The sequence below is a fragment of the Apis cerana genome, linkage group LG15 (assembly GCF_029169275.1).
Source record: "Apis cerana isolate GH-2021 linkage group LG15, AcerK_1.0, whole genome shotgun sequence".
In the NCBI taxonomy this organism is placed as follows: domain Eukaryota; kingdom Metazoa; phylum Arthropoda; class Insecta; order Hymenoptera; family Apidae; genus Apis; species Apis cerana.
In genome coordinates, this window is record NC_083866.1 from 3,429,072 (window position 1) to 3,542,577 (window position 113,506).

At 39.8% G+C, this 113,506-nt stretch overlaps 1 protein-coding gene across 6 annotated transcripts; it reads right to left on the reverse strand.

The window, feature by feature from the left end:
- Window positions 1-1,609: 1,609 nt before the first annotated feature.
- Window positions 1,610-88,086, reverse strand: LOC107997938 (homeotic protein empty spiracles-like). 6 transcript variants are annotated; one of them, XR_009832824.1, is made up of 6 exons: window positions 85,241-88,086; window positions 64,361-64,533; window positions 32,612-32,756; window positions 2,660-3,183; window positions 2,264-2,568; window positions 1,610-2,192 (listed from the first exon to the last, which is right to left on the reverse strand). XR_009832824.1 is itself a non-coding variant. In XM_062085599.1 (4 exons), the coding sequence occupies exons 1-4, from the start codon at window positions 86,139-86,141 to the stop codon at window positions 3,086-3,088; spliced, it is 1,317 nt and encodes a 438-aa protein (XP_061941583.1). In that variant the 5' UTR covers window positions 86,142-88,086; the 3' UTR covers window positions 1,610-3,085. The 6 variants fall into 6 exon arrangements, 3 of the variants coding, with proteins under 3 accessions (XP_061941583.1, XP_061941584.1, XP_061941582.1); XR_009832823.1 differs by having other exon boundaries at window positions 1,610-2,568; XM_062085599.1 differs by having other exon boundaries at window positions 1,610-3,183.
- Between the last annotated feature and the right edge of the window lie 25,420 nt (window positions 88,087-113,506).

Consider the following 113,506-nt stretch of genomic DNA (forward strand, 5'->3'; position numbering starts at 1 on the left):
ATTAATTAAAACAGCAAGGTGCATTTAGAGGGTCGTGACCCTTGCACGGCTCGCGCAAACATCCGCGCAAGAATGGCAGGAGTCGAGGAGCATATGAGAAAACGACGCGGGCAACGAGGATGGGCGAAGCGAAAGGAAGAGAAGGAGCGAGATGCACTCATCGAGAGGCGACTGGACAGTGTTGGAAGGTGGCGCTGGTGATAAGAGCGAGAGAGAGTGAGAGAGAAAGAGAGAGGAGGATAGGGGTATAGGTTAACGAGGGTGTGATTCATGGGGCCCTGGCGGCGTGGTTCCCCCTCGAAAGGTGCTCATATCCCGAAATTATGTCCAGGTTGCACCTGCTGTGTCCAATATTCCAATTTCCATCGCTTCCCACTGTCCACCGTAACAGTAGTCACCGGGTTAATCTTCCGACTCTTTGGGAGGTTGATCAAGGGATGGCGGGGTTCGTAATTAATTACGAAATCATTGTTGTCGAGATGAATGGGTGTCGAGGGATTTTTCTTGTAGAGTGGTTCCATTAGGAGGAAATTCCTCGCGATAGAAATGCTTTTTTTAATATCTCTCCTCTTCCTAGGAATTTTATTCGCTCAGAAATTCTACCGTATTTAATTATTCTAATATTTTTTAGCATTTTAGTACCCCCGTTAATTCGACATTTCCCTGTACCGATGTTTTCGAAATTCCTGGAATTTCGATATTCCATTTCCATCGCCAGCAACGGATACCAATAATTCAACGATCGTTATTGCCTCTCCTTATTAAAACTTTCTCCTCTTCCTCTCGCAACATAATTATATAATTTTCCTTTTTTTCTTAAAATCAAAAACCTAATCAAAAACTCGTTCAAATTCAGCCGAATCCCCAACACTTAACCCCAAATATTCTAAAAAAAAAAAAAAAAAAGAATACCTCTTCAAATCGTTCCCATGATCACACTTTCAAAGTTTCCCCATTTCAAAACAGCTCTTCGTTGACCGAGACGAGATCGAAATCCGCGTGAGAACCACTGTACGCCGCATTCAGGTATTATTTAACTTGGTTAGGGAGCGATGGTGCGTGCGACTGATGGGTATGAGGTTGTAAAGGATCCCTTCGAGACATTAATATTACCAACGTAAGCACCGACTCGCTTGTAATCATGGTGCATCGTTGCACCGGCGTACAGTCACCGCGTGTGCACACAGATGCGTTATATACGCGGACAAACATCGTGCAACCGTGTATACACGCACGTGGGAAGAAGGGCGGAAGGGATGGACGGGGGCCGCCGTGTTGGGGTTTCGCGAATGGCGGAGCATCGGTGTGCGTATAACCGATCAAAAGGCGTCGTTAACCGCGATAGCCGGAGCGCGCCTTAAACGACCGCTGTTTTCGCTTTAACGTCAGTTTATCCGATTTATTTCGAGGCAATCGCGACCGATGATAGATCTCTCTTTAACCTAACCTCTCTCTTCAAGGATAACAGAGAAATTTGCGAATAATCGACGAATTGTTCAGATTGTCTACAAATATTAAAATTATATTGTAAACTAGTAGTTTCTCGTTAAGTCTTTTTCGCGTTTTAGGTTAGGTTGGAATTGCGTAGGTAGAAGAAACAAACAATAAATAAATATCTTCATATTTTTAATTCGAATTCTTAGTATTTGGTGTGATATTTTATCAAGCACAATAAGAAGGAATACTCTGCTTTCCAAAATACATTACAGGCAACAAGGAAACAACGATTGAATGAGGAAGAGGCAGAAGCCTACAAGGATCCTTATAATCGTAACGATATCGATCGAGGCTGGTTCATGACCAGTCGAAATCCGCCTTTGAACACGGCTTATCCCCCGTTATAAATATTCTTTATCGTCGATCCGGCCACGGCGGCTGTATTATCGAGCCGGATAACACGGAGGATCGGTCCTGATTCGTGAATGCTCGCAGTAAAATTTGTCGCGCGAATCCTGGCGGTCATAAATCGATGCGAACGACCACGAACACTGGCAGTGAACAGGGCCAAAGGATCGGCCACTTTCGATCTTCACCTCCTCGAACCATAAAAACCGCGTCGCGCCTTCGCTCTTCACCGGAAGTCGAGAGATTTACCGTTCTTTGTGCGTCTTATTCGGTGGTCCTGGACAATCGCCTTCGATCTTGAGATGCAAATGAACGGTCGATTTTCAATCTTCCTCTCCTCCTTATACCTGAAATAACCAACTTACGAGTTATTTCAAAAAAGCGTTTATTTTCGATTTTTCGTGTCTTGTGCTCATACATATATAAGGATGGAAGTTTTTGTAATGATTTTAAAAAGAAACTTTGAATATTATTATTCTTCCTCCATCTCCCAGAGGATCGAGAAAACGTTCCCCGGCGAAATTCTCAATTGAACCATCCGATGGATCAGCTGTTTTCCTTCCACGCCTCGTCCAGGAATACACAATTTCCCGGATTACTCTAACTGTATTAGACCTTAGCCCAAGGATTATCCTCCGCCGGGGATTAACCGTGTGACTTCGCTGTGACGAGACGAAATCACGGCTTCGTCGAGCGAAGAAGAGAAGAGTGGGCACGAAAATCCTGTGGAAAAATAAGAGATAATCGGTGGGCAGAGTTAAATAGATGAATATTCAGAATCCAACGAATGAATGATGAGAACACGTTTACAAACTTGCGGATTTCGAGAAGGTTGGCGGTTGCTTGCCCGTTCAACGGTCCAAGGGAATAGTTTGTTGCAGATTATCACTTGTCCGCCCACTCTTCGACAACCCTTTTTTTCCCACAAAGGCGGACGACATCCGTCATTAGCGTTAGAATTGATCATCAATTTATCCCGTCTTCGATCGGTGTAATTTAGAAGTTATTTAAGGGAGAGAGATACGTCAAAATTAAAATAATCAAAAAAAAAAAAAAAGTTTAGAATTCTACTTAAAGGAGAATCAGTCTTGCTGTCACTTTAAAAAAAAAATAACACTCTGATATACAAACCTTTGCTACTTTAAACGTAAAACTACAAACCAAGCTGCGACTTGCAAATTTATTTATACGTTACAATCTAAAATTCCCTCGCCGGGACGTGACACGTGATCGCGACAGACTATTGACGAGGAAATTTCGTTCTAACCAGCTGGATCTGGCCGGTGGTGGTTAAAGTAATTACGGCCCTATTTGCCCCGCCGTCCTCGTTGATTGACACTGGAACGGTTGTAATGGATACGTTTATATACGAATATCTCTGAGAGCTGACAAATGTAAAATGGTAATTGGCGAGGAGAGGAGGAGGAGGAGGAGGAGGAGGGGAGAGAGATTGTCCAATGGAGTCCTTATATAATCAGACAACGACGACGACTGCTCGAGTTCGATGTTTGGTATCGAATTGAACCAAACGTTTATCGAAACGCTATAGACTCGAATCGATGGAATCTAAGGCGGGGAACTATAATCGAAATTGATTTGGACAGTGGGACGGGGTGGAGAATTGGCGGAGAGGCGAGCTGGCAAGTGTGTGTCGAAGGGGATGAAGGGTTGATTGAAGGGCCGGTGTATGTTGGGATTTGATCTTAATTTAATTCCTTCCAATCTCTGTTGCGATTTTTCCCCCTCCCCCCTTTTAAGAGAGAGTTTTAACGAATTATACAAGTTATTCAAGATTTAAGTTGAGACAAGTTGAGTAGATTTCTTTTCTTTCTTTTCGTTTTTTTTTTGGACAATATTGATCTATATAATCGTACAACAAAGTTCAATTGTTATCTTGTCGAGATATAATATCAAATTTGTATCAAAAAATACGATGATTTTCGATCTTATCAAACCTCATCAAATGTCTTCAAACATAAGCCCTTAACAGGAACCTGAATATTAAAATTTATACAATTAAACTTTATATCTACCTAATCTTCTAATTGTCCCAAAAATAAATTTCGAACAAGAGATTACATACAAATATTACGTTCATTATCTTCATCAAACACAATTCGAGCAAGATTCTCTAAAAAAATCTTTCTGCTAAATTTCTAACAAAAATAAAGTTTCTTTAAACAAAGAAACATCTTATCCAAAAACCCACTTCCAACGACGATATTCCAACACCAATCAATTCAACAAACCTCATCAAACCAATTCAAACAAGATTCTCTAAAAAAAACTTTCTGCTAAATTTCCAACAGAAACAAAGTTTCTTTAAACAAAGAAACATTTCATCCACAACAAACCTCATCAAACCCGATTCATATAAATCCCTATATATAAGACTCTTTCAAAAAAATCTTTTCCACCAACCTTGAACCATCCCAAAAATCCAGATCCATCTCCAGCATCCAAGCGAGGGAACACTCGAGGGATAAAGCGGGTTTGAGGCTAGCCAACGGAGCAAATATCCGGCGGTGAAACGAGCGGGGATGGATCCCGAGCGTCTCGACGCTCCACCCACGAGAGCGTTCTGACGTTTTAACAAACAGCACCGCGCCCAGAGCGGATAATTATTTTTGCGCCCGAGCGGATCTCGCCTTCGCGTCTTCATTTACCGCCTCCTTCCCCCTCTCAACCCCCACCTCTCCTCCCCCTCCTCGTCGCGCACGCCGTATTTCCGCGCGAGCGAATTTTTCGTGGCACGAACCCCACCCCCGTTCGCCGTTTTGCGCCTTTTTTGCACGGCCCTGGGGCGGCCGTGGTGAAGGGTACGCGGGGGCGTGGTGGCCGCTCCAGCGTTTTAAATCACCTCGACGCACTCCAACGCGAACCACCTCCACTCCAAACGGGCCCTTCCATTCCGCGCCACCCTCCTCTGGAGGCGATGTGGATACCTTTCGTGGAGTGGACCCCCTCAGACAGGAAACGTTCTGGAAAGGGGAAGGGGGGATCGTGGGAAGAGGGAATTAAATTCGTTCCTTGTGCGGGTGGATTTTATTGGGTGGGTGAGTTGGAAGATTCGGTGGCTCATGTTTTCTTCGAAAGTATTTTCAGTTTCGAAGTGGCAAAGATCCAAGATCATTGGAATAATTGTAAAGAAGATATTGTAAAGTCAAGTTGGATAGCAATTGGATACAATGATCAAAGTTGGAACTAATAACAGGGAACGAAGTAAAAAAGGAAAAGAAGAAGCGGATACCATCAGACATGTTTTTTTAAAATCGAGTTTCGATTCAAGATAACAAGCTGTTTTTCAACGAGATTATACGACGATACGATCGATGCCTATCACTCAATTTGGCAGGTGTCTTTCATCAAAATTAAATTTCGAAAAATCCGCGATGGGAATCTATCAAAAAAATTCCTGTATCCTTTAACGACTCGTTAACACGAAGTCTCATCCAATGTTACGAAATCCTTTCTATACAGAAAATTTAAAAGAATAACAATAATTGTAACAAAGAATTACAAAATTTTCATTAAATTCGACGATTAAAAATTCTTAAAAAAAAAAAAAAAACACTTCTACACTTTTTCCATCGCAATTTCCATCACAAAACAATTTTTATCTCGCTCGCAGAATCACGATCGACGAGATCTTATAAAACCTTACAGCCCCATTTACACAAAACACAAAAACACTCCGCCTTCCACATCTCCTGAAGAACGACACCTCACGGTCGTTCGATAACCCAATACGTGCGTCCGCGATAATACAATGTATATAGCACAATTTCCTCTCGTTTGCCTCGATCATTTCGCCAATCGAAATATCCCCTCGTTCGAGGGAGCATTACCTCGTAACTGGTTTCGCTGGAGCACGAGAAAAAAAAAGAAAAAAAGAAGCGAGAAAATAAGGAAACAACAAGTGGAGGAGGAGGAGAGTATGGCAGTATGGAAGGAGGCAGAAAACCAATATGAAATTACCCTCGCGCGAGCGAGCGCCAAATTGCAGGTAATAAAGAGGGCCGATAAACAAATGAAGCAACGAGAGGCGCGAGGTGCGGCCTCTCCCTCGAAGGGACGAAGAAAAAGGAGGCGACAACGAGGTTGAGGGGGAGGAGGATGGACCAAGGGAGGAAAGGAAGCCCCTCGATCCGTGCGCCGCAAAACAAATACGCGCCTCAACGAGGGGGAGAGAGAGAACGAAAAAGGAGGAACGATGGCTTCTGAACGACAGCCGCCATTTTGGTGGCTGGAATATATACTTTTTTCTCGTACGTTTCGTACGTAAATGTGGTATACAAAATTACAATGTAAATCATCCTTTCTATTTCGTTCGTTTCGCAAAAAATTTTGAGTTTTTGGAACGGGTTTTAAAGGATTTTCGAGTAAAGAGCAGAAAGTTCAACTAAATTCCCAAAATAAATTGGACAATTCAAACGTTCTTCCTCCGAATTATTCTCAATCCTTTCGATTTAAAAGAGAGAGAGAGAGAGAGAGACATAGAGAGAGAGAGAGAGAGAGAGAGAGAGAGAGAGAGAGAGACATAGAGAGAAAAGAAAATGGTTTTCGTGGAAGAGCGAATGTTCGAGGACGTAACACACACACGAACAAGGGGTGGTCTTCAACATATGTCACGTTAAACGAAGGGCTGTCCGCATGGACAGAAGTTGACGCATTATAATTTTACGCCAGCACCGGCCAACTTTTCTTCTTTGTTGGGAGTCCTTTCAAAATGGTCGTAAAGTGAAAAATAAAGTATAGCTTGGTTAACGAGTAGCCAGCGGGTTTCACGGTTAAACAGACACTAACGATTCCAGCGAAACCAGCGACGACCTGTCGCCATTGCGGATACGCCATATTACTGTCAATCATCGGATAGAGTAAGCACATTTGACGTTAAATAAAAATATTTTTCTTTGAAGACGAAGATAATTCCTTGGCGAGGGGACGATTAATATCGACATTTAGCATCGGACGTATCCCGGTATTCTTAGAAAGATTCAATTCATTCAATTGATTAATTACGAATTAAATTCTGAATTTATCGTGATTTATCGCCACGCGAGTGGAATGAATAAATAATTAATGATGTATCGAAGGATCGAACGAGGAGTAGTGTAAACGTGGCGAGATTTTTAATATTCCACGGGGAACACAAGAATACCAGAATTTTCTTCGAGAATTAAACTCATATTGTCGGAACTAAAATTGTACGCGTCGAAAGCTTGGTAATAAAATAAACAAAGTCGCGATTATGTGTAAATTATTAAAAATCAACAACGTAGCAATGAATCCACGTGCATATTATAAATATTAGAATGGAACCGAAACTGGGTCTATAATTTTTAAAAAAAATATGCTCAACGATATTCATATGTATCTCTCATTAAACCTCTCAATAATCAAATTACGATCGCACAAATTCTCGCTTCCAAACTCGGGATCCCAATATTTCCCCTAGCCGCCAATCGAATCGCTAGAAACGGGGCCAGCGTGGAGTAGGGCCCCGAGTGGATCGTAATCCCCCAATTAATTAACCGTTAGAATTGGGACGGGACGGCACGCGATCCCCTTTGGACGGCGTCCCGCCGTGGCAGGTCGGTGAGCAGCGGGCCTCACGGGGCCCGAGGGCCCGCGATCCGAGCCAAGATGGCCGCCCGTACGGCCCTCCTGGCCTACCAGCCGCGGTGGTGGGGGTAATGACGCTCATCACCCGACAGTGTTTTGCTATACCAACATCGGGCCCCGGCAGGACCGCGGGGGAGAGAGAAGGACGGAGAGAGATCTGATCTCATCCGCGATAGGGAGACCCGGTGTCCTCCCGCCTCCTCACGCTCCCAAGGAACCCTCCACCAACGAGAGATTCCACCTCCTTCACCTTTTCTTCTCCTTCTACCGAACCTACCGTACGCCTCCTCCTCGATATCGCTTTTTCTTTCCTCGGGGCAGATTTCCTTCCTCTTTTTTTTTTCGATTTTGAATCTCTGCAGAAAGGTTTCTTTCTTTCTTTCCGCAAGTTTTCCTCTTTGGACTTTTTGCTCCATTATTATATTCTTTTTTGATGATGAAATTGCTCGTTGTTTTTATTATATTCTTACTACTCTTTTACCAATTCTAATATAACTTGAAATTCGAAGAGACAGAATTTTAAATTATGCTCTTGTCTTCATCTGCATCTCACAAATTCAAAATTATTATTTTTATTCTTGTCTAGCAAGAAATTTTCCTTTTTCCTTGCGTCTAACATACTGGTAGCAAAACTAGCTCAAGAATTGGCATTTCTTTTCTTCTCTTCGATTTCGTTCATACAACATCGTGACTCCCTTCTTTCACTATAATAACCGTCCATTTGGAAATCTAGACGCGGAAGATCGATCATAAGGGACTAATGGGGACTCCATGCGGAGGTGGCTGGTACGGTCGAGCATATTTCACGCGTGAATTCTTAATTCTCTCTATATACGTTGCGTGGAAGCAAAAAGAGAGTGGAAGAGGGAACGCCAGGATTGCACGCGTTACTTCGATATGATTTATCGTGGCTGGAACGGAGTTAATGAGGGAACCGTTTAAGAGGCGAGCACCTCTCTCCTAAAAATAAACTTTGGTCGGGACGAAGAGCAAGAAATTAAAAAATAAATTCGTTAATTGGCGAGGAAAGAGAGAGAAGGAGAGGGGAGAATCTCTTCTTAACCTCGAGAATAGATGTTTCTTCTTTTCCTCTCTCCAAAAAATTAATAAAAATAATTAAATATTATTGCAGTTGAAGAGAACATTCGAAAATTTCTTCTATTCTCTAACTTCCTACTTAACTTAATTTACCCTTGAGATACTTGAAATTCGTAATTTCACAGAAAAAAAAAAAGAGAGAAGATCAAAACAGAAAATAAGAAGAAACTAAACAAGAGAGTGTCCAAAAAACCAAGAAAGAGAAACAACCAAGAGATCGATGGTGTTCGAGAGACCTAATAAAAAAAGAAGAGGTTACGATATTGGAAAGCCACGAAAGTCTGGAAAAGGGAGAGGCGAAGTAGGAAGGGGAGAGGAGTTCTGAAGAAAACAAAGGAGCATCGGTGGAATGATGCACGAGGTGTGTTTAGGCGCGCGATAGTGACGTGCTGCACCTCGATGCATCGCCACAGGAGCCGTTCGTAGCCCGTTCGTCTCTCTTCCATCGAGGCATCGTCCAATTGTTCCCTCTTCGTCCGCTCCTAACAAGGCCGGGATAGAGCCGTCAAAGCCGCGGGGGGGCCACGCTGCCTCACCGACCCCCCGCTGGCCGCCATCTTGGCTTTTATTAACGAGAAAGGAGTCCCTTAGCCGGTCCCTTGGTCCCGAGGAAGGCCAACACTTCTTCCACAGAGGGAGGTGATCCACCTCGTGGTGAGACGGAATTCATTAGAGCTGCGTCTGGTTAATGACTCGTTCGGCTACCTCACCATCTTTCCAACCTTCCTCTCGTTTTCTTCCATCCGCGATTCCCTTCCTTCCCTCTTAATCGCGTTCCAATCGCGTAATTAGACGATTTTCGAAACAGCGCGATGAAGAATCGTTAAAGGATCTCCTTTAATTAGACATCGCCGTTTCTAATACGTTGAAATTGGAAAAATAATTGAAAATATTTTCTTTCTTTCTTTCGAATTTTTATCAAGACCGTCTAAAATTTAAACATCAATGAATAATTTTAAGTGACTTCCAAGTAAACGCATTGCAATAAGATATTCTATGATAGAATAATAAAAAGATTGGTAAATTATTGAGATGCACGAATTAAGCGTGAGAGTGCGAATTTATTACGGCCCTCTGTCGGCTGCTCGTGGAACCAAGGAGAGGAACGAGGAATTGGAGAACCGGAAGGCCGGCGGCGCCCCCTCGAGGCAAGTCACGAAATTCGACCGCGCCAAGTGCTTGAGAAATATTATAATGAGAGCGAGATCGAGGCGTGTGTCGTCCCATCTTATTCACAAACGGATCGCGTGCGACAGATGATAAGAAAATTGCACAACATTGTTCCATTCCCCGGAAATATCGGAATGTTTCGCAAGGATCCGTTTTGCATAATGCGCAAGGGAGGGCCTTTGAAAAGGAACGGGAAGAGATACTTATTTCGAGGCAGGAATTATAATGAATCGCGTGAGAGGATGGAAATTTAAGGGAAGGGGAAGAGCATTTATCCTCCTTATGTTATAAAAGCTTCTTTTCGATTTTTCGGTGTCGCAATTGACGCGTTTTTCTTCATTTTTTGCATGCACGGATCTCTTTTTGAAAGTCGGATGAAACTGTATATAAATGAATAAGAAATGTGAGATCGAAATGCAAGGAAGGAAGGAAGGAAACGAAGCTGAAAGAAGAAGCAACAAATGAATGGGAAATAAGACGAATCAGGAAATGAAAATCCTGTATAACAAGAATATAATCAACGAGAAAAAGAAAGAAAGAAAGAAAATCAAAAGGAGATCGTTGATAAGATCATCGACTCGAGCTTCGTTCGCAAAGTAATATTAAAGTTCAATTTTGATTCGTTCAATTAATCAAATTCTGTCTATTTAAAAAAAAATACAATATTCATATTCAATATCTGCTAATTCAATATTTTAAAAGCAACAATAAGTAGTTCTATCGAATTTATAAAAGAATATCGTTTTAAACCACGGTTCGTTTATCTTTTAATATCGAAATAATTCTCGAAGGAGGATTCTTTCCTGCGTTTCCTACACACACACAGGAGGAAATATAATCTAATCCAAGAGAGGAAGAGAAGCGGTTTCATTTTCATTTCGTAACGATGAGATCCAGGACACATCATCGAGCGACAGCGATCGATGATGCGCGGTGTTGGTCACTCTACGTTGGAAGAGTCTTGACGAGTGGCTGTCGCAACGAGTTTATCCGTGGCGGTTGTTATTGCCGTTCTTCCTGTTGCGTGGCGTCGTTACACGGAGTGGAGCCGCGAGAACGACGTGGGCGTCGAGGCGAGGCGTCTCTTTAACACCGAGCACATATATTTGCCTCTCCTGGATCCCTCTCTCTGTCTCTCTCTCTCTCCTTAGGGCCGCAACGCGATTGTTCTCCAACGCGACGTTCTTCCTGCTCCGCGAGAAGTGGCTCGAGAAGATGGAGATAGATAGGGATCTTGGGCGATGCTCGAGGATTTTTAATTCGACGGATGTTTTGTTCGATGATGTTTGAATCGATTATTGGAAGTTATTATCCAACTTGCGATTTTTGATTTCGGATTATCTTATTATTTTGGACAGTTTTGAAAGGACTGGGGAGCGGAGGGAATTGGTGGCTATTGGATATTTTGGCGTTTGACAATGTTTGAGAATGTTTGAAACGTATATAACTCAAAAAGTTGTGTTGCGGGTTGTTTGAGAATGATCGAAAGGTAAATTTTTGAGTTTCTTTTTTTTAAATTAGCTTAAAATATCTATTGTATAAGCTTTGATAATCCGATTTGACCGAATTGTTAAAGAGAAGGGTAATTTAATGAGATTGAATTCCACGCTATAAAATAAAATCTTTTAAAATTATTGAAATAATTGAAACCTTATCGCCTAAGATCCATTATCAAATCTTCAAATCGATTTCTCAATTCACAAACATCTTAATGATCGATGTAAACATCTTAACACAATTTAGGCCAGTTCATAATCCAATTAAGGCTCCCGACCGTGTAAAATCGGGGAGCATGCTGTTAATATCGTACAGCCTTGACGGTTGGTTCGGAATATAATATCCGATAACTCAGCACTTTTATCGACGTCATTTAATCGGCAATGTTTAAGCACAGATGCAGGTTAACCGGATAATATGTTCGAGCTCTTCTGAGCCAAACGTAATCCTGTCCCCGGATGAGTCGTGTTTATTAAAAATAATGACTGGTACAGAAAGGATAGGAGGCGAGGAATCTGACATCGAATTACAGCGATTCACGAACGTATTTATGCGTGTTTTAAAAAACCTTTTTAGAAATATCGTTGAGGTGGTAAATAAATACGATCGAAATTTGAAATAAATTTAAAAATATTTGCTTCGTCGTCACAAAAGTGCTTGAACAAATTTTTGTGAATTTAAAAAATAGTTAACTTTTCGAATAATTTTCTTGCTGGAAACATTCCATTTCTTCAAAATTTTCTCTTTAATTTGTAATACTGGATATATCGTGCATCATTATTATATATTAATATTGCTAAATTCGATCGAATAGAAAATTGGAATTCGTGATTTGTTCGAGTTGAATTTCCTCGAGGAGAAAATAAAGGACGAAATCAGCAAATAGTCATCGGAGAAATCGTTGTTGATGTTTGGTGTTAGGCATGCAAATTGTTGAGCGATTAGTGGGTTGACCTTTCGACGATTGCGCAATCCGTGCACGAGAACGAGTTATTCCTTGGTATCGTTTCTTTGTCTGAATTTCAGGTTTTTACATAATTGAAAAATTGCCACAAATCGTCCAAAAAAAAAAAATTATTTTAATGAAATTTCAAGAAAGAAACTCTATTCGATTTCTAAATATAGTATATTCACTCTCTTATATGTTCTTTTTTTTTTTTCACTATCTCTTAAGAGTTTTTATTAAAATTTTTAATATATTTTTTTAATCTCTTTTGAGACAAAATATTTATTATTTTTTAAATTTTTTTCCTTTAACCTTTCAAAATCTTTCCTTCTTTTAAAAAATCATTTTTTTTTTATAAAACTGTCCGACTTCTGGTCCAAAGATGTCTTCCAAAAGAATTTTGAAAATAGATCGTAAAACACGATACAACTTCTCAATTTATTCGAGACATCGAAGCTCATCACTGGAATTTTCTCTTGTCGTGATCATCAATCATTCCTTCACACTTTATCTCTCTCTTTCCCTCGGCTGACTTCGTAAATTCGATACTACTGTTCCTTTCACTTCCCTGTACTTTCCTTTTCACTTGTTCACTTTGTATTATTACGACTTCATTGTTACAACACGACGACTTCCTACTCTTCCTATCCTTATTCGTTTCATTTCTTGTCTCATTAAGTCACTTCGATTCCTCGAGCAATGTCTGAACTTCATTAAAGTCACATCACTCTTACAATTAATCCTCAAATATTACATACGTGAATCGAACCCTTCCTCTTCGTTAATCTCGTTTTTTAAAAATGATTGCACGCAATCATATATTTGCGCGTGTCTTTCAATTCTTTCCTAGAAAGATTATATTTTTATCTCGTAAAAAAAAAAAAAAAAAAAGAAAAAGAAGAGAGGAGGCAAAGGAATATTTAGTGAGGATTCAAACCTCGTCAAACCAACGCTATATCTCGTCTTCCATTCTATTTTTACCTTTATTTCTCATATATGCACACGTGTATGTTTTATAATATAGAAAAGAAAAAAAAAGAGAGAAGGCTTCAAACATCTATCCTCTTTCTTTCTCTTTAATCGTTTCTCATTTTTATATTTATACTCGTACATTTCAGTCGGACGAAAGTGTTCAAACGTACGTATCTCCTCTCCTTTTCCATCTTCCATCATTCTAAATTTTTTTTCGCATTCATCGCACGCAATACATTTACTTCCAAATTTAACCGAAAATAAAGAAAGAGAAGAGAAAAGAAAAGAAAAACCCGATCCTATTCACTCGGACGAGAATGGCGAAACCGTCTCAGACCGCTTCAAACGCTATCCAACAATTCTTCTCACCGCGACAACAAATTTACACAGCGAAATGGCCGGGAATCATCAATCCTACTCGCCTCGTTTCCAGAACTCTCCCGGAGATGGAACAAACAAGATCCAACAACGGTTCAACGAAGACGTTTGGCGAAACGGTGGCTGTGGAACGTCGAGTCGAAGCTTTCAACGTGTCCCGATAGAGGGAGCTGGCGCACCAAACTGTCGCCGAAATGGAAAAAGGGCAAGGCAGACAAGAGTGGAGGAAGAAGGTTGATTCTTAACAGGTACCAGGTTCCCGGTGGATTTAGATGTCTTCGTCGAGATACGTTTCCACGAAGCAGTTTCGGATGGTCCAGAAGAGGAGAGGAAGGAACCCAGAGACCCACTGTGACGGACTGCGTTATGCGATCCTATCCCACCGGGAGATCTCGATTCTTGGCTGGTACCGTTGCGGGTATGGTCTCTTTAGGGACGTGTTCAGCGAACAAATTACCTTTTGTTTTGGAAACTTAACGGTCCCGTTAACGTGGCCTCGACTCTTCGTCTCGATTGCGGGAGGATACCTGTCCCGCTTGATCGACTCGAAATCGGAAGGCGGATGGAAGAAGATTTTCGTTAGATTTTGTCTGAAGATTTTTTTGCAATAGAAGATTTTCGAGGTCAGGGAAAGATGTACGGATTTACAGAAAATTAGAATTAGATTTAACCTAAAGCGGTTTAAAGAGATTTGCGCACCTTCAATGAATTCACTCTCAAGATGACAACACTCTTCTTTTCAAGAGAAGAAAAGAAAAAGAATCAATGCGGCCAATGTCCGCCTGATCGACCGCCATTCGTTCTAGGGATTTTTTCCTAGGGAAAAATTTACAACACCACCGATTCTTTGAATCAAATTCACCTCCAAGACATTTTCTTTTTTAAAAGAGAAAAAAAAGGAATCAATCCGGCCAAATTTTAGAGATTTTTTCAAACAGTTGCTCGAAAAATTCTTACAGATACAAAATATAATTACTTTCAGAGAAGCTTCAAAGCGAGTGTTTTCAAAATTTGCAGGAAATTTATCATCGATCCTTCAATGAATTAAATACACTCCCAAGACGTCGCTCAAAAAGAAAAGAAAAAGAAGAATCCTGTCAATGGCGTCCAATTTGATCGTCCGCCATTCATTCTAGGGATTTTTTCCGCGAGTACAGTCTGAGAAAAATTTAATCGAGAAATTTACAACACCACCGATTCTTTGAATCAAATTCACCTCCAAGACATTTTCTTTTTTAAAAGAGAAAAAAAAGGAATCAATCCGGCCAAATTTTAGAGATTTTTTCAAACAGTTGCTCGAAAAATTACTTTCAGAGAAGCTTCAAAGCGAGTGTTTTCAAAATTTGCAGGAAATTTATCATCGATCCTTCAATAAATCAAATACACTCCCAAGACGACGCTTTCCTTCTCAAAAAGAAAAGAAAAGAAAAGAATCCATCCTGTCAATGGCGTCCAATCCGATCGTCCGCCATTCGTTCTAGGGATTTTTTTTCCGCGCGTACAGGAGACTGCACTAGGAGACGCAGGATGACCGCGCAGGTGATCCTCTCCATCCCAACGTCGAAGAAGGTCTACCGGTTGGCAAGGCTGGACGAGCGAATCCAGCCAACAAATGATCCCGCCGCTCGCAGATCTCTATCGTCCACGTCCTTCCTTTGCTGGATATATTTATACGAAGCTCCAGCTGGTAATGCGCCCGTGAAAGCGTATGGGGACACGTTCCATGCGCGACACGGGACATTCACTTCATCTCTGTTCCAAGCGGCACCAACCACTCTTTGGCTCGGGTTACGAGTTATCGGCTCGACGCGCTCGATAGAGACGTCTAATTTGTGAATTCGAGGCGTTCGACGATACCCAAACGTGTTTAAAACTCATCCTGGAACCGGATAAACGCGCGTTCACATTCCCTACTGTTAAAGGTATTTAATTTCGATGTAACTGGACAACGGCCTTGACCAGCTCGCAACACCCCTCGCCGATAAATTAAACCAAGAAACGATCACGGTTCCGTATCTGACCCACGTCGGATCTGCTAATTATTTATCCTCGCTCGAAGGGTGGAAGGGTCATTGGATGGGTTCGAAATTGAGCAAAAAGGCGGCTCGGTGAAAACGTCTCACTCGACCAACGTGCTCCAACAACGGAGAGGAGCAAGAAGAACAACACGAGAAACACCGACGACGACCACGAAGAAGAAGAAGAAGAAGAAGAAGAGAAGAAGAAGAAATAGGAGGAGGAGGCAAGCAGAGGCTGGAAGGGAAAGGCACAAGTGGTATAATCGTGATAAGCAGGTGATAGATGCTCCTCAGGCTCTGCACTGCCGTGGCTCCTCGCAGACAATGGCTATTTGTTTCTGCCTCGACGAAGAAACACGTCCTTCCCTTTCTCTCTTCATCCTCCACCCCGTGCCCCCTCCTTGTCCCGCCAACAACTCCTCTCTCCGACACTCCTCCTCCCCCACTCCATCCCCTCTCGATCCTCCAAGTGGAGGAGCTCGTCTTCTTCTCTTCGTGAAACGATTCCTTGGGACACCCCTCGGCTAAATCGCATCGACAGATAATCACAACTTAATTTACCCCCCGCGGTAGTGGTGGTAGTGGTAGCCACGAATACACAACCACCTCCACCAAAGTGATACGGTTCCTGGAACCGCGTATTACCTCTTCTTCATTGTATGCAGATAAAGGGAGGGAAGCCCGAGTATCGAGTTTTGGGTGGAGCTCCCTTTTGGCGAGGATCGAAGGGGTGGGATTTGGGGTGATATTCGGTGGGCATCTTCCGGATGTCTTTTGTATATTGTGGAGAATGAATACGCGATAGAAACGAGAGAGGTGGCTACAATATTTTCATATTTTTATATCTCGTTACGACTCGTTAATAGTCCACCAAGATTTCAATAAAAGCCGTTTTCGTAAACGGAATCACGGGATGGTTAAAAACTCGGCCGAGTCATCGCCTCATTAACGTTCCAGGATCGTCATTAATCATCCGTGCGCCGGGCCCATTGTGCCGGCGAGGAGAGGCGCGAGCCCCGCCACGTTGCGGCGGAAAAATCAGAGTCGTCGGGCGAGAAAGAGGGAGCCGTGAATCGTTGGCAAATGAATTTTAATGACGAAAGAGGGGGAGGGGGCCCCGATCGGGCCCCATTTGAATCCACGCCGATGATTGATACATCAAACGCGAGGAGGAAGATCGGACTCCTCTTCGATCCGTCGAAGAAATTCGCGGCGTTTCCTTTTCGCGGTGGAATTGCTTGTCTGATACGATTCCAACGAGTTCTTGTCTGCTGTCCGAAAAAATCACACATTTCATGAGTACAGTAAATAGTTAAATTTGAAGACAAAGAGATTGGAATTGCGCGGTGATCGCCGAATAAATTGCAGAAAACGATATGTCCATTGACTTTTAACGAGAGATTTAACAAAACTAACATGCATTCGTTTATTATAAAGATGATACAATTGTCAGGACAAATTCAAACTTCTTCAAACAAATCCAAATCGCTCGATTCTAACCATTTCATTCACGGATATTCAAACGATGACAATTTTCAAATCCCAATGCGATTTCGAACGTCATCTCTCATCAATCTCATTATTCTCTTCAACTTGGAAGACTCATCTCCCTCTCTCCTTCCAACATCCAAAGCGTCTCGTTAATTTTAATCATTTTAACGAAGTTTGCTCTTATAGAAAAGAAAAAAAAACACGCTTGTAGACCAGTGGAATGGTTAAATTAAACACACGTTAAGCATTTAAATTACAAAATATGGAATAAATTACGAGTCGATCCTTTCTCCCTCCTTTTCTCCTTTTCCTCTCTCTTTCTCTCTGTCGATCTCCGTCACTCCGTTCAATCAAGAGACTTTCGAACAGGTATCGGTGGTGATTTTCTCAAACAGACGGCGCGACGCTGCTTCTGGGATCGAGATCGATGGACGTGACGTGAGCTAAAGTCGAGCAAGGATACATCCACGGGTGTCCCCTATGAATAATTAAAATGTGTCCCCGTGTGCAGGCTATCTTTTAAGTTTATCTTACAGATATCGAGGTAAAGGAGGTTTCGTTCACAAGATGAATCGAAGATGAAGGCACGTTTCGAATCGTATTTTTGATAATATTAATTTGCTTGCATCTAAGTTAAATATTTCGGGAATAATTGCTGTTTGTTTTATTCGATCGAGTAGGAGATTGATAGTTCGAAGAACAGATCTTATCTTTTTTAATCCGAAATTATCCGTTGAGAATGATCTTTTGACGAAGGTGTTGAAGTTGATTTTGTTCACTGTCGAATTAAAATCTGTTCAACAACGGTTCGATTAACGTCCACTTTCAATTTTGTCAATCGGTAACAACATATTAACGGTTTACGAAATGAATATACCTCAAAATCGAATCGTGATCCAAGAAAACACGATTAGGATCAAATCTAACCTCTAAGAAATCCAAGAAACGTAATTTCCCCGAAATAATAAATAAATCTATTCGCAAGAACGCAATCAAATCCCACGATTTAAACGTAAACCTTCATAATATCTTTGGGCACAACACAAGCTTTCACAAAAACCTAACCTCGATACAATTGCTCCCTTTCCAAACTCCCCGGGGAAACCGAATCGTTTATCAAGCAAAAGGCGAGCATCGAATCATGACAAGCCTGTTCCAAACGTTGGGTCACGTTCTACCGACGAAATTCCAACGCAATCCCTCTCTTTCTATTTCTCCCTCTCTCTCTCTCCATCCCACGACCGCAGCGCTCGCCGTGGAGAACTTTATTAAAGCTCGATCGGTGCCCGAGATATCAGATTCCATGAAGCGGCCATTCGGCCGTTTAATACCACGAAGATGTAACGCGGATAACCTCGCTTTATTAATTAGCCGCTCTAATCTTCCTGGAACTCGTGTCGCGATAGCGGGATCGCGATGCATCACGCCGCCTCGCCTCGTACGAAGCGGCCTTTATCTTGGCCGATATTAATTTCGAATCAAAATTTCTCGAGCGAATATTTTTATCTATATCTCGAAATATTTGAACAAGTTTATCGAATGCGAATTCGAATCCGCGGCGCGGGAATGTTGGGAAACGTCTCGTCATAAACCGGTCACCGTAAGAAACGATAAAGGCGAATCGTTTAGGAGCGTAGACTCTATTACGGTTCATTGTCGGGCAGTAAATTTGTCGGGGAGGCTGATGGAAGGGCAGAAATACAACCGGACGCAACTGAGAGCCCCTGATTACACAGAGGCGCATGACGACTCTATCAGGCCTCCGGCATCGTATGGAATATCCGTACAACTCGCACACAGGCGGCTGTGCGCGGCCGTCTCGGATGTTCCACGGTTGTACAACCGAGTGTACAAGCGTGGACTGAAAAATATATACGCGAAGATACCGTGGATGGTGTTCCCTACCAACCACCTCGAATAACACCCTTCCCCGGGTCGGATGGCATTAGAGAGGAGAACCCGTTCTCCATTAAACAATGCTTAAGGTAGGCCTATACCGGCTCGATCTTATCGTGATTCAATGCTCCTGCCAACTTGTCCGCTCGTCGATACGGCGATTTTTTTAACTCGTGTACGGCCGATTAAGTGGAATTTAGACGACGTCCAACATGGCGGGCACCGATGGCGCGAATATGGTTCGATTGGATCGTTGAGGTTAGGCCTAGAGTGGATTGGCAGGATCTCGGTGAGAGTACTATTTTTAGGTTATGCTGCGATCGATTCTCGAGCTGGTAATCCGGTAAGAGTGCTTTTATGTTTTGTTGTAGAGAGAGAGAGAGAGAGAGTTCTAGGTTATGTATGGTAGAATTGAATTTACAATTTAGAGATGTTGACAGGGCAGTGAGAACAATAAATATAAACGTACGCCGAAGGAATATATTTTCATTATACGTGATTGCGCGTATCTGTTTACAAAACAATTGATCTATATCTAAGAAGAACAAATAGGTGCGAATTATGAAGTAATGGCATTGGTAGCAACATTGAATAATAATAAAAGCAAACAAGAGATTGAAAGTTATTTAGAAAGTGGATGGAGATTTTAGGCTAGGTAGAAGATCAACTATTTGTATTTTATTTTATTATATATTTTGTGAGCAGAGTTTTGTCTTCTCTTTTTATCGAACGATTAAATTATTTAAAAAAGTCGAGATAATTAAAGATTTTCTGTTTCATTGAATTAAATTAACGATTTGTTCGTTACGTAAAGAGAAATCTTTGTCTGTCTTATGAAATTGAATGAAATTAGTTGTTTTAAATAATTTATATATATGGGTGTGTATGTGTGTGTAGTATGGGATTTGGTATAATAGCTCGAGGTGTTAAGGGGCGGTGAAGATGAGAAACGAGTTACCTTGTTTCCACGTAATTAGAATCGCGAGTTAAGTTACTAGTGGAGAGATTGTGTATCATGAAACACCGAGTAGTCCGATCTTATCGGTAATCTCGATCATGTAAGAGTTGAGTTCAAGTTACCTTGATTTACAATCTCATTATAGAATTCGAAAGAGCGAGCTTGTATAAGTAACTACATCTTTACGGAGCAATAAGAAACGAAAGACGAAAATTATCACTAGTTAATCCAACAATGATGGAAGATAAATTTGCGTCTCATTATACAAAGCAATTGATCGATTCCATATATAAAGTTTTCCGAGATATTTTCATATTTCGATCTCTGCATCGTTGCACCAAAATTGGAATTGGTGTTCATCAATTAACTCGTGACACTCGCCTCGAATAAAATGTGAGATTGATCAAAAACTAAGAGTCTAGTTCAGGTCAAGTTCTAGTCAAGATCTAGGGATACCTAGAAATCTAGGGAATTTTGAAAATCCTAAAAATTCGAACTATCGTGAGTTATGGTCAACGCATCTTCCTCGAATCGACACGAATGTATTATTAATGAGATACAATAGCGATCTGCGCGTGATTGCTCGTCAGCCCCGAAGAATTTGTTTAATCTAATCGATCTATTAATATTAAACAGTTGATTTTTTGGCACTGGTTATCGCCCGTGTAAAGATCACGTCCTGCGAAAATTAACGTGGCGAACACGCGGCATGAATCCTGATCGAACGATCCAACAAATCGGTTCTTTACCCATTGACCGACGGCCATAATTAGACTATCAATTCCCCCGTAACGTCGTGTAATTTTACCGATCCTTTCATTTTTCTCCGCGATCGATTCTTTGCACGTTCGACCGATCCGTTTCTGTGATCGTCAACCGAGACCTTGATCGTAATTTGACGTTTGGCCAACTTGAGACAATAATTTCCTATTCCTTTTTTAGAGTACGTTCCACGACAAACAACTAAATAATTATTCTCTTCAAATTACTGACTGTTTCCACTATCGAATTCCAATTCTTTTCTACCAGCGAGAAAGATAAGATCTAGGTATCCCTAGGATCGCTTTAGAGGTCCCTACGTATTTTCCACGAATCTTCGTCCTCGAAAATCTCAAAAATCATAGATCCAAAATCGTCGACTTCCAACCAACCTAGCCCAACAATAAACCGTGTATATAATTCCCCAAAAACCAACCAGGAGGGAACCAAGGAACCCCCGATAATGGCGGCGCGTTGCCCCGCGCATTTTTCCCGGCAACGTTATCCGATATCCCATTATTAATCTAATAATGATAATGATGGTGTAACACAACTCGAGCAAACCGGGTACGATACGTGAACGATTCTAAAAACCGGGACAGCCGCGGTTAAACACACATTTTAGGCCCGCCACTCCGGCCGCCCGTTTAACTATGCTTTAGCGCAAGTTAAACCCGATGATTATGTTGTCAGACCGGGTGGGGGTGGAGGGGGAGGGAAAAGGGGTGATCGCCCAGCCGCACGCACACGAACCTTCTCCCTCCTCCGCGCGAAGTGGAGAGAGAGAGGGAGGGAGGGGGGCCCACGCTCCTCTCGCGGAGAGGAAATTGCGCGACAGGGGATTTCCATGGGACGTAATCGTTGATCGGGACGATCATGATCGATGATCGATCGCGGAGTTACAGGGATCACAAGTGGGAGAAAATTGACGAATAATCGCCGATGAAGAGAAAGTCTTGCCAATTTGTCGAAGGGGGGGATTCTTTTTGCGACGAGTGTGCGGAGAGGTGTGTTTAATGACAGTGTCGAGCTCCACCCGCGCCTGCTCGTCCAGGGATCCATTTGCGTGCACACACGACGGGGTGCGGCTTTGTGGGAATATTTTGGAATTAGTTCGAACGAGCAAAAATTCGCTTATTTTTGTACGATGGATTATGAAACGAGTTGGACGGAATATATTCTTGTTACCTCGTGAACAGAGAGGTTGTTGTGAAGAGAAGCTTGGAAGCATCATCTTCGAGAGAGAGAGGGATTTAAGTTTCTTCTTATAATAAGTAGCTTCTCGTCGAATAGTTTCTGCAATAATTAAGAATATGAGAAATGTAAATAGTAAAAGAGCAGCAATTCAACGAATAAGGTTTATACAGTCGAAGAGATATTGATCTTTCGATAAATTTAAAATTTATTACTCGAGAAACCTGAATTAACTATTTAATTAATCGAGTCTTCAATTTCAACAAAAAGATTCCAAATAAAAATTCCAATAAAAACTCGAGCTCTTGTTACCTGAAGCTAATACAAAGTACGCGCAAGAATTGCTACAAAACGAGACACGCGTTTGAACCAAGTCTATTATGGAAAAAGTAACGACCGTAAGGGTAGCCAAAGGCAATCACCTGGAATATTTTATACGTGACAGAAGTTCAAAGACACTGGATCCTCGTCGATCCTGGTCTCGAGAACTTGGAGAGAGAGAGAAAAAAAAAAAAAAAAGAAACATCACTGTTGGTCTGCTTGCGTGTCTCTAACAGTGAACGGTATCGACACGCCATCGAGATTAGAAAACAAACTCTGAAATTTATGATCCCGTTGGTAGAAAAATCATTGATAAAAATTCGCTTTTAATGTAATTCTCTAAAATCTAATTGCAAATTTTACTTTAAAGTGGGAAATTGTCGAACACGAAATCAATGAAAATAATAATTTTTAAACGGTGCACGGCATCTTGTAAAAATGTATCGATCAAATTCACAATTTAACATCTCACTGTGTACAAATGGAAGATAATTTTATCCCGTTATTGGAAATCACGTATAATTAAAGTAAATTGCAATATTGCTTTAAATTTCTTGTTAATGTTACTTTTCATTCATTTATTTTCCTCTCTCTCTCTTTCTTTCTCTCAGAGAAAACAGTTCTCGTCGTTTTTTTCTTCTTTTCTTTTTTCAATCTGTAGCGCCAAGAGGGAAATATGGTCAATTACGACCAATAATTTACATCACGTTTCCGTCCCCTTGGTCCACGGTTTCTCGATCAGGTTCCACTAATGAAATAACTACTCGTGGCCAATTACTCGACGATGACGAGAGAACGACAGTTGAGTAACTGGAAAATGATCGGAAATGATAAGCTGCACGATAGTTTCTCGTCGATACCCGGGAACGTCATTCTGATTGATAGACTTCTTGCCCTGTTAATTGTCCACTACCTCGACTCTGAGACTGCCATCTTTCCTTGATGTATTGTTTTTGCGAGAATCGCTGCTTCTCCATTTCCAGATTATCCAACGAGAAGAAAAAACAATAATTCTTGTAAAAGTAAAAATTCCAAAACTATTTTAAATTCATATTTTTTCCAAATTAAACTTTTTACTTACAGCATCATTCCATTAAATCATTCCTGAAAAATTACCTCCGCCAAAATCTTAATTTTTAAATATATTTCGTCAACGTGCCAAACGACGATTGAAAAATTCCAAAGGAGAAAGAGAAACCATCCCTCACGATTTTCTTCTATCGAAATTAATACACAAGTTTCTTTCCTCGAGCGAAGAGAAGAAAAGTTTCGAAACGTAGCGTTTCACGCGCGTGACTCCGCCCCATTATTTCCACCCGATGAAACAATTAGCCTGCCCGGATGGTAATTAGACAAAGGACAATTACCCGCCTCGTTATCTCCTCAGACACGTGTAAGACAAGCTGTTATGAACGATCGTCTCCGAGCAGCAACGTTATCGAACGATAATTATAATTGGCCGCATCTCGTTACAACGGCTTCCTTACCGAAACGGCGCATTCCCGACCCCGGATTCCATGCAAAACGGTTTTATTATCGACCGAGGATTTATCGACCCCTCCGGCCCCATGACTTATCGCCTGAATTTATTTGAGAAAGATCGATTCGAGAGCAGGCGAATTACCCGAGTGTTTCGCCCGGGGAATTAAAAATGGTAAAAATGGTAATTGCCGAAAACGTTTAACGAAAATCGTTGTCTGATTGGGCGTCTGTATGGTAATTGTACTCTTCTTTTTTTCTTCGCGTGTGTTACGTGTGTGAATGAAATTATGGGAGAGAAGCGGATCGATATTATAAATGTTAAAAATATCGATGTAAATGGTGCGGATTGAAAATTAACGAGGTTCGTGCGAGTTTTTTGAGTAGTAATGATAAAAAAGATTTTTTTTTTTATTAGAAATGTTAAATTCTCTGGATAACTTGAATACTCTTGATAATTTTGTGAATTATGTAAGAGTGATAAGGATAGGGAACAAATAGATAGAACAAATCGTAGAAAAGGAAAAGTTGAAAATGAAAATAATGGAACGAAAACAATTTTAATTAAAATAAATTCTAATATAATAAGAAATTGTGAAATTATTATATATATATATTTTTTTTGAGGAACTTTAATTATCTACTTTAAATAATTTTAATTATATTATAACTCGATTTATTTTATTAAAAAAAATTTATAAAAATTTAATCTGACAATTCTTTTCTATAATTTACATGTTTCAAAAAGGAGCGTACAATTGAACAATCATTAGCATAAAAATAAATGAAAATAAAAGCCCCTTACGTGTTCCCTTCCGTTTATATTCTATTCAAATTCACGAAATCTAATCTACCATTTATTTTCACGAATTAATATCACGTGTAAAAACGTATCCTTTAAATCAGCATTTATACACGCTTCTTCGTGCCACATTTTTATTAACATCTACAAAATTTGATTATATTTACAATTCAGGATGATACTATCGGGCAATTAAATTGCACTAACGTGCTCTTTTAAGAGTGGAAACGAGTTTGTCACGAAATCCATTCCTCGCGCATCCTTCGTGAAATCTACTAGTTGTATCTAATTAGTTGTTGGTTTCATTTTTTTCATTCCCTCAAACGGAATTCTGAATTTTATGAATATTTAATAAACGCACTTTAGAAATATTCTACTTTTATTAATATTTAATATCCGTTATTAATATTTACTTAAAAGATTGGAATTAAAGAGACTTTGTGAAGAGATGCGAAAGTGGAAAAAAATTATATATATACATATTTATCATTACTTATAAATTGTATAATAGAGAAACGTTTTCTGAAACGATGAAAAATTCTTTCGAAAATATTCCATTAATGAGATCAACATTTTATTCGTAAAATCTACAGTTATTCACACGATATCCATGTCCTCCCGCGATAAAAATCTCGATTCCAGGAAACGGATTCGCGTGCACCCTAATAATTCCAGGAGCCGAAATGCGAGAAGGGTTGAACTCGATCGAAATTGTGACAATCGTTCGATAAATCCATCCGTTAAAAAGCATCTGGTTCGACGTTAATGATAATCAAGCTGATATAGAAATTCGATCGAAAGCAGCTGGACGCTGCTAAATAACAAACGACGCGTGACGTATTCCCATTACGCACGTAACGACGCAACCTGTGTGTATCCGTCAAAAAACTCATTCAAAATGTATCCATTTTTGTAAGAAAACCGTTAATTTCCTTAAGACGACAGTGATCGATGAGGCGATACTAGCGCCACGCGACCATTAACTACCAGTATATCGATACATCTATTCACTCGTGTGTTTCTTCATCTTATCAACAAATGTTCGAACTTTTTTAAAAAAAAAAATATCTTCTACATAAACTTTGATACGATAATTACAATAATTTAACTTAATTTATGACAAACTCCACCGTAAATCCCCTGCATCCCCCATAATTTACGAATAATCACGTGATCCAGCGCGAAACGTCATTCCAACACTCTCTCGTCCAATAAATTCGAAAAATCGAACGGGGGCGCGATAAAAAAACGAGCGAGAATCGATCAAGCGCCCTCCCCCTCCCCCTATATTTTTCCCGGGCTGATAAAAACGGCGGTATTTACCGAACAGATTTATACCGTGGACCCCCTCCACTTTTTTCCCCCGTGCATCAGCTCCGTTCCAGTGTGTACGTACACACGCCACCCCCACAACCACCCCTCTTCCGTACGTGGAACGTGTCAATTGCGTGGCGACCGGGGTCTACGGATTGGATAACACCGGGTCGGCTCGCTATATCGAGCTTCGATTATTGGTTCACTACGGGGTTGGTGGGCGAGGCATTTGCGTTTCCTCTTCTTCTCTCTCTGCCTCCCTTTCTCTCTCTCTTTCTGCGTGCCACCTCGTCCAGTATCCCCTTGGAGCGGCCAAGAGGCGCAGGAGGATCAAAACGAGCTCCCAATTAACCAACAATCCGAAACAATTTGGTTGGCCGGATCGTATCTGCGCGGAGGGACCTTTAAGCCGCGTACACACTGGGATAAACTGGGAATAGGAGAAAATGCTGTATATATATGTGAGTCACGTTGAAGGTATTTACGTTTGGGGTGGTGTAATGGCTCGTTTACACCATGATGGAAACGAAATAAAAGATTTATTTATCTTTAAGATAAAGTTTCTCTCTATATATATATATATATATATATATATGTATATGTATATAAACAATACTATCCTAGCGTGCAACCGCTATTTACCAAAAAGAAAGAAAGAAAAAAAGAAAAAGAAGGATCGATCGTTTCCCTGCACGTTCAGTTTGTTCACGAAGCGTAGGATTACTGGATACGAGATGGTCGATCTCGCGTAACAAGGCCGAACGAGGAAGAGGATCTTGGTGGGTGGAGGCGCGCACCTACTTCTGTGCAGGCTGGCTTAGACGCCGATAGGCCGACGGCGCTCTCTTTGCACGCTTATTACCCTAATGCCAGTACTTAACACACTGTTGCTCGATCGTATTCGTCGAGCTTATTTGCCGTGGCAACGACCGGCTGTCCCGGTTTACCCTGGGACCCTCCTCGAGCGAACCTGCCCTCCCCCCCTTATCTGACCATTTTGCATTTTTACCTCGCCTCCAAGAGCGGGGATCACTTCAGAGATTCAGCTGCAAAGTCTTCTGCAGTCCCTTCTCTTTCTTCAGGGATAATTGTTTGGAATCATTTGTGAACAATTATTCTCATTCTCAATGTCAATTCTCTTGGCACTGTTCGAATCGAATCAACGAAAGGAAAGATTAATTTTTAAAAATGGAAATCGGATATTTCTAAGATTAATTATGCAATTTGTGAAATTTACGCGGGAACGGTTTATTAAATGATGCTTTTGTATTTGAGGTTGGATAGAGAAATAATGATAGAGAATCAATATAATAAATTTTTCTTAGGGACTTTAAGTTTTTATTAATTGGATTATCTATAATTTACGAGAGTGGTAAATTTATGATAATGGAATCTTGACAGAGTAATGGATCGTAGATTTCGTGGTTTAATTCGATATCATAAGTTTCATTCAATCGGCAACCATGGCGAATATTGCAAAATAAGAAAGTAAATCGTATAATGCAAACGCCTGGAACACGGTAAACATCCAGCCTCGCAAATTGCACGCTTCGACGTGATTATATTCGAACACTGATTGCTATACCTGAGAGGTAAACAGTAATGACTTCGAGATTACATCTATTTAAAGGTTATAATAAAGTTCTAAGCGCTCCACGGAGCGAGCCAGTTCGCACTTTTACCCGCAATGTCTGCTAAATTGCCGGTATATTAAAGTTCACAATGTAATACCATCCCTCAAAACTCTTCGTTTGTTCTATTCTCTACCATTTTATTAGACCGGAACGTATTTTCTAATAATAAATCCGAATTAAAAAACCTCTTTTCTACAATTTTCGCCCCGTCTAATTTTTCTATTGTTTAAACCCAGAAAATTATTCCATCCTTCTCGACATGTTAACACGCTATCGTCGTTACGATCAAATTCTGATACACATCTTTTCAAAAAAATACCCAAATATCCATCTGGACGCGTATCTATGTTAGACAACGTGTAAAAAGCGAAGATAAATTTTCACAAAAGAAAAAAAAGAAAAAAAATATTAAGCCTTAAATTTCGCTACCTGATCGACAATTATGCAAAAATATACGATCGAAATGATCGCATTTACTACGGTATACGGAGAGTTTCATGGGGCGTAATATTTTTCTTCGTGGGCAAAGAACAGGAATTATCGTGACGTTACTGTCAATTTCGAGAGGGGCAGAGAATGCAGAGGGGCGAAAAACGGAGTAAAGGATAGAACTTGGCGCGGAGGAGGAGGTGGAGGAGGTGGAGGAGGAGGAGGAGGAGGAGGCGGCGGTTTCGCTCTAGGCACCCGGTATATAGATCGTTCATACGCGATGTTGCCCCAATGGCGTGGCGTTCTCGGCAGATAATTATCACTAACCATCAGCTATTTGCGAGGAATGGCTGATAATTGCTATGTTGTTCGGCCTCTACCGACCGATAACCCGCCTAGGACTCCTTTTAGACGAGCTGCTCGCAGTCACTGCAACCTCCGGGGCCCCTCCGCCTCGATCCTCCTTACGTTTTTTCCCTTTCTCCCTTTTTCTCCCCTCCTCCCTTCCTCCTCCCTCTCCCCTCTTCGAGCGCCGAGTGTTTATTCGCGGATCTCTTCGCGGGGAGAAAATTCCACGTCTCTCCTGTCCGATAATTGTACATTCCATTTTGCAAATCGTCGATATTTTATTTCGAGCTAGCTAGGAATATACAGGGATCTAAATGCAGAGGTAAGGAAGACGCGAGCCTTGATATTTTTTATGGGAAAAATTTATTCTCGAGGAGGAAGGGGGAAAGAAAGAGATTTATTTGCCTATTGTGAAAAGGGATCGTGAGAGGCAAAGAGGAGCAAGGACAAAAAAAAATGTAGCTTTTCACGAATCACGAGGATCCGAACTAAAATCAAATTACATCCGATCAACAGTCCTCCAACTGCTCACCTACTCGTTCTCATGCTATTTACACACTCGTGCACACACACATACACACATACACACACACTTGTAAAAGCACTTTAGCCGGCTCCCTCGAGCTGTCCTAGAAGATATACTCGCTACCATTAACATTATTATGTGAGCCAACGTTCGTCAGCGTGGGGATAAGTGAACGCGGCCGGCTTATTAAATTGCCGGTGTAACATTACGATTTACAGGGCAATAAGAGAGTTATCCAGCCAGTGGCTCGCGAGTACACGCGCGTTAACGTTGCGTGTCTTTCCGCTGTACGACGCGTCTCGTCCTGAAATTTCTTCTCCTCGAAATAATCGCGGCTTATACGGTCGGGGGTGTCGAAAAATGTAACTAGATAGCGTGGGGAGCGACAAGAACGTAAGATGATATTTGAGAATTAATTCGAGAGATTGTTGTTGGATAAAAATGTAATAAATTATTTTACGGGTCTGATTGTGACATGTAAATATGTAAAATCGATATATAAAATCGAAGCATTATAATTATACGTAGATATTGAAATTTAACGTACTCAAGATTCTCTCTTAACTCTAAACACCGAAAAAGTCTAGATGTTACAAGATAACCATAAGTCCCTTTGGAAAAAGTAAAATATAAATATCACTTGTGACAAATGCGATGGAATATTTAGAAAATGGAACCGATGAAATATAATACTTCGCTTATTATTATTTACCAAAATAGTCAACAAAAAATAGGAGCAGCGAAACTTGATCCGCACCAATACCAATACCAGCGCGAGTCACACGCGTCTATTTCCACGATTCCGACAAAAACATCAAAAAAACAAACGAACGAAACCTAAGGTGATCAAGATAACCCGGTCGAAGAATCCGTCGAATCTACCTCCCTGTCCCCCCTCCCCACTCATTTCAAGCTTCGTGAGGATCTCGATGCGGCTCGAAGGCAACCGTAATTACGCGTGGCGACTATTCATTAAGCTGATTGCACCTTCCTCCCTGATCCTCCCCTCCCCTCGCCCTCCGTTCCCGTTTTCCATTTCCAACTGAGCGGAACGTTATCACGGTCGTTCGCGCAAAATCGGCCGATCTCCCTCGCGACCGGCTGCCCTCAGATGGCGTGCGGCGCGCACGTCGGTTAGAAATTGCGCCTCTCTATGCGCATCCGATTTAACGAGCCGAATGCAGGCGGCATTTTTACGGGACACCCGTTGATTCGAGGGCACCGCTCGGCTTGATGAGGGGATCGCGGAACACCACACCGCGTTCCATCGTTTCCATCGGGATATTATTATCGCGAGATGGAGGAAAAGGTGCTGCTTTGTCCTTTATTTTCTTTCCTTTTTTTTTTTTGACCTCGGTTTGTTTCGGCGAAAGGAACGAATTGAAGGTGTAGGAAAGATTCTCACGATGATTTCTGGGGTATTTTTCTTAAACAAGTAATCGGGACGATCTCGACTTGAGCATTTTACATTAATCGCTTGATCGATTAATATCTCAGTACGAAGGTTACGTTTAACATCATTAAAAATTCTATCCGATTAAAATCAATTAATTAATCGAATGATAAAATCCTCGAATACGGGGAAAAAAAAAGGAAAAAACAAGGATGAATCACGGACGAAGGAATAATCGATGCCAGCGTAGAAAGTATCAATAATCCTCTCCTATTCGCATTCACCTTCGTCGATGATCGATCGATCCGTCCATCGATCAACGATCAACGAGGAAGTCACGTCGAGTAATACTTCTTACCACGCGTCTATTCGCGGTTAGGACGATATTACAATGTCGTCGCGGATGATTATAACGCATTCGTGAGTATAGATGCATTCCATATGGAAGAAAGTACGAAGATGCGTGTGTATGCACGGTCACGTACCCCGGGTCGAATACTTCCACGTGTTCATTATCGATCGATCGGACGCACGGGTAGTTTAGTATCCGGCCAGAAGTCACTAAGGGAGAGAGAAGTCCACCGATTCTATTCGTGAGCGTTAATTGCGAGAAAGTTGATCGTGATAAGCCCTTCTAATAACCTCTTGCTCCTTTCCTCTCCCTTCTTCGCCACGAGAAGGGGGAAATTAACCTGCCCTCGCTTTTCGAGTAATAGAGACGTCGGGGAAAGTAAAGCGATAATCCATTTTTCCATGTATCCTTTTTTCCCGAGATATTCGAATCGGACAGATCTATCATTAAAACATCTATATTTTATTATATAGAAAATATGGAGAATCGTTATCTTTTTAAAAATTTGGCTGAAATTAATATTAAAAATTCTTTCTCAATTTTCCAACTATCTTGTTGTCACTAATCAAATAAAGAAATATAAAACTAATCTCTAAATAGTCTTTACTCAATTTACATCGTTATTAAGATTATCTTACGAGATAATAATTAATTTTACATTTTATGTAAACATAGTGAGAATTTTTCGAAAGAACGAACCGGAGGCAAGTATGCGCGTACAAGTGGAATCGGTTCGTGTGGAATCCAAAGAAGTTTAACGTTGGAATGTGGAAATCGATGATCACTCTACTAGCTGGCAAAGGAATTTTATTGAACACGCTGATACAGTGCATAATTCTCATTTACAATTTATAAAATATAGAGATATTCGTTTAAATCTTTCAAACATTCTAGTAGAAAATTCTTCTACAAATTTAAAACAATCAAGCATATAGCAATGAGATAAAAAACTTTGTGTAACTTAACAATTCTCGAATAATTTTAGAATAAAAAAACATATTCAAAATAATCGTTATTATACAAATTTTTTTCGTGAAACATTAAAAATATCCCTCTTCGTTATTATCTGTTATTATTATTATATTTTCATAAAATATAATTTTCAGAACGTAAAATTGAAACGAAAAATTAATAAATATATCGATAATGATCCCATATTTATTTCGCAATTGGGTCAAAGATGGCTCGAGGGAACGTTCGAATTAACAGAAAGCTAAAATGAAAATTAAAAAGTTCAATAAATCTCTCTATATTGCGATAAATAAGTGCCATTTAATTAAAATATATATTTTTTTATACCGTAATTAGCTATGCTTCTTGCGACAATCCCTATATCAAACCCAATACTATCTTTATATTATCCCTATAAAAGAAGCGCAACCAAACAGAAGTCGAACTTCGTGTAAATTTACGTCAATATAAAGTCCATCAGCTGCGATGTCGTTCGCTCAATGTAGCCCGGTGTATGCATTTTTATGGCATTCGATTCGAGAGTCGACCACGAAAACCGGTGTTATGATATACAATCGAACGAAAGTCGAGTTCGCCCGTTGAAGAAACTCGTGAAATTCCTTCCGCAATTGTTCGTTCGATGAATAGAATAAAGATAAAAAAGTTACACACCTTCGTTCGAAGGGAGGGAGTTTAGAGAAATTATTACAAATTATGGAAATCACGATGAAAGGGAAGATGTTGATTCGAAAGATAAATAATACTTTTCTCAAAGGAGATTAGATTTAAGCGGATTAGATTTAGGTTAGATAGATCGAGATTAAGATGAATTTGAAAATTAATTCTAAATTAATTACCTCGTATCAATTCTCTACAAGTTTAAAAAGAAAGAATAAAAATTACGATTTTAGAGAAACGATTTCAAACGATTTGAAAGTTTGTTACATAAATTTTGTCAAACCGTGTTTTTATATTTATATATTATTATATATTACATATTAAAGTAAAATCAAAATTTTATGTTATATAATTTCAAATATATACATTATACGATATGTTCTTTCGTAACAAAAAGTCTACATAACCTAATTTCCAATTGAATTTCCACCAAATCGAATCGTAGAAATAATACTACACTATAAAAACACTCTCTAAATTGTCATGAAAATCTTCTACACTACGCTATTCAATTTCAAATGATTTATAAACACTTACCGAAACACGATCCGAAGAATTCCACCAACTCTCTTAAATGCTCCCTGTCCCAGTCGCGAATCCGGAAAGAAAGATGTCCCGTAATTTTCTCTCCTCTTACGATTCCTCTTCTCGACTGGTAGAATCGAATCCGTGGAATTACAATCTGAAAACGATCCAGACCCGGTATACGTAAGACGAATCGTGTAATACAAGAGAAGTCCGTGCCGGATGATCGTATAGAAAGCGAAGGAAAAGACTTGGAAGAGCGTTACACGCCTAATAACCGAGTATCATCTCTCTGTCGAGAATCGGAATTTCTACAATTCGAGATCTCGATCCGTGGATCTGTCTAATGTGGCCCAGCCACGCGAACCTATCATAACCTGGGCCAACATAACTATATGTTTGCCAAGCTAACCTCTTCCAGCCTCGATTTCCCTCGAATTTGCATTTCTACCGGTCTATCGTACGCTAACGTTGTTCCTGCAGGAACAACGTTCCACGATATTTTCGTATCGTTCCTTTTTTACTTCGAGAAGGAATGGTTTCTTAAAGGAAAATAACACGGAGTCGAAGAAACGGTCTGATTGTTCCGATGGCGATCGCGGCCGCTATTAAGAGCTTGTTAATGCGATTTCTGCTCGAGCTTTTTTGCCGTAACCGGGTAATCATACTTGCCGAACGATTTACCTGTGAACCGTGGAGATTGTATTCGACGTGGATTTTACAATTCTCGTTTTTGCGTGTAACACTAGGTGATAGGATCCACGGCGAAAGTACGGTTAATTGACGTCTTGCGATCGAAGCGACGTATGAGTTTTATTTGGTCGAGCGTACTTAGAGGTTGGAATGGTACATTACAGATGGAGCCAGTTTCTTTTCCCCGCGGAAAAAGCTAGTTCATTATTGGTAAAAAGTACAGAGAGCGTTGTTCGACTGTTTGCGAGGTTGATTGTTAAGATTAGAGTAGCAGTAGGGAATTCTTACTATCGAGTTTCCGCGATCGCGTTTGAATTCTTAGAAAACTAGTTTCTTTGATCAGAGTGAAATTTCACGGAGATCTTGGATCTGAATGATTATTCCAAACTAGTTCTACACCGAAACGAAACACGCCCGATTTCTGGCAACCGTATATAGAAACATTTGAAACTAATTCCTTATTATCTACAATTTCTTGATATCGGTTTATAATTGCACCTGGATTCCTAAATTTTTTCCAAAGCATTGTAAACACTTTGTAGCTGCCTCGTTAAAATTCTCAATCGAAATTACGCGAAATAGGAGACGGAAAAAATGTAAAGTTACTTTTCCACTATAAAAATACTATATCTTCGTATTCGTATTTTTTCAACGTTTAAATACAATGAAATAAATCGAAATTAATATATTTAAGAGAAGAATTAAACGAATAAGAAAATATACAAATATAACAATTTCCATTTATATATATACATACATATACGATAATCTCTTGTTTCTAAACACCGCGATACATATGCCAACCCTCGAAAATCGTCGAAAAGGCAAAATCTCAAGCCAAACAAGTCGGTCAAAAAACGAGTATATAGAAAAGGAACAAGGCACGAGAGGAGGAGAAAAAGTGGAAGAGGAAAACGAGGAGGCGGCAGAAGGCGATGCGTGTGGGTTCAACGAAGGGGGTGTCGGGTTACCAATGAAATACTGGTACCATTTTGTTTACAATATTGTCGGGGGTGTATTCGAGGGAAAGAGAAGGGTGTGGGGCAGAAGGTCGGACAGTTCCACGTTCAGACCGTGGAACACCTTGTGGCCACTGCTAGGGGGAAGGGAGCAAAGAGGTAAGTGAACGAAAGACAGAGAAAGGAGGGGGAGGAGGAGGAGGAGCAGTGTACCAGGCACACAACCGGGGAACCCCTTTAAAGAATTATCTCTTTCTCGCGGGTTGGACCGTTGCGCCTCCACGGAGATCCCCTCGATTGGACTGATTCTTACACGCGCGGACCGGCGACGAGCCTAAATTGCGAATTCCGCCGCGTTCCACACCGACAAAGCAACGCGAGTCAAACGAGCTTGTTCCCCCGCCGCCGGATGACAGATTTATGGTATTAGATGGGACACGCGAATTTGTGTTCCCCGGTGACTTCGATCCCTCCGGATGGCCGGAGCTCGAGGGTACAAGGAGAGAAGGACAGGGAGAGAGAGGAAGAGAGAGAGAGAGAATGGGTATGTTTGCTGAAAGTTTGTTGAACTGACTGACTGTGAGACCAGATTTTCGAACGATTTTGGAACGGCGGATTGGTGGAATGGAGAAAGGAGGAATTCTGGATTCTTACGGCGAGGAAGATATTATTATTCTGTAAAATTTCTTCTATCGGTCGAATAATAATATTTTCGTCAAAATTGATTGAAATAAAATGAGAGTAAAAATAATTTTTATGCAGAAATAATATCAATCAATATCGACTAGCAACATCAATAACGAGTAGAGTCGATCGATTTCTGTTGCTTGCTGTTGATGCGCGTAGAAAAGCGCACGTATAAATTTCGCGTATAAATAAATAGTTTTTAAAATAAATAATATCGATCAAAAGTGAGTGAATAATGTCCAACATCAAGATTCTTCGAGTTGGGAGAAAGAAGAAAAAGGAAGGAGGAGCGTTCTGCTGCTAAACAAAGTTTCAGTTTTCGAAATAACAGTTTTCTCGTACGAAAATAATACCTATTAATCAACAAACGAGCGAATATAATCTCTAACCGTTGCGAGTTTCACAAATCATTAAAAAAAGGAGAAGAAGAAGAAGAAGAAGAGGGGAAAAAAGGACCAAGGTCGATAAATCTCGACTCGATATCGATATCATTGAGCAACAGGCGCCAATGAGCGGAAAGCTGTGGTAGCGCTTCGATGCAGGAAGCACGATGGAAAATAGCAGGCCTCCGCGATTTCCACGCTGTTAACGTCCCGCTATCGATCTTGCCGCAACTTCTCGCCTCTAATCATATCGCGGGCAACGTCTTCCTCGATGTTGCTCAGCCTACCGTGAAAGACCCGCCATTCCACACCCGATTTGTGTCTCGATTCGAAGCGGATCGCTTGACCCTTGATACGCTGTCGGCTTCCGGGAATGGAAAAGTCTCGGCTTCCGTTTCTAACTTCTCGTGTGATTAATCTCCTTCCTTTTTAAATTTCGTCCGATAAATCTCTCAGATTTTTTAATTTTTTTAATTGCCAATTGCGGACAATTAGATAAGGTATTAGAGATATAATAATCCAAAATATGAATTAACTCGTGCTCGAGAGATTTATGTCTATGTCTTGTTTATTTTTTGGTTGAATCGTGTGACGTAACGTAGAAAGGTAAATTTGTTAAATTGGAAAATTGAAAAAAAAGTTGTTCGTTGAGCAACAAAATTTTTGTTAAAAGTTGCATATGAAGAATTTATAAAAATTATATACGTTTCCATTTCATTTAGTTTGCAAAAATTTTGTCAGAATCTGATTTTGCAACTCGAAGAATTAAGCTTAATTGGGATTTCCCTCCTCTTCTCACGTTTTACGATTCAAAAGAGGAAAGTCGATTCTTCGATCGATGAATCGACCGTGTTCGTTTAATTTCCAGCTTTAATTTCGACTTTACGATCGTGCTTACCTGGTCTGCTCGGTGGTCCACGTCCCGATCGTCCATTTATCTCGTGGCACACATTCGTGGAAAAAGCTCGTGTCGGCCAGCGTGTTATTCAAATGCAAACATCCCGACTCGTGGACGCTTGGACTTATTGGAAACGCCAATAATCGCGGATGATGAAAGTTTTCCAACGCTGGAATTTTGCATCACGAAGAAATTTGAAACGATTTCTAAAATTCAAAAATCAAACTAGATTAAATAAAATTTAAGGATTTCACGTCACTCAAAAGTTCGTAATACCCTTGAAAGGAACACCATCGAGCCAAAAATACTCCCGGATAACATTTTTCCACAATTTTATATCATCCACTCGACTCCTTAACCTCTTTCCAAAGCCTCTTCCACCTTTCGAAAAAAAAAAGGAAAAAAGTCACCACGCTTGACTATCGTCCACGTATATCCTCGAACGCCACCCAAATTTTTCGCAAGTTAAAGAAAAGAAAAAAAATAAAAAAAAGAATCCGCGAGGTTCGAGGCCCCGGATGGGCAACACGCGCGGAACATTTGTCAGACACTTTAGGAGCTGTCGGCCCATTGTTTTCCCATCGATTCCCGGTCGGAAAGCACGCCTTTAACCGATGTTTTACACGCTCGATTCCTGGAACCGGATCCTCCATCTGGGATCGCAGACTTGTGGCATCCGAGTTGCACGTCCGTCCGAGAAAACAAGAGAAAGAGAAACGGCGCGCGGAGGGACACGAACCGACCGTTGCGACGGGCTGGAGAAGGAGAGGAGCAGAGAGAGAGAGAGAGAGAGAAAGAGAGAGAGAGAAGGAGAGAAGGAGAGAAGGAGGAGAAGAGGAAAAGAGGAGTCAGGTATACGTGGCCCGGGACCACGAGGCCCATTTCGCCTGTCAGGCCTAATTCCGCTCGGGCCCAGAATCCTTCGCCTCCTCTCTCTCTCTCGCTCTCATTCGCTCCTCCGCCTCGTTTCGTGCACCCTTCCGTGGCTGCAGTTTATGGCCGTCATTACCTCGATCGGGACCCCGACTCGGATTAAACGATTTGTTCGTGTGCACGGGCCCACTTTTATCGGGCGTGGATTTCGAACGGGCGAAAGATTCGTTCGAGGATTCATTCTTCGCGCCATTTATAGATTTTCTTTTCTTTCTTTTAGATATTTCAAATTTTTATACGCTGATTGATTAATTAATTTATGAAAATGTTATTTCGATCGATCTGATTCGAAATCTGATTTAGGAACGAGATTTGGGATTGGGGGGTTGTTTTTAGAAGAATGGTCTTTCTCTTTCTTCCTAAAAATGGTAAATGGACGTTAATAATAATGAACAGAGTGCAAAGATGTGCGTAGAAATTGTATAATCCAATCGAATCTCTCTTTCTTTCGCTTTTCTCCCGTGAAACGGAGCCTTACGTGATGTTTTCAGGTGGTGCACGAATCTGAGTCCTGTAATTAGAAGAGCAAGGAACCGAAGAAGCGATACAATTAATGGGCCCTGTGGTAATATGGAAGACACGCGATTTTTCACCGAGGATTGTGTGCGGTTGGAGGGGATCGAGACTTTTGGAATGAATATTTCTAAAAAAAGAAAAGATATTTTTTTAAAATATATTTTAGAGATTGTAAGAAATTCAAGAAATGTAGATAAATCTTTTAAAAGTCAATTTGAAGGTATCTAGTTGCGATTTATAAAAGTCGAGTGAAAAAATTATCAAATTCGAGATAAACGTAGTTTTAAAAAGGGTAGATGCAATCTTTCTGAAAAAAAAATAGAAATAACCCTAGAATTCGAAAGAATACTTGCTTGCAAAATACCAAATATCACCGCCACAATTTCTAGAGTTTCTACGATTCTTCCAAGGAAGATTCTACACCGTGAAACGAAGCTAATGATACGGTGTTCCACTCAATCATATCGATGAGTTCCATAATTGCCCCGCGATCCTAACCGGTTTCCACGGCTTCTGTTCTCCCTCACTTTCAACGAGTTTCCAAAATAAAGCTAATGATACGTCATACTATATATATATATCGATCCAATGGGATCGAGGAATTTTATTAGCTTCGTCGATCGTACCGATCGATTAACTTCGACCGAGCATTGGCTCGATATCGTCTTAAAATCGGGTAAGGTTTATGAGAATGATCAATCTTCCAGTTCAACTATCTATTACGCCACCTAACGTGGAAATTATGTACCCAATGTTATCCATCTATCTATATTTTAATACGTCTATATAATTTTATAAAGTTTGTTTTAGTTTGCTTATCTCTCTCTGTCATTGCGATTCGATATATGCAGTCGATTGGAAGGATTTATTCATTCGTATAAAATCTTATTCGTAATTTTCAATTATCAATTTGTAAAAAGACGCACAAATTGGATTAAAAATCTAAATTGGATTACCAATGCAATCAACGATAATATTTTTGTGAAGCTAAAATCAACTATTTTTTTTATTACTAATAATAATATCTATAACACTCTGATAATTTGCCATTGACACATCTATGTGCGTTCTCAGCCCACCAAATATCGCGGACACGCTCTTCTGAAACTGGCCGTGTAAGAAGAATAAAATAAAGAAGAAGAAGAAGAGGAAGAAGAAGAAGAAGAAAAGGAAGAAGAGGAGGAGATCCTCGAGATCCTCTCGGTATCCCTTGTGGCCGTCCCTCATAACCGGTACTCAACGACGCGCCACTAGCCACATGTACAATGTTTAGCCGCATGAAAAGCAAACCCTGATGGATATTTTCATTGCCGCGATGACACTGGCTCGGCCGTGAGAGAATCGGCCGGTACACCGATTCGCCGATGGATCGGGCGTTCGATCCCCGTGGGCCCCGATGATTGGGTGTTGCGGAGGATCTAACGATAAGTGATGGATGGAGGGATAGGATTCCTCTGGGATTTTTAGGTTTGTTTAGCTTGGAAGGAGGGACGGAAGGATTCTTTTTTCTATGATTTTTCTCTCCACTTGAAATTGCACTCTTCCATTTCCTTTTTCGAGTCACTAAATCACGGATGAATGAGAAACGTTTGTTCACAGAAAGATGAAAGAAATGAAAGAGTTGGTAATAATGATACAATTTCGAAATGTTGTCTCATGTTAACATCGAATATTTGAATCGGTAGAAAATAAAAAGTTTATTATGAAAGATTCGCTTTGTTTTATATATATATATATTGGTTAATAGCGTTTAATTTTAAAATGGATAAATTTTCACAGCGAGTACCTACTTCTGTGAGATGACTGGCTTTTATATTTTTTTTCATTGTTGTTTCTTCTTCCTCCTCCTCCTCCTCCTCTTCTTCATCGTCCGGCTCTCCTTCTCGAAGGAAGTAACAGTATCCGAGTGGATGGATTCCGTGCGAGGTGTGCAGGGACCGTGTGGATTGTGTGCAGAATGAACGCAAACTCTGTGAGGGTAATTTGCAACACCGGCAATTTACATAATTAGCAGTTCTCAACTTGCGGCCCTCCACGACCCCCACCACGCACCCGTTCTCCCTCCCCTCCCCTCCGCCCCGCTCTCTCCGTCCTTTTTCTTCTACGGTGTTCCTCGTCTTTTTCCGATATCGAAGTCGTGGATGTCGGAGTCGAGGTGTTGTTGTCGAGGGAGAGAGAGAGAGATGGCGTTGTCGCGCCAGCCAAGTGTTCTGATTCGAGTTGAAGGCAGTCAGGTTACTTTTCGGATGATGATGATGATGATGATGATGATGATGATGATGATTATTTGATTGTAATTTGGTGATAATTGGAGGCGGTAAGGACGGTTTGGTTAATAAGGATATAATAGGATTGGATTTTAAGTTTGAATAATATAGTTACGATAATTTGTGATGTAAATTAATTTTCTTTAAAAAGAATTTTGTTGAAATTAATCTTTGAAATGGTAAATGCAAAAATTTATTTATACGCGGCGTATAGAGGCTTAATGAGCTTTAGCTGATGATTATGAGACGGAGTGTAATTTATTTTCAATTTTGATTATAATATTTATATAATATATCTTTGGTAAAAGCAAAGTAGATACTGTTCTTTCCTTTTTTTTTCTCTCTCTTTTTTCCTTTTTTTTCTTTTTTTTTTATAGCAATTGTGATAATCTCTCACTTGTCGTAATATGATTTTCAAGTAATGAAAATTGATAATTAAAAAAATGATTAATAGGCTACAGATATTTAATTAACATTTAATTAAGATAAGATGCGATATATCTCGAGAGAATAAATGACTATGGACTTTGAATGAGATTGATCTTTGAATGAGGATGTTAATTGAAGTTTTCTTGAATATAAGAGTGACTTAATTTAGTTAAGTGGTTTCTATGTACCAGGTAATTATTTCTCTAATTCATGAATAATTGTTCATGCATTCATGTATTCTCTTTTGTTCATAAATAATTCAATGGATCGTTCTTTTATACGTGGATATTTTTTTCTTGTTCCTTTTTTTTAATTACTTTTCTCGTTTCTGATTAATTTATTAGTGTTTGTTGAAAGCAATTAGGTAAATGATAAATTGACGATCGTTATGCAAATACATTCCGAGGAATATTATCATTTTTAATAAAATCCTCGATACTTCGTTATTATAGAAGGAAACATACTTTAATACGTGGAAAAATTTACCAACTAAATATTAATTAATAACGATATCTTCAAAACGAGCAGAAGGGAATTATTTTTTGCAAAGGTATCACCTTAAAATCGATCATCCCCAACCGTCCTCCAAACACCATCAAACCAAAAATTCTAATCTCGACAATCGTTCCCAAACTTCGTGCAACACTTCCTCAAACTCAAATTTCCTTCCAACCGTAGCGAGAAATATAAATTACTAGGAGAGAAAAAGGAAGAGAAGACAAAGAAAAGGATCACCGAATAATAATCGATCGATTAAAGGACGACGTCTTACGAAAAACAGACTTACGAGCTGTCGACAGACCGATAGACGATGAACTACGAGATCTATTAATTGGCTATCGACGTTCTTCCCTCCCCTCTCCCTTAATTATCGACCCTTCGTCAACGCTCCAATTAGCGTTTGGTTCATTATCGCCCGTGTTAACCTCCCACCACCTTTCTGCTAAGGGGTAATTCTCAATCGGTGGAACGATTAATATCCGGTGCTAATTTCGCGTTTAGCCACTCTGATTGAGTCTCGCGAGCACACATCGCCCGTGGGCGATTAAGCGTGTTTCATTTAATGGATGGTAAATGGATAACAGGGAATGGATGTCGTTAATTCGAGGGATTTTTTTTTTTTTTCTTTTGGAACAAGAGAAATTGGAATTCGACGATGGAAATATCACAAGCGGTGGTCGGTTTGCCGGGGTTTATTTAATGGAACTGTAATAATATTGGAATTAAAGATCGGTTTAAAATTACGTGGTGGTAAATTTTGATACGTAAAAATGTAGGAATTGATGAGCATGTTATAATTGGAAGAGGATTATTTGAAAAGAGAATAAGAGAATGAATGTTTGTAACAGCTTCCTTTCGAAGATGGCAAAAACTGCCAGCAAAGGGGAGAACAAAAATTTACATTCTCTCTACAAACCTTTAACAGTGAATCAATTATCGGTGGAAAAATTCCAACGAAAAAAAAGGGGTCCAGCGAGGTTAAGGCATGGCCGCCATTATCAACCGATAAGTGCAGGTTAGAGCAAGTTCACGAAACTGTTCCTGCCTTTGCATATCCGTTGTTTCGGTTGCTTAATTGAGGGCCAACTCGAGTAATTACTCCTTCTCCCGAACGATTATAAAGCAATCATCGACAAGGATCGACGCTTCCGTGGAAACGAACGATTTGTCTCTCTCTCTCTTTCCCCGTACCTCCTCCTTGAATTATTGAAATTTTGGAGGAGGATGTTGGGGGAAGGCGATAAATCGTCGTTTCTTTCCAAAATTTTTGAGAGAGAGAGAGAGAGAGAGAGAGAAAGAAATGAATAAATAAACGTTTAAGAAAACCATCGCGTACGAACATAACAAAGGCTGTCTGGTCATAAAATGAAACGCACACAATTTGTCGTGAAGAGATGATATAATTTATTTTTCGCTATATTTCGTTTTTAGAACACGAACTGAATCATCCGTATTACCGTACAATCCTACGCCTTTTTTTATTTTTTATTTTTTATTTTTTTTTGCACGTCGAGTAAAATCACAATTCTTCTTATGTACAACATTATTTACAAAAGAACACCGGGACCGGTCGGGCGTGGGGCCCGATCGTTCACCGAGGAATCACACCAGATCCATCCAAACGTGTGTACATGTGTGTGCATGTGTGTGTATGTGTGTGTTTGCGCTCCCAATGGCGATTCGAATCGGCCTCTGTTCACCCCCGGGCGATCGAACGAACCAACGATCCCGATCGATACGCTCGATCCCGGGGGGATTAGGGAGTGCGCGGGTAGGGAGTTCGAGTACGAATGAAAAAAGAAAAAAAAAGAGAGAGAGAAAGAGAGAGAGAGAGAGAGAAGAAAAGGAAAGAAGAAAACGATGATTTCTCGGGAACGATCGTTTCTCGGAGGAGGGGTGGGGGTGGGGGGGCGTCACGCTCGCCCCGTCGCGCGAACTATAATCGATAATTAATAATTTAAATTCATCAGTACATCGTCATACATCGATTTCAATACAGGGGGAGGAGGGAGAGGGGGGGAGGGGGAAATACTGGTCGCTCGTGGGACAACGACGAGTTGAATACAATTCGCAAGTACAAGAGTTTTACAAGTTTTTCTCCTCTTCTTCTTCTTCTTCTTCTTCTTCTTCTTCGATTTCTAAAAAGAGGGGGGGGGGGAAGAAGGGGGTTTACGAAGTTTGGCACTCTCATGTTTTCCTTTCTTTTTTTTTTCTTTTTGTTTTTTTTCCTTTCTCTCTTCTTCATCGCTCGCTTCGTCAGCGGTCCGCGCACACTGAAATTGCGCGAAGATCGATTTCTAAGTTTTATGAATTCGTTTGCGATGCATCGTTTAGATTGATTTCTCGAGAGACGAGAAAAATAGGCAGAATAAAGTTTGTTGATAATCTTCGATTCGATCTATTGTATCGTGCGATGTCAGTGAAAATTTCCATCCAATACGATTTCTTTCTTTTCTTTCTTTCGTCTCGATTACCGAGTGTTGGGTTTATTTGAAAACTAATCGATTTCACGAAACGTAGAAATTGAAACGCGTATCCATATTTCAGTGTGCGTAGGTCGCGCCAATCGCGTGTCCACGCATCATCAACAAGCACTCGTATTCCTCTTATTCCTTTCTCTCCGCATAATCCTCTCTACGTAATCATCACGATCCTCGACTTCCTCCAAAAGCGATCAAACGCGCTTCTCGAATTATTTACATTACAGATACACGCGCGCACACTCGCTCACATACACGCAACACGCATACGCAAATACCACGTCCTTCCGTTTCGATCCTTTCAACAACGAAACGCAAGACGCCTGATCCGCCACGGATCACAGTCTACGATTCTTCTCGATATTTATTTATTTATTTATTTATTTATTTATTTATTTATTTATATGTACACGAGCAGGTTGTGCTCCGCCATCGGAAATTTTTATGGCAAGAACGCGCGTGAACGCGATATATTAATAACCATTAGAGGAGGATTGGAAACCCGGCTGATCCGTTCGATCCGTTTTCCATTAGAAATATTCCTGAGAGGAATATCCTCGAAATATATTCCCAAGGAACATTCTCTCGCGTTTCTCTTCGAATCGATCGAGGAACTATGGTAAAAGAAAAACACCGGGAGAAATTAGATATCGCCGAGAGTAGCGCAATTCCATTCGTCGAGAAATGGTTGGAAAAAGTTCGAAAGATCGATCGAGTTTCTTCGAAACGTTTCAACGGGCTACGTTGCTCGAGCTTCCGCCGGAAACCGGTCCATTTGGCCTCGACTCTAAGGGGAAACAATGCCTCCATTAATCCAGCTTCCGCGCACGAAACTTGGAAACTTTGCGCGATTCCTCCTCCGATCGTCTGGAAAGTCTGGTCACGTTTTTTTTCTCTTCTTCTTCCCCCCCCCCCTCCTTTTTTTCTTCGAACACGAGTGAGCTATGTCAGTCTTGCCAACGCAGGGATGCCAACGCAGTCTTACGTCGTCGTCGGCTAGTGGAATTGCCGATCGGGATGGAGAAAAATCGGCAACTCCTCGATCGAACGATCGACGAGCCGTTTATCTTGAGCTCGTTCGTTGTTGCGGATCTTTGGAAACTCGCGCAATTCCTCGACAATTCCTTTGGATTGTCGCTGCTTCCGGTTCTTTCTTCCGTCACACTTAGCCTCTTCTGTCCGTCGCTTTCGTTCCGTTCCATCTTCCCTCGATGCGTGTTTTTGGAATTTCGACAATTCCAGAAGTCTCTGTCGAACTGTTCGAGCAGTCGTGCAACACTCACTTCCTAAGATTGTGACACACGCGCGATCTCACTGTCGACAATTTTTTTTTTTTTATACAATTTCTGGTCGATCGGCAGGAAATTTCTCGATTTCCATCGATAATTTTCGAGATTTCGCATTCACTCGCACTATCGTTCGCCAACTCCGGTCGAAGTTCTTTTATTTTTTCCTTTTTTCGTTCGTATCCCCGATCTTTTCGAATTCGAAAACTCTCTACACTTCACTGCGACGTTCTTTGGATGTTCACGTTAAAAAAAAGAAAAAAGGAAATTCTCCGGCAATTCCAAATCGCGATCCTTCCAAAAAAAATTCTCGATTTTGCCTCGTTAGTTAATACTAGTCTATCTTCTCCCAGATACATCGCGTTCCTTAGTTTCACACCCCCGCAATTCCAAACTTTTACACGGGCAATTCCATTATCGCACAGTACAAAGTCCAAAAGGTTCTTTCTTTTCTCTCCTTACGGGTCTTACGCGGCTTCTTGTGTCGATCATGATCGAACCACGGTTGCCACAAATTCGAGCAATCGTTCATCGTCGGTCAGACGCAATTCCTGGCACCTTAGTCCAGGCAGAGAACGTCTAGCTACGCCTCCGAGCCGCTAGAACACTCCTCCGCCTCCGGATCGATGTGCTCCTCTTCCTCCTCCTCCTCGTGGTGATAATCTCCGGTCTCCTGTTGCCATTTGCTCACGTGATGGGTGTTCTTATTGTTGGAATTGTTGTTCGTGTTCCCGCCCCCTCCACCGCCGCCGCCACCTCCGCCTCCACCGCCCCCAGACTGCTGCTGCGCTTTCGCCTCCTCCTCTTGTTGCATCCGCTTGTGCTTCGTCCGTCGGTTCTGGAACCATACCTTCACCTGCAACGATCAGAAATCGGTTTTCCCTCAGTTCGATTGCAGTTTTACGAATTACAAAACAAATTTAACAATCGAACAACAACGCCGAGTGTCAAAGTAAAATTGCTCGAGTGTCCCTAACATTCCACTGGCTTTTCCACTTGGAATTCCATCTTTCGAAAATTAACCGTGATATCGACGAAACGATTTTGGAAACGAGTTACGAAACACAGAATTACGATGAGATTTACGACAAATTTATTTTTCTCTCGAAAACGCGGAGAGCAGAAAAAAAGAGAAAAGAGAGAGGAAATAAGACAAAAATTATTCGAAGCGAGCAAATCACGTCCAAAGCGTGAATAATCGATCCGGCCAATCCAATTCCAACATTGGCAGGGGTTGTGCGACCCCACAGCCTCGGCAAATTAAGTGGCAACTAGTTATAATCCACCCCGGTGTATCAAGGAGCCACCCCTTAACGGGGTGTATCCGGTTACAATGGGCCGTGTCGTTGACGCGGAACCCCTTTCGCCAAGGGGGAAAAGAGAAAAAGGGATCCCGTGCATTGTCCCCGAATCGACTACGTTAGATACACATTGTCCTGTTCCTGCTTCCTGCTTCGGATGGAAGGGTTGAAAGGGCTCCCCATTTTCGAATTATCTACGCGTGAAATCGAGCATTGTCGACGATCGAAAGAGAGGGGGAAAGGGCGGAGGAGGGGATATGTTTGTCTAACATACGATCCAGCGTGGTTTTGACAAGACCCGGATTAACCCCTCGTCGAGGATCCAACGATTGTGCGTGGAGATCGCCCAACGATACGGCTTGCAAATGGAAATTGTCACGATGATGCAGTTTAGAGTGGAATTTGGGGCGAAAATAGGGGAAGCGAGGAACGAAACGGCTTTGGCCCGTGTTTGGGAATTTTTTTTTTCTTAATTGACCATTTAGACGGATACCTTTCCTTCAAAATTCAAGTTTCCAATTAAATATGAAAGACCGTCTCAAAATTCCAATTTTACCACCCAATTATTCACCCTATGAAAGCAAATGAGCTAGCTCCATCTCCCCGTCGCTCTCTCGTCCCTTTACTTATCTCAAACTTAAAATTGCAGAATAAATCTTAACCCCTTTTTTCCCAATTTTCTCAATTCTCAAATTTCTAAGAAGATTTCTCAGAAAAAATTATACATATATATATATATATTCGAGGGGAAAAGAATCCGCGCATAAATCGTCCAAGCATTGTTCGCAACATCTTTTATACGATTTTTACGAACCGCTACACCCCCGGCAAAGCAGCAGCGTCGTCGATGAAGCGACGATGACTGGGGGAGGGGGAGTGGTGGAGGGATAGCCAGGTTAAACCGGGTGTAAATCGAGCCGCCGTAAGGGGTCGGGGGTGGGGTCTGGAAAGAGGAGAAACGTTGGAGCTGATCCTGGGGAATAGGGGGGCCACGTAGAAAGGGGTGGCCGGGGTGTTTCCGCGCGCGTGAAGATCCGCCAATCGGGTTTCAGGAGCGGCCGTGGTCGCCACGGCAACGCCTCGGGGACGCCTCGGGGTGATTACGAAATGGGGGGTGGCTCGATTAAACGTACGACACACCGAGGAGGGTGTCCTGCAGGAGGGTGAGGGGACGGGCCGCGATTCTCTATTTGCCCTCTTAATCATCCGTTAAGTGCCACAATCCTCGAAACGTTCCCCCGGGTGCTTGCGTGGAAGGAGAGGTGGAATTAGAAGCTCCTGCGTCTGTGTACGCGAAATTCTCCTCCTTCGCCCCTTCCTTACTGTCTTACACGCCCGTTAATTTCCTCCGGCTAATCGTTCGCTTTACTCGAGTTGGAGGGGGGATGGATCGAGATGGTGCTTTCGGAAAAATTGAATCGACGTGCTATTATTGTTATTATTACCGATGTTAAACGGATAAAATTTCCAGTTTATTGAACAGACAACACGAGCTACCGGTACAATAAACCGATTGGAGGGACACAAATTACTAGTAGAAAAAAAAGAAGGAAAATAAAAAGAGAGAAAAGTGTGCACTCTGAAGGAATCGAGCGGATTGGATCTGGACAACCGATCGAACAACACGAGGCCATCCCTCGATCGAATTACCACGCGGATTACGGCTAATAACAATCCTGGGAGGATCGGCCGGTTGGATAACGAAGCCGAGTGTGTGCGCGCTTTAACGTACGTGCGCGAGGGAGAAGCGTAATTGAAGCTGCTCCCGGGACGCTGCGCTAAGTGACAGGTGAACACCTTATACGCGAAAAGGGATAAAAGTGGATATGGCGCGCCTACTCCTCTATGGGGAAGAGGACGGGAGAAGGGCGACGCAGGTGTGCGAGGACGTGCGAGTCGGAGTGGAGGCTGGTTCGTGGAACGTCTTCCACGTCTCCTTGAAAGGAGTCGCGAGGCACCGACTGTCTTACCATATTTGCGTTTCGGAAATTTCGCTGATTGATGGCGACCAACCGCATGGGCGTAATTGGCGTCCCGCGGATCTTAGGTGGCGAGAACATGGCGATTGGGCGGTGACTGGGGTTCAGGGAGGAACGGAGAGAGGAGGTGCTCGTCCTTCTTTCACGCGTCGTGGTGCTTCAGGTCGAGTATATTTTTTAGGTTTATTTTTTTTTTTTTTTGGTTCGTTGGTTGGAGGTTTAGGAGTAGGTAAAGGTTTCAGAGTGAGAGAATTTTATGTTATTTGGACTGCTTTTTGGATTTTTCTTTTTTTCCTTTTATTTTGAGAATGGGTTAAAGGTTCGAAGAGGTTTCGATTGGTTCTTTGTTTCGGGATTATTTTGAATCGTTCGTTGAGTTTCTTCCTTTTTGAAATTTTTTAGCTAGTCGAATTTTTGGAAAAGATAAAGGTTTAAGAATTTTAAATTATCGATTGTTTTTTGAATTTTTAATTTGGTTTCTTGAGATTTGAATATTTTTTTGTTTTTGAGATAAAGAGTGGATAAAGAGATTCGAATAAATTGGAATCTAATTTTGAACGAAAATTTTAATAAATTTTTGGATTTTAGATTTACAATTTATAGTTAAATCAATTTGTAGACTAAATTGGAGATTGATTTGGATCTTATTCGTCAAACTGTTGGAATATCTAATTTTTTGGCAATTAAAATCGAAATATCTAAATTTTTGATCAAGTGCTTTAAATGAATTAATTTTTATATTTTTAGATGATTTTGTAATTTCGATTTTTTTTTTTTGATACGATATAAAATTTTTACGCGATAAGATGAACGTGATAATAGCCTTTTCGAAGAAAATTGAGTAAGTAGTTTTAAATTGGAGTGTCACGGAAGATGGTAATCACGGTTTCGATTAAACCCATCTGATAATTGGTATTCTAATTACGTCCATATCCACGTCGATCTCGTTATAAAACGATGATGGTCGTCGTCAGATGGTCGTGCGAAAAAAAAGGAGGAAGGGGGAGGGGAGGGAGGGAGGAAGAGAGGGGGAGGGGAAGAGAAGAAGAATATGGGAGAATCGAAGGTTTCGAGGTCTAATCTATCAGAGTCCTTTACGTCCGCTGTTAAATATAATTATCGACTCTTTTTACTATCCACCTTGGAAATTGGATGTTCCTTAATGGAAATTAATATCTACTGTGATTGCCATTCCCCATTTTCTCCTCGTCACGGCACGGAAACGCAATCCTCGCCATCCTTTTATTATAATTAAAACTTGACACTTTGAAGGAATTTACAGAACGAAGCCCCAATGAATTCAATGAGAATGTATCAACACTTTGTGAAAGTTTAAAGTAAAATCTTATTATCTTTCAAACAATTACGAGAAATTGGTATTTTATTAACAATCATGGAAGTAGTTTAAATCTTACACCTACTTTCTAGAATTTGAAATAAAAAAAATTATAAAATTTTAATTTTTCTCCCCAGCCGTAGAGAGAGGACAAGCTTGAAAAGACTTTCGTCTCGTTGAATGAAATAAATTACATACACGCATCCAAACTAACTAATTTCACTTCCTTCAAGCCGCATCAAACTACATACTGCACACATCTAAACCAATCGAATTGATTCAAAATCAAATTCAAAAGAAAAAAAAAAAGAAAGAAAGGAAAACATCGTTTACTTGCGTTATTATTAATTTGTTCAAAACCTACTCCCTCGTTTGATATTTAATAAAAAAAAAAAATTACGCTCGAATCCCTCTTCCCTTCCCTTCCCCCAATTTCCTGAAACCGGAAATCGGCCCAGACTCGCCAGTTAAATATATTCAAATCGATCCCGCCCCCCTCCAACGTTTCCACCCGAAAATATCCATTTCCAAACCCCCGAAAAAAATGCTCTTTCCCGATCGAGAAACGAGAGGTGGATTAAACGGGGGGGGATGGCGAAAGAAAAAACAGACGTGTCGTTTTTCCCCGGCCGAATCAAATCCGCGCGGGGCCAATGGCTGCTGCCCACGCCGGTAATCCCCTAGGGACTGGCCAGTCACGCTCGAAACATTATTTTTAATCCCCCCGTCGATCCGACGCGTCGCGACGATCCACGCCCCGCCGATCGCGCGCCACGGCTAAATAAACCCTGCGATATTATTTTTCAATTGTCGCCAAGCGCGAGTGTTTTGTCAGGGCGAAATTGAGCGTGATCTCGCCCCCCCTCCAGGGGGAGGGGGAGGTGGGAATTTCGCCCAGGGATGCGCCCTTCATCCGCGCGTTATCTTCTCCTTTTTCCTCTTTTTCTTCTCCCTCATTCGGCCGACGAAAAGAGGCGTACAATCGTGTTATATTTTGGCAGGATCCTTACTTGTCGGGTCTCCAGTGTTTCGAGGATGGAATCGAGGAAGAGGAGTCGAGGAATTGGAAAGTTGGAGTCGTTCAAACGTTTTTTTTCATTCAGAGTATATTTTAAAATTTATATATCATTTACAAGGAAGAATAATCTAAAGGATAATTCTAAATCTGATTAATAACGTTTGAATCTTTATTATGGAAAGATGGAAATTAAACGTGGCGCGATTACGATGTGAGGTTAGGTTCGAATCGAAACGAAATCGGCGGCCATATTGGCGAAGCAGGGCTGCCAATTTCATCGAACGCGCGCGCACACACGTACGTACACTCTTCGCAGTGTATTTACTAACGGTCGAGGATTTTTTCCGGCCGGATTTCCAGCAGGATTAAAAAAGGGAATGATATTTTGTTAACGGAATGGGAAGCGTCACGTTTCGAAAGAGTGTCGCGACACCTGCGTGGATTAACCAGGTTGCGACGCGTGGAGACATCGAATCAATGTATGGAAAGATTGATCAAATACGGATCCTTCGGGTTTGGACAATAGCGTACGTCAAACAGTAATCATTGTTTCATCCCTTTTTCCCGTTTGCGTTGAAAGAAAAAGAGAAAATACTGGACGAAGGTTATAAATTGTTTCATATCACTTGTATTTTATTGCTTCTCCGATATTCTTAAAACAGAAGCATTCGTAATTTTCGTTACAAAACAAGAGACGTACATTTTCGCTTGCTCTCAAAACTTGACTTGATCTTCGACTTCAATTGCTTCCTTCTCTCTTCACACTACGCGAAAGAAAATACGAATATCGCGAAAAATATCGCGCCTAGGTGGATCCGAAAATAGAATAGAAGACGAACAGAAATCTTCTTTTTTCGTCCAAATTAATTCGAATCGAGGAGCGAAATAATTCCTCGCCACGGAAAGAAGCAGGGAAAGAAACGTCCGAATTAAATTAAACGGGAGGGGGGGAGAAAAAAAGGGGAGAGCGACCAGTGCGTATATTTGTAACAAAGCTGTCAACATTCTCTAAACAGAGTGTTAGTCGAGAAAGGCAAGCGGGATCCCAAAAGAAACACTTCCATCCCGGGTCTGGTCGAGCTCAAGTCCCCTAAAGTGTAACGATTTCTTCGGCCGATCTCGGGGATCGGTTCCTGCGCGAGCCGAGGCCGACAGTATGCGCACAAACTCGACGACACACGACAGTGACATGCCGGAATCGTGACGAGAAAACCAAACGCCTCTCTCCCCTCCCTCCCTCTCTCCCCTCCCCCTCCCTCGCGCACGAAGGGGGATGGGGAAGAGAGCAAGGAAAGAGGAATCGGTTCGCCTCGCCACTGCCACCGCGCCTATCGTTTACGCCGATCGTTCGGATCGGGAATATCGTCTCGCTTCCTTCTCGCAAGGAAGGGTCCTTTGAGGAGAGCCGATCGTTTGGAGCGAATTCGAGAATTTCCCTCTCCGCTAGCAGTTTTATTTTATCTTTCTCTCCTTCCTTTCTTTTTTCGAAATTATGTTGGAATGCTTGGCAGGGAATTGGAAATCGGTGATAAGCAGTATGAGGTATTGCGAGGGAAATATTGAGGAAAATTTTCGAATTCTTTTTTAAATTAACGTGGAAATGGAATTTAGAACAGGTGGAATTGGTGTGAATAAGAAATAAGAAGAAAAATTCTTTATAAAATGAAGTTATAGATGAAAGAAAAATTAAGAATTGAAAAATTAAGATTGTTTTGTTGATACTTGAATTTGGGGAATGAAATTTTGAATACACAAATGGAATTGAAGGATGATTTTAAATTTCTTATCGAAGAATTTGATTCTCTTTTATTTCTCTGAAAATTTCTCCAAGTGATAAAATTTTAACTAACAAAATCAAAAATTGCCCAAATCTTGTCACCTCACGAAATAACACTTGATTCGAATTCAAAATCCTTCAAATTCGTCAAATCGACAAGATTCAAAAAAAAAAAAAAAAGAGAGATATTCCAGATTCATTAATTCTTCCCTTGAAACAAGGCCTAATTAACATCGTCGCAAAATTCTTCCCTTCAACAGCCGCCATGAAGCAAACTATCATGCAGCTTAATTGAAACGATTATTCTTTTCCTATCGCGTATATATTACACCAAGGATACGTGTCAACGATCGCGAAAGGAAGACAAGGAGGGAAAGAGAGAAGATTCTTCACGCAAATTTCGCCGTTTTAATTACCCATTGTTCGTGGCTCCCTCTCTCGAAACAGGCGTTGCTCGCCAAGCGTAGAAACAAGACAGGCACCCCCTTATTTCCCATCTAGTTAGCATAATATCGTTTTCACGAGTTTAAACGATAAGAGGGTCGTAAATGTGTAACGCTTATGGAGAAGCCTTGATATGTATAGCGTACACTCGATGATTGGATAATGCCATGATAAATGCGTTTGCTCGATTACTTGAGCTCGTAAGCTCAAATTGTTTTGAGCTCGAATGATTAAATTTTCGGGGATAAGTTAAAATTTCTGAACTTCACAACTTGACGAACAAAGTTGGAGAAAGGATGAGAGAAAGAGGAAACGAGAGATAAAAAAAAAAGGAAAAAGAAGAATGGAAAGAATTGGATTTTAAGAGGAAAATGTATATGCAGATACAATGTGGATTTACTTTGAAAAATTTGCTTTTTTTTTATGATGGAAGAAAAGCGGTGAAATAGATGGAAAGAGAAATTTGATTAGAAGGAAGGAGAAAGGAAATTATGGACAGAGTTAAACCTTAATAGAGTTAACTCTTTCTTCTTCTTCTTCTTATTCTAAAGAGGATTAAAAAATTAATTCAGTTTAATTTTTCTTTACGCCAAAAGAAACCTCTTTTCTAATTTATATTATTTCCGTAGAGAATATCAATTCCATTCCCAAATATTCTTCCCCCAAATCCATCCTAATCCTAAATTTCACAACGTGACTCGATAAATAATTAACTTTAACCAAAAATCATTCCATAAACTGGAAGAAAATCGAAGCAAGGAAACATTGCTCGATATTGTTATCTGTGCACGTTTAAAGGGCACAAAATACATCGAGTAAAAATAAAATATTACGAGTAATCGACACGAAATCGAATCGGCGCAACACTCGTCTCGTCGAAATCCTGGCGAGGGCCCCGAAATCCTGAACCCCGGCCAAGAAACAGGAAACCAGGAAAAATAACCGCGGGATTCATACACGATTCTCCACGCGGACCGATGAATCACTCTTGTACCGTTCGATTCTCGAAATTCCGCGTTCCTGCTTTGGAATGAAAATCGCGAAACGGAAGGGGAACGAGATGAGAGAAAAAAGAGAGAGAGAGAGAACAGTGCAACCGATATAATATCAACCGGCTATTATTCCCTGCGAATACACTCGCTAGATATATATATATATATATATATATATATATATACGTATATCCCTTTTGCCCGTGTCGTGTGTTACGTTGCCCGGTTGGACGGTAATGGAAAGAAGTTTTGCATATTATGCAGGCCGCGTGCGGATTCTCTATGCATAATGAGGCGTGTCGTCGCCGGACTAAGAATAAAGCATTGCGAATGCGCTGTCATCCGATATTGTATGTGAACGTGGCCTCCTCTTCCTGGCGCAATTATGCGACCGATTCGACGTCCCCTCCCCCTCCCCGCCTGCTAATTATTATTTCAGATTAACGCCAGTTGAATGCAACAGCGGCCATTACTTCGAACTATCGCCTCGATGGAACTCGTTAATGGATTTGGAAATAATTCTTCGAAGAGGAGGAAGTAAAGTTCTGGCTATTCTTTGCTATATTTTTCAACGTGTGAATTTTCGTTTGTTTCTCTTTCTGACTGTTTGATCGAGATCGAGAGTACAAATTGAGTGGTAAATTGACGAGAGCGAAAGTTTTGATCCTTCCTGATTAAGAATTTTATTTGGTTAATTGGACAATTTTTTTTAAGTGAGGGTACGGTAGGCTAGGGATATTTGCGGTGAACCTAGGGATCCCTAGCCTACCGCACGATAATTAACGGCGCAAATGGACGCCGCCGCGGGCTCGATGAGAATCCCACGATTCTTAACTTAAGGGGGGGAGAAGAAAAAGAAAAAAAACGGTCCCCATTTACATTTTTATGGGACCGGTAATTTCGAATTTAGGAATTAATTTAGCCAAGTATTTGTAAGATATCATAAGAACGAGCGGTTGGCGAAAGATTGAATTGCAAATTGCCAAGCGATTCAACGCGGCAACAAGTGTGTACTTTCTTGGGTTACTGATGAACCCCTCTCGCGCTCGCGCGCCAGTACACCTGATGGTTTGATCAATTAGATTCGTTTTTTCTTTCAGTTTGATCCAGTACTCCATACGTGACCGAGTTGCAAAGCGATATATCAACGTTGTGGCCTGATATTTCATTGTTTTCCACCTAACCCGCTGTTTTACATTCAACCAGTTCACCATCGGTTGTGACATTGTTTCTCAACCGAGCGTCTCTCATCAAGCATTTGAAACATTAACCGAGAATGTTTTAAATAGAGGGAATTTCTTGGAATAATTGCGTGGACGTAATCCGAAGCAACAATCTTGTCGCCTGGGATGTTTAATGGCGACTATTAAATAAACACTATCGTTTTTTTTTCTTGAATTCAATGAATATAAAATTATATACGAATATATATATATATATATATTTCATGAAAGTGAGACAAAATGCGTGTAAGTGCGTCCTGGATGTTTGAATTCTACTGTTAAAAATAATAGGATGTTTGTAACGCATTTAAAAGAAAAAAAAAAGTATTTGTAATACATTCACAGAAAGTTCTACATTAGAAAAATATTAATTACGAACGAAATGAGAATGAAATGTCACACAATTACAATACGAGGTTAGGTTTAATCCGAAAGTGCCAAACTTCATCCAATTCGTGTACTTTCAAACTGTTAGATACCAGCAATATGTACAATATGGAGAATGAATCGAAATATGCAAAAAAATAAATAAGTTGAATATGGAGCCTACTTCATACGTATTATGAGATAATAAAGTTTCCTTATTTAGAACATTCTGTTTCCAATTCTCTCTGAAAAGACGTATCACTCGTCGTGGTCGCACAAAAAAAACAAAAAAAGAAGAAGAAGAAGAAAAGAAACCCCTAAAACGAGCAACCTGTTATCATCTCCAATTTGCACCACTGTTCAACAGCCGAATTTGATTAGACATCCAGACTCATAGCCCGGAGGTGCTCGCAATGTATTTGGAACCGCGACCAGCGCGAAAGGCAAAATGGACGGAGAGAGAAACGCCCGGGGCGGCCATCCGGACAATGTTCTCGCGTCCATGTGGGCCCGGCATTACGAGCAGGTCGAACTGCGAAAAAATTGGGAAGGATGGTGTGCAGGGGAGATTATAAGGTTGTTAACGACGCGGAATCGCGTTCTTGGCCAACTGAAACCCGATGCAAATTACGCGGTAATATACGGTCCAGCATGCTAATAACGTTGCAGTAAATATCACCGCGTATTTCGCGTCGAGAATGTATGGCCGTGCCGCGTTTATTTTGCCCGCGAGACGTTTAGCCTCCAACGCGCATGCGCGGCTTGCCCCGTGGCGGCGCTGCCATTCGTTAACGCTAAAACACCGGCAAGTTTGGTCTAGTTACAAACGCCGCTGGCCATTTCGATTATTCTTGTACTTTAGTTTTGGGAAACATTAAATTCCTTTCATTGGTTTCCATTTGTTTTACTTGGATCAAATTACTTCTGAGAAATTGATATTAACATCTATTGAAAAAAAGGTATCTAATTAATTTAATGGAGATTCGATTCGTGGTATAAAAGTTAAACGTTTTCGACAGGATAAGTAATTTCATTGTTACGCTCTCGTCTTGAAGATTAATATAAATAAGCAACGAATAAGCGACTATTATAATGAATTAATAACGAGATATAAAATATAAAATTGATCGATCGCGATACATGAACGAAAAAGAAAATGAGAAAGAATAGAAATCGGGACAGTATTAAAAAGAAAGAAGAGAAGAAAATTTGCAAACGCAGCCTTAATGCAACACGGGTTAAGGCGTACCCGCATCGCCGTGTCCACATCCTCCCCCATTGTCCTTCGTGATCTCCGCCTCCCTTAGCCTTCTCCTTCACCCGCGAAAAGACGTTTCTATCGTTACGCTGATAAGCGGCAATTAACCGGATGATTTACGAACCCGGCTTGAACCGGTGGTAACCACGGTTGCAAACCGATTATTTTGTAAACTCAGCGGACAGGTACACGAAACGACCGCGACGACAAATGTTTGATTTACCGCTGACCTTCTTTCCTCCCTGCGTACGCCTCGTTAATTACGACTTGTAACACACTGAGAGAGAGAGAGAGAGAGGAGAGAAGAGAGAGAGAGGAGAGAGAGAGAATTATGCGAAAGAAAAAGGTCGATTTCGCGCGTGCAATAATCGAAGACGATCGGCCATTCTCTCTCTACTTTCTCTCTCAATCTCTGGGCCCATAATACATGTAACTAGAGATTCTTCTTTTCCCTTCTTGCTTTTAACACGAATCGCCCGTGTGATTTATTAACACATTACCAGCTGTTGATCTCTTTGCCCGGCTAATTGTAAGTGTTAACCGTTGACGTTCGAGATATCGATCTCGATTTCCTCGTTTTTTCTTTCTTTCTTTCTTTCTTTCTTTTCTTGCGCTTTTCCTCCGTTTGTTTCTTTCGTCGCGGTTACCTTCGGTCGGTAATCCGTTTCGTACCAACGCTATTAATCATTGAGAATCGGGCTTAATTCTGTTTGAGTACGAGACTACGTCGATATTATTTCTTTATGCGCGTGTGTTTGTGTCGTATATCTTGGATACGAATCTGTTGGGCGTCTACTTATTTAGTTTTTCCATTAGGCTGCTCGTTAATGCAGCTTTGTATGGAAAGTTAATATTCTGGTTTGCAAACAACTGACGGATCTATGGGTCGCTTTTTTGCGCTGTTAATTAACACCGATTCTACAACGGTTTTCTTCATTCACGAGGAAAGGATGGTTTAGTAGATAGTTGATACCGATCGACGCATTATGCTTGTTTCTAAAAAAAAATCACGGTGCTTGAAATATTTATAAAATTATGTAGCTTCTTAGCTATTGAAATTGTACAATTGATGGACAATTTTAAAGTCGATTCAAATTAAAATAAGATACGAGCTTGATCTTTGTAGAAAAATCTTCTTTTGGAATAGATCGAGGTTAGATTAATACGAAAGGATACTTGCTATTAATTATTTTTATTTCGTGAAAACATTATGCAAGTTATAAGATCAAAATTGATACGAAATTTTATTTCGTTGAATATAATTATTCAAATATACCTGTAAATATTTAATTTAATAAAACTCCCCAAAATAACACAAAACTTGAACGTTACAGATCCGCGTATTTCATTCCCTTTTTTCAATGTGGGATTTTTAAAATACTTCGCAAATGGTGTAATTAATTTTTACTTCGCATTCGACGTCCCGTGAACGGTAAAGGACCGATCAATAACAATAAAACTTATCGAAAGATTGCCGGCATGCGTTTCGAGAAAGAGGATTAATGATGCGAAATCATCCCTCCCTCTTCTAAAATTGATACCAAACCTGACGACTCTAATTGATTACGTGGCCGCCGGAACACGATTAATCATCGAAACCTCTCCGGATTTCGATCAACGGTCCACGCTTCCATGATTAATACCCGCTACAATGTTGACGATTCGAGGCCGCTGTCGAGTGCTTGTATATAATAATGCTTGTGCGCGTGCGCGTGTATCGTTAGAGGCGATCCACGCTCGAGTAACCGCCGAGTTACTTTCCCCAATAAATCGAAAAGAATGGACACACGCGTTGAATATAAACAACGGTCGAAGACGATTCCTGGTGGAAGATAGAAACGAGGAGGTGGATGTGTGATTAATCGTACGTTATAAAGTAATGATGTTCCCGCGAATCCTTTTGTTGTCCGCGCTTAAGAGCAATTTTTCAAAATACTATTTTCATTCAATCTAAAAAAAATATTTTCCAAACCTAAACCTTCATATTTAAATAATTTCGTATCGATATTCCAATTTTCTATTAAAAATTACGTAATTTTATCTGTACGGACATAACCTAATCTTAATTTCCAACTCTTCCAATGCTGCTTCTATTAAATCTTCTATTAAATCGACTCGATCTTATCTTATCAGAAATCGAAATATCACTTAAAATCTATCGGCAATTACACCATCCGGCAATTTACACTTCAGAAACACGAATTTCAGAACCGATCGACACCGAGATGCCAACGGATCCATGCAAGACCGTCCACCTGTTCCTCCTATCTCTCCACGATCTCTCCCTTCCCTACTCGTGTTCGTTCAACCGCGATCCGCACAAACGTTTCTCTCGTTCGATTTTAATTGCGCAACGGGAGCGTTGGCATGCTAATTGCGACGAGAATTCTCCGTCGGCCGCGATAAAACCGACCGAGCAGCGGTAAATCTGCGTTCTCGAGGAGATCGAACAATTAACCCTTTTCTTTTCGCGACGTCAGCCCGACGTGAACAGTACGAGAGAATTGTTTCGAGAGTTTTGAATTTTGAGATTCGTGAAAGGGAAATTGTTAAGTAATTGAAAGAAGAATTCTTAATTTATTTTGATTTTTTTTGGAAAATATCTTTATTCAAAGAAAATTAAGATGGTAATTATAAAAAAAAAAAGAATTCCTTGTCGAGATGCAAAGTTAGATAAATAATTTATAGTTTGTAGTAGATGAAACTTGAAACTGCGTCGAATAAAGATCAATTATTCCGCTTGGTGAATATTGTTTGTTCTGTCGGTTCGTTAATTGACCAATTAATAGGTGATTAATCTTTCGCGTTTAGAAGTAGATTCATAAAGAAAATATTCATATCGGAGGAATATAATCGATTCAAGGATATAAATAAATTAATCACCGGCATTATATAATTCGATTGAATTCGAACAATTTCCCAAAAGAAAATCTCTGTATTGTAATTCTTTGCATTCCTCCTCGCTTCGTTAACTTCAATTCCTTCTCTCACGGTATCGGTAATGAAAATTTAATCATCATCGAGATAACGCCTAACGAGTAGAGATTTCTCCTCTCCTCCCGATGTAAATAAAGAAGTTAAAAAACAAGTAGCCGATGTATAAAGACTCGGAGAGAACAATAAATCCCTGGAGAAAATTTATCCTTTGTTCATCCTCGCACACGCGCCGCCATTTGTCCAAGAAAATTCGCCTTCGTCTTCCGGATCCTGCCAATTTCCGCCGGTATCCCCGCCGCGATCGAGCAAATTAAATCGAATTACACTCGATAAAGATCTGGCGGTGCGCGGAAATCGGGCTCGTAAACGGGCAAGCGCGACTTGTTTATTATAATAACAAATCGACGGTTGTAAAATGCAGCTCGTGCAACACCTCGTGATATTACGAATTCATCGCATACGCAAAGTAGATTCAGACGCTTTTAATTAACGAATCGAGGATAAGAAGGATTGCCGAGGTAATTATAAACTATCAAGCTAATTGCGCGTTTCTAATTTTTTTTTTTTTTTTTTTTGCTTTTGCAAACGCATCGTATACGATAGATACGTGTACAGATACGTGGGTGATGCGTTGTTTCAAATCGATGTCCGAAATTTTGTATGCACGATTTTTATCGATGATATTATACGCAAAGTGATAAAGCGTTTCTAAATTTTGTGGAAAAGAGGATTGAAAGGAAGAGATCGTCGTGTGTTCATCCATGATATTTCAAATTTCATTGGACATCGTTCACACTTTCGAAAAGAATATAAGATAAATAAATTTGCCGTTCAAACATCTTCAAACGTCTTCAAACTTGCCCCTGATTTTCGAATCTACCTTTCCGATAATATTCTCGAAAAAAATATGGAAAAAAATTGACAAATTTACCGTTCAAACGTCTTCAAACATCCTCAAACGTCCTCAAACGTCCCCGAAACGAGATCAAAAGAGGCAAATGCGATCGAATAACGTGTAATTACCACGTGGTAATACGAATACGCTCTCGAGAGGCGAATCGCGTGCGCTTGAAAGCGGCTTGTTCTCGCGCTTGTTAAGATTCATAAAGCATGCGTTACACGCGACCCGGTGTCCCTCATTAAGGCCCCTAATTAAGCGCGATTATCCTCCTCCTCCCCCTCGTAATTAGGCAAACGAAAAAACAAAACAAAAGAATAAAAAAAAAAAGAGGGGAAAAAACGGCATTACGCCGTGCGTGAAAATTTGTACAATACAATTACAAAACTCGTGACACGCGAGTTTTGTTGTATGGAAATACTGTTAATTGTTATCGGTCGGACGAAAAAAAAAGGAGAAGAAGAAAAAAATTTATCGCGCGCGAAAAGACACAAGAGAGTGATTGTGTTGTTCGTCAAAAACTTGCGAAACGTCGTTTTGATTTACCAGTCACGCCCGAGGGTTCGTTAATTCCTAATTATTTCGTCGGCACGGGAAGACTACGCCGAAGCATTTGAGAAGGATCGTTAGGAGTTTCACGACCGAGCCTTCGGCGTTGAAAGTCCCCAGTGTTTAATGAATTAACGAACGGAGCCTTGGGGTTTATTACTTTTTGGCGAGTGCACGATGACAACGTGATCTCGGTGACTAATGGCTATCGAGTTAACGTCGTTTTAGAGGCACTGTTTCGACAGGATAATTACGGTATTAACGGTTAGATTGTGATACATTAAACGTCCGCCCCGGGAAAACTATTTTACACATACGTACAGTTTTCGACAGTTTTTCCAATTTCGAATCCAATATTAATTCGTCATCGTTACTGTCCTGGGAATTAAAACTTATTCCGAGAATAATGGGATTTTTTAGCGACAATTTCAGCATTTTAATCCGATCCTTTGGATTTCGATGCAATTATGTACAAGAAAGAGAAGGAAGAAGAAAGAAAACAATGCACACCTTGGAATATCAATTTTTATTCCAAGATACCGCGATACCTCTAATCCGGTAATCAAGTTTCTCAATCTGCTTACATGTCTATCATTTTCCTCTTTGATGAATCAGATAAATAAATATAACCTGATGATTAACATTCGACATTGCATCGTGTGCAAACGTTACGCAAAACGTACGTTAATTATCATTAATTAACTAATCCTATTCTTCCTATTCGAATCGAGCATAGAATTAAAATTCATCACGAAAGGATTATCGCTCGAAATTAATCGTAATCCGTCGCCGCCTCGAAATTCGTCCACTCGACGAATCGTTGTAATAACTGATTTAAATGTTCTCCTCGCTTATCACTCGTAAATAACGAGTTTAAAGAAGGTTTAATTAACGAGGTCGGGCTAAAGGGTCGCTAAGCGCTGCTTGAACTTGTATCGCTCGACGCTAATTGCATTCCGAACATATAACCTTAATGATGTTATCGTACTTCCTCGCTTATACATACATCCTTTTTGCGACTCTTTCTCTCGAGAAGGAACAAGATCTATTTATCCGTTAAGTCGAAATTTCGTCCCAACCAAACACCTCGATCCGATATATTTGAAATTCGAATATTTATACTCGTTGTTAAAATTTTACAGGAGTAAAATTGGGAGTAAAATGATCATAAGCGAAATAAAATCTGTGATCCTACACGATATTTACAATTAGTGAGCATAATTTATCCTAATTGTATTCGGACGTAAATTAAAAAAACTCATTCGTATCGCGCGAAAAGCTCGTTGGATCGGAGAATTTATTCAAAATTATTCGCTGGAAGACGGTGCAAATTTAACGGAACGATCACCCCCTATAAAGAGCGAAAGCCTGTTCACCCAAGCCCTAAAAACCTTCGTCCCAAAATCCATTATATATCCTGAACCGTATCGGAAATTTATTCGGAAGAAGAAAGTACAAATTTTCCCTATTAACGAACGATCACCCTTACGGAACAAGAGGCGAGGATACAAGGATGCAAGAAGAGCGAAAGCCTGTTTTCGCGACGCGAAACAAGATGGCGCCGAGCCGCATCGCTCCTCCATTCTCCCAGCTTAATTCACCCTTGTCTCCCCTTGCTCTCTCCCCTTCTCCTCCCTCTTTTTTTCGGAATACGCCCATGGAATACGTGATATATGCACGGATAACGCATCTGGATCGTCCGAACGCGAGCAAAGTGGAACAACCGAAAGTCCACCCCTGGCCGATTATTAGCATATCAAACCTCTCGTTACCAGTGGGCCCTACTTTCGATAATGAATGGAAGGAATCGATGGAAACTCGGTTAAAAGCGAGTTTTTAGGGCTGGTCGATTGGATAGTTTGGGAATAATGGGGTGTTGTGGAACGTCGGAACTGGTATTCTGGAAATGGAGCGGCGGTGTCGGAACGGTTTTTCGACGGTGTACAACAGCGTATGGTGTTGCAAGGTGAGGATTGATTTAAGCAGGGGAGAGTTAAGTTAAGTTAGGTGGTGAGATAGGATCGAAGATGGTGGAAACGAGGTTTGAAGATTTATGGACACCTTGTTAGGATACTTGGCGTCTCTGGTTGGAGCTTCTAGGTTATTACCTCAAGGCGAGATTTTGGTATTGCAGTTTCGATTCTTCGGGTGATAAAATCTTGGATTATTGGTCGTTTAACTTGAAATCTCATTTTGAGGATGTTCTACAGAGTTGTTGGCTATTTCGTGAAATTTACTACTTTCTTTGAAATTTTTACTTTTACGCTAGAATATTGCATGATTGATGTTTACTTAATAGTATATACCGTTGTTAAATAATGGATAATAAAATAGATATATTGTGAGGAATAAATAGAAATTTTGTTTTAAAAAATTAATTTAATATCCAAATTTATTAACGAACGATAAAATTTTTATTATATAAGCAATTTTTGATTTCTCTTTTTTTGTTTTTTCGCCGAATGAAAAATTTGTCAAAAAGTAAAAAATTGTAAAAGACGCAAAACACGTCGGGTCAACAACAATTTGTTATTCATCGAACATCGGGAACACGTTTAAAAAGATTTACTCGTCGAAAGAATCAATTGAAGAAATCTTGTAACAAGAGGAAAGTTCCGACTTTCTTTCCTTTACTTACTTTGTTGCTCGTTTTTAATAAAACTTGAAAAAATTGTTACAAATAAAAATATCCATTTCTCGGTGGAAAAATTCTCAATTGCAAATTAATATTAAGCAAATTCGGAATGCATGAATTAGACAAGCTGTGTGAAGTTTTGTTTACAGATAATTGAACATCTATTCTCGTTAAACAAGGTAATTTGATGCCAGATTCGCACCTTGTGTTGTAATTATCGTTCTAATTATCGAGTAATTATCCACGAAGCATGGCAACCAATGCGATTTTTGCAAATCGTTTTGACGGAAATAATTGTTCACAGACGTCGAGATTAATCATCAGGCCATCATCGTCTCGTGTACTATTTCCACGCTGTTAACTTTACTAATCTTTGATCAAATTTAATTGTACGACATTCGATCTGATCAAGACTGCACGCCATGAAATTACATCGAATTTTATTTTATTTTTTTCCTTTTTTCGAATCTGGATACTCGTGTTCGAATAATTGTTAAAATGTTTGTCGAGGATGAAAATAAATTATAATTGTAATTACGATAATAAATTTTTGCTGTATCTGATTATATGCCTCTTCTAATCTTTCTATCTATATTTATACCGGGTTATAAATTTTAACACCTGGATGGAAATTAATTTGAATAATTGTCAGTAAAATTTCTATATTATTTTATCCTGGATTATATACAGAAAAATTTGAATAAAACTTTATGATACATATATATATATTTATTAAAATTATCACTTTATTTTTACTCCTCTCTCGTTCACTTTCGTACTTTTGCAAATTATTCAACGATACCAAGTGTAATTAAAATGATTTTGAAAAGAGATCGTAAAATATCGAGAGCAAAATCCGCCAAATGATAAGAAAATTCCAATCCTCGCAGATATCCCCTTAAAAATAACACTAATTTTAAGATTTAATGAACGAATTAACGAATCATTGCAACACGATATACAAGGGTTGGAACTCGAGAAGGGGATGATCCTGTCGAATAGATGGAGGATGTTACCTGCGTTTCCGTCAACGAGAGCGCCTGCGCCAGCTGCTTCCTCTCCGCGCCGACGACGTAGTGATTTTTCTCGAACGCGTGCTCCAGCTTCAGCAACTGACTGGGGCTGAAGGCCGTCCTTATTCTCTTCGGCTTCCTGAATGGCTGGAGGAGAAAGCCTGGTATGTCGGGACCTGGAACACACAGAGGCAAGAAACACACATGAATTACTCAATGTCACTCCCCGACTACGAGATGAAATTATTCCTGTGATTTATGCTACCACGCGCGAACGAAATTGTCGAGTCGGGATCACACTGGTTTTAAATTTAAATGTTCATCTCGATGTTGATATCGGTATCAATTCGATATCGCCAATAACCGTGAAATTTATTAAATTTCCACTATTGAAACGTTTATCTCGTACATTGATTAGAAAATATAGATGCATAGATTTTTAGGTATTCTTTCTCTACGTGATTTTCGTGATTGAGAGATAAAAAAACAACGATGCGATCGAATAATAGGAAATAAAATATTTCGTTTCGATCCAATATTCCACGACGTTTAAGAAATCTCTGCAAATATTGGGGAAATTCAAACACAGCGCCATCTCTATATCCATTGAAATATATAGTTCCAAGTGTCAACTACTTCGATAAAGAGAGAAAAGGGAAAGGAAAAAGGCCAGCGAAAAGCTAGGGACGAAAAACTTACCAGGCGACATCTCGACAGCGCCATCTCGAAAACCCTATAACTCATTAGCGATTAATTTTTAAAGTCACCGATGGTAAGCGGACACGCAAGTCAGATTTGCTCGCCGGGGAGAGGGCAACGCGGGGGATAAAAGGATGGTGGCGGAGAGAAAAGTGAGAGAAAGAAAGAAAGGGGGGAAAAAAGAGAAGGGAAAGAAAGTAAAGAGAAACGAAACGAACACGAACTGCACGAGCCGCTGGCTACCTAGAAGTCCGCTCCGGGTAATTGAGTATTCCACCTCGAAAGAGTCATGTCGATCGACCGATACCCACGTCTGCCGGAAGTCGGCCGGGATACTTTTGCCCGGAAACCTCGGGACGATAAATCGCTCGATTCTCTCTCTCTCTCTCTCTCTCTCGGGTTTATCCCTTCCGACCTCGATCGAATTCGATTTTATTCTTTTCCCTTCTTTTTGCCATCCGAGCTCGGCCTCGAATCGGATTACGCAGCTGTGATTAATATTGTCGAAGATTATAATTTCGAGATTTAACTTTTAATTGGAATTTTTCTTTCATTTTTTTTTTTCTTTTAACATTGCATATGCGCGTTATTCGTGTGTAATTATTGAATTAAATGGAGAGTTTGGAGAGTTCTGTGTGCGTGGAGATTTTAATCGGGATTTTATAAGAAGAAGAAGAATTTGGAGAGATAATTTAATAAATGTGATTTAAATTAGGTGGTTGTAATTTTGAGACTGGGATTTTTCTTTTTGAATTTTTTGCACTGCGATCGGAATTTGGATAATAATTATAAATTTAATTGAGATTTTCTATATCAAGTTGGATCGATCGAATGAAAATTAAATGAAAGTCAATTCGATCGCAGTTTCAACGTTCAATTTTCATGAATTGAAAGAGATACAAATATCAACTATTGCAGAAAAATCATATTATAATCTAATTTTTCGGAGTATCTAAAATTTCGAAAGGATTTTAAATCGCAATTTTTTCCATGAATATTCGTCCGTATCCACGCAGGACAAAACCAAAAAAAAAAAAAAAAGAAAAAGTCTGCTATAATTTTAAAACGAGGCGCACACGATCATCCTCGTATCGACTGACAATCATCCATTGGATCGTGGTCAGAGCATTGTTTACAGCCGGCCAAGGCAACGCGGGATCCATCAAGGATGCGCGTTTAAAAGCGGAGATCGCGGAGGAACGGTCGGCCGGGCACGTGGAAAACGCGTCTTATTTAAGCAAGCTTGTGCATACGTGATGCGGCCATTAAGCCGCCGAGCCATCCGAGCGACCTTCTCGCTCGAGAGACTCGCGAACGTGCGTGCGACTTAAAGACCCAGTTAACATTTCATGCATTCGCGTGGCGATGCGACTCCGCGATCGATCGATAGCCCGTGAACTGAATCTGCTTCGGCTTTTTATATCCGGGGAACGCGATCGTGCACGCGTCACCGATTAACCGATGATTCCCTCTCTCTTCCTTCTTTTCTCTTCCCTTCCCGAAAGGGGAGAAGGGGAGAGAAGGGATTCGGACGAGAGATTTGAAAATGGATGGAATTGTTTCTTTAAATTTGTTTACTCTTGGCTTTTCTTTTTTCAAATGAGAAAATTGGGATTTGGATGAAACTTGAAAGTGGATGGGATTGCTTCAAATTTCTTTAAATTCGTTTGCTCTTAGCTTCTCTTTTCAAAAGAAGGAAAGTTCAAATTTGCGTGAAATTTTCAAATGGAATTGCTTCAGGTTTCTTTAAATTTGTTTATTCTTAGTTTTCTTCAAAAAAAGAAAGTTGAAATTTCCAAATGGATGGAATTGCTTCAGGTTTTTTTAAATTTGTTTACTTTTGGTTTTTCTTTTTTCAAAAGAGAAAAGTTGAAGTTTGAATTTGCAAATGGATGGAATTGCTTCAAATTTCTTTAAATTTGTTTATTCTTAGTTTTCTTCAAAAAAAGAAAGTTGAAATTTGCAAATGGATGGAATTGTTCAGGTTTTTTTTAAATTTGTTTACTTTTGGTTTTTCTTTTTTCAAAAGAGAAAAGTTGAAATTTGGATGAAATTTGAAAATAGATGGAAATGCTTCAAATTTCTTTAAATTCTTGGTTTTTCTTTTTTCAAAAGAGAAAATTGAGATTTGGATGAAATTTGAAAATAGATGGAAATGCTTCAAATTTCTTTAAATTTGTTTATTCTTAATTTTTCAAAAGAGAAAGTTGAAATTTTCAAATGGAATTGCTTCAAATTTCTTTAAATTTGTTTATTCTTAGTTTTTTCAAAAGAAGAAAGTTGAAATTTCCAAATAGATAGAATTGCTTTATGTTCCTCTAAATTTGTTTACTCTTAATTCTTTTTTTTTCAAAGTGCATAGAGAAAGTTAGATAAATTTCTTTAAACTTTTTTATTTTTAACTATTTGAATAACGTATAAAGAATAACTTTCGAGATCGCATGCAAGATCAACAACGAAAAAAAATATTATCGAATATTTCGTATCAATCTATTTACTGTATTGAAAATTTATATAGTATTTCATGTTTGAATGCGACTTTCATTTACGAGAATATTTCTTCATCTCTTGATTACTTGATATCGCAACAAAGTTGAATAATTTCAAAGTTTCAAACTTATTCTTCTCTTTTTCTTTTATAAATATATATATGTATTTATATTACGATAAATTTCCTGAAAACAAAAATGGATTGTAAATTACTTGCAATCTGTAAAATGGCACGGTGCGTTCGACGTGTTATTTTTAAAATTTCAAGAATCGTAGAGCAACGATGAAACAACGTGGCCACATTATACTTAAAACCGCTATCACTCGTTAATTATTCCAAACGTGTAAGAGGCGACGCAAACATGCGCAAACAACAAGGCCCCTTCGCATTAAACCGAATCGATTAATTCGAAATCAAGATAATATAATCTAATTAATTATTGTTCGACAACATCTGTCGGATCGTTATCGCGTGAAAAGCTGCAAGCACGAACGAGTGGAAACGTTAAATAACGTTCAGAGCTTAGAGTTTTCCAAAAAACTATGACGTCGATAGCATGATGGACATAATGGATCCATTCGATGATGAATTTGATCGAAATTATTTAATTATTTACACAAATGCGTTTGATATGCATCACCATTTCTTCTATCTTGGAGGAATAATGAATTTTATTTTAATTAATAACGTATGATGGAAAAAGTGCAATTAAACTGGATACAAATTTTCCGAATAATACGAATTATTGAAACAACTTGTTCGATGCAGAGTTAACTCTACTATACTGTTATTATACCTTCATGGTATTGGACGATGTTATAAGAAAATTGTGCCGTAACCACCTACAAAGCCGATTTTTATGATACTTTTATGACGTAATTGGATAGGATTGTTAAAAGTGCTTTTTATCGTGGGCTTAGAGAATTCGATTACAAAGTGGAAAGTTCCCTATGCAGATGTTCGTTTCAACTGTCTCTACACTTTATAAAGCAGATAAAGATCGCTTTATAAACTAGAGAAGATCGAAGGAGTGGGCAAAAGGAAGCTTCCTCCAGTTTCGAAACTGGTTCCTTTTCCCCAAATTATATCCGAACTTGTACTTATTTCCATCCTTTGCTGTTCTCAACCCTCGTCTCAAACTCAGATAGAAAATTAATAAACTCAGTCTTACTTTCCCAGAGCCACACTTTTTAAAAAACGAAGAAAAGATTTATTAAGGAGGATCCTTAATAGTTCTACCTTTTTGGAATTCTAGAAAATTCTAGCCTGCACCTCTCCCAAAACCAGCTTCGTTTCTGCACAATGTGCAATATATCACGCAACCTGGAACCGCAACCATCAACAAATCCTCCATGAAACCGGGGAGTTATCGAGTGTATCGCTCGCATTTGCATCGTGGTTGGCAACAATTAAAAACGCATTAGCGTCGAGGTCAACGTTTCTGAACAGTTTTCAACGTCGTATAGCTGGTTGGTCGCGGGCTAGAAAATGGAGAGGGAGAGAAAGAGAGAGTAGGAGAGGGTGGAGAGGAGAGGAATCAGGCGGGGTTATAATTTGATACGTTCGCGATTTGGTCTTATTTTTGAGTAATTTCGAGTCGCTCTGGGCGGCTCAGCTGCGCGCAACCTTAGCTTCTCGTAATTACAGGCCGTCTAGCCTCTCCTCGTCGGTTTTGCCCTCGTCCCTGTCCTTCCTCCTCCTCCTCCTCCTCTTCCTCTTCCTCTTCTTCTTTCCAGAAGAGAAGAGAAGAGAAGAGAACCAGGCCGTGGGCTACGCGTCTAGGAAGCGCCTAGAGATTCGCCTAACGACTCCAACAACAAGAGGAAAGGGTGGATGGCGAGTATCCTCCGTTTTGGAAATTAAATATTTCCAATTGCATCCATCCCTATAATCAGTAATAGTGATAATAACAATATACGAAAAGAGAAGGAAATATTCGAAATGTTTTCAGAAAAAAAAAAAAAATAACTTTTCAACGAATAACAATATTATAATTTCGTCATTCCGTTAACGTATCATCCTGTCCTCAACGAAACATCGAATTATCGAATTGGTTAAACAATTAAGAAGCGCCAATTACGGAATTAAGTATGCAAATCAAGCGTCGTATACATAGAACCGGCCGCCTTCGTAATTATGTAAATTCGCGGCGAACAATCGCGACCACCGGTACATATACACACACATATATATATATATATTATGATATGTTGGCAGAGAGGGAAGGGAAAAAAGGAGAAAAAAAAAAAAAAAGAAAGAAACCAGGTGCCTATCGGTTAACTTATTCTCCGCCAGCAACCTATTGAAACGTTTAGCGCGTGTAACGCGCGCCCGGCGAAATTACCATTTCAATCGTGCGCCAAAGCGGTTGCGATTAATCGCACGTAATGCCTGGGACACGATGTTGTTTAACTAGGAAATCTCGTGTCTTTCTCCATTTTTTTTTTTTCGAGTATAATACATCGACTCGAAGAAATTTCAAAAATCGTAGAAACGATCAAAAATCGAGATTTGCATGGTGGATGGGAAAGAAAATAGCGAAATTACAACAATTTGATTTACTTTTATATTCTCTCGGAGAAGGAAAAAGAGTTTCGTATTATACGAAAGTCTCTTTTGGCGGGAAATGCGAAGAATTTGAAATATCGAGAGTATCGGGTTAAATAGTGAGAATAATTAAAAAAGGAAATAATAGAAAAAAATATCTACGCAACGTATTCGTGGAAACACGATAGGGAAACCGGCAGCCATAATAGATTAAATTATTACCGGTGAAATATCGGCGATCGAGAGCGGACGAGTTAACGAGTTCCGAGTTTCTTTCAAACACCTACCAGCTTTCGCGATTAATCACGATCCTCCGTATTAGAATAAAATATTAACCGAACAAATAGCGATATATGATAATTCTCGTTAAGTAAAATATTCAAGAAATTCTCCCCTCTCTCCCTCTCTATAGATTTCAAGTTAATAAGCGCGTTCCAGTCTTTCATTATATTAACGTATAATATTAATCCGATTCCGAACGAAAACCGGTTATATACGTTGTGTGTAATGTTATATATATAGAATCGCGTAACGCGAGAGTGTAACAAACGACGAGCTCACGGTAATGAGCGATTACTATTTAATTACACGATCCGTTCGCTGCTCGACACACACGGACAGTCGTCCATCGATACCGGATATCGGCGACGATTTTTCAACGTGCGAGGAATTGAAGATGTCGGTTTATTTGCATACGCATCGAGCGACACATCGGACGTAATGTCGACAGACTAGATTCTAATTGCCGGTCGGGCAATTAGCGAGTTACAGCATTTATATTTGCTCCAACATCGCCACGCTTTTTTCCCCCGTTTTATCTCCCTACTTGGCGAAAAATTAATAACAATTCAAATTTTCATATTCCCGCCTTTTTCTCGATCGTTGCTGTCGACAATTTCGAAGTTTTTGGATTTAACGATCGGGGATTTGGGAAGAAATCAAATCTTCCCAAATTTTCCCGCCCTTTTTCAATCTCCTCCTCCTCCTCCCTGACGGAAGAACGAATTAAAATCGAAGAGCGGTGAAACTCTCGCGAGTTAGAAAGCAATCGAGTGACGCGAGCGCGCACGCTCGTAATGGAAATCGCGCACGCGTTTCCATTCGTCGCCATCGAGGCCTCCACAAGGCACAATGCCTCGTTAATCAGCGTTATTAAAGGGACGTTTACCCTCGTGACGTTCGCGCCATGGGGTGTCCATCGTTCCAACAATGGCGCCCGGTAGCAGCCCTCTTCGTCGTCCATTTTTTTCGAATCTTGATTTCACGTGGGGTGTCGCGTTTTTTTTCTTTTCTCTTTCTTCTTTTTGTATTCCCTTCCGCCATTTTTATTCTGCCCTTTTTCTCCCTTTTCAAGTTATCGTCCTCTTTTCTCTCTCTCTCTCTCTGTCGGAGAGGGATACTCTGTCGATGATACGTTAAGGCGCATTCAGAATGACGCGATATTTTTTCCCCTCTCCCTCCTCTCCTTCGTTCGCTCCTTTGTGAATCGGATTGACGTCTTCATTGAGCGAATCGTCATGGTTCGATCGAAGATCACAATGATCGGGATCCACCGTGCAAATTGAACGATCGGATGATCCGATTTTTTTCCTTTTCTTTTTTATTTTTCTTTTTTATATTTAGAGGGGAGTGCAAGCGCTCGACTCTTCTTCGTCTTTGGCGAATGGTATCGTTCGATCGGTGTCACTACCGTTGCGCTTCGTTAAAACGGTCGGGCGTTGTTAAGTCTATCCACGATTGGATGATTTTTTTCGAAACGAAGAACGTTTCTCAACTTGCGATTCAAGTTTGTTTAAAAAAAAAAGAAAAAGAAAGGAAGAGAGAAAAGGAGAAGAAAAAAAAGATAATAGTTTGGTAACTTTTTCTAACTTTGACAATATCCCTTTATTTAATCACTTTATGGTAAATTTTAGATATTAAGATAATTGAAAATGAAATAATAATAAATGTACGTCGGCTTGTTCCTTGATTGGAGTTTTCTCGATTCTTGAAATCTTGTTTTAAATGATGAAATACTAGCTTTCGAGAAGGAGAGAGAGAGAGAGAAAAAAAAAAGTTTACAATGATATTAAAATTAGGAAAAGTCGTTAGGCTAAGGATTTATAGGGATAATTAAAAATATTCATTTGGTATTTTGAAAATTTTTAATGGATTTCAGTTCTACGTAAATTATGCGTAATTATTTAATGAAATTAAGTGAAAAAGGAGTCAGGGTGATCTTCTACCTCGCAACTTTTTCCTTCTAATTTAGATCGTTTAATTAACATTTCTAATGACAGAGGAAATTATATACGATCTTGCGTTTCGCAATCTCTTTTTCCTATTATCAACTTTTTAAAATAATATTAACAGACGATTAAAGCCGAGATCTCGCGTTTCGTCACCTTACTTTTTCCCTCGATCATGATCGACGTTCCATCAATATTTCTTCTTCCTTCTTTTATTCTTTTATCGCTTCCGTTTTAACTATTTCAGATCGTTTCCTCACGGAATCTCACTCGGACTCAGATCAGAAATGTTCAATTCCCGATAAATATTTCGATCGAGCAGCGAACCCTGCCGAAATTTGTACAAAATTTCGGAAAGATCCCCCTAGGACGAAATGAATCGACGAGAACGAAGGTGGCTCTCGAGAACGTGTCCCACGAGCACGCGCAGCGGGCAAGGGTAAAATTTCAGAAAAATCAATCGTCAAAGTAAGCGATACGAGGCGTACACATTTTCCAAGCGACGACGATTCTCACAATTTTCCCAATTACCCGCTTATTTACATCCCAATACCCATTCCCAACCTCCTAATCCATCACCATGCTCGTCCGGGATCAATTTTCCGAGAAGCGGTCTCTTCCTCGCGCGGTGTCGTAAAATTAGCATTTCCAAGCCCGGAACCGGTCTCTGTTCGGCAAAGGTTTCTTTCCTTTTTCTCTTTTTTCTTTTTCTTTTTTAACGAAACAGCGCAACACTCGCGGAATCGTGCCGTTCCACGGGTCACATGTTTCACTTAACAAAAGGGTAATTACTCAGAACGGGCTAATGGTAATTGCTCGTGACTTAACTGCAAAGGCAATTCCCTTTCGTAATATCAATTCTCCGTAAGCGGTGTCGACGGCGGGGCCCCAACCGGACAGGGATTCATTCGCTATCACGTCCATACCATTTGCGCAACCGTGTATTAGAGGTAATTAGTATTGCAACTGTTGGTTCGCCGTTGGCAGACGTCATTAAAAAATCGCGGCGTGCCAGCTCATGCGATCAGCCGAGGAAGAATAGAATCCGCTAAGAGATTTTAACTATTTAGAGGTGGATTTTCTTCTTTCGAGGATGAATAAAATAATGATATGGTCGTTGAGTATTATTATTCTATGAGCTAATATTGTATTGTTTCTTTTATGGATGGAGAAATATGTGTGGAGGGTTTGGAGGGTTGATTCTAGAGGTCAGAATAAGGATAAAAGTTGGTATGTAAAAATGTCGGTTGTGGCTTATTTATTGAGTTATGAAGTTTGAAGCCGAGATGAAGGGAGATGGAGATTAGACGGCTCCATCTCCGTCTCGCGCGCTATGTCCCCGTCATCTAACGCGGACTTTAAATTGCTTATAAGTAATAAATAAGCCTTGTGTTTGGTCTGTATAATAAAATAAAGAATCACTTATAAGTAAAATCTGTGCAACGATTGTTTTATAGATAACAGAATGATGATTGCAAATAATATATTATAGATGCAAATGATTATTGAGATTTAAAATTGTATGTAATGGATTACATTTATAATTATGCATTTCTGTGGATATCTTTAATTACTCGGACCGAGCGTTCTTTTTTTTTTTTTTTTTACTGTTACGAAAAAAAAAAAAAGAAAAGTCACGTGTCCCTTCGATCGTTCGATCGTTCGGGATGAGCCCGAGTCGAGGGGGAGGGAGGGGGGAGGAAAAAGAAAGAGAAAAGAAAAATCCTCGATTCCGTTTTTTCGAACGAACAAAAGTATCGTTGATACGATACTTTTTCAAAGCGCAATAAAATTTGCAATGAGTAGCCTTTAAAATTATGTACAGTTTTGCACTGGAACAATATAAAAGTTGAAAGGAAAAAAAAAAAAAAAAATAAAATAATTCCACTTTTGCGAAAGTTGCTTTTTTCTCTCTTCTCTCTTCCTTCCTTTCTTTCCAAATCGCAACCCTTCGATGCTCCAGAATGTGACGTTTTCACATTCTCTTTTTCTTCCTCTTCTTCTTCATCGGTTGTAAAAATTTTCTTGCTCGGTTAGACAAAAATTCGTGAAGAACGTGTGTTTTCAAACGCGTAAGTTACAGTTGGAAGATACAAGGAATGTTTTCCATACGAATTTTCCCCGCCACTTCATTCACAATTACGTCAATCGGGAAAAATAAACTCCAAGATATTTATACGTATGATTTATACGGAAAATAAATCATTACCAAGAATATCCTCTTTTCCACGATAAATTCCAATTATCCGAATAATGACAATATTAGATTCGTGGAAATCTATATACGTCGGTCGGATACCATAGAATCTCTGTTATCTCGGAATATTCCCTGTTATCAGTACTCTTATTTTTCCTCCTTAACGGAGCTTGATTATAGCATACCAGCGCAACGGTATGCTCATTATAATAAATACGTGGTCAAACAGCCGTAGCATGGATTCAACAATAAAATCGTTTTTTTACAACGTCGTTACATTCCCAATTCCCTTGCTTAATGCGCTGAATCGAAACTCGAGGCGATCTAGGAAGTTGCGAGCAATAAAACCCCGCGATTACATTAAACGGTGAATTATAGTATTTAGGAATCGACAGTTACGAGTAATAAAAAAAAAAAAAAAAAAAAAAGAAGAAGAAGAAGAAGAAGAAAGAAAAAAAATGATAAAGAAAAAAAAATATATATATATATATATATATTCAAGAACGCGCGCCATTGGAGGTAATTTAAAAGAGATACGTTCTAATGACAAGAAACGATCCATAAAAGAGACTAATTGTGCTTGCCGTGATCGTTGTTCTATCTCTTTCCTGATTCGTCGAGCAAAAAGGAATTTGTAGGGGAGGAGGAGGGAGGGGAGGGAAGGGGAGAGGGAGAGGGAGGCGAGGGAAAGAGAGGAAAAAAAGAGGAAGAGAAGGAGGAGGAGGAGGAGGAGGAGGAGGGAAAAAAAAAAGAAAAAGAAAGAAAAAAGAAAAGGAGACAATGAAAAGAGAGAAAAAAATTGGCAAGGTCGTTAATATTAATGTTCTATGTATTTTTAATTTAGTTAACAACGGTTACATGATTACGTGATTTTTATTGACGTTCCAAACTAATAAAAAAGATTTAAACGTTGCTTTTAATTAAAGATTCGTAGAACATGATTAAAACGTATAAAATGGTGGTAATATCGCTAATAGCTGTGCTCGTTACGTTCTTTCACATTGATAACAAATGTTTAATCGAATAATTCATGGAATATAATTAAAAAGAGAGAATGAAAAAAAAAAAAAATTGGTTTATAGTTGTGGACAATTTATTCTTAAAGAGAAAAGTTAAATGATATTTTTGATATTATGAAAAACAATTATATACGTGTAAGTATTATAAGAGAGATTAATCTATATTATTAGTTATTACGAGAGTTAAAAAAATTAGATAAGTAAAGACAACCTCGTTATAAGATAAAAAAGAAGTAATAAACATAGCATAACTGCAAAGGAGAAAAATATGATAAAATTTCTAATATTAGATGGGAGAACTCGAGACGAGTTAAGAAAAACTAAACAAAGATAAAGAAAAGCTCGAAGAACGAAAAGTGAAATAAATAAATAAATAAATAAAAACAGTCTTGTTATGAAATAAAATAATTAATAAGTCGTGTAACGATTGAAAAGAATATACAAGAAAATCAGTGTTATTGAAAAAATACGTTTCATCTGTAATATCATGAATTACACAAGAATTATATAAGAACCAATGTTCTCTCCCCCCTCCCTCCTCTCTCTCTCTCTCTCTCTCTCTAGACTGCACGAAAGTAACTTGAATCCAAGAAAAAGAAGTTCTCTTGGCATCATTATGATTCCTGAAAGAATGGCCTGAAAGAAGTCGTGGCAGAATATAGATTGCAGACTCGAGAATTCCTTATCGAAACAGTTCTACGACCTTCCTTCCCCCTTTCTTTCCACACGCGGAAGAACTGATGGACAGGATCCGCTGTGATTACCGATATCGACTAATTGCCAGATAAACAGCTGTCCTTGCACATCGGCCATAATTAATCGAAAATTTTTCCTTCGCTTAATTTCCTTATCGAAACATGTACGTGTATACTCCGCCATTTTCGAATTTATTCCTTGGTCAAGGAGAAATTGGTTAAACATTTAACTTTCGTTAACTTTGTTTCCAATTTATTATTATTATTATTATTTAATAACATTCGATGAATTTAATTTTCTAAAAAAAATTCTTTAAAATTTGATACTATTAATATTAATGTGTGCGGTTTAGGTTAAGTTAGATAAGATAAGGTTAGGTTAACATTTGAACTAATGTAGATTCGTAGACTCAAAATTCTTATATTTTACGACGCGTTTATCGAAAATACCATGTCAAAAAAGTTTAGAGTTTTGTAAAATGGGGTTTAGGTTAGAAATTTTTTTCTCCATTTCCCGATTAATCAATCTTTAATCAATTCGAATAATTTAACGTGAAATATTAAATATAATTTCAATAAAATTTCTTAAACAAATTGTAAATTTTCTCTCTTTGTATTATCTAACAAGTTAAGTAATAAAATAAACGAAGTTTTGTATATAAATATAAATTATTAGTCAGCTTATTATCATATTTGACGTAAAACTGAAGCCTACGAGTCATAATTTGTAACTGGTCAATTCGCTAATATAATTATCAGTTGATAAATTACTGTACAACTAGCATAAATGAAACGCCACGTTTTTGATCATTGAAGCAAATCTATCGAGCAGGGATCGATAAAACTATTCCCGTTTGAAACAATTTTCAGTCAAGTGGAAACGATTTCCGATTGTCCCGATCCATTTTTCGATCGAACAACACGAGCCCTCTTACGCAATAATAATGAATAATTAATAAATGACAATTTACATATACATATATATATATATATATATATATTACTTGGGAACAGGTTCTTGAAATTTTACGTACGATACACTCTTCTTGCCACAACTAGTACGATTCATCTTTAACTTTTCTAACGAACGAAAAGTTAATAATAATAACGATAATCATCACACGGATTATACCTATCTCTTCCACTCACACTTATCCAAACTGAGTAATTAGGAGGCAGGGGATAATGAAGGATTCTAAGGAGCGCAAAAGAAGCGAAGAAATTCTGGGAAATTCAACTTTCTACGTAATACTCGGTATTCGAGCTATTAGATAAGCGGCTAGGCTCTCGTTCGAGTCACGCTGAAAATGGTAGCCTATCCCGACGAGCTCAAGTACTCGAGAAATAACAGTGATCGAATGGTAACGTGACTCTTGTTCCGAGAACACTGCCCCAAGTGTAACACTGATGAGACAAAAATTGACCGAGAGAGAAAGAGAGAAAGGGAAAAAAAAAAAGAACAACCCTAACCGAATAACACACGGGATCATAAGCCACTTCATCATCGAATCATTGACTGGGACGTCGCCTTAGGCAAGCCTTTCGATAAGTGCCTGAATATCCTAAGCGTTTTACTTCCTTCGAGCCATCTCCCTCAAATTACTCCCCTAACTGGATCTCGTTTAGGTAGGTTGGAAACAATGAATGATGATACTGTTCCACATTAGCGTGAATCTTGGAAGAAAAACCTTGGACGCTTAATGAGTTTTCATTCTTATACGAGTTTTTCCTTACCTCTTTTTATAACGTAAGGAGTAATTTTATATCGTGCGAGTAGAGCTTTTAGTTTAATGTTTTAGCAGATTTGTTCTTAAAGTTACACCATACTCGTGTCAAACAACTTTATAAACTTTTCTGATATAGTAAAAACTTTTCTAGAATCCATCGATTGCTTCGTACTTATGTTTAGGTAAAATAAGGTTAGGAATGTAATATTCGATGCGATTTCACTTTATAATAATTTAAATATTCGAAATCTCACGATGTTTCGTCTTTAAAATTATATTTTCAAACGAATTTCTCGTTTATTCGTCGAAATTAACATTCAAAATCCTATTCTATATTCAACGAATAATAAACGTTGCACGTCTTTCCGATTTTTCCACTTTTCTCCCTATCCCTTCCGAAGGAAAGAACGAATTCCTTGGAAAAAAAAAGAAGAAGAAAAACAATCCCAATTCGGATGCTTCTCGATCGAAGAAAAAAAAAGAAAAGAAAAAGAGAACCCCACCCCAATTACAAAACACCACACATCCATCCTCCACGCCCATAAACAACGATCCAATCCTTCCATGGAAACTTAATTCGCCGGTACTATACGGAACGCCACCATCGGTCAACCCGAACGACTAGAAAAAGTCCCTAGGGGGCGGTCGCGGCTCACCATCCACGGCTACCATTTTTTCCACTCGTGGAACTAGTTTCTCTCTCTCTGTCGGGGGGATAAAACCAGCCGTATAGAGCTCCCGGATAGATCGCGGATAAATTTATGGTAATCGTCGATAGTCCGTTTACTATCGACGGGGACGTTCCGCCTCTCGTTGGCTTTACCCGTCAGCCGACGGCTGACCTCGTATCTTACCTTCCAAGCAGTGGCCAGATGTCGCCTGATTGCCACCCGATTAGGATATAACCTAAGCGTATCGCTCGTCTCGAAACGAAGCGTACGTTTCTTCGTATCCGAAGAAAGAAAAAAGAGAGAGGAAGGGGAGGGGGAGAGAGAAAGAAGCGGAGGAAAAAAGAAATGGAAGTGGAGGAATAATGATTTTCCTATCGAGGCTGATTTTTCGATTGAGCGATTAATCTTGGAGACGAGCACACAATCTCGACAGATTGTATTAAGGAATATAATTAAGGAAAAATACGTTTGCTCGCGAGATAACGAGAAGGTTTTCACGTAATAACGCGGCTGAGATTCTCCAGCAGGTGAATTACTACTGTTGTATTGCGCAATACGCAAGAAATCGTGGATTTCAGGTTAAGGAAGAGAGGATAAAAAGAAACTAGAGGGAATTCGAAAAGTTGGCCGCTCTTGTCTACCTGTTCGTTGGAAAGGAATGCGTAATTACTACTTCAGGAGAAACGTTTGAAATTTTTGTGACGTGGAGAGAGAGAAAGAAAAAGATTTTGGACGATTTAATTTAAGGGCAAGATGATCGAGGAAGCTTCGATACGCGAAGATGAGAAATATTTCTTTCGGATATATTTCTATGTAGGATTTTTTAAAATCGATATCGCGTAGAATTTGGTGGTTACCTCGTTGATGCACAAAAGACAGATATCATCCTGTTATAAACAACCAGCTTGTTATTTACTCTAAAAACCCGAGCCACGAGATCAGGTTCCAACATTGTAACTAAACGTGTAATAAGGAAACATTATATTTGTATAATGCAAAACCGAAGCGTAGAGACGGGAACGAGAATTCCTATTTAACATGTCCGTTTGATCGGTGTACGCTACACCTAACCAATCAGACATGCTCCACTAGACCTAACAAATTAGATTGGTTTCCTTTCTGAGAGGTGCCAACTTTTCAACTCGTAGATGTCGCTACACGCGCCAAGAAACAAGCGTGTGCAGTATCATTACGATTCCATCTTGTGAAATATCCTTAATTAATTACGATTAAATTTTTATATTGAGCCAATTTCTCTCTTTCCTTTCCTTTCCAAAATTGACACAACGGTTTATATTCATATCTTCTAACACTAACCAATCAAATCTCTGTTCACCATCATTCGAATAACCTCCCCTATCGCGCAAACGCGTTCCACGTAAATCGCGTCGCGCATTAAACGTCCACTCGCGTGTCCATAAAACGTCCATCCACGGTTTTCCCCCGATCCCATCGATCAGGAGGACAAGAGATCGAGCAAATGGACTCTCGTTCACGATGCGTGAATTATTATCTCACGTTCCACCGTGCTGTCTTATTTGTCGTTTTTTTTATTTTTATTTTTTCTTTTCTTTGGAGTATCAAAGGAATAAACCTCCATCACGGCCTCGCTCACGTTTCTATTAGGCGTTTCTATTCACGATCAGGTCGCGAGATAAAATTATAAACGGATGATGAACGAATCGACCTAGCGATAAAATTTTCGCGTATTCGTGTTTTTCTAACACTCCTTGAGGAAAGGACGAGAGTTGTCGTCGAACAATATCGTTTCGTCTTGCAATGCAGAGCTACTTGTTTCTTGAGTTTGGCTAATTAGATCCGAGTTACAGGCAGTAACTCGGTAATCGGTAAGAGATAAATGGACGAACCGTCGTGCAACGTGCGTGGACGTGTGTACGCGTGTTGTATAAGACGATAATGAGAATCATCAATTTTATAGAGAAATTTTTTCCTGTTAAGACCTTAAAGTGATGGCGTCGCTCGTATTAGGAATTTTATTCCCTCTCTTTTTCATTATTACAGATAAGATTCAATTGTAATTTTATTGACAACGGCGATTTTATCTTTGTGCGAAATATCCCTTTGGAAAGAAATATTTTTCCGCTAATTAATTGATGAAACTTTTTATCTCATAAATTGTGTCCTCTCAATCGTCGAGATATCTCAATCCAAGTTTTATCTCACTTTTTAAAATTCCCATTCCCATTCCCCGTTGATGATTATACGAACAATTTTTCTAATAATTCTACTCGTTTACTTCACTGTTCAAAGAATCAAAGAAGGAACTATCTATCTGTATATCCATTCCTAATATATACTTTACAAAAAATCGGCGCCAAAACACTTTTTAAAGAGAAAAAGCGGTTTCTTTAACTTCGAAAAAGAAAAATCCAATCGAATCCGATCGACTGCATATGACCGCAACCACCACCGGTATAAAAAAAAAAGAAAAGAGAAAAAGAGAGAAAAGAAAAAAGGAAAAGCATCGTATCTCTCCTCCATTCACCGTCCACGCTATCAACATTGACTAGATAGAACATTTATCTCTGTATTACGATATGGCCGTATCGTGGAATAATTCATAATTGGTCTCCTTAGGTTATCTTCGCTCGAATGAATCAATTACACGAAGCCACTTGTTTTGCCCTCCTCGCTCGTGGCCGAGATAAAGAGGGGAAAGGGGGGGAGGAGGGAGGAGGGGAGGGGGGAAGGGAGGAAAAAATGTCGTGGACACAACAACGTTACAAAATCTCCCCCCTCCCGCTTCTTCCCCTCCCCCTCCCCGTTACGAAAGTCGTCCAAGTTGCATAACCCTTTCGTCAACAACGGAGGGGGAGGGGGAGGAACGTCCCTTCTTCCTCCTCCTCCTCCTCCTCCTCCTCCTCTTCTTCTTCTTCTTATTTACTAACTCTGTGCACTGGTAATTATCGCGTGTCCCTCGTTTACCAACGATCGTTGTAATAAAGTACGCTTGTTTACATGGGGACGAAATCGATGATCTTTGCTGGGACGGACGGATGGAACCGGTCCCCGTATATGGAATAAACGAAGGAGGAAGCCGGGGAGTATCGCGCCACTGGGGTTCATTAACTTGGAAAATGACGAGTTAACTCTCTCTGGATCGTCTCTCTGGTTATCTCGAAAATTATCGACAGTTTAGATACGCCTCCTTTACCTTTCCGATGTAATGGTGAATATTATTATCATCGAGTGAAATTGTGTCATATCCACGTGATAATCGTGATAATTTGGGAAAAATTGGAGAACGCGTTCGGGGGAAAAAGCGTCGGTTTTAATAACCGATTTTCCAAGCACTCGATTCTTCCAAAGTAAGAGTAAGAGTAGGTGGCGTAAAGTAAGAGTAATCCGTGAATACGAGTTTGACAAATATCGCGGGTTGTTTGGAAAACGTGTTGCAAATTAGATGATGTTATAACGAGTGTATTTTATTACACGGGGATATGGGGATTTATAGGATACTAGTTCGAAAGTGTCCGGTTCCGTCAACATTTGTATTACATTTGTTGGAAAGTGATTTGGAATTTGGAAGAAACAGGGGAGATTGGGTGACAGCGGTTGAGGAGTGTGCGATGATAAGATTTTATGGGGATACTAATTTCTAAGTCCTTCCGATTCTTCATTATTTCTGAATTGAATTCCACGGTGAGTAATCTTGTATGTAAGTCTGTAAATTATTTCGGAGAATATTGTACGCAAGAAGAGGGGAAAAAATATTATAAATCGTAAAAGATAAAAGGAGGTAACGAAGCTGCGTTGAAAATGTATTTTAATAAAGCGTTAATTACTGTTTATTTTTTTCAACGTAATCTAACAATGTGGGTAATATATTACAAAATTACAGAATAATTATGTTACGTAATTATCGAAAAATCAGAAATTCTTTCGCGAGAATTTTAATTTTAATTAAACTAAAACATCGTTCCATAATTATCGTATTCCGAAATTATCGAAAAATATCAATATTCAGAAAGAATATTTCAGATTATAAGTGTACTTTTTTTTTATAACAATATGTATAATTGAGATTAATCTAAATTTTAAATTAAAACGTTTAAGGTTAATTAATCTTAAACCAATTACAAGCATTCGGAATATATCGCGTTATACGTTTATTACATGTTTTATAACTACAAAGTAACAAATTATCGAAGCTTTTAAAAAGTTTAGGTTATCTTAATTCAAAACTATTTAAGTTTACCGCGATTATCAACTTCCTGTGCAATTATCAAAAATCATCAACCGAACCAGAGAAAAATTTCAAAATCAACAAAAGTCGAAAGGATCAAGCGGTTACGATGTTCTCCTCGACTACCATGTTACATAGCACGTAATTAACAACTTCCGTTTCCGAACTCAATTATCAGAAAAAAAAAAAAAAAAAACACCAAATCATCGGACCAGAAAATTTTCAAAGCGTGGAAAGTTTCAAAGCGAATTTAAAATCGTCGCGTGATCGAAGAAATGTTGTGAAAAATGGAAAAAAAAGAAGAAAAAAAGAAACGCGAGCGATCATAATAAATTATTTCCCTAGCTAAATACGCGATTTAAATACACTCATTTCATTTCCCTAGATTTCTTTTCGTTCTTATATACGAGGAAAATTAACGAATAGAGAGAAAGTGAGGTTAGGTTCGTCCATAGAGATTCGCGAATTTTTCGAGGCGAAGATCGCGTGCGAGTAAATATAGACAAACTGACAACGATCTATCCATGTAAATGAACTCCGTTTTTTCTTTTTTTTTTCCTTTTTTTTCTCTCTCTCTCTCTCTCTCTCCTTTTTCCTTCTCCTAGCTGGCAAAAAAAAATCGCGTCGATATTTCTCGTTCGAGCGATAATTCCACGTCAAACACGATTTTGAAATCGATCGACGAGATCCGTAACGAATTGTCGTTCTTCCGTTCTTTGAAACGGAGAGAATTGAATAATAATTTTTGCTGTCGCTCCGATCGATCGATAACATTTCTTTTTCTTTTTTTTTTCTTCTTCTCCCGCGACAAAACGTGTTATTATAAATAGGTATACCGATATCATGGGTTGGAAGGAGAGAGGGGGAGGGGGGAGAAGGGAAAGGGGGGATTTGAATTAATGCGGCGTTGAATAAATAAGCAGAAACATTTTGACAAGCGATTTAATTCATTAGGCCTTAATTAACGTCGAGTTACACACATATGTGGATCGCGAATTAATTATATTATACGATCGGTAAATCAATAATTACGATTAGGTAAGGATCAAGTAAAAACTATATATTGACGTGAAATGACTTTTCCTTTTTCTTTTTTTTCGTCGATCGAGGAATAATTGTAAAAAAGAAAAAGTCGTAGCGCTGTTTGAAATAAAAATCTCGATCGAAATTAAGAAAGAAAAAAAAGGGAATTATAATTTACAGAATGATAATTAGAGAAATTTGCAATTCCAAAAATGAATAAATTTTAATACATTATATACTGGCTATGGTAGCATGAAGTGTTACACGAACAGATACATTAATTTTCTAATTAGGTATTATCCTATTTTTATTCCTTTCGTTTCACGCCTACGTTTCAAACTCGCGAAACTAATGAAGAATAAAGAAGAGTTTTCGTGAATCGCGCGAACAAATCTTTTTCATCTCGCATATATTCTTTAATTTCCACGATGGATTAAACCGATGTAAAGTAGAGCCCAACCGTTAAGGGCCAAGAGAAACAACCAAACAACCTCTCCGGAGAACCTCTCCATTAATTCTGAATTGATATCGTAGGTGAGTCATAACAGTTTGAGTCAAGTTATTTAATTTTAGAGTACAATGAAACCTTCATCATCCGGACACCTACTATCTAAACGGGTTTCCTATTCCAATGTTCCCACTATCTAAACGTTCCATTATCCATAACTGTATTTGTTTTTAATTTTTCCCTGTTTGAAATTGATGTGCATACAGCTCGTTGTGTCCAAGAAGGAATATATGATAATGAATAAACGGAATTTTAAGGAAGTATCGTACGATATCCGTCTATCAAAAGGAAATGAGATATACTTTTTTGAGAGAAGCTAGAGCACATAGCTGGATGGCGGGAAAAAAAAGGAAAAAGTCCCGCCGAATATAATGTAATTTCTATACAATATCAACCCATCCTTCCAACTAATATAATTTCATCAAATTTCGATCAACACGATCACGAAATGCGATACACCAACCGATACGATAAAATCCTCACCAACGTCGAAAGAAGAGAGAATTCCTTCCACGTTCCCTATCCCTGTCCCTATTCCACTAGAAAAAAAAAAAAAACCTCTCCTCTAATTTATACGAATTCTCGTGTATTATCCCCGTCACTGACACGTGTCACGACAAATCGAAAAACAACCCTGTAACAACGATACCGATGATCCTGATCCTGATGATCAACGAACCAGAGTCGACAGTTCCGAGAAACACGAAACAATGCCCGGCCTGATCAACGCCCGCCCTCCCTCCCTCTCTCCCCTCCCCTCCCTCTTCCTCCTCCTCCTCTCCCTCCCCTTCCCCCTTCCCTCCAAAGGAGCAAAAAAAAGAAAGAGAAAAGAGAAGAGAAGAAAAGAAAAGAAAAAGGTGGATAAACGTACCTCCAGGAAATCTGTGAGGGAAGATCCTTCCGTGCCTGGAGAGCAGCCAGGGATAAAGCGGATAGCTGTCCCTGGGTGGCTGATGAGGATGCGGCGGTGGATGGGGCCCGCCAGGCGCACCGCCATGGGGATAAGGGCCGTGGGGTGGCCCGTGGGGCGACGCGCCATGATGCGCCTGGAGGGCCACCGCGAGATTGGCAGCTTGGAAATGTTGGGCCGCTGCCAAATTCGCGGCGAGGGCTAATTGCTGTTGCGTATGGTACTCCGTTTGCCCGGTTTGGGGCCCGGCCGGCCCGTGGCCGGGCAGCCCGTAAAGGGACTTCAATTGCTCGGCAGCGACAGCGGCCGCGGTCGCGGCGCCTGGCGGGGGCGCGAGATAGTTGGGGCTGGGCCTGACGACCCCTGGCGGAGGCTGAGGGTGAGCGCCTACCGGGGAGTCCCCGTGCGATATCCTGTGAGGGGGGCTCGGGCTGTTGTTGGGCGTCGATCCCCCGCTGTGGCTGTGCACCGTTGCACGGCCGAAGTCGAGGTGCGTCGCGGCGGACAGATGATGATGGTGGCCGTGGTGGTTCGCGTGGTGGTGATGGTGGCTGCCCGGATGCGACGGCGTCCTCCGCGAGTTGGGGTAAGACTCGACGGAGGAGCTGCGGGAGACGGGACGGTCGGATCCCTCGGAATGGGCGCCGGGCGATCTCGTGGTCACCCTGCGCGCGCGGGGGGAGGAGGACCCCTCGACCACGTCCATGGGGCTTCCATCGTCCCTCTCGATCTCGACCCGCTCCAAACGGTCCAAACGGTCATCCCGCCCCTGCCCACCACCGCCGACGATCGAGTCGATGCTGAAGCCGATCTTCGGCTTCGAGGGCACAGGAACAATTGGCGTCGGCGCGAGCGGCATCATCGTACGATTATCGTACGCCCGGCTGATGGATTGGCCACTTCTGCAACAGGCTGGCTCGGTTGAGTCAGGTCCGCCGCATGCCTGCGCCCGCCTCGGCCCTGGCTCCTTCACCAGACCGAGAACGCTTGCCTGCCAAACGTCCAGCCACGGGTTACTCCTCGAGAACACTTTGAACGCACTGATTTTATCCACGCACCGGTAACTCTCCCTTTTTGTTTCTTTTTTTTCCCTTTTTCTTTCTTTCTTTCTTTCTTTTTTTGTCTCTGAACGACTCTTCTCTTCGTGCAGTTCTTCTTTTTGCTTTTGAGGTGTGAGTGTACGTGTGCGCGCGTGTACGTGTGTGCGTATGTGTGTGTGCGTGCGTGTACGTGTGTGTAAACTCGTTAAATCATCGGTCGGATATAAACAAGTGCATCGTTCTTCTATCTATCACTCACTGACGTTTTCCTCCTTCGAACGGCCAAAGTTTTACTTTGCTTTTCTTCTCCTCTCGTCGACGCCTCGAAACTCGCAATTCATATTGTTCAGTTCCACAACAAGGAATAATCACCACTGGCTCATCCTCCCCGTCGTCGCACGATCTTAACGATTCGTTAGAAAAAAAAAATAAAAACTGTCACTCAAGAGATCACCCAAACGAACGTGCGCGATGATCCCCCGAGACCCGAGTCAAAAAATGTCACCACTGTAACGTAATGAGAGGGCACCAACGAAGCGGTTAGCTCACACGGCCGACACACACTGCGATATCACGGGACCGCGCCTCTTCCATCGAGCTCTTTGCCTGCGGGCGCACCAAATTTACACCGGCCGAGAGGTATATACACCGCACGAGAGAGCGCGCGAGAGTGTTGTCGAAGGGGGGAAAAAAAAAAAAAAGAAGCAGAGCCAACTGGTGCTGGGCCCCGCTAGAAGCGTATCTCGAGACTCCAGCAGACACGGGCTCTCTGACGGATGTTTCTGGCACGAGAGCTTGCTAGTGTTTGAGCAAATTACAGGCTAAACGAGGCGCTCTTGGGTGGTGGTGGGGGGTGTGCCGAGCCGCTTCCAATCCCCACCACCTCGGCCCGCGTAGCGGAGTGGGGGCAAGAGGATCGGGCAGAGCTGGGCGGTACTCGAAGGTACCGAGGAGCCGCGCTAGGCGTACACCAGCCTCGACAGGATTGGACGGTTGGCCGTGGTTTGAAACTCGCTGGTCGGAACCTGGCCACGCTACCCCTTATCCACGAGCTGCCGTGGGGCGACGCATTAGCCGCCGATGGGCGTTAAACTCACGTTTTTGTCGTGCGATGAAAATGAGTCGTTTAATTAATACGTCTGGATCCCCTACCTCTGCGCGCTCTCTTCCCCTCGCTGCTGCCGCCTCCCCGCTCCTCCGCCCATCCGCCGTCTCGCCCCCACTCCGCCGGCTAACTAGGTTTCGTTCCACCGGGGCTTTTTTCTTTTTCCTTTTTTTCTTTCTTTCTTTCCCTCTCCTTTCTTTCCTCCGTTCCTCGTCTTTTCCTTCGTCTTCGAAACGCTTTCTTCGTTTCCCCTTGGGAAAGTCCAGAGGGACGAAATCGAGGGAAATAACGCGCTCGATAGGGGAGTGTTTCGCCGACACGTGACTTTGTACATTGGTATTCCGCCAAGGGGGTGATAAATCGAAGCGGGAGGGAAGAGATGTTAAACGAGCTACTAACAGTCGAGTCGAATCTTCTGCTTGGCTCGATATACGTACGCTGATGTATTTATCAAGCGTATATACGTACATACATACATATATATATATATGTTTTTCAGGATTCTTAGATATTCCTCTTCAATGTGTAATATTAACGCGAATCGATTAAATTACGCCATGTTGCTTGAACCAGATCTCCGATTTATATGATAATCGAGTAAATACAAAGTTCACGGATATGAAATATAAAACTTCATCCACAAAGTTATTAAAGGGGGGGGAATGAATGAAGTTTTCTTCTCAAACAAATGACAATTTAATTCGATAATAACGAAATAATAAAATGTGAAAGATGGGATAATTTCCAGAGGGATCCACGATATGTGATTATCACGTACGAGTGTCTCGCTCGCTGAATCGGTTCTAATCGATCGGTAATTGCTCGAACGGATCACATACATACGTAACTACTGTGGACGTGTAATCGAGCAATTAACGTGTCGAAGCGTCGTACGAAGTGACACTTTCTTCGACCCGAGCCGCGAAACCTGATAGGCCCAAGTGTCCTTCGTTAATGTCCGTGTGTTCAGAGACTCGTGTTCTGATCAAAGCAGCTATGTCGAAACTGAGAAATCGATCGATCGAAGATTTTAGATCATTGGATATCGTTCGAAAATCCTTCTACACTTTCCTCCCTTCCTTTATTATTTCATCGAATATTCGGTGATTAATTTATTTTTTTATACGTACTCTTCTCGAGAAAAGATTTTTTTAAGAAAATTTCTAGTTTTATTTCATCGATTCCATATCGCAACTTAAGCAATATGATATAGTCAGAAAATAAGCAAATGATGGAGAAAAGTTGTAAATTCGATGATTACTATCCTTTTCCCGAATTGACACTGAAATTACACTGTAAATAGTCGTTCGATTAGTTTTTTGCCGTTGCAGCAGCACGAAATACAACTAGAGCTCTTCCAGTATATCATAATTTTCACGATCTTCCGTCATTCTCCGTAAAATCTATACTATAATCACTCGGTATTTTTCGAAAGTTTAATATAAAAATATGGTTCGATATATTTTTCCAATTTTTCTTTTCTTTTTACGAGAATAACAATTAAGCATTACTTTCGTTTCGACGTGCATTCGATAAATTGTGAAAACAATTTGCTTGCCCGTCATCACATTCAGAGTTTGAAAGTTTGAACGCTTGACTGTATCGCATACTGCATACATTTTCCACGAAAACGAGATTTTAACAGTTTCCTGTTCAGTGATGCGGAATAATTGGTATTCATAAGCAGAGTTCAATTCATTAAATTAATTAGTCGTTACGCGTGAAATATTTCAAAATTCGCGATTTCGAATACATTTCAAAAAAGAAATATTCGTTTTAAAGTTTCAAAAAAATTCCCTCGATAAGAGCCAAAATGATACATCATCCTCTCCTTTCCTTTTCCCTTTATTCCTTCTTTCTTCGGATTAAATCAACTTTCACAGAACAAAAAGATCCAGTGAAAAAAATTTTTCGCACGAGAAAAATGGTGGCTCGCTCATCTCGACGCTCTTTCAATTTTGGGGGTTCAAACAGAGGAGGATAGTCCCCATGGCGGAGGCCGATTTCTCGCCCCCTTAACGTATAAAACGATATTGCGACCGGTATCGCGTCACCGACACGTGTGTAGGTGTACGACACGTGGGGCGGAAGTGGGGATATTCAACATGGCGACTCTGCACACATCGTACACACCGGTGCACCAATGCGCGAGCAGCGTGCACGCCCGTTCCCAACGATCCTCTCTCTCTCTTTCTCTCTCTCTCCTTTCCTCCTCTCCACCTTCCGCCCGCAAAGCTTCTTCGAGCCTCTTCCTCCACCTCCGACTTCATCCTTGCCGCTTCTCCTCGTGCACTGTCTTGCTGCCAAACCAATCTTCGTTTCGTTGATTTTCACGGCAATTTTTCTAATTTCCCTCTCTTTAAACAGAAACGGTCCAAGCAGGAATGAGATTCCTCTTTCATCGTTCCGTGTTTTCCTTCCTTTTATCGCAGTTTAATGTTATTGGGTTAAGAGAGAGAGAGAGAAAGGGGTCTTGAAACAGTCACATGAACTTAAAATATAAATAAATTCTATATCTCGTTCTATAAAGGCGATTCTTCTTTGAATATTTCTTTCGAAATATTCTCTTCTTTCCTTTTCCCATACGAGGATGGAAGCATTAATCTCTCGCCATTCATTCGTGGTGAATACGGGCAACAGAGGAAGCCTTATGGGAATTTGTAGTAAGTGGCTTTTCGATCTAATACGTTTCGAATGGGAGTGGAAGTATCGCGTGTCAGAGAGGCCGGCGTGGACGAAGCGGTGTACACGAAAATCGGGTCGAACGAGCCAAGTCGAAAATAAAACGGGCGCCTATAGAAAATTTGCATGCACTTTGTACGCTGGCTCGAGTGGCGGAAACCGAATAAGTCTGCCTGCCTCGTCTCGCTCGCACCTGTAAATCCCTTTTGGCCCTCTTCCAAGCCCTTGGACGCCCGTGGAGATGATTTTTACGACTCGTTCGACAAAGACGAACATCGGAAGAAAAAAGGAAGAAAGAAGGGAAGAAAGATGGATAAAAAGAAACGCGTGTACACTCGGCTCCATAAGCTGCGTGGACATCGTGGAAGAAGAAGGGAAAGATGATAAAGTTTGTCGGGTAATTAAGCAAACTTATTCGGGGAATTTATTTTACGTAAATACTTCTGCGATACCTGTTGACTTCTTAGCCAATCGTCCCTCGGATGAGTAACGTTCAACCCGGGCTCTAAGCGGTTTCTTTTTGCGTCCATTAATTATTATTCGAGTTGTCGTCTCGAGGAAAGAATCGTACTGCGCGAAAACTCTTTCTCGACAGTTGTCAAAACTTGTTTCCCATTATCCTCCGAGTTTATGATGCGGACTGTACGTTTCACATACAGGAATGTCAACGATACTTCCGTGAAAAGCTACCTTGTGACTCGCGCAACGTGGCGTCGATGCGTCGAGCGTGTGTAAAAACGGCCATTACACGAATCTCCAATTCAAGAAGGAGAGAGTGTACATACGCGGCGTACATACTCTATCGGGCTGGAAGATAATGTGAAAAATCGTTTTCTCGCGCGAGAAATCCGTTATTTCGGATATTAAAACGAAAGGGCGGCGATTCGTTAGAGGGCATTGTGAGATGAGGCGAGGAGAGAAAGCATAATGGAAGGAAGAAAAATAGCACGGCGTAGCACGCTGACGCACGATTGACGATACCGTGTGTGCGTGTATATATATCGGCCATTGTATCGGCCATTGTTTGAAACCCTTCGCAACAATGAAACTCTTTTTCCATCGGGATCTCTCTTTCTCTTTTTCTCTCCAACCGAAAAAAGCAGCCAGTTTATCCACGACTTCGTCGTCTAATCTTCTTTGATTTTCACGAATTGTGGAGAAATTTCGAGTCTTTGTGCGGACACAATGGGAGATGTAATTGGTTCGTCGATATATATATATGTTTCTTGGCGGAGAAGTTTTTGGAAAGATTTCGAGGGGAGGATGGAAAAAATGGTTTTATCTTGAAGTAATTCTCGATTAATAAAAAGAATAATTCGTAAAATTGCTCTCCGCCTCTATTTAATTACTATGTGTGTCTCAAGGAGAGAGGAAGAAAGAAAGGAAGAAAAAGTGGCATCGAGTTGAGATTATTAACGGTAAATAGAGAAGAAGAGTGAAGAAAAAGCAACACGAGATAAATACGCGATCTAAATTCATCTTAAATTCATTTCTGTGCTGTAACGGTACACGGGAAATGGATTGCGAAAGATGGAAATAAATAATATACGATAAAGCGTGCTTTAAAACCAATTTCCTTAAACTATTATCACAAATATCGTTCTTCTGCAAATTATAAATATCCCCGAAAAAAGAAAAACGGGGAAGGAAAATATCGATATTGATGTTTCTCTGAAAAATTCCAAGGGGGGACAAACTCTCGTCAAACTCGATCGCGAATGAAGAGAGAGAGAAAGAGAAAAAAATATTCGCAAGAAGCTCAACAAGTTGAATCGACTTCTTCTCTCTCTCTCTCTCTCTCTCTGAAACATGAATAATCGCGTGGACAAAAGGGCCGGGCATAATCCTTGGAAATGATCGACGAGACATCGCGTACGGGCAGCACAATGCGAACGAAAGAAGTCGACGCGCGTTTAAAGATTACATTACAGGCAAAATGGCGTGCTTAATCAGGCCATTTATTCGTCGTGCAACGGTCCCCATCCCCCGACGTGAAACAGGGAAGGAAGGTTTTGTTGCGGATCCAACGAGCTGTCCCCCCCCTCTCTCTCCCTCCCCACGGGGCGGACTCGTATTTTCTCGCATTGAGAACCTCGTCGCCATTGTCGAAACGAAACTCGCAGCGTGTCGATTACAATTATAATATAAACGGGTATTAGTTGGCAGGTAATCGTTTCGAAAAGTTTTTCCAAGGGCGATGCATAGGATCAGAAGTGGGATACTTCGATTTAAGGGATGACGAGGATGGAGAAATTGTGAAAGAATTTTTTTTTTTTTTCGAATTAGACGGGCGTGCATTTTGAAATAATAAAAGTAGTAGTGTATTACACGAGATTGCGCTGACATTCAATTACCGTCCACTTACTCGTAGGCAGGGTTAAATATACCCACTGCCTATTTTCAAACTAATCATCCCTAATAACGTACCTGTTGCAATATCGGTTAAAAATAGGATTATCAATTATGCTTAAAATATTTTATAATACCTGTTCATAATGATAACAGACGTTGTAAAATAGTAGTGTATTTAGTAGTGTATTTAGTAGGGAAAATATTTTCAATATATATTGTACAAAATGTTTGGAGACGAACCGAGGAGGAGATATTGATATAAAATTAACATAGATTGATGATATGTTACGCACATTTCCAATAGTATTATTATTACCATAAAGAATGAAAAATAAAATTCTAAATTTTCAAACAAATCTGTACACTTATTATATAATAACACATCTAAGAAGAATTATTTAACGAGGCAGAATTCGTAATGAAAAGAAATCTTAATGAATTTATCGGCGTCGGCTGAGAATCACTGTCGATTCGCGGTCTCGGTATCTTAAATAACCGACCAGCACCTATGATTTTCTCGGAACAACCAACGGTCCGATTAAATTGATTCGCAAGCTCCAGAAAGGAAGAAGAAGGGGTGGGAGAGACTGGACTTTCGGTAAGTAAATAAATTCTAATAAACGAGTGAGACGACAAAACATCGAGTCCCATAAATCTACATCTAAAATTGTAATTCTCTCTTCGCTTTATTTATATTAATCCTTCGTGCGAAATACGTTTCACTTCGTAAATGATAATTCTCGAAATCTCTCGTCTCTCGATTTTTATTCGATCTTGAAAATTCGAATCCGAAAGAAAGCAAAAATATAATCAATAAATCGAAAGATGTTTGTTCATCGATATCACCGGATATTCTCGAAGATCGAGAAAATTTTTCAAAAAATTCAGAGATCGAAAAAGACAGCTTTCCCCGCGAAGAAAACGGGATGAAAACGATTCGAAAAACCTGCACCTTTTTAATCCAACGCGACACACAGCGACAATCTCCATCCACTGCAAATTATTACCCCCCACCCTCCCCATGCATGTTATTACAGTACTGTTCTGTAATCATGCCCAATATATCGAGATCCACGATCTGGCCCTCGAACGGATATAAAAGTAATCGCTCGAAATTAGGTGACACGGGCCCATTACCCTTCTCACACAATGTGTACACACACGTATACACACACGTACACACGTATATACAGAGACCCATAGTTGTTTTGCCCCTCCCCTCTCCCTAAGGAAAAAACAACAACAACAACGAAAGAAAAAATACAGAGAATTAAAAACAGGAAAGAAAAGAAAAATGGAAAAATCCTGCGTACGTATTCGAAAGAAAGAGGCGAAACGGACGAGCGTGGAAGAGAGAGAGAGAGAAGGGGGGTGGAAAGGAATCATGTTCGAGGCCATCATCGGCGATTACGCATACTTGCTGGCCCATTATGGCTCATTAAAGGGGCCCGATCGGGATTATTATGTGCGGCGGACCTCCTCCTCGGGCTCCCCGAGACAAGACCGTCCTCCGCGGCGAAATATAATTTTCGACAAGCACGAAGATAGTAGGAGGGCATCGACCGAAAATTAACGACTCTTTAGGGCAAATTGATCGGCCGTGTTCGCACTCGATTTTTCTCCCGGCCGCGAAACAACGCCTGCAAGGGGATGGGGGAGGGGAGAGGGATGGCGGAAGCGGTGGAATCGTGAGAAGAGCATCCGCCGATCTTTGGAGGATCGGTCAGAGACCTTCGAGGAGGAAGGTCGACCGGATCGGCGTTCTCTGCTCCTCTCCCCCCTTTCTTCGTTTTAATTTCGATTTTTTTGATTTGAATTTTTTCCTCCTCTCCTTCTTTTCCTTTTCGAAAATAATTCGAAATTTGAAAAATTTCTCTGAAAAAATTGTCGGCGGATTTCGATTCCATTGCTGGTCAATATTCGTGTTATAATTATTCCCTGTACAAATCATTGCTGCTTGATCATCAAAGAGAGTTTGTGCAAACAGGAAACGGTGAAACGTGTAACAACTAGTTATTGAACATTTTCGGAAACATCGTATTTAAAATTCCTTTCGAGAAAAAATAATAATATTCGTCCTTCCAATTTTAAAAATTCTCAACTCTTACGAAACGAATGGGGGAAAAGGCAAGCGTGCGACAAAAATTTTCGATCTCCGCGTAAATTTTTTTCCAACCAAGAGATAAGAGGGAGATAAAATATCCCGTAAACAAGCGTGGCTAATTATCCAGGCTCGATTTCAATTATCTCCGCGATATCGCTCAGGTTGCAAGAGATTAAAAGGAACGAGAGATTAAAACGTTGGTTTTTTATAAGCCGTGAATAACTGTACAAGTGTTTAAACACGTTACATCGCACGTCACACAGCCGTTAATTATGCCGACAATTAAACCCCTCCTCCCTCCTTCCTTGGCGATAAAATGATGTTTCCCATATCCTCCTATTTCATGACCTGTATACCCTTATCGGACAGTAATCGCCTGTTTAATCGTGATTTAAAGTCGTGAGAAGAGATATCAATTATCAATTAAAATACGGATCAGTCGTGGGTAGCGAAATTTTTCCCGCTTCTTCAAACGTAAACAAGAATATTTAACGTTTTGCAATATCAACTTAAATTGATATTCGTACGATTAAGAATAAAAGGAAAGAGGAGGATAAAACAACGACACGTTCCCTATTCTTCGAGTGGTAGATAATTCAAAAAATGAAAGTTGATAAAAAAAATTCAGCAATTATAATGAACTTGATCCTCTCGATATCTAAAGTAAAAAAAAAAAAAAATAGTAATAATAAAAAGGAATTTATTAAAATCGCCCAAAATAAGATCTTATCTCGTTCAATCTTTCGAATTCCAAAATCTTTCCACGAGTAATAAAAGTATCCCTCTTCTGAGAATTCACAGAACGATTAGAATCTCGAGGAATATCAAAAGTCTATCCCGAGTGTGAAAAAGAGAAGGAAGAAAGAAATCTGCACAAGAAAGCATGATCCCATCCCTCGCACGAAAAAAAATCTCAACGATTCGATCTTGGAATCTTTTCTTCCAAAAATCTTTCCACGAACGATAAAATTTCACCCCTCGAAAAAAAGTCAGCGACACAGAATGATTCCACATCGGCCAATTATAATCGATTATCACCCGAGTATCCGTGTCCCACACGGAAGAACCGCACGGTGAAAGACGGTTACTTACGGTCCATGAATATCCATGGGGCCCGGGGAGCAAATCGCGTGGCTGGCGTGCTCTGATGATAGGTAACCATGTGTAATGGAGTGCTAACTACCGGCCACCTCGCGAACCAGCGCACACCTTCTTCTTCTTCTTCTTCTTCTTCTTCTTCTTCTTCAACGTCCTCCAGCTAGCGGGGGGAGGCAAACGCCGATGCAAGAAAGGGAGGAACGTTGGCAAAGAACCTGCTGGCCAAACAGGAGGAGGTGGAGGGGAAGGTAAAGTAAAAGGGTACAGAGGGAGGAAAGAGGGCGAGGGAAAGAAGGAGATAGGAGAAACCGTGCAGGCATGCTCTGGCGGGTCTCTTAGTTTCTCAAACAAGGGGGCGGTACCTTGCAGATCAGTGGCAGTCAACTACTTGCTGTAACTGCAAGAACTGCAGTTACCCCTTCGAATTTTCTAATACCAATCGAAATTTGAAATCACGATCAAAAGTTGTTAGAACAAAGAAAAGTTGTATATCTAACAAGAATTGTAATATTAGTTATATATGTATTTAACTTAGTGCTCCCTAGATGATGCAACAAAAATTCCCTACACTACGACCTATGTGCGAATATCAAAACACATAAGATTCTACGATCGATTATTGTTTCCTTGGAGCCCAAAAAAACGGAATAGAATCGCAGAAAAATTCGAAATCACTTTTATCAACCGTGTGATCAGGCCTCTTTGTTCAATCGAGATCCTATCTTATCCTGTTCGCGATCCCAAACTATAGAGAGATATATATATATCCAATACCATAGAGATATATACATATTCAATAACGATAACATGAAATTTTCGCAGGTGAAACGAGGTATACGGCCGTTGAATATTAACGTTATTTGGGACGATTCGACGCTTGTAAAGCAAACGTCTAAAACGCATCCGATAGGCAATATTACACGGAGATTAATAGATCGGCATTACAAAGTAATTAGCCGGCAATTAAGGATCGCCGGTGCCCCGTGGCCGAGGGCATTAATTGCCCGGGCGTAATGATACGTTCGCTCCAATAAGAGAAGATGGACGAACGTGGGCGACGAACGTGGTTGGAGAGAACGGATTCCTGAATGTTCACGAGATGATTTTACCCTCTCTTTACCCTCGTTCGAAAAAATTGCCAAGAGAGGGGGAGAAAGAACTTTGGCTTCTGTACACTCCCATCCATAAATATGTAATTCTTGCAAGCGTTATTCACGAACGATTTGTAACTTGTAATTAATCGATTTTTGTTTCGAATTAATCTCGTGAATTTTTATACGTTTATCGATCTTTGGTCAAATTTCGTCACAAATAAAATTTATTTGAAAAAAGAGAAACTGAGTGAAATGAAGAACAGAAATAAAATAATGTAATCAGGTGGACCAATTAACAAATAAGAAATAAAATTTCGTTTGAAAGAGGGGCAAAAATTAAACGTATATCGCAACGATAAATTATTGACACATAGTACTTACAGTACTGTAAAGTAACCGCGTGAAAGTAAGAACCGGGCGGGTTGCTCGACGCCAGGCGTCTAAAATTCATACTCTCGAGCCGCCGCTTATCTGAAAAACGCAATTTTTACAAATTTATTAGACAAAAATTCTTCCCCTATCATTTTCCGTTCCCTTAAAAATCACACAAACGAAACTGTGAATTATCACCTGACGCAACGAGATCCCTTGAAATATGCATATTCCCTGCATGTCGATGGAAATTAATCGATGAATCATATCCTCTTGACGAGGAAAAATAAAGAAGGAGGTATATATAAAATATCGCGGGTATATATATATTGGTATTAATTCAATTAATTTCTGCCCGAGTACAAATATCCTAGGATATTCATGCGCGTATACAACGTGACAGGGACGGTAATAATCGGTGTTGATGGAATTTTCATCGGCTTCCATCGATACACACACACACATATATATATATATATACATTTAAATATGTAACCGTGCATATAGAACATCCGCCGTGTTGGCGGATTGCGTGAAGGCGCTCATCTTCGTCATCATCATTATCGTCATCATCGTCGTCATCATCATCATCATCTTCCACGCTGGCTTGTGTTTGCTCTGCCGTACACGCGAACGCGTATAAAAAGCGAGCAAGTTCGAACGGAGCCCGTCATTACCGGGTTATTACCTAAGTATCGTGGGGTGGAAACTGGACCGCGCGTCGACGTGGCTCACAAGAAAGGAAAAAAAAAGAACACGTTGTATAAAAGCGTCTTCGAGCTCGTCTTATTTATTTATGGGTTTTTTCTTTACATCGATATTTTTGCAAGATTGGAAGATTGGACTGTTGTCGAATTCACTTCTAAATTTTAATAACGAATTTTTAATCTGAACGATGAGAGGCGTCGAAGTGGAAAGGAGAAAGTAAGTCAAAAATACTTTCTTGGTTAACGAGTTATTACGATATACCAAGTCTTTTATTTCAGAATTTCTCCTTACCACCCCTTCTTACCTAGCCACCCTCCCCCTCGATTCGAATCCGAAGGGCGCAGGTAGAAATCCCGATAAATCATAACCCAATTTCAGAAACGATATCAATCGCTCCTCTGCCAGGCTTCCTTTCTTCCTTCCTTCCGTTTTCTCCTGCGGAGCTGGACCAGGCCACGATTTATAAAGCAAACACCGTGCAGCACCCTGCAATCAACCCACACAACGCGCCTCTTCAACGGTTTACCGGTGGTGCTGCATACACTCGTCTCCCTCTCCCATCGTTGGTGCGAGTGTATCGGATCGAACGATCGCTTCGGTGCATCGCTCGAAGCGTGTTTTATACACCGTACTTAGGACGAACTCGAATAAATTAATAGCTTCTCGCGAATAACAGCTGGCACGAAGTTTCGACGATTGGCAGGGAATCATCCCCGTGGAAATTCATTTCGACCAATGGATCGCCTCTTTTCTCTTCATTCTTTGTATTTGGAGAGCGTTCAAATTGAACGTGAGAATACACGGGTGGTTGGTCGTTATCGAAATTAAGGATTGTTGGAACGATTCTCGTCCGATTTTTACACCATCTCAGGTGAGACAACCTGTTACAACAAGCAGATATGCAAATTTCATCGATTTTCGAACGCCGAACCCGATAATTCGATGCCAGCTGTCTCGTAGAACCACTGATTCCCCTGGCCGACTCGGAAGGGATCGATTATAGCTTCCTGTCAGAAGCCACTGTCGTCTCCGCTATTTTTTCGCCAGTTATTTATCAGCTCAAAAGAAGAAAGAGGAGAAGAACGAGTCTTCGATCCAAAGCTATTTTAACATTCGTCTCAATTTAACCCAATACATAGAAATATGATATAACAATCTCGCAAGAGGAGCGTTGAAATTGAAAGCTCGTTTCATAGAAAATAAGTAGGGTGAGAGAGAATGAAAATGAGGGTTCGATACGAGAGAGAAATATTAAAGCAAATTGTGGCCGAAAGGTTTCGCGGTAGTTTGCCGGGTAACAAGCGCATTCGACAAGGAATCGAGGGTTGCAAGTTTGCTAACGAGATGTTCGTGAGCGGCGTTGCGCGTAACCGCCGGTGTATAATTTGTGGAGCATTAGAAAATATTAGCTTGCCTCTCTGGGTACTCTGGAACGAAAGTTTTACAAAATACATGTTTAAAAAATTAAGAGACGCAACATTTAATCTCTTAGATTTGCGAAAATTCATTTTAACTCAATTAAACGAGTTTCGATATACACATATATAATTAACGTCGAATAGTAGCGTTGCAACAACAGCGTTCATCTCCCCGTAGAGGAATCTCTCTCGTGGCCCGAAGGTAAGAGCGAGAGTCACGAATGGCCGAGAAAAATGTAATTTCCGAGCACAAGTCGTAAAGAAGTCGTCGAGAAGGAGGAGGGGCGGATTCGTGACTGAGTTTCGGAAGCCAGCCCTCCTTTCCGAGTCGTAAATGTCAAGGGCTTAGGGAGGATAATAATATCGCGACATTGATAATCGCGGATGGCCGGTTGTCATTAATGAATAAGCCAGGTAGGCGGAAGCACAAAGTAGCCGAAAAGTAGTATCGAAAGATCCCGATTCCAAATTATCCATCTCGAGGATGTTTCCTTTCCTTCTTTTTTTTTTTACGTTTCTTACGAGAATTCGAGGAACGAAGATTCGCCTAATACCCCTTTATTATATCTTGTAAAACTGGATGGAAGAAGGAAATACGATCGATTTTTCGAACGGAGGGTTTGCCTTTATACCTATTGCCTTGTGACGGAATCGTCTGTTTCTTCTTTTTTCTACGGGGGTGGATGGGGAGAAAACGTGGTATTTTTTCGAGGAGACGATTTTACGATTAGCAGCTCCCTACTGGGCGAGTGGAGGTATTCCTTTGATATTGAAAGTATGTATATATCTGTACAAATTGGTATACGATGTTGCTCGTTAATTGATTAATACGAATATTATAATAAATGTAATTGTGTACAAATATTCACTATAATGCAATTTGTTCTTTCTTTCTTATAAATTAAAATTTAATAAACTGGATTGAAATACATCTCTATTAGAACGATGTACAGTGTGATGTATTCTACAAAAGAAAAAAAAAAGGAAAAAATTGGCAGAGAAAGAAGGTTTAGAGAAATCTATTAATGAATAGCACGATCGTTTTGGGGCCAAACCTCCGAGAGAGGAAAGCCACAAAGTAGCCGGGATGTATAATTCGTGCTATTCATAACGGCAAATTACTATCCTCTGCCTGGCCCCTTTTAGAGTCCTCGCACTCCTTGTTTCCCATTTTTCTTATTCCTCTCCCCTCCCCTCTTCAATATTAGATTATATCGTTCGGTGAACAAAGTGAAATTTTATTTCAAATTGTTGAATGAATTTATAAATTTTACACGTCTGTAATAATGATGAAAAATTATTATTGAACTTTATTGAATTGTATGAACGTGAAAATGGATATATTACAATAACTTTTCTTGGAATAATAATAATACCGTTCTCTTTAATCCACAAAATAATATGTTATTAAATTGCTCATAAAAAGAATCTTATTAATACGCAATATAAATTGACAGAGAATTAAAAAAAAGTAATTATATATTACTATAAATTAATAATTATATATATATATAATATTTTGTATTGTATAAGATTATATTCATTTTCACTGGAAATTCTATATTCATTGAATTACGCGTTTAACTAAGCAAAGTGATAAAGGATCACTTTCAAAGCTAAACAACATTCCCAAGTAATGCCTAATTAATTCATGGACTTAAACGAGATCTAATTAATCTCTCTAATATTTCTAGTCAAGTATTCCAATATTTACGGCTAACGTCCACCAAGAATCCTTGGTACCTAATCGGTTCTCCTAACATTTTCTGTCCGCTAATATCTAATTAATTTTCTAATGCCCCTGGCCTGTGTTCAATCATGCATAAATTATCTTATCTTAATAGGGATAAAATTATTGATCATTTTTACAGATTATTAAATAAAGTAGATATATATATATATATATGTTTAAAAATGAAAATTGAAAATTCTGACAATTGAAACGTAGGTCGTAATTTATATCGAATAGATCTAAAAAAAATATATTAACATTAAATTTGACTATAGATTATTAAATGTTATAGTTTCATTGTTCGTAATGTTGGATTGAAGGAAATTATAATAGTATTTTAAATTACTCGGTAGAAGTTAATTTATTATTTGATATTATATCAACTAGTTCATTTTATAAATTTTTAATTAGAATTGTTGGGTCATATACGATCCAAGAGGACACGGATTAAATTATTTAATTTTAATTCCGTGTTTCCATAATTTAAAATTGAATAGTTTGACGCAAATCCAACCAAATTTAAATTTAAAGGTGGAATAATATAACAAATATAACAAATTAGAAACCAATAACGAAATTTCCCCCAAAAAAATAAAGAAAACCAAAAAGTAAATATCACTATATTAAAATTCCCCAAAATTCCCTAAAATATTTTTATTATGCAACTATCTCTCCTTCGACGTTATTTCAAAGGATAAAGAAGATCGAAGAAAAAGAACAAATATCACTAGATTAAAATTCCCTAAATTCTTATTCCCCTGCACCTTTTAACGACATTCCTACACATATACATATATATATATATATATATATCATAAAGACCATCGAAACTCGATTCGATCGCTTAAGCTTAATAAAGAACGACGAAAAGAGATTCGAAACCATGACGACACAACGGAGGAATAAAAAATGACCCGATTTCCATTGGACAAGCGTTAAATCGCGATGTTCACGCGCGATAAAGGCGCAGAAACTATTAGCCAGAGGCGAAAGGTACCAATGGATGGAACGCAGCGTCCCTGCCAGTCCGATTCCGTTTCGTTTGCCGTGATATATTCGATCCCACCCATTCGTTACCGTCGATGATTACAGGTTTGCCAGCGCATTAGACCCGTGTCTAAAACAAACCGCTCCCACGTCTACCAACAGTTTAAAGCCGCGGGGCGTGACTGCCGCCGTGGCATCGAGACTTGGTCAGGAAACTCGGTAGAATCTCCACGCCAAGTAGTTGAAGCCTCTACTGGTGAAACTTTACTCTCGATACACGTATACGTCGAGTTGAAGAGTTTCGAAGATACTGGAGAATATTTATTATTGCGAAAAAAGGTACGTTGCCGAGAATAAAATCGTCATTTTTAGCTTTTCGTTCCATTCAGCCTAGGAACGTCTCAATCGATGCATTTGTTCACGAGATACGAATTTTTGAAGTTATTCCACTGCACGGACAGAATTTCAATTTTCACACTGATCGACGATCTATCCGTGAATCAAGATGCGGCTTTCACTTTTTCGCTGCTAGAGGCGCGGTTAGCGCTGTGAATTTGATACGCATGCGCGGTTAGTGATATTTACAACGTGTTTTAACAATACGGTGCGTGATCGCGTCAAACGAGTATTTTGTCTATTTTATGGATTTTTTAAGAAAGCAACCAATTGTTGCATTTTTTGGAATATTTATAATCAGTTTTGAATTGCAAGAAAGTAGCAGACAGTTTCCAAGTGTGAATATTTCAAAATATATATACATATTTTTACGTACAATGTACTTTTTATGGGATTCGAAAATATTCTGCCAACACTAACCTCTATTTAAATTTAATATTAATTCATTGGAACAGTGTAAACGAGAGAACGATCGCATGTTGCGATCACGCCTCAACTGGATACTAATTATCGTTCATGGAGCGAATACTATTCCGGACACTTTCTAACTTTCGTAATAAGTACATTTTTAAGTTATACGTAAAGTGTATGCGTATTTATACGAGAATAGAATGGAAATGAATGCTTTTGATTTTATTACTTTTTGCAAAAATCAAATTGCAATAAAAATACAAAGCGAAAGTAATGTTTGAAACTTGCTCAACAATCTGTGATAAACAAATTTTCTATGATTCCATAAATCGATTCCATAAAGCTACGAAAGTGCTTTTTAAAGAATTGTTAATTAATTTGAAAATAGCGCTACTAATTGTGTAAAAAAAATCATATTATTTATTACAAAATTCTTCAGATTTTCCTCATCTTATATAGAGAGAAAAAAATCACAAGTTATTTGAAAATCACAAAAGTTGGTCGCGATTCAAGAAAAATTAAAAAAACACTTTCGTAAATTCATCTTGTAAGATTACGTTTTCGTATATCTACGGTGTTATAGAGTGAAATCTTGGAATTCTGGAGTCATTAAACCTGGGACCATATTCATAGACCCATAAAATGGTCAGATCATAGCGTCATAATCGTAACAGACCTTGAAAACGACAAACTCGAAGATATATCAAAGATATTCCCATTCTTCTCCAAACAGAATCATCATATCCTTTGGAATCTTCCTCATAACTTAAACGATTCTACTAAAAGAGGTCTGACAAGAGGTATCAACCAATCTCTATCTCTCCACTGATCACCTCAATTACACTCAACATATATCCTTCTAAAATCCTTCTTGCAACAATCATGATCTAATCAGAACCTCTCAAAAAACCTTAATATCTACCACATTAAGCTTTAGTGTATCTAGTTCCTGAACTTCAATCCAAGTTACTTCATTTAACAGAGACACGTTTATCCAACCACACCTTAAACATGTTTCAACGCATGTTCTCGGAAGTTGCATAATCTTCTTTTAAAACCGATCTATATTTACACACATATTCATGCTAATATACGTAAATCCATATTCATCAATCCTAATAATGCACTGTCTACGAATAATTTCATTCGCATATAGGTTAACAAAATCAAGATGGCCATCGTCCATTAACGTCAATATAAAGACAAAATTATCGAAGCTATATCGAGCTATAAATTACATTCCAAAAGTATTTCGATGATTATTTAAATAATACGAATGAATAAATATTTTCCAAAATAACAATTCCAACAAATTTTTTTATCAAATCCCATGGTTTGGCCTTTATAAAATACACGACAGAGAGAAGTCTACCTACAGTCGAAGGAATGACTTGCAATCGGGACGAAGGTAGCCAGCAGAGATGCCCATTGATAGCGCGGCATGCTGCAGGCTTGCTAGCATTCATCACCATAGACCTATCTGTCCGAGTATCGCGATTCGCCTTCGTTATTGCGGCGCTGGGTTACATCTTCATGCCCACGCGGTCGGCAAAAAGGAGGCAGCAACCCTCTGAGAAGCGAGCCTTCATTACCAACCGGCCAAGGAACGGAGGATTACCGACGGGAATCCGCGCGATCAATGCCGCAAAAAATCAACCGCCATTGTAGTAGACCGACTTTGCTCGAGCTGGCGTCTCTTTGCCTTTTGTACGCGTTGCATGCAACGATTGTAAACGGTGAGAGAGGAGCTTTGCCTCGAACATTTTCAAATGGAACCTCATAAAGTATCTCGCCTTTGAAACCGAATTGGAAATCGAATTGATTATCGAGTATTAAGTTTTAAGAACGATTTTGGATATTTTAAAACTGTATATCGAACACTGACGATATATTTGAGAGTAATTCTCGAGAGTCTTGATCTTGTGAATGTATTATTCTAAGAAAATATTTTATAAATTAATACACAGTTTTATTGTTTTGAGATAGGTTGAGAACTACTGGAACAAAGAATCGACGAGTTCTTGTTGGAATAACCTATTGCCAGAGTTATTCGTTTGATCAATGGTTTTTCTTTTCGCAAAATTCAGATTCAAAAAATACTAGAAGCAAAATTAAAATTCCGCCTGTAAAATTAATAAAATCAACACATATGCACTCGAAGATTTCATTAGCTTTAAAATTTTATCTTTGAAATGATCCCAACTTGTCATAAAAAAATAATGAGTACCTAATATTCAAAAGTCATTCAATGAGTCAGTATAGGCTCAAACGAGAGTGAAAAATGAGGAGCTGTAAACGAAGATCTTTTTCCAAGATCGTATATTAAGCAGGTGTGGCGCAAAGACCATTATGACGCGTTCCTCGTGGGAATTAAATGACCCGAGAAAACTCTCGTTTTTCGTTGAATTCCGAAGAATGATGGGATGGATACCATGTTGATGTATAATATAATCAACTCGTCAAAACAAAAATCTTAGAAAAGAAACTACTTTAAAGCTCGGGGATCTTTTTCAGTGTTCACGATATATGTAAAAAAGAAAAACTCATCGCTTATAATTTTACCTTTCAAATGTTAAAACCACTTGTAGAAACGTGGACAGAAATTACATAGAATCAAATTCTCATTACATTTAAAGCTTCAGCTGATGAAAATCAATTCAAAATGTGATTTAAAATTACTTAGAGGGAAGAAAATATGAAACAAAATTACACTCACACATATCCAAACTTAATCCAACGGATGCAGAAATTATTAAATTCTAACGTGCACGCGAGAATATCTTCATCCATTTATCCGTTTGATGAAAACTTTTAATTGCGACCAATAGCAATTACTTAACAAACAAGCCACGCTTAAAAAAAAAAAAAAAAAAAAAAACCACGCTCGTAAAAGCTTTGGTTAGGTAGGTAGAAGAATTTCGAGGCTGTTTAAACGAGGGGGCGTCGATCATGGCTCTCGACAGATTCCTTAATCGTTGCAGTTAATTACGGTTAATTACGGCGAAAATTACCGGTTTCTTTCCTAAACGTCGCTAACGCTCCTCTTCCTCGGTTATATATACCTTGAGATAAAAAAAAGAAAGAAAAAACGAAGGAAGGAAAGGAGAAGCAGAGGAAATAAAAAAAAAAGAAACCCAGGAAATTACAGGGCGTCCAAAGCCATCTCGATGATAAATCTGCCGGGCGATCGGGCAGAAGATCGAATAATTCATTCGACGAATAATAAGGCGTGTACGTAAATAATCGGACATGACGATCGCTATCGGCCAACGAGATCGATGTGTATTAATTGCCCCGACTTTCGATTTTATTATTTACATTGAGACACGCCCGGTTTATCGGTTCAATCCTCGCGATTGGAAATTCACAAATTTACAAATTTCGTAGGCGCGTATGTTAGAAATAATTATTCGAGCATGGAAGATCGATGGAGATAACCATCACGGAGATATATCGGGGCGCAGCCCGACGAATAATTAGATCGGTATATATCGGCTCGTGATGAATGGCGAGTACGTTAATTGATACAATGATAATTTTACCGATAAATTTACTCCATTCTTCCTTTAAATTTGTTTTCCAGCTGATTTCTCTTCGAGGGTTATTGAAAGATATCCGTGGATCGAGATAAGCCAAAATGTTGTGGATATTAATTGAAACATATTTCCCTCCAATTTAAATCGTACAAAGTGTCCTCTCCCTGTTAACCTCTCCTTAAACCTCTCAACTTCGCAATCCATGCCGATAACTCGTCGCCGAGGATCAAGGATCCTTTCCCAAAGATCGACCTCCTCTTCCTTAGGACGCGAATGTCTCATTTCGAGGAACATCGCGTCGAAGCGATAATAACACGGAATAAATGGGCTGAATAACAGGAACGGAATATCGGGGAGAGCAGATTGATTCCCATGACGATATGATGGAGGGGAATCACCATACGGCCCTCGGCCCCGTATGAATTATTCAAAGCGAAATAATAACGTGTGCACGTGCTGTAATCGTGTTACAGCGCGACTCAAACATAATTATATCGCCGGTCCGATGAAATATCAACGCGTCAAAGGGGGCCGCTGCTCGTTATTAACGCTGCTCGCGATTATGTCCACTAAATTACGAATTATACCTGTAATCATGGCGCATACCTGGTACGTCACCGTATCGAGCACATCTCAACGCATTCCTTTCCCCGAGAACGAACTCCGTTTAATTCCATCTCTGCGAGAAGACACTGTAACCATTTTAAATATGTATATATATCTTGGATCATTATTAATATTACGTTATGTGCGATCTGTGAAAAGCTTTCTTCCAAGTGATCGCGATTGAGGTTAGGTATCCGTTTGTCGTTGAAAGCGAATATGGAGGAATGCAGTGGACGATTTCTTAACCTAACCTAACCTATTCGTTGATAAATTGATTTATCTGGTGATTATTCTTTTGAAGTATACGAGGAATTTATTCTCGCGAAAGAGGAGGATTGAAGGATGCTTCGGGCAAAGGAAATTCCGTATGCTTCGTCTTTATAGATAGTCGATAAGATTATTAGCAGTTGTGGACAGGGAGGCCCCTCTCATCGTCACGCTGAATTTTATTAATTTTCCGCGGATTGGCCCTAGTAATTTGAAACAGGTCCAAGTACAGGAAGTTTCAAACGAATTCTTTCAGCTTTTTCTTTTAGTTTAAAATCACATCGTTCGAATTTCGCGCCTTTTCTCGATATACGTACTCGATATTTTTAATGATAAAAATCGCAAAATGTATATCGTATATCCTCCAATTATTAATTGAAATTTGAATTCAAACTCGACGAAATTCGTGAACTCTCGAATTTAAATGATAAATAAATAAGATTAATTCGATGTGGTATCTGATAAATTAATTTCACTCGGTATGAAACAGCCTGTACTATCAGAAATACCCCGTAAATCAACTGCACGCGTTCTTTTATTATTAATTCACCCTCAGAGGTGGTGAACAGGTTCCTTTCCTCCACGAAGCAACCGTTTTTCTCGCGAAATTATCCTCCACTTTCGCATCATGAAACGTATGATCCCGAATATTCCCGGAATATATGCATTTCGGGCGAATCGATGTTCTTTCGAAATTTCCTTCGAAATTCAAGTCGGCCGCGAGGATCGCCTTGAGCGCGTTCTGGGGAATCGGCGAATTTTCACGAATTGCGCAAGTTCCGGGGAGGGGGATGATGATACCTTCGTCACAAAATTCGAGGATAATTTAATTAATGTATCGCATTAACCGATCCGTTACCGCGAATCGTTTAAGGGAGGAAATTGCGTCCCCTAATTTCACCAAATTTGAATTGCTGAAGTTCCAGATGACGAAATGATAAGAACAAAATACGTATAAAAATACATACACATATATATCGAGAAAAACAAAAGAAAATTTCTCTCGAGATTGGATCTCAATTTCGAACTTATTAATCGTATTACAGGGTACGCGTGTAATGCAATCGAAATGAATCAACCCTCTCTCCGATCAGAATTTCCTGCCGCCATAAAGATCCTTATAATCGTCCGTAGGAAACGGCGTCGTCAGAGCAATGCTCGCCTTGCTCTAACCTCAACTGCAACACGCCCACGCGCACAGGTGTGAATCTATCCTTCCCCCTCCATCCGTCGGTTTAGACCGAACGCCTTTGCCCATCGCGTGTACACGAGCGCCGTGCTGCGGTGGATTCATTCTCGAATTGATTCATCGCCAGCCAAGAATGTTCCCGTGTCAACCGAGCACACGCCGCAATCGTTGTGAATAATCTGCGGATTTTGGAGGATTTTCCGTGCACATTTACGATCACTTGTAACATTTAGATTATGATGATGAGCACGAGAAAGGTGCGAAAATAAAAAGTAATTCGAACGAGAAAAAAAAGGGAAGAAAGAAAATTCTCAACACGGGGAGCTGACCACGTTATATCGGGCCTGATTAAACGCCGTAATCGCGCGCTCGAATACTCGTAATGACCCGCCAACAGGCGTTTTATTATCCTGGGAAAGGAAGAAAAAGATAAATAAACAAATAAACGAGAGCAAAGGAGAAGAGAAAGGAAGGAAGGAAGGAAGGAAAAACGAGGAGACGAGGATGATGGCTACGAGGAAGGAGGGGAAGAAAAAAGGAGTCGACACCTGCGCGAGTCGAGTACACGCTTCTATATACACGTATACATATCTGCCTCGTGTTACAACCACGAATGCTCGCCCACGTACTTTTCACGTCGTCGAGCTTAATTCTCCCGCTGTTTTCTGTCGCACTTGTCACGCTTAATTGACACGCGATATCGATACCAGTATCTCGATAGAGGCACGGCCGAGTGAGTTTCGCAAAGACACCATCTCCTTCCTACCTATATCCCTCTCCCTCCCCTTCTAAATTTTTAATATTAACCTTTGCTTCCCTAAATTCGTGTCCAATCACTTTTTAATTAAGTTTAAATTTATAATTGTAAATCATAATTTTATTTTATTTTTTTTACTTGTTGTATTATTTTAAAATTTCAACATCGAATTTCGATTAACTAAATAAGGAAATTTTTATTGTTAACTTTTGATGATAATTGGAATGATATTTAGAAATTGTTTAAGGATTTTAAATTTGACAAGATTGAAGATTGAAGAAGAAAGATTGGAAATTTTACTTTTGAAATATCTTGACTCGTCGAAAACCTTCCATCATCGTTGTTTAATTGCAAAAAAAAAAATTAATCGTAGTAAATGAATTCAATTTAAAAAACAAACAAACACATTGAAAATTTAATACGTCTCTGTACAATCGTTGTAAAGAAGATTTCACTTCTGAAAACGAAGAAAAATGAGAGGATGTAATCATAATAATAGATATTCTTGACTCGTAATACATCGTGGATCGTGGGTGTGATTTATAGCGAAAATCCATACGACTCGTTTCCATGTTGTGATTAGAAGCGCTTTAAGAACGCGTAAAAGTTTCCTGGTAATTAATTACCAAGAAAGTGGCACAGTGAAACACGGAATCAAGTTTAAACGCGAGAGAATAGGAGAGAATATTAAATATATGCGATAAGATATACGATATATTAGAAAACAGATAACTCGTGGTAATTGCACGACACCTTATTGAAATAACCTCTTAAAAACTCTTGCTCGTGTTTCAAAAAATATTTCGATATTCTTTCTTTTATCGCCGGAGAAATTAAAAATAGATACGGAAGAAATTAAAATTCGATCTTGATACCATAAATAATTACTTTAATCAAAGTAAATATATCAAAAATTTTATGAAACGACGTTGAAACACGATATTTCTTCATTTGATCGCTGATTCGAATTAAAGAAGACTAATAATCGAGGTGATAATTTATGAGCAGGAGTAATTTGCAAAATACATCTATCGTTAAATTTGACGTAGACGTAGAATACGATTAATACGAAAGAGAAAATTTTTCGATTGTACATTTTTTTTTTTTTTCTCCCCCCCATTTAATCAAATATCGAGTCTTTTTCGAGATCTCAATGTGGCCGTGAGAGGAATAAAATGGCGGATTAATTTGCTCGAGGGGGTCGCTTTATCTCGCGCTTAAATGCAAATCGGCAGCAATTCGTCTTGCTCATTGGACCGCCGCGAGCAGTTTCGCGAATTAAGACGTTAAATCGGACGATTTCTCTTCCTTTATTCCCCTTTCCTTCGTCTACAACTTCGTGAAAGGGAATAATTGCAAGAAATAATCCGCGTGATACACCATCTCGTTCCATCTTTGTCTCAATTTTGGTTTTCTATCAGGAAGTTACTCATTAATTAATTCCGAGGAGATCGAGAAGAAATTTTTTTATCGCGCAATATCGAAAAATTCATTTTAATAATTATGAATCCATTGCTAATTTGTATCCTCTAAGTCAAATTTTTTCTAACCTAATCTAATAATAATCGATAAATTTTTAATCCATATGAACTGGATTATAGATCCTTTTATACAATTTTATTCCTTAAAATATCAAGCGTCTGTTTCGTTGAACTTCCAAGAATGGATACGCACGAATTTTTTAATTGTAAAATAAAAATAAATCTATCTACTTTACGAGAAAAATTTATTAACACCAATGAGAAACTTTAAACTTTAAACTAAAATATTACTAATTGCATCGGTTCAATCGATCAATGGTCCCTTTTGGTCGAATTTTCTATTCAAAACATCGTGTTTTGTCCCGAAGACAAAAAGAAAAAGAAAAGAAAAGAAAAGAAAAAATGGTTGCGGACCGTAATATGTGGACCAGCCGAGCATCGACAAGAGAGAAGATCATAAATTAGAGGGAGCCACGGCCGCATTTTTTTCACCTGCTCTCCACGACTGGCTGTCCACGAAACAACCACATCACGTTTCGTGTATTAATAACACGGTATCGCGAGGAAGCAGTCTTCATGCCACGGAATGCGCCGTAAAACGATTGTCATCCTATGTGACACGACGAATTCCGATCACAAAAAGCTCTAGGATAAATCCTTCGTATCACTGCCAGCTCTAACTGTTGCTACTCTGGTAGCACTGTTTTGACTGTTCGTTGGATCGTGCATTCACCAAATTTTTCGAATTACTATTCCTTCTTTCCTTGATAAAATCACCCCTCGTTTAGCTAAATCGATCGAATTGTTCCTGTAATTAATTACGACTTTTATCTTTATTTAACTCTTCCCTTAAAAACTCTGAAAAAAAAATTCCCTCTTTAGAAAATATCATTCCGAAAGTTCTGAGTTGTATATGAATATTTCTCAAAAAGATAAATAATCTGACCGAAATCAATTTCCAAGAAATTGGCCCGTATTATACGAGAGAAAATGACGAGTAGCACTTTGAGGTGGGTAAAAGCGGGTAAACGCGATTAAATCGTCCCATGTAAAACCGGAACTATCCATAAAAGCCCATTTAAACCCACGATTGCGTTACTGCGCGTGTGCCATGAATGAATTATGCCAGACAAAATAGAGAAGGAAAAGGAACAAGAAGAAGAGAATCTTGGATTCGTTCAACTATAAAATGCGATTTATTCCATTATTATCAACGTACCACATCTATATCGAGATATACCGATAGCTCTGTCTTGTTCCCCAAGTAAATTTCTTAAATATCTTTTTTTCCTTTTTTTTTTTTTGTCCGTAGCGAGACGTGATCAAAATTATAAACCAGTTTTTCATCTAAACGTGGCCTTTGACTCTCTTCTTGGTAAAACTGGCTCCGACTTTTATCTTTCGCGTTATTCTTTTCGGATCAGAAACGAAAAAATCGCTGAAATTCGTGAGGAAATTCGTCGCCTCTTAAAAGAAATTTGGCAACGACACGCGTTAAAATAAATTTCTCTAAAAATTACTCGTATCTAAAATTCGTATTTGTAACTCGAAACTATAGTTAATAACGTTAAAAACAGCTAGGAATATTTAGCAATTTTCGGACGGTGGCCCGTTCTGCGCATGCGTACGCGACGCGCATGCGCGATAGATCTGATATAAACCGGTAACAAATGACATCGTCGAACTGGCATAGCCGTTGTATCTCTTCATCTCGACTGTATCGCGAACGAATAATTATTGTCAACTCTACAGGTGTACGTTTCCCCACTGGCCGACGACAAAATTTTCACTACGTGAAATTAACTCGACGGAATTAGTAATGTCCACGCGTTACGCTTGCCACTAAAAGGACCAATGGACAATAATTGAGCCAGTTTTAAGGGTAGCTTAAGCGAACTTAGTTAGAAGACATGACGCCGGGTTATGAGTCCGAAGAAGAGATACGGGAAGGGCTTTGGTTGTAACACGTGTTGTTAACCGGTTCTACCTTAATTGTCTTAAACGGAGACCATCATAATTCTAGCTTATCTACGACCTAGCTACATATACTAGCAACATTGGAAACTGCCCTCGCGGTATAATTTCCTGGAACAACGTTTTCTTTACCCGTGATAATCGTGTTTTCCTTTTTCGACGGGGAAGGGATAAATCGACGACACGCGACAATTTTCAAACGAGCGATCGTAGGAATGAATGAGTTTTAATGCGCTTAATGCTACTTTGTGATTTGCGTTGAGGAAAAAAATTGCCAAAACTTGCAACCTATTCGAAAAAAGTGTTATAATATGGAAATTTTGATTATAAATTGATAATTTATAATTTAATAGAAAAATTATTTAAACGATATTAATGATCATATTGTATATGATGATTTGCAAAGTTATAGGGCAACTTTTTCTTTTTTTTAAATTTTTTAACAAAAAATTACGAAATATTATTCTAATCTAAGTACTTTTAATATAATAGTATTTTTTCTTTTTCAACAAAATGATTCAAAGAATCATCGTAATAAATTTCCTTTTCGAATATACTTTCTAACAACTTTCTGCCCTGGTCGATTTCAACGATAAAGATAAAAAAAAGAAAGAAAGAAGAAAATCAAGAGGGAAGGTAGATGTTAACGAGAAGGTGGTTGAAGAACGGAATTAAGGTTACAGAGCACGTTCTTTGAAGCGAGACGAAGACGGTTTTAGTTTCGGTTGAACGTGCGACAGTGTCAGGACGTTAACCGTGAAATATCCATCACTGCCGTACCGAGAAACCAACGACGGTGTTCCAACTTCGGTGGATCGGGTTAGATAAATGTAATAGTCCATAGTTCAGCTTGCTAACAAGGCTAGCCCCAAAGATCTGAGATAAAACTGTGGTTCTGTGACTTTGCCTGCTTATAAT

What these genes read in the sequence shown, in the direction of transcription:
- LOC107997938 (XM_062085598.1), bottom strand. Translation starts at nt 86,141, where the DNA reads ATGATGCCGCTCGCGCCGACGCCAATTGTTCCTGTGCCCTCGAAGCCG. An exon ending in CCCTCACAGATTTCCTGGAG is followed by an intron (nt 64,534 to 85,240) that starts GTACGTTTATCC and finishes TGTGTGTTCCAG; the next exon opens with GTCCCGACATACCAGGCTTT. An exon ending in TCTCGTTGACGGAAACGCAG is followed by an intron (nt 45,488 to 64,360) that starts GTAACATCCTCC and finishes TGATCGTTGCAG; the next exon opens with GTGAAGGTATGGTTCCAGAA.